The following is a 144,122-nucleotide window of genomic DNA, read 5'->3' as shown; positions in this document are numbered from 1 at the left end:
GTGTATGCTTGTCTGTAGAATTGGGGGAGAACTCTCACTCCAAATTTCCATTGAGAAGGTCTTGGGTTAAAGGTGTCTCGAGATTTGTAGGCAACGTATTGTATGGCTCTTATAAACTGCCCTGCTATGTTGACGTCATACAATGCTTGATCTAGCCCCATTTCGGTGTACTTCTCAACGAGGGTCAGCGTCCCCCTCCTCCTCCTCAACCGCCTCTATTTCCTCTTCTGGTTCTGATACTAATTCTTCAGTTGAGGTAGATAGTTTCAAATCCGCTTCTATGGTGTCTGTCGCTGTTATTGTTGTTGTGGTTGTTCTTTCAGCTGGGATTGCCTGTAGTATCGGAGTGAGAGAAGAACGTAATGCCTCCGATAATTGAGTTTGAGTTTGCCATACCGTTTGCCTAACATAGTTGGCCCTTTGTTCTGCCACCACTCTTTCCGGGGTGGGTTGTTTGTTAGGTATAGTCGACTGTTGACTAGATGTTATTTGTGGTTTCTAGGTAGGTGGAGTGCTAACTGGCTGGGTCTGCATTTCTTGCTCCCGCTGCTGTTGCATATATTTCTTCCCTCCACACCGAGTTCTGGGCCTAATTCTTTTAATTTCGTTGTACATGTAACATGATTTCTTTAGCTTGGTTAGAAAGTGTGACTCTAAGCCCTTCGTTTCCGTCGCTTATAAAAGTTTTTAAAATAGTGATGGTCAGTAAAAAGTGGGTGAGTGTTTCTTTTAGGTCTGTGCGTTTTTTTGTGGTGATAATATGGATAATGTAAGTTCGGGTGCGTGATTAAACCAGTGATACATGCTCCATTGGAGCGAAAATCACTTTAATTCAAGTAAACAAGCAAGCAACTTCGGTTACCGTCTCTAGCACTCTTGATGACACCAACTGTCTGGGTTATTTTCTTTCTTGCAAGCCCCTATGTTCCACTTCTGTTTGTGATAATAACTTGTGATACTTCACATTTTCTAAAGTGGAAATCTTTACAAGCCGTACAAAACACAAAACTTATATGACTTTGGCTTTTGACACTTGCACAGACTCTTCACTTTATAAGTGTCACGAGAAAATTGTATATCCAATTTTTACCCTTTTCCAAAACACGCACACACTTGCAGCTTGACCAGAAATATGTACATCTTGTTTTGTGGATAAGTCACAGACAAGTCCAAGCATATATAGGTGATTATGAACGTTAGGAATATCCCCTCAATTTTTCAGAAATATCAAAGCTTTTATGCGCATTTTCCCTTTTACACTCTATATTAGTGCTTAGATTTGTTCCAAAAAGGAAAAAAGAAACCAAACAATTTAAAACAAAAAAAATTAATTTTGATTTCAGATTTCTCTCTGTTTATAATTTTTTCAAGTTGGTGGTGCATGACAGATTACATTCGCCTACCTTTCCAAAGCGAGAGACATTTCTTCACATGTCATTGCCTTTGTTAAATTCGGTTTCATTGGTTAGTTATCGTTAATCTTTAATTTTTTGATGCATTTCTTTTCGATAGAAGATTTAAGGCTTTCTGGTGTTGTAACGGTATTTATGTTGTTTAGTCTGTTGATGAAATTATCTATAGCAAAGTGCTTAAGATTTTTCAGTTGTTTTTTATATTTCAAGCCCTACAAAAGGAGACCAAGTTTGTCTTGAAAGAGGATTGAAACTCTAAATTACACGGGCGTGAAGGAAAACATCGTTGTGTTCATTCTAATCATGCTTGCCGTATCTCTTTGTGTTTTAGAGGTCATATTTCTTCCTAAGTAAATACACGCATCAATAGACAGACAGATTGGGTCATCATCCTTGAGGTTCACTGTACTTTCGGTTCTTTACTTCATACAAACCCCAAATTTATTAGTTTGAAGAAAAAAAAAAAGATAACATGCCCCTCAATACTGTAACACGTCTGTTCTGACTCTACCGATGTGAGTGTGAGTGTTTATCTTAAAATGTTTAAGTAAGATATAAAAAAATGGTCAGCTTGAAAACGCGAACCAATACTGTGACGCTCAGTATTTTGATGTGGTAAGAAGAAATGGTACAATACACAAAGAGGGCTTGTAAGTTCACATTCCAGTCTGTCTGCACTGTAATGGTAACAACGCAAGAGCGTAGGGATTATTATGCCACACAGTCCTAGAACAAAACAATGCATCACCCGTTGTAAGCCATTTCATTGGCTATACTTATTTTCTTACCGCGTTCACTTCGAATTGACTTGAGTAGCTATTCACACAGTGACGAGAATGGCCATGCTTTACTGGGTCTATCCTATAGGTGATTTATATAAAATAATATTTAAAAAAATTAAACTAATGCACGAACAATGGTACCATGGGCGATCCCATGGAAATTGTGTCCGTCTTCTTGAAAAATACATCAACATTTAATTTAACCGTGCAGATCGCTAGAACAAACCTCTAATAATACACATTTTGAAAAGTGTTGTGTGACACGTATCGCCATTGTCGCTTGGTGTCTGCTTTCTTCTTCGAAAAGAGATCGTTTCGTCTTGACTATAAAAAATTTAATTTGACTAAGTTTTACGCACTACTTGAACTCATACATTTCACGTTGTAGGTGTAAGCCGTCGTTCTCAGTTTTCTGGAAGTTCGTTTTTGCGTTTCTCAGATGTGATACTATTTTTTATAGACCGAACGAAATTTCTTTTGGCGTGAATCAGGACTCGTGGTTTTGTGGCATAATTGGAGAGCATTGATTAAAGCTCAGTTATGTCGTCTTCGAAATCGCTGACACGGATTTGAGCTAACACTTCAGGTCTTGTGTGAGGCGACGCGGCACGTCATTGCCTTTTACTTTCTCAATGAAATCGTTTCATCTTATTGCAAAATTACATTTGACTAGGTTTCATACGCAGCAGGTCCCTGTATATATGGAGAGTGTCTTAGCGTCAGAGTATTCATTCCACTCTCAAACGATCAAGAAGATGGAAGAGTCAGCACAGATCGACCTGCTGGTCAAATATATGCTAAAAGCCATACGAAAGCATAATTCACAGGCGAAAGTGGCAACAAAACTTACTCTTTTGGTCGTTGATTTGATGAAAGTCATACGAAAGTGTGTAAGTGCTGATGAAGTTTGCTATATCTGCAAAGGTAAATGGGTATTTGTCTCCAGAATACCTGATTCGTCTAAGAAAGAGAGACAAAAGTCAAGATACCTAATATCGTTGTCAGGAGAAAGGACACTGGGATTCAGAGTGCCCTAAGAGAAAAGAGAAGAAACAAGACGAAAAAGAGAAGAGGGATTCAGAAGAAGAAGAAATTGAAGATGAGGAAGAACTTGAAGACATGGAAATGGAAAAATTGACAATGTGAGCCGATGCGTTGGCCCTGATGTGAAACTTCATACTACCTTCTAAAAGAGAATAGACCAGAAAGAAAACGTAAGTGTCTCTTGGTCTTAACATTGTATAATAAGGATGGCGTGTTTTGTTTTTACTCACACTTATGAAATTGTGCTCTTTCACCTCTCTCTATCCCTCTGGATCATGTTTTAGTTAGAATTGAAATGGAAGGATGGTTTCCTTCACGCACGCTCTTTAGGCATGCAAGTCGGTAAACAATAGTCAGTCTATTCATCCATCATTTTGTGTCTTGATGTTTCCTAAATCAGACACTGATGCCGTAAAATAACGGGTTAAATGGGTTTTGTAGTGTTGGGGTGGGGGTGGGGTGTAGGTGTTTGGCAGAGTTGGTCATTGCAGGTGAGGGCTTAGGTGCTTTCAAAAAACGTTTTCTTCTTCACTCTGTGTTGATGGAATATAATGGGTTATTTTCTTCACTCTCTGTTGATAGTATATATAAAGGGTTATTTCTTCACTCCGTGTGGATAGTGTATAATGGTTTTCTTCTTCCCTCTGTGTGGTTAGTATATTATGGCTTTTTCCTCTTCCCTCTTCGAGGATAGTGTATATTGGGTTATTTATTTCTTCTTCCCTCTGCGTGGATTGTAGATATGGGGTTTATTTTTTTACATCTCACCTCCGTGTGGATAGTAGGTATGGGATTTGTATTCTTCCTCTTCCATGTGTAGATAGTATATTTGGGGTTTGTATTATCTCCCTTCTGTGTTGATAGTATATTTGGGGTTTATTTTTTCCTCTTCCCTGTGTGTGTGTGTGTGTGTGTGTTCGCGTACGTTGTGTAGATCGTATATTTGGTTGTTTTTTTCTTCTTCCTCCCGAGTGTGGATAGTATATTTGGGGTTTGTATGATTTAACCACGTCGTGTGTATAGTATATTTGGGGTTTGTATGCGTTAGCGACGTTGCGTGGATAGTATATTTGGGGTTTTTATGCGTTAGCGACATTGTGTGGATAGTATATTTGGGGTTTGTACGCGTTCGCGTACGTTTGTATGGATAGTATATTTTGGAGTTTGTATGCGTTTGCGTACGTTTGTATGGATAGTATATTTGGGGTTTGTATGCGTTCGCCTACGTTTGTATATTTTGGGGTTTGTATGCGTTTGCGTACGTTTGTATGGATATTATATTTGGGGTTGGTATGCGTTCGCCTACGTTTGTATGGATAGTATATTTGGGGTTTGTATGCGTTCGCGTCCGTTTGTGTGGATAGTATATTTGGGGTTTGTATGCGTTCGCGTACGTTTGTATGGATAGTATATTTTGGGGTTTGTATGCGTTTGCGTCCGTTTGTGTCGATAATATATTTGGGGTTTGTATGCGTTCGCGTACGTTTGTGTGGATAGTTTATTTGGGGTTTGTATTATCTCACTTCTGTGTTGATAGTATATTTGGGGTTTGTTTTTTCCTCTTCCCTCTGTGTATGTGTGTGTGTGTGCGTATGTCTGCGCGCGTACGTTGTGTGTGTGTGTGTGTGTATTGGTCTCTGTTTGTCCCTATAAAACTCACTTTATCCCTATCAGATACACTCTACCTACCTACCTGCAGTAGCGTGTATTCAGGTCAGCCACTTGCAACACTGTTGACATTTATCCCCTAGTGTTCAGTACAGTGACGTCACTAACGCTGGAAATTTGGAGACTATAAATATGGACTTGGGGATTTCCACAGGTTGTAGCTATACATATTTACTAGAGTTCATAAACAGGAACATCACTCAGGCTGAGGCTATAAAAAGATAGTGGGGGTTTTCCAAAGGAATAACCCACAAGTTGTAGTATAAATAGATAGTGGGATTTCATAGGAATTTTAGCTGATTATAGCTATAAATAGATATATGGGTGTTTATCCACGATCGTCACACAAGTTGATATTGTAAGTAGTTACTAATTTTATCCATTTTAGTCTAAACCAATGTAACTTAATTTTCGGGGATATGTTTATTTTCCTTTAAATTCTGGGACAATTTCGTCATTTTAGCGTTACTTTTAGTCAGATCCATTTTGTCGTTGAGTATTTCCTTGATTATAGCCATTTATAGCATCATTACAATTATGCAAATTTTTGAACACCCCAGCAAGATTTCAGGTCTTGGTAATGCTTTATATATAAATCTCACGCTTGTACTAGTGTATGTATGTCTCTGTCTCTGTTGTGTTTGACCCTCTACCATCATTGTCCCTAGACAGTCCCACCATGTTCAATTCCCCTTGACGCTATACAGACCCACCATGTTCAATTTCCATATGTTAAATTCCCCTTGACGCTAGACAGTCCCACGATTTATTCCCATGTTAAATTCCCCTTGTCCCTAGACAGACCCAAACTCTATTCCCCATGTTCAATTCCCCTTGTCCCTAGACAGACCCAAACTCTATTCCCCATGTTCAATTCACCTTGTCCCTAAACAGTCCCACGAACTATTCCCTAATGTTAATTCCCCTTGTCCCTATACAGTCCCAGGGGTTTTCTCCATGTTAAATTTACATAGTCCCTATATCGTCCCAGGGGTGTCTGTAATGCTAATTCCCATTGTCCCTGAATCGTCCCACTTTTCTCCCATGTTAAATTTCCCTTGTCCCTAGACTGACTCAAAATAGATTCCCATGTTAATTCCCCTTGTCCCTAGAGTGTCCCAGCAATTTCTCCCATGTTAAATTTCCATTGTCCCCAGAGTGTCCCAAGGTGTTTTTTAATGGTAAGTCCCATTGTCCCTAGGGTGTGGTTGGAACTAACGTGTTACCCTTAACGCACAGATATGACCTTGACGTGAGGATACTATCCAAAAATTGAATCGTAAATCGTCAGACAGCAGAGGCGCTTACTTAGTGACATTGGTGCAGAGTGTCATTTGCCTGACAAACATTGACAGAGAAGATACAAGTCATCGAACTTATTATCTGCATTAATGACCTCATCGTTTGTCCTAGCCTGTGTTACGGTTCTTTCAATTTTCTTAATATCTTAGATTGACGGCCTTGGTGTTATCTGTCATGGAGGACAAGGTGACCATATCAATATATTTTATCTCATACTGGCTAAATAGCTTCGTCATAAACCCAGCTGCATTCTAACTATGACTCTTTCTTGGGAGTATATTTTTACCCAGTTATTTTGTCTGACTTTAACAATAGTTTTATTTCCTTTGTTACATATGATAGGGGATCACGTCGTAGTGTGGTTACGATATCGTAGCTAAATCATAAAATTTCTCACCATCACCCTGCTCTTAAACACCTCGCACACAGAACATTTACTAATAATGTTTGAAAATTAGTGTACAGCATAGTGACATATTAAGCAAACACTCAGTACTTCGTTTATTTAGGTTTCGGGTTACCATATTTGAACTTTTCATAAAAAGGACATGTGCGAACTAGGTGGTTGCGTAAGGCGCCAAATTTGAAGAAAAACTATGGGATGGAGTGGCACCGATTGCATGATTCACCTAGGGCGCCAGTTGCTTGCAACTAACGCATTGTATTTGTTATTTCTGCTATCTTGAATTTCTCCACTGGTATCGGCCATCCAACGGTGCGTGCCTAGCCTCGTCTGTGGAGCCAAACGTCATTAATTGTGATGCTTTTCAAAACCGATCACTTCTGTTTAGGCATTATGGGATTGCGAACTACTTGCAAGATTTATTTACTTCCAAAATTTAAGAACCAGCCAACAAAGCTACGTACCTCCGAAAATGAAGATCTGACAAAGGAAGTACTGCAATAAGCATGAGTAATATTATGCTTTGTAAACGTACATATTTACTAATTTCTTATACGAAAACTTGTGCTTACTTTAAATTACAATTAAGACTTACATTTAACTTAAGACTTAAATTACAAATATTAGACTGACCTTAGAAAATCATGAAGAAAAAACAAAATAATGGAACCACTTGTTTGAAACCAACTTCTTCCCCACATACAGACATGACCTTCGAGTTGGTCGGCGTATGTATAAGATCCAAAACTGCATAGTAAATCGACGTATCTGTTGATCACAATTACATGTCCAATGTACTCAGTGCAAACACGGTTTTACACATGTTTCTCGGGTAAATATTTTTTAATTATCCTAATTTAAGGGACCCCGGGTGGCCGAGTGGTCTAAAGCTCTGGCCAATACAGGTTACTGCCATCTCACCTCTTTCTGCGTGGTTCTCGGGACTCGGCCAATGTGGTTATATGAGACTACTTGCCAGTAGCCTATCTTGGCTCGGTGGTTCTTATCGGGGCTTTCCTGGGTTCCTCCTCCACCAGTTATACTGGACGCCATGTATAGCCTATCATGTGCTGCAAAATGGCGTTAAACAAACAGCAACATCAACAAGACCATCTAACGAGCATGATGACTGTACATAAGACTGATGTCTTCTTCTGAAAAAGAGGCATGCATGCAGGAGAATCGCGTCCGAAAGGGCTTGGATTCGAATCCTTCTGTCATATAAACTTGGATCATTTACAGTCATTGGACAAGGCACATTAGTTCTCTTCCCTTTGCACTCAATCAATAACCCACGTAGGTTACTCTACCGTGAAACAAAATTTATCACGCCACCTCCACTAGAGGTGATTTAAAGATAAAATAAACGAAGCTTTGAAAATGAACTAAACGTATTAAAACGTACAAAGGAAAATCAAACTCCCATGAAGGTAACGTGTTAAAGTTTCATTGTCGTCATGCACAGACAATGCTTCTTATTGCATTTTAATGCTATGATCTCGTCACATATGATTTGGTTGGTTGGTTGGTTGGTTGGTATGAGTTTGACGCCATTTTTCAGCACACAATACTCTATACATGGCGGTCGGTAAATTTGGTGGAAGAAGAACCCGGGAAGAATCACTGACCAACGGAAAGCTACTGGCAAGCTTTCGGACATAACCACGCTGGCAGCAGCAGAGGGGGCGAACAGACCGACTTTGGAAGCGTCCAAAAACCGAAATAAGCCTTCCTAAAAAAAGGATTAATAACCTTAAAAATCAAAATAACTAACTACAGAGGCTCTCTCAAAGAGTCCCTAGAGTCCCTAGGTTAGTTGATGTTATTTCTCCAACTAAAAACTTGTTAATGGCGAGTATATTACAAAAAATGAACCAACTTTGAGGTCATGCCCCCTCTGCTGCTATAATTAAATCATCATCATATTAATAAATGCCACCGGCTAGTGAATCTCACACTGCTAGATTAGCTCGAGAAAGACTAGAAGCAATAAAGAAATTTATTCCTGTTCGTGATTCTGTTAGACAAAAATTGCAAGAACTTCAAGAACACCAAGTTGAATTTGCAGAAGGCATATAACGGTTATTTAAACCAATCGTCGAACCAACCAAGAAAATTATTACAGCAACGGAGGCAGTTCAAAAAACTCTTGAGACATTACCCGCTGATATTGCTGTCCGTTTTCCACCACCCCAGCAACCTCCGCAGCCACAACTGCCAAAAGTTAGAGTCGATATCATGGATAAATTCACGCCCGAAGGTATTTCCGCTATCAAAGACACAGACCAATTACTTAACATTGCCGCGTTTGGATATCATGAAAGAGATAAATATGTAAAACCCGAATATGTTAAAACGATGAAACCTGCCGATTGGATTAGGAATATGTATCGCATCGCTACTGATACTCCGCAAATCAGATCCGAGCAAAATATTAGTGATTTTAACCTCTTTAATAATGCAGTATACGAGCACATTGAACAAGTAAAGCAAGAAAGAATACTAAGAGAGGAAGAAATAAAAGAACAACTTGAAAATCAAAAGCAGAAAGAATATTAAAAGAGAAAGGAATAAAGCAGCAACGTAAAGAAAAAGCAGGAAAACAACAACTTGAAAAATCAAAAGCAGAAAGAATATTAAAAGAAAAAGGAATAAAGCAGCAACATAAAGAAAAAGCAAGAAAACAACAATTTTCCTCACCGCAGCGAAGAATGATGTCGGAAGCTGAAAAGTCTGAAGAGCTACTTAAAAAATCAGAAGAAGAATTAAAATTATCTAAGAAAAAAGCAGAAACAACAAGTAAGGAAAAAGGAGGAACTGGAAGTGGTTTTCCTTTGGTTACTCAAGCAAGTGGTCTTATTACTTGTCCTAACAATGTTCTTTCTGACATAGAACGACTAGAAATACTAATTGGAGGAAAACGAGCTGGAAACAATTCTTCAGAAATTGTTAATGAAATATCTGATATTTGTCGAAGATTATTTCAAGGCGGTATTATGGATCCCAGCATTTATCGTTCCCTTATTGATGAAATTGCTGATGATTATCACAGCGACTAAACAATTAATTAATCAGTATATAAAAATGATTATACACACAGCTCAACGTGGACCGATCATGGTCAGGGTAGTAAACTCACGACTGCCAAATTACAAAGCAATTTACGGAGATGGACTTAGTGATGTTGTTCAGGGTCTATTTAGAAGGATGGCTCCAAAAGCAATAACGATTGCAAAACAATTAGGGATGAAGGCTATTGAGGCTGTTCGTGATAAAATTCCTGGCGCTATTGGTAATCTTGCCAGTAAAGCGTTCTCGACAGTCAAGGACAGACTAGCTCGATTAGTACGAAGAAAACATCAGCAACCAATGAAACTGGCCAGCACTGAAGTTATGCCAGCAAATGTCAGTAAAATAATAAATCAGGCTGCAAATCAAAAACTAGCAGAATTATCTGAAGAAGCAGAAAGAAATATAACAGCAAATTTAATAGCAGGAAGCGGTCTTCGTCGACGATGATAAGTTAGATCACCATTTGGAAAAATGGTAATTATAATAAAATGTTTAAACGTGTATCCGACCCAGCATTTGACATGGATGCACCTATCCTCAAAGATGAATCGGTACGTGATTATCAATTTTATTCCTATGACGCAAGACAACCAAATCAGCGGGGGAGAATCGAATTACAGGTTCAGGATACAAGTAAATATTTTTTACCCGCTGAGGCGTTTATTGAAGTAGACGGTAGACTTGTAACGAATGTTGTAGCTAATACGCCATATGGTGCCAATTTGCGTGTTGGTTTTGTCAACAACGGGATTATGGTACTGTTTGATAGCGCCACATACATGATTGATGGAAAAAAATATTGAATCAATTCAGAAGGATGTCGATGTTGCTACAGCAATAATTGGTCTAGCGAGATATTCTGATGATTACACAAGATCAGCTGGTCCATCAATGATGATTGCTAAGGATATTACGAACCTCGCCGATCATATTCAATAAATTAAAGTATAGACACCACGAGGTACTGCAGCTGATCCACAACCAGCTGATTTTGAACATGAAGATAGACCAGCAGGTACTTTTGATATTATAGGAAGTATTAATGCGAATTACAACTTAGGATTTGCAATACGCCGAGCAGCGTTGTCAGGAAATGATAGAAATTTTTCATGTGCAATTCCACTGTCTCACTTCTTTGGATTTTGCAGAAATGTTAGAAAGGTCATCTTTGGAGCTAAACACACAGTTGTGCTCGTAAGAAAAAGTGATGATAATGATGCAATCTGGCGAGGTGCTGGTGTTGCTGATGGTAAAGTAAATATAACGAAACTTTCATTGTGGATGCCACTAATGATTCCATCTATTGCTGAAGAACAAAAATTACTCTCTTTTACGGATCATGGTTAACAGTAACCACAGATGCTGCTCAAAATAATGTTAATGGTTTGTTTACATGGAACATAGCATCACAGCAAGGTGTTTCTGCGCCACGACATATTTTTATTGCGCTGCAAAATAATGATCGGACGAATAATCAAGAACGTTCACATATGATATTTGACAAACTTGAAGTTGATGAAGTTTCCTTGCGGATAAATGGACATCAAGAACCAGCTGAAGATATATTGTTAAATTTAGGTCAAAATCACGTAGCTCGTGCATATCATCGTTTGATGTCATTCATGGGACGTGATCAAAACGTGGATACTGGGCTGCAAATATCACAGTTAGATTTTATAAATCTGTATCCGATTTATTATTTTTCGTTGGAACATCTTGATTTATCTAGACAATCTGTCGTTGATATTCACTTTCGAGCTCGTGTTACTGACCTGCCAGGTGGTGCCACCTGCAGAGCAATCGCGGTTATACTCAGTGATAAAGCGATGTTACTTGAAGGTGGTAGTGGTCGAATGAGGGTTATTAATGCACCAGTTGAAAATCTTTAATCATTATTTGGACCGTGGCAAGTATTTATCATAAAATGCCATATCATCACGTTAGTGTCAGTCTGACTCCTGGCCAGATTAAAAACCTTCAATCAAATTCAGCAAAAAACTGCGGAATGAAAATATCACTAAAGCGAGACCAGATCACGGGTGGTCAAAATAATTTATCATTATCAGAACGTCAACTTAAACATTTCAGCGGCGCAAAACAATCAAAAACAGGCGTCAAACTTAATCTCTCTGCGGGTGCGATTAAGGACTTAGTTAAAACCGGTGGTATTTTTCCACTTCTCGAGGCTATTCCAGCGTTAATAGCTGCTGCTGCTCCAGCAGCAAAAACAGCCGCGTTAGGTGCTGTTGGAACCGCTGCTGGAATGGCTCTAAAGAAAGCAACAGGAACTGTATATAAAAAGGGACGCGGCCTAAGATTACCGGGATCTCGTTGGGGAAGAGGTCTGAGGCTTCCAGGATCACTTCGTTAGATGCTTCAGCGTCAAATTTTGATTTACTTGATGCTGCTAAGCGATTAAAAATAAAAAACTTCAGAGGTGTTTTTATGCGAGATCAATTACCGAAACAACCGAACAAACTAGAAACAGGTATTATTAATCTTGACTCGAATTCAGGACCTGGTACTCATTGGGTATCATACGCGGTTGATCCACGTGGAATCGTTTATTTTGATTCATACGGGTTAGCCCCACCACGTGAGTTTATCAAGTATGTTGCACCGCTTCACGCGCAAGTTTGGTATTCAACGCTACCCACACAAACAATGACAGATCCGCCAATATGCGGCTGTGAAGTAATTAATGTACTTAACGCTATATCAAAATCATCCAAACTGCCACATAAAGTCGTGCATGATTATACAAGCAGCCAATTCGTTTTAAACAGATCTTAGATCTTATATAATGGTTGATATTTACAGAAGAAGATCTTCTTCCGGCGTTAAAAAAAAGTCCGATGACACTGATCTGTCGAAGTACGCGACTAAAGATGAACAAGCTGATATTATGAATCTTGCTGGAATTGACCCAGATGAGGTTGTTATTTTTCAGGATCGATATGGTAAACTAAAAACGAGCAATATCAAATGGAATGATATAATTCGACGAGTACTCGGTGCGGTCTCGGATAATATCCCTGTGTTTACTGACAGCGGTAGAATCAGGGATTCAAGTGTATCGTTTACAACCATCAGAGATAAAATTAAAGCAAGTGTTGCTAATCGTGTGAAAAACACCGGCGCCACAATGACAGGTGACCTCAACATGTACGGAAATAAGATAGTAGTTTTGAGAGATCCAACATCCGACGAAGACGCAGCAACAAAAAATACGTTGACGTTAACTACAACACCGTAGATGGTAAATTATCCACGTTCCGGGCCGAGTATGACGTTCACGTAGGCGCTTTTGGAACATTTCGAAGAAATTTTCAAAAAACCGATGAAACCATAGATAAATTCTTCGGCACTCCGCACGCCGTTGACATAAAACTTTCTGATATCAAAACTAACCTAGACACAACTAAAAAAAACACTCGAAGATGTCGTAGCGAGGATTCCTGAGATCGTTAATAAAACCAGTTTGATTAAAGTTCCTGGCGGGGTTACTCCCGGGCATTTTACCAACATCGAATACACAGTATCATCTGGATTCGCAACATGGTCTCAGCAAAATAAAACTATCAAACATACTGCAACAGTCACTGGCGTGTACAGGCTGTCTGTGTTTAGTGCTGCAAAATTTGAAATATTTACAACGTATCCATGGCGTCATTCAACTGATAAGTTTTCCAGGGTTGTATCTGTTATATTAAATAGCGGAAACAAAGAAATATTTATTCTGGAAGCAGCTGATAAGAAATTACCTGCAACATCTTTCTGGTGGTGTTTGGAATTTGTAGCTGAAACACCTCAGTTGGTTACTGCATAAAATATAATGAGTACATCAATCGACGTTCAAAAATCAAGGGCGTGAATGGCAGGCAGCGTTGAAAGATCGAGTCGAACGATATACAGTAAAAGTAAAGAAATATCGACGACTAGTTATCGTCGACGTGCCGTTTATTCAGTATCCGCTGTTGTTGCTGGAACCGGTGTGATATTATCAACAATGACAATGAAGACACCAGTAGCTGTAACTATTTGTATTTCAGCTGCAACAACGATTGCAGGTGTGCTCAATACCATTGCAAAAAAAAAAAAATATGTACTTGCACGAATGAAAATTATCCGATTACATAATAAAATTACACATAGCAACTGTCGCATATTCGAAGTTATCTTCGTTGTATCAGCGAGTCTCAGTGATGGAATTATATCTGATTTTGAGTTTTCGGAGATGATTAAAATATACAACTGCGCTGGTTATTAAAGGTACGAGTATTAATAATGACGGTATTACTCCAGGAGATCGTGACAAACACAACCCCGCACAAGACCACGATGATCTCGGTGAGCTCGATTAATCCTGAATTTAACATTAATTTTCCAACTGCAATTCGGGCAAATGAAATTGCACTAGCGCAATTACGAGTATACCATAGTTGGCCAAATATCAGATCGAGATCATTTAATGGTACACCAGCAAACAATTCGCTTGTATTTGCTAATAAAAACAAACCCGATGGAACACCTGACTGGGTTGTTGTTGGAATACCAACTGGTAGTTATGAGATCGAACAAATCAATGATGAATTTGCACGTAGAATAAAATCAATAACAGGAAAAGAATAAAAAATATCAATTAATGTTCATGAGCCGACGCTATCTTCTGCAATCGAAATAAACTCGCCTGATTACGTCGTTAATATTTATCAGTCCACGATAAGATCCGTACTAGGATGGCCTGAAATAGCACCACCAATGCCTGCACAGATACCAGAACCAATTCGGGCTGATTTTACATCGACGAAAAGTTTTCATCATAATATTAAAATGAATTATACGAGTTTTTGGTGGAACATAGAAAAACGGGTATGGGATAAACGGGATCAATTTCGTGTCGAGCGAACTGGTGAATATTAGTAGCGTTTACACAACGCTGATAACGGTAATAACCTGTGTAATTCATTTTACGATATAAATATCAATAATGTCATTAATATCATAAATTTAGACCATAAAGAACAAGTAAATAATTTACGTGTTCTTTTTTTATGAATATTTGTCTGATTTGACATCTACGTGAAGAAATTATTAAACGAATAAAAATTTTAAATCATATAGCTGATACCATTGAATATTTTCATAATAGAATCATAAACTTGGTTTTTTAATCATCAGGCGATTACAGAAGGTTTTTCGCAACCAAATACAAAATACCCGAAGCTGACATTGCAACGTTTAAGTTCCCTGATTATAATCCAGATAAATTAAGAAAATCTGTCAATGATGTCATTGATGAATATTTTCCTAAAATACTCGATGCGTGGAGAAAAATAGCTCCACCCGAGCCTATCCTCAGATATAATAATGATCCACACGGCAGCGGCAGACATGTATCTCCGGGAATCGTTAATATAACATCGACAATCGTGGTTAATCTTGTTTGTGACGTAATCGATGGCAGTTATCAAATAGATCTTGGAAAACCAAATCAGGCTCAACAAGGATATATCCTATACACGTTCACACCACAAGTTCCCCCTGGGGATTTGATCGTGCAAGTACCAACCAATCCTGTTTATCTGCTGTGTCATAATACTATGTTAACACGAATAAATTTTAAGCTCACAGACCACATAGGACGATTAATTGACCGGCGTGGGGAGGAATTTATTGTCAATCTACATGTAAAGTCTTAGAGACTTTTATCGTAGATCTTCGTCTTAAATACTTTTATCGTAATGATTTTTGATCATAGATCTTTGATCAAAAATATTTTATTTTATTTTGTCAGAAATATTTTTATTTGATCAGAAATATTCCAACATTTTTAGTCAATTTGTTATTTTTTTCAGCTATTTTAGTCGATTTGTCAAATTACATTTTTTCGTCAGGTCAAACCTCAAGCGGTTCTCTAACTGATTTATCGATAAATCGTTAAAAATCCTCATTTTATTCGAAAATTACCAGAAAAAATAAAAAAAGTTGCATGAAAAATCTCATTTTTTGAGCTAATTTTACTGATTTTTAACGATTTATCGATAAATCAATTAGAGAACCGCTTGAGGTTTGTCCCGAATGATATTGGAAAATTCATCAATTTTCCTTGACAAATCGAATAAAATAGCTAAAAAAATAACACATTTGACGAAAAATGTTGGAATATTTCAGAATAAATAAAATATTTCAGAATAAATATATAATATCTCAGAATAAATATATAATATTTCAGGATAAATATATAGTATTTCAGAATAAATAAAATATTAGACGTGCTCGGTCGTTTCACCAACGAAGTTACTTTGGATCGTTTCACGATCTAACATAATTTTTGTTGATTGTCTTATACGAGTGCTAATCGTTTTCTTTGCATCGTATTCGTTGGATAACTCTAATCTAATTTTTTCTACTGCGGCAGAGAGAGGAACGAATTCCTTCACTTGATCATCTTCTACAGTAGCTAGTGAATCCGTTTTATGAACTTGTTTTCAGATGATAGTGTGTGTATTCCTTGGTTTTTACGTTTTTGCAAAATTTCAAAATCAGAAATTATTTTTTCAGGATTTAGTTCATCAGATATATTAATTCCATTTTTTTCCAATATTTTAATAGCAATAATTACATCATTAATATTTTCGTAGTTCATTATTATACGGTATATATATATATATATATATATATATATATATTATATATATATATATATATATATATATATATATATATAATAAAAAAATATCCCCTATGAACCCCTAATCGAGTGTTCTAGCGAGTTCAGGAAGGGGCACAGCACAACATATTTACAAGGACAGTACAACCCAGAACTCGTAGCTTGCCACCGCATTCTACCAAGTTCAACGGGAACACGAAACACTACCCCCTATGAGAGCCCCAACCCGTCAAACAACGATCTAGAGGCCCAATAGGGTGCGTTTGGTGAAGACAGCACAAACATATACAATGACATGAAATATATACAATGACATGAAATATATACAATGAATGAATGAATGACATGAACCTCTATTCGAGTGTTTTAGCAAGCTCAGTAAGTATACAATGAATGAATGACATGAAATATATACAATGAATGAATGAAATGAACCTCTGTTCGAGTGTTGTTGCAAGTTCAGTAAGTATACAATGAATGAATGACGATATTAATTAAGGACGGCACAAACATATACAATGAATCAATGAAATAAAATATATACAATGAATGAAATCTTAATTAAGGAGGCACAAACATATATGGAGTATTTTCTACGCTCAACAGAACAGCCCTCCCCCAATAATCAGCCCGTGGATGATACAAAACATGTATCAACCACCAGTGACGTGTGGTTGGAGGGGTTCTGTTGAGCGGAGGGGGGCTGGCGGTGCCCCAATTAATTATAAAAATCGCTAATATGCGTAAACCACGGACAGTTGTCAGCCATGGGATTCGATCCTGGGGCCTCGTGCATCATGGCCTGATACGTTATCAACTGAGCTATCAAATCATCTAACAATATATGTTTCAGAAGTTATTATATAGCTACAGATCGGTTTCTGAATAGACTGTAAATATTTCTGCATTAAAACAGCGGTATCTGAATAGATTGTAAATATTTCTGCATTCAAACAGCGGTTTCTGAATAGATAGTAAATATTTCTGTATTAAAATAGCGGTTTCTGAATATGTAAATGAGAGCAGCGTGTTCTACCTTGATTTCTCGTAACAGATTCTCAATATCTTGCACTAACAGCGTTTTGCCTCGATTTCTCAAAACAGATCTAAAAATAATTAGCTATATTGAAATACGTTTATTTTTATATATTGTAAGTTAGAAACCATAAATATCTTTCTTTGGTATAATTATTGATATTAATTACAACGTAGATGATTAATTAACTAATTACGACCATAAAAATCGGAAATCTACGAAGAAAGCTATATTACAGAATTATCTCCCTTTCGCATAATCGAAAAATAAGTAGTATACAATTGTACAATACTGGGTCCCCCCAAAAAATAAAAGGTTAATATATACAATTTAAGGCAATGATGATAGTTTATCTCATTAACAACATTGGAAGGTGATATTCTGTTTATATTTCCTGGAAAGGGTGGATTTATATATATTTTCCGCGACAAATTGTACTGAAGGCGGATTAATATCAAATTATTTCGCAGCTGCGTTCATTGATTGAAACAGAATTTCTTCGCCAGTTTCTATGTCTGTGGATTTCACCGCCCTCCTTACAATTGTTTTACATCTCCCAGTATTACCACGTGCAGAATTCTCGCTCTGTGTAACAGCTCGAAGATTGGATAATTTATTCTCAATTTTCACCCCGTTGCTATGATCGATTACAAGATCGTCTTTGATCAACCCCTTGTGACACTCGTATGTGAAACGATGACAGAGATAAAGTTTCTTCCCAACAGTAAACAATAGATAACCATGATTATTAATATAACCAACTGGTACTTTCTTCTGACAATTTCTGATCATACCATCAATATTTGATTCGTAGTTTGTTATTATAGGATGTGGAATAAATTTATTTTGCTCCATTATATAATAATATTATTCGTTTAAATCATAATTTGTCTGAAACTTAGTTACATAATCCTCCACGGATTTTATAGCGTTGTTATTGACTCTGTCAGGGTCGTTATTTTTTTTGGTCATAATATCTTTTAAGCTCTCTGTATCGTTTATCACCACAACACGCACACAACTGTGTTTTGTTCCTCGTATTCCAGCACCACATCGCAGACATGGTATTGGTCCTAAGCTTCCACAGTGAATGTTTTGCATGTGTTGTCCGCAGAATTCCTTTTAACAGGATTTATTACAACGAGTCAATGAACCCACCATGAGCCATTTGCATTGAGACATTGTACACATATTTCAATTTAAAAATTTGTTTGAAATATAATATGAACGAATTCGATAGATTATCCCGAATAAAGCCCCTGAGCGGAGATAAATTTAATCTCGACAGAATATCTCCTAACCTACCGATGCAAGATCTGGTTGATCCGAAAAACAAAAGTTTGATTAATAAAATTCACGACGCCAAGAAAGAATTTCGCCCAGATGGTGCATCTCATGTCTGGTCAACGTTCAAGATTATAGGCAACAAAGATATCATCGACGCTATGATGAACGACAAACTAGCAGCAATTAACATTAACTATCTTGATAATCGCAAATATCTTTTCAGAATAAAATTTGTCGTGTTGACAGAAACAGATGATTAGATTATCCGTGACAAATATGATCCTGTCCACGGTAATAAAAAAACTGTCTTACTAAGTAGAGATTCCAAACCAGGTCTATTGACAGGTATTGACAAACCGTATTATGAATGAGCATATCTGTGACAGCGGTTATTTATGGAATCTATGTGATAAATGAAAAACCTAGCGTTGATAAACTAGCGCCGATGAAATTTTCAAAAATAAACTGTGTAGCTGAACGAGTAACAGAACATTTTACCGTTTCGACTCATGGAAACGGTCTAACGGATAAAAGACGTAAAATAATAAATACGTGGGGAGAAATGGTTAAAGATACCTGGGCGTCTATCAAAGATGTCGCTGAGTTAGGGAAAAGATTAAAATTTCCAATAACCGTAGCGACGATAACAGGAGAGATTTTGTATGAATCAAAATGTAGATCAAAAGGAGCTTCGATTGATCCTAACGCATACGCGTGGACTAACGCAGTAACAATATTTCCACGAGATCGAACTGTTAAATGTTATCCCATAAATAATTCTGATGGAGATATGTTTGATTTTATTAACGAAAAAAGTAAAAACGATCCTGTGTCAATATGGTTATTTCAGAGTTCTAAGGACGAATCAGATATGGAAAAAAAAAAAAATTTGATCAGTTTGTGAGACCAAATGGCGTTATTTATCGAACAGATCTTCACGAGAAAATGAAAAATTTTGCACTGCAATATACTGATGATACTGACGAACTACTGAGCAAGTGTTTTACTGTTCCGTCAGTTGCGGCTGATTTTGCTAGAAAGAAAAATTCGTGGAAGCCAAATCGGTCTGATTTTCTCAATGACATAATACTGAGTTGTGTCGAATATGGACACGGCGGACTATGGAATACTAAATACGATCATAAAGATGTTATTTCAGTTGATATGGTCGCGTGTTATCCCGGAAGTTTTCTTGGATACGGAGATTGTTCTGTATACTTTAAAAGATTCGGTCATCCGACGCACGAAATGACGCGAGTATCGATAAATGGACAATTACCGGATTTTGACCTGACTGGATTCGCTCGTATCGAGTCATTCGAAATGTCTAAAGGACTTCATCTAATTTGTTATGTTAGTTTGGAAAACATTTTTCAGAAAAAATGTGGACACCAATAGTACTATTACGGTATATGCTCGATTGTGCGATGTTAACACGGTTGATTGTAAGTGAAGCAATTATATCATACCGGAAACAAACCTAAGTTTGGTTACCACAACAAAAGAAATATTATGATGATGAAAATCCCGATATTACCGATTACGGGAATAAAATTACAAAAGATCTTGGTAGAAAAATAATCGGCAAGTTTACCCAAGGAGGAGCACATGATCACAGACGACATTGTACAAGATTGATTAGGGATGATGCTGAGTTAGATTTTATAATCGCTGAAACTACGAACAGAAATACGTTTATAAATCGAGAAATAGCTTTCTTGTGAAATGGAAATAAACTAGGTACAATTGTGAGCTACATGGACGGTGAGTCACCTCAGTATACTCATTTAAGATCATCGATGCTCGCGTACGTTTCAGTAAATCTATTATCGATGATAAATAAGGTTTCTACACTCGCTGTCAGAGTTGCTACTGATTCGTTTTATATAAGTAAAAAATATTCAATACTGTTAGAAAAATTAAGCATAGGCACTTGTGCATCGTGGGGTTCGTGGAGAATAACAAAGGAATATTTACTCGATTATTCCGAATCCGCTGAGTTGCGGTTAAAGATATTTACCTGAAAAAATCAGGCAGAAATAATCAGATATCTTCTGCACCATCGGTATACGATCCAATAACAAGAAATAAAACAGTTTATCTAAACGGACCTGGCAGTTCTGGTAAAACCACTCGAGCTATGGAACTATTTCAGAATTCAGATATGATTGTGCTAACACCTACACACAGATTCGCGCGAGAAATGAAACAACGAGGAGCACAATCATATACTTATCACAGCTTTTTCCGATGGAAGGGTGATACATGGACATCTTTAAGGATGGGAGAAAAATATATTCCAAGGATCATAATATGGGATGAAATATGCACTGTACCGCTTGAAACACTAAAAACATTTCTAGATTGGTTGTTAACAAGAAATACTGCTGTGATAATGTGCGGCGATCACGGTCAACCACCACCCGTAGCTGGACCATCTCCACATGATTGGGTGAAAAATTTCGTTGACCACTTCGAAGAAGTGGCTGATGATCATAGACACTTGATGCAGAATTAAAGGAATTTAAAAAATTAATCAGACTACAACCGAATAAAATTCAGTGTGAAGTAATGCGCGAGATAATTTCAGAAACACCCATGAAAGACTTTCTGCAAACGTGGAGACCAAACGATTTGATAGTTGCAAGTAGAAAGATAGTTCGTGATACACTTCAACGGGAGTTGTTTCAGTCACAACGAGAAAAGTTTCCAACGTTGCCAGTTCCGTTATGTTATCGACCAGCAGATGCTTTACGGCAAAATATTGACGTTGATATACCAGGACAGACCGAGTCAAGGAAACAGAATCTTGTGTTGAATGATACTGTTGCAGTTGATGTTGATGTTGTTGAAGATGCTCTACGTGGTGATAAATCCCCGTGGACGCTTGGATACGCGATGACGATTCATTCATCTCAGGGATTAACTATTACTGATACAGTTGTTTGGATCGTTGATGATCGTATCGAATGGTCGAACTTAGTTTATCTTGCAGTGTCTCGAGTTAGAAAAATATCTCAATTGAGACGAATCGTCATGGACTCGTCAGTGATCAACGATGATATTGACGAATGTCAAAATGAGATAATAAGAAAAAAATTATCTGGTTATAAACAAGGTGACAAAAAAAAACCAAACGCGATTTTGAACTTGATGCTGATTTTATTAATGCGCTGAAACAACAACAGAATAATCATTGTGCAAGTTGTAATTGTATAATGTTATGGCGGTATCTGAAAAATGATCCAAGACAATTTACCGTAGATAGAAAAAATAACAATCTTGGTCATACACGAGAAAATATCATGTTGACCTGTCTTGAATGTAACCGACGTAGAGGTGCTAGTTAAGTGATTTGGGTGGTAATTGTGTGTCATCGGGAATTATCTGTAATTGCTCACGTACAAATCCACGCAGAGGAGCAGTAGAATCCAGTCTGTAGATTGTGGGTCTACCTGAGGATCTTGCCACGGTGGATATCTTGTGCGTTGTAATACTCCAAATAGGATCAGTCGCTCTTTTTTTACCACCTTCAAGTTCACCGGGCTCATATAAATATCTTACAGTGATATTACCTAATAATGGTTGCGCTGAAAAATCACGTCGTTGTATTGGTATATGCGCTTTTGTAATTGCATGAATAGGTTTCATGTTGGTTGTTCGAGTAATCTCATTATTTAATGCAGTTATCACATTTGGTAATCTTGCCACCCATTCACGAGATCTTTTATCTTGAATAAATTCCTTCGCGTATTGATATCCAAATAACCGCTCAGCAAGTGTTCGATTAAATCGTTCAACTGATCACGATGAATTGCAGTATGTCCTCGTCGTATTTTGACATTATATTGCTTCATTAACGATGATACTAGACCAAGAAATTCCTTGCCAGGATCAACCTGTAGCAGCTGTGGCCATCGCAGACCACCTCTTTGATAAATTCTTTTAAAAGCATCGGCTACCTCAGATGCTGTTTTCGCTGATAGCGGTTCTGCATCTTTATATCTACTTGCAACATCAACAAATGTTAGCGCGTATTTGTACGTTTTTCTACGTACATTATCATGTGGTAAAAACAGAATATCAGCTTGATGAACTTCATTAGGAACACTGACACTGAAAGGTGCAAATCGAATTTGCTTAGGTGGCGGTAGATAAATTTGTCATATTGCCTGTTTGGATAACCACGCTTTAGCAGTAGAATGTTTAACCGCTGCTACATCAGCAAGTTTACTAATCGCTGCTTTACCTTTCCAGTATCCAATTGGGGAATAATAAATCGATTCCATTTTATATATTACCAGCCCCTAGTGCTAATTTACCTTTCATCGCGGATCTTACTAACCAATTAGCTAATTTTTCTTTGATATTTTTATTTTTTATAGAATCTAGCGCATGAATTAATTTCACATCTGCAATATGCCTATGTTGTAGGTCATTGCTTTTATACGCACCATCATGAGCATGGCATGCTTTATCAATAGCGTTTATTGGTTCCTCGCCTGGTTTTGGTTGATCCTGATTATCAAGCCTGATATCGAGTCGAGTACCAGGACCGCAATAATTATATCCTGGTAGATGTTTTTCTCCTGGGTATTTAGCCCACGGAGTTCCCAGTAATTTTGTTAATTTTGCTGCAATATCACCTCCTCGTTGCTTTTTTTTAACGCTGACTTTGTCCCTGAATTATCACCGGGAATAAATTTAAATTTCTTTGTACCGCACCGCGTACACTTACCCGTAACCGCTGATCTGTTATTTTTTGTGGTAATAGTTGTTAGTGTATCCGTCGGGGTACGCATCCTGCACTTCACACAGTATAAATCCATGGATATTTTATACAGCATGGATATAATTGATTTTTCAGCGACAAGAAAACGAGAACCTGTCAAGCACCACCCTGCATTACCAAATTCTATCAAAATGATAATAATAGGACCATCTGGAAGTGGAAAGACACAGTTGTTACTCAATCTTATAATGAGATGGTTAAAGTGGGATAAATTGTATTTGGTAGCCCCGTCAGTTGATGATCAACGATGTTATGATGTGCTCAAGGATTTTAATGAAAACGCGCGAATAGATAAAGATAACGATGTTATCGAGTTTATATCCGATATTGATGAAGCACCATCAGTTGATTCCATAGACGGATTTATTAATAATTTAGTTGTATACGATGATGTGATGCTGGACAAGCAATCAAATCCAGCTAGGATTTTTTCCCGTGGTAGACATAAAAACACCGATGTCATTTATGTTACTCAACGATGAACACAATTACCAAAAGTGATCAGAAACAACTGTAATAATTTAGTTGTGTTTAATGGAGTTGATACACACACGTTGCGAAATATTCATCAAACTTGGTGCAGCGGTGACATGGATATAATTAAATTTAAAAATTTCTTTTCACGAGCGCAAGCTACTCCGCATGGATTTATAACAATAAATTTGCACGATCCTAGAACAAGATATCGTATTGGACTCGATAAAATATTTGGATAAATTAATAGCAGCAGAGGGGGGGCATGACCTCAAGTTGGTTCATTTTTTTTTATATACTTGCCATCAACAAGTTTTTAGTTGGAGAAATAACATTAACTAACCTAGGGACTCAAGGGTCTCTTTGAGAGAGCCTCTGTAGTTAGTTATTTTGATTTTTAATGTTATTAATCTTTTTTTTTTAGGAAGGCTTATTTCGGTTTTTGGACTTTTCCAAAGTCGGTCTGTTCGCCCCCCCCCCCCCTGCTCTGGCCGAGCCTGAGACTCGAACCAACACGGACAAAGTTGATACGTCAGTGATCTATAAAAGTGAGCAATTTAGACCACTCCGCCACCCGGGACCCTAGAGTCACATTTGGACTGGATAAATTCGATTCGAGATAATTTTCCTTGCGTCCTAGTAAACAAACTGGTAATTTTCGAGTTTTGATTCGTTTGATCACGCATTTTTTTCTTAATTTCTTTATAAATGTTTTTTTTAAAAAAACTTTTTTGTCCATTTGAATAAATAAAGTCGCAAATTTAACTGACAAAACTATCTTGTTGGAATGTCCGTGTAAAGTTCATATACATTTTTTATTCGTTCGCCTGATCGTAAATATGGGATATGTATGAATGCCGGTGATGTTATATAAGTGTATGATATAATGATATACTTCGTGTCACTGTAGAAAGTTTTCTGCTTAACATAGATACACAATGAATCACGATCAGTCACGACTGGTTTCATTCTATCACGAAATTTGTTTTGGTTGAAAACTTCGTACATTAGCTAATAAAAAACACACTTCAATGACTTAACACCGCCATAAACTGGATTTGATCAATTATATCTTCTCGTTTTCTAAATTGACTACGCCCTTGTCAGTACGTGCACCCCTTGCACCTTACATGTGTCTGACGATAGGAAAAGTAATTCATCTGAATATTTTTCATTGTTATTATTTTCATCAAATGTTCCGTTTCCTTACCAGACACAATGCTATTAATTATTTTTAAAAAGTCATTCTCGAATCATTTTGTTGCGTTTGATCTCAAATTTATAATTTGTTTTGTGCAGGAGTTAGTTCAGATTGTTGTTTAAACTAGAAACCTCTGTGTATCTTGCTCTATTGTTAACCGTACTATATGTGTAGCTGTCATATTCAGTAGGGAATTGCAAACTTGTTTTTGTTTCCATTGTACATAGCGAGTGTTGAACATTTTTGTACCCTTGTGATGGAGTCGCCAAGCTCACTTCTACTGTGAATGAAGTAGAATAGTCATGTGGCATTTAAAAAGGAATCTATTCTATTCATGTATATTTTTCATAATTTGTGTATTTAGTTTATTTTATACATTTTTGGATCATTAGCTCATGTAGCGTTTACAACGATCTCTGGCACCTAGGTTAGTAATGAACGACTCCAACCACAACCTTCAGTACTTAGTTTCGCTGAGTTCTGAAGCTAGGATGTCGCGATATATTTTTTTATCTAAGCATCTTTAGCATGTATATATCATAAATTACATCACCGTATCTATGTGGCATCATGCTAATTCCACCTCGTATTCCACTCTTAAACAACATGAAAATAATAGTCTGTTCAAAGTTCATGTTCTAGGCCTACCATTTCTAGCAGTGAGCAATGTGCTAATCCGCGGATACAATAGGAGTGTCCACAATGCGCTAATCATTGGGGACTATAGTACTATACACCATCCGCTAATACGCGGGGAGGGGATCGTAGGAGTGTGCACCTTGCGCTAATCAGGTCGGATTTTAGTAGTATACACCATGTGCTAATCTGGAAGGACTCTGTAAGGGTGCATCGTCCGTTAATCCGAGACGATCATGGTTGTTTGCACAACGCGCTCATAGGTTGGGGTGGACTATTGAAGTGTGCATCATGCGTTCATCGGGGATCACTATTGGAGTATGAACTTGACTAGTGTGCAATGTGCATTAATCCGCGATGACCACTGGAGAGTTCATCATGCTCTAATCAGAGCTATTATAGAACTGTGTACCGTGTGGTAATCCAGAGGGTCTTTAGGAGTGTCACCTTGGGCTAATCATGGTGGACTATAGTAATGTTCACATGTGATCATGAAGGGAAACTAAGGGTAGTGTAATCGAGGTAAATTATAGTAGTACGGACCATTCGGTAATCAGGGAGAACTATAGTAGCGCGCACCATGCGCTAATCCGGGTGGACTAATGGAGTGGTGAACCATGAACTAATCCGAGAGGACTTTAGGGTGTGCACTGTGTATTAATCTGGTGGAAAACTAGTAGTGTGCACTATGCACTAATCCACGGGACTTGGAATGTGCACCATGCGCTGATCAGGAGGACATCTGAAGTGTGCAGAATGTGCTAATATAAGAGGGGGAATAGAGAAGTGTCACTACGCAATAATCGTTGGAGACTATAGGAGTGTTCATTATGTGCTAAAATGGTCGCACTATCGGGGTATGCACCATATGCTGATGAGATGAAAATATGGTAGTGTACATCATGTGCTAATCTGGGAGTACTATAATATAGCTGTGTGATTCGTGCACTAATTAGGAGGAATTATAGCAGTGTGCACCATGTGCTATTTCATGGCAACTGTGTTAGACTAATCTGGGGTGACATTTGGAGAGTGCATTGCGCGTAAATTCAGGTGCCCCGCTAAATTGATCCAAATCGGGCTCTGCACTTGCTAAGGCCGTTACTGTTTCTACTATGCCGTAAAAGCTCATGTTCGGACATTATACGTAATTGTTTTACCTGATGACCATAAATTGATATTGACATTATATTGAACCAAGGACTTAAATTGCAACAGGTGTGAATATTGATAGTACAATATTACTTCTTCGAGGGTATTGCAGATACCACATTTAGTTCCGTGTGTCATTGGAGTAGATTGTTTGAGCAATGATGGAATTCTGACAAGCAGTTCAGTCGTTTTCAAAAGGGCATAGGAAATATAAAGTGAAATATGTTCAAACATAGACGAAGGCTTTTTACTGGTAGTAAGCTTTATTTTAACAGCAACGTTTCGACCCCTACAACTTAAATTCTTTGATTCTGATGTTTTGGCAACAAAACCATTTTTTTCTGAATGATATGATGCTGACATTCTGCGTTAATGATTTTTAAGAGAAAAAAAAAGAAAAGAATCATCTTAGATTTTTTTTTTTTATTTTATTATAAATTTTGATGTATGTTTGTAAGACAATTTACTTTTACCAGTGTAGAGCAAAGAAAGAAACAGATATAGACAGCATATTGAAAATATTTTCCAATTTTGCAGACCAAAGTGCTTTTTAGTTCGAAACAAAGATATAATTGAACTTTATTTTTTGTGAAGACCTCTTTTGATGGTGAATATGTTGATTTGTCCCTTAGTTTCAATCTTACATCAGCCAAACATAGTAGACAATTTCATCTCTTTGTCCTGCTTGTTCATGCAGTTCAAGAACTCGCTGCTGATACTACCCGCCTAAAGCGATGACATTTGACAACATTTTCTTTCATTCATATGTACGCGTGATACAGTTTGCCCATATGAGAAAGACGTGTGGGATAGGCCTAACAACTGTTAATAACGTTATGATGTATATGACGCCATGAACGTCTGATGTGTGTCATGCATTTTTGCTATTGATAAGACATACTTGTCTGCACTGTAAGCATTACTTTTTCCTTTCATACTCTTTCTAATGACGTAATTATTACTGGAATCATGTCAGTAACGACGATACGCCATCATTTTTCATTTTCTTTCGGACACTAAATTTTAGCGAGCGACGGGATAAGAAAACAATCATATGCTTTGTTATGGGATTTGGAAATTCCGCCATAGAGATCAGAATCTCTGATCATAAATTCCGCCATAGAAATCAGAATCTGTGATCAGAAAATTGAAATAGCTTCCTTCTTGCTCACATATTCTAGCTTTCAGGTGTGATTTCACTAACCAGCACCGGCACATATGATTACTTCTATAACATCCGTATAGTTGAAGTCTAGCTATAACGTTGATTTTTTTTCGTATATGAGAGAGTGAGAGAGAGAGAGATTAGTAGCCAAGCATCCCAACCTTTTCCCATCGTTTCCAGTTTTACAGAAATTGTGGAGAGTCTAGCAAAAGGCAGACGAGACAGTCCTGGAAAATAAAACGTAGCAAAAATTTAGGCAACTATATATATATATATATATATATATATATATATATATATATATATATATATATATATATATATATACTTGGGTCATTTATAACTTCTTTTGGATCTTTTCTATTCATGATAGTTGGGCAAAAGGATCATAAGTAATATATTCATTACTACTACTTCCTGCTGAGACCCTTTGATCCCAAGGTCAACCTTGTTTTGTGTTGTAACAAAAGTCAATAAAGAGTTTAATTTTTACACTGAAAGTTCATACCTTACATTTTTTGTTGCTGCGCTGTTTCAAGATTTGATTTTTCTATACCTTCTACAAACTCCTTATGAGACAAAGCAAGAAGAGGCCTCCTTTTAGAGTCTTACAGACATCGACGTTTTGTTGATTAACCGTTTCCAGGAAAGTGCGATTGCCGCCTTAGGAATAGTAGGAGTTTGTTTTCATCTGCGTTCTATGCGTGCAACAGAGTAACTTCTGTTTCTTGATCGAAACGTGTTGTGACATGGGAAATGTATTTTGAGACCTAATTAATTATTTCACAATGTCTACCAGCCTTACTTAACTTTTCATCCGGTGATGCCTGGTATGACTGATTGCACACTGTTAAATCATACCGATGAGCGTGTGGAAGCATAGACTGACGAGGTTCCTGATCTGTGACATTGGCATAGACTGACGAGGTCTCTGAACTGTGACATTGGCATAGACTGACGAGGTCTCTGAACTGTGACATTGGCATAGACTGACGAGGTCTCTGAACTGTGACATTGGCATAGACTGACGAAGTTCCTGATCTGTGACATTGGCATAGACTGACGAAGTTCCTGATCTGTGACATTGACATAGACTGACGAAGTTCCTGATCTGTGACATTGGCATAGACTGACCAAGTCCCGGAACTGTGACACTGGCATAGACTGACCAGGTCCCTGATCTGTGACATTGGCATAGACTGACGAAGTCTCTGAACTGTGACACTGGCATAGACTAACGAGGTCTCTGAACTGTGACATCGGCATAGACTGACGAAGTTCCTGATCTGTGACATTTGGATGGCTACCAGCTTTTTGTCTGACATAAGTGATGCGCAGTGTTACATTTCACAGATGAGCTAGTGGAAGCATGGACTGGAGATCGATTATGATTCTCTCATTCATTAACATATCGACTGCTATAAGCATAAAGCAGCTTCTAGTTGAAATAACTTTGCATACTTCAGCAGCGTCGGTGTGCATGTTATACTTTATGCCAAATTAGAAGAAAAAATGTCTGAAATAAATATTACATTACATAATCAAGCAATGTCAGGGTATTCTCGAAAACGAATTACTCAATGGTTCACACTCTGTTTTTGTTTTTGGCTAAACACCATTTCTCAGCACAAGATAGGCTATACGTGGCGGCCAGTATAACTGGTGGAGGAAGAACCCGGGAAAATCCCGGCAAGCTTACACACATATTCGCATTGTCTGAGCCCAAGATTCGAACCCACGCAGACAGAGGTAATATGGCAGTGATAGATAAAAGCGAGCGCCTTAGACCTCTCGGTCTCACTCCACATCCGGTCCACACTCTAAGGACAAAGCAAAGCAAAGTTAATTTATTTACAGTTCAATCAATCGAAACAAAACAAAGCAAAGGTAATTATTCAACGATTCAGACTCAAGGCAATTCGATTTGTGAGCATTTCACTAGAATCGCCAATTAGGAATAATTACTAATAAGCATTAGATAGTGCGGTAATAAATTGGACGCACTATGACATGTTTTACAAACGTATACGGTTCCGCATATCCTATTTCAAAATGGACTCACCATGACCTGTATTAGAAATTATACGGTTCCGCATATCATATTTCGAAATGGACGCCCCATGACATGAATTACAAAGTAAACGGTTACCATTTGAAAACTTAAGCAAAGATTAAGAGAGATATTATTGTGACAAATATGTTTTATTCATTTATAAACTCAGTAACAACGATGTAGTGAAAAGTGGATAGTAAAAAAGGAAATAAAAATTATAATTTAACATGTATACCAATTCAATATTTATTTAAGTAAAGTCATGCAAAACTTAAAAAATAAACAAATAAAATAATGAATAGTATTGAATTTAGAAACTCACATTTTAACAAAGTTTGTGATAAAATATATATCAGGAAATGTTAAATAATTGTTACGCATACGCTGTTTGGTTTTAAAAGTGATTTTATATCGTGTAAAAAATGACGCGAGTTTTCTACCTCAGAATTCTGTTTCGTCATTTCCCCCTGGAATATCCTATACTTAACGGAAAAGATGTAAATAAAGGTCTCTGAAAGATGTCAACGGAATCAAGATCACATTTTTTTTCGTTAGGTGCTTTTTAAACATGATAACACGTGAATTGTGACAGTTTGTTTACAGAGAAGACATTTGTCTTTTGCAAGATTATACGTACTATATTAAGAACATCAAGTTATGGTACATCTTTCCCGCCATAATTTGCAAGTAGCGGCAGGGCTGGATTATCCATAGGGCAAAGTGGACAACGTGCCCAGGACCCCGAGGCTCAAAAGGCCCCATATATTACAGTCTGATTTCACAGACAGGGCCCCAGAGGCTCAAGGGGCCCCGTATATTATCGTTTGATTTCACAGGCAGTGTTGTAAATAGTACTGTAACCATATATATGGACAAGGCAGAATAGCAATGGGCCTCTATGTTGGCTGTGCCCAGGCCCCCCCCCCCCCAGGCCTTAATCGGGCCTTGAGGAGCGGTACCCTCTTATTAGTGCACTGTATTGTTGGCATGGTTGAACGTAAAATTTTCAAGACCTGTGCCATCAGGAACTAGAGTCAGTGAGTGTATTTTTGAAAATCACATGACTATTTCACATTCATTTCCCGCTTACGGTCTTTAAAAAATTAATGGAACGTCAATCAAGTTGGAAAGCAACATCAACACATACGTATCATAATCAGGAAGTCATTTTTGTGACGTGTGTATCTCCTTAAAAATGTTCAGCTAATTTGTGTTAGATATGATTGATATCTGACTTCTTTGTAATCTGTGACCCTTTAATATATTCTGGTATATGTAACAAATATTCTTGATGAAATGATAGCGCGTGTAATATTTCTATTTAAAGCATTTTTGTTTCGTATTTGGACATACCATTTGATTGTCTTCAAACATGCTACCGGAGTGCTCATTTGTTATTACCCAATTTTGCACGAAACGTTTGATAATTTTTACCTTTTCTAACACCTCTCCAATAGGACGAGAAGTTTACGGTTCTCAAGGACGTTCTTTCTCTTTGTAAAAAGATAATAATTAACTTTCGATTTTCATTGCATGAGCACGTATCAGCCATATTGTGTAGTTATAAACTATCTTCCACCTCTACAACAGTTTCTTCGTATTCTTCTTGTACTGACGTCGAATCTATTTTGTTGTTTATGTCACCACTTCGATATGATGTTCTGGTATCCACTCTGACGTCTGCCTGACATTCAATCTCCTCGTCGACCATCGCTGAAAATGTAAAAGGTTAGAAACGTTTATTTGTCATACAAATTATATGTATGTGATACAGAAGTATGTATTGTTGAACGCACCCCGAACTCTTTCGCATATCGTAAGACTCGACCAATCACGGCATTAGTTCCCAGTGACTTAGTAGTTAGCGTGCCATACTAGCTGCAGAATCAGTGCGGATTCGAATCCTACAATCGAATTAGACCATGTCGATTACTTTGGTGTGTTTTTGAGCAAAACACTTTGCCCAGTTGTCTCGGAACTAAATAACCTATCTGTGTTTGGCTATGCCGTAAAACACCAAAGCAAAGAAGAAAAATGTGGTACGTAAGGACTGTTTAGTTATTCCTTATTTATCATTATATATATATATATATATATATATATATATATATATATATATATATATATATATATATATATATATATATATATATATATATATATATAAAATAGGGATTCGAAATATGTTAATTTGCTTTCACCTTTTCTTAACCAAAGTGGACTCCCAAAAACCATATCTTAAAATACAGTTTTAAGATCTCTGTTTTGGTATCATTATTTTTTCCTTGATACAAATCAACAGAGACACACATTTTATTATATTTTCCTTGATAAAAAATCAATAGAAATACACATTTTTCTGCACAATCATCGATACAGTTTTGATTGCAATAGTTTCTTTGTGGATTGTGTTTTTTCTTCTTGTAAGTTATAAAAGAGTGTTATAATATTTTCATTTTGGCAAGCTATCCTTTGGGTCATTAGTAAGCTATGAGTTTATTTTTATGTCGATACATTGATGTAAGAACCAAGATAAATTTCGCGATAAATTACGTCTCTTCCGTTCTAGATAAATATCATATATGCGTTTTTTTATACTTCCAGGCAATCAGCATATACTGCAACAAACGACAACAACAAAAAAAAATTCTTAGACCTAGAAAGTACCAGCCATCTAACGTTCAACATGCATCCGATTTCAGGTCTTAAAAAGAAGTCGACATCTGAATTTATTTGTGAACCCCCTTTAATGTGCGGACGTATATCATTTAATTTGCCTGTGTAGGGTGGGGGCATCTTTTTGGACAGCCTCAGTTAAAGTTTCTTCCAGAACAAGTATCTCAGTAACATGTTATCTATTCACTCTATAACTGGATTATAATATCATCGCACACTCCCCTGCAGTGCAGATATATATATATATATATATATATATATATATATATATATATATATATATATATATATATATATATATATAACCTTGCAATCGATTCACTTTTCAATGAGAATACAATTTGATTCTGAGGGACCATAATTATTATTATTATTATTATTATTATTATTATTATTATTATTATTTTAAGGAGTACAGTATGTATATGCAATATGGCATCAAGTTATCATGCATCATCTCGTTGGAGCCGGTAAGTCAACTTTTATCACCCTAGTTGCCTATTTGGAATCTAGACCATCATAAACTTACCGAAACTCCTGCTGCATTGCTCCCCTTGGACCATGGACTTCCTCTGGGACATGTGATGTGTTTCTTAAATCACAGTTCTTGTTTGCAAATTGTTTTATGAGATTTCGTAAATAAATTTAAAGCACTGTGAACTGTGTATTAACCTCGTATAAATGTGAACGTCAGCTACGACGATGCAGTGGACGAGTATGATCTTTTTTCATAATGTGGACAGTTCCATTTATAATAAGACTCAAATGTCTTTCAAACTTTATTTTATGTCCGTACAAGTGTTACACGCCGTTGCATGTAACTGTTCTTTCGAGTCACAGTCAGTAACATTTCATGTCATTTAAACGGATATCATTGTCATCCGCCGTATTATTAGGAACTACATTTCAGTCACTTTTCATTTATTCATTATGTATTTGGAAAGAGTTGTGCAACTAGAAATGAACCACTTTTATTTTGCTTTTACATCCCATTGGGGAACAAGAAGAATAAAATTGAAAACTTAAAGAATTCGAAGACCAGAAAGACTGTGCGTGTTGAAAGTTACTGAAAAATAAGTGGACCAGTGTGAGGTTTTAAAAGGATCGTAATATTTAAATAATGAAAGCAGTGAGAAAATTGGATAAATTATAATTTTAGCTAATCCATTGTGTATACTACTCTATCTAGTACAGTTCTTTGAAATCTTGCAAATATATGCCGGTGAACCTGCTTAAAGCTAATCTTTTGTACAAACATGGTGATCGGGTGTTCCCTCTTTTGTAATGTACTAGTTCTTGCAGCAACTTGTTATAACTGACCTTGAAAATGTGTCTAATGATGAAGTATTAGTGGAATTCGATATATTTGTTTTTAATTTTTTCATTTTTTAATGTTTTTGTTTTATATTATTTTTGGGGGTATGTGTTTTTGAGGATAAGATGCACAAAATTCTACATCATTTACTGGAATGTGATTGTAGATGTTTGACTGTACAACTGGTTTGATTAGCACAGGGTCTGTCGTAATATTTTTATGTTGTACAGTTACTTTGCACAGTTTCTGCTGATTTGTTTTCATGTAATACAGTTGGTTTTTGCAATGACTAATTTGCAAATGGCACAGCCGATACCGAGCAACATAAAGATGGATGTAGTCTGTGTCAGGTAAAGGTAGATATAGACTGTGTCTCAAATAATAATAATAATAATGAGGACTTTGTACAGCGCCTAATCTTAAGAAGCTCTAAGCGCTTTACAACATTAGACAACACCTATAAGATAAAAAACATATATAATGATATGATTACAAACACAAACACCATGAAATTAGAAAACATTAAAAAAACATGCTGAGAATATTTAAGGTAGGAAACATTATTAAGTCTTAAAGTTTGTTCTTGCAGTCAAAATAAGTGAGTTTTGAGAGCCCTCTTGAATGTGATCACTGTGTCTTTGTGTCTAAGTTCAGTGGGCAATTCATTCCACGTTGCTGGGCCCTGGTATGCAAAAGAACGCTGTCCATATGACTTTGTTTTCATAGTGGGAATAATGAGTATACGATTGTCGAAGAGGAGCGTAAGTATCCTGCTGGTGTGTACACATGGGTGAGATCGGATAGGTATGTTGGACTAGAGTCCGACAGTGAAACGTAGCACAGAGAACAAATTTTGTGTTTGATTCTGGATCGAATGGATAGCCAGTGTAGGGTACAGATCAGCGGGGAGGTGTGCTCTGATCGTGGTACTCTAAGTATGATCCGAGCAGCTGTGTTTGGAACTTTTTGAAGCTTCTGGAGTAGATATTGAGATGAACCAGACAGAATTGAGTTACAATAGTCCAGTCTTGAAAGTACTAATGAACACACAAGTGTTTTAGTGGCATCAACTGAAAGATATTTGCGAATTGAGCTGATGCGTCTCAGCTCAAGATATGCAGCCTTGCATATGTTCATGACATGTTGGTGCAATGTGAGAGTACTGTCCAGAGTAACACCTAGGTTTCGTACTGATTGTGTGAATTTAATGTTGGCGTTGCTGATATTTATTGTTTGAGGTAAAGAATGTGAATGAGAAAGTCTTTGTGTTGTGATCAGAATGGCCTCAGTTTTATCATCATTCATCTGCAGCTTGTTACATGTCATCCATGATTTCACATCAGAAATGCACCTCTCTACACCTTGGATGGTAGCATCAACTTCAGTTGGGTGGCTAGATTTGTATATTTGGGTGTCATCAGCGTACAATTGGTGAGACACTGGATGATGATCTATGACACTTGAGAGCGACTGAGTGTACAGAATGAAGAGAACAGGTCCAAGAACAGACCCCTGTGGAACACCACAACATAGATCAACTGGGCTGGAGTGTATTCCATTTGTAGATACAATTTGTGTCCTGTTGACCAAGTAGGACTTGAACCACAGTAAGGCTGTATCATGAATGCCAAATACATGCTGGAGACGGTGAAGTAATATTTCATGGTATATTGTGTCAAATGCTGCAGGCAAATCAAGGAGGGTGAGGACAGTAATCTTTCCGCTATCCAACGCAGAGAAAATGTCATTAACTACTTTTAGAAGAGTAGTTTCAGTACTGTGGCAAGGGCGATATGCAGATTTTACATTGCTAAAAAGACTGTTTGAATTTAGATGAGATACAAGCTGGGATAGAACAACCTTTTCTAAGATTTTTTATATGAATGGGAGATTAGAAACTGGGCGGTAGTTCTTTAAATCGTTATGGTCTAGTGTTGGTTTCTTCAGCAGAGGCTTTAAAAGTTTTTGAAAAATGATGGGAATTCCCCGGATGAGAGAGAGGTATTAATGACATCAGTTAGTGAAGGCAATACTGGATCTAAGCACTCAAGCAGCAGTGATGTTGGAAATGGATCAAGTTCACATGACTTTCGTGCACTCTTCATCAGGATTGTACGTACGAAATCCATAGAGACAGGTTCAAATGCTGCTAATGGTTGCCGCTCAAATTCTGTATCCCATCTGTATGGTGACGACGAGTCAACTGAAATTGTGGTGTCTAGCTTATCTCTAATGGTTTGTACTTTGTCACGGAAGAAATTTGCAAACATGTCCGGAAGGTCGACTGGAGAGAAGGTAGATGGAAGTGGTGTAGATTTGTTCCTTGACATTACCTTGTTAGTAATCTCGAAGAGCTCTTTGCAACTGGAACTTTCCATGATCTTAGTAGTGTAGTGGGCTGATTTCGCTGCATGGACTATATTTGTGACATTCTTCTTAGCGGCTTCATAGATTTGCTTATGAATAGTGAGTCTGGTGGAAAGCCAAAGCCTTTCAGTTTTACGGCGGTCTCTTTTAGCAGTGCGAAGCTGGTCCCTAACACTGCTATACCATGGAGAACACTTTTGAATTGATACTCTGCACTTGGTAGCAGGGGCATGTTTGTCGAGCAATAAACGCAGACAGTTATCGAGTTGTTCTGCTGTAGGAGGTAAGCAAGTTGTTAGGTTTGCTTAGATGTCATGCATTAGTTTGGTTCTATTTATCATGCAGAGGTTTCTCTTAGTAGCAGATAAAGGTGGAGGGTTAGGGACTGATACGTCAAGATGGCATATAATGCAGAGGTGATCTGATGCAAGTTCATGGGTTACCAGGGAGGACCGTTGAATGTTATCAGGTCTATGAAGAATCCAGTCTAAAATGTGTCAATGTTTATGAGTGGGTTGGTTAATTGACTGTTTGAGGTTGAAAACATTAATGGAATCTAGGAGTTTTGATTGTGTTTGGGTTTCCGGGACAGTCCATGTGAAAGTTGAAATCTCCAAGAATAATCAGGTTGCCACCTATCGAATTTCCATACTCCAGGAGATTCGGAAACTGCTCCAAAAAGAGAGATTCAGTCAGCTTGTTTTTTTTCTACTAGGAGGAGGGCGGTATAGGCAGAAAAATGGACTGACCTTTGCTGCAGTGTGAGTGTGGTTTGGACTAGTTCAAACGATGTGTGGTCGAAATTGAATGTTGTGGTGTGGTTAAGACGTTTGATCATGGAGTTCTTTGTGATGACAGCAATTCCACCTCCGCGAGAGTTACGGGGGAACGACTTGATGGAGTAACCAGTGGGTGTTAGATCCGTACGCTTGGGCTCATTGCCTGATGTTTTTAGCCATGTTTCTGCCAGGAAAAAAGACGTCAATATTCTGGTCGTTGATAAAATTAACTATTTCTGTGCGCTTTTCCGGTGGTCCTACTGAATGGGCATTGAATAATGCAATACGCTGAGGTATCTCTTGGATAGTTGACACGAAGTTGACGAATTAATAGGGATTTGAATTAGGTTATCTAAATTAACGGTCGAATTTTTCAATTGTCGAGCCGGAAAGGGCATAAGGGAGATAACTGGAATTCTTCTTCCTGTTCTACGCCGGCCACCTTTGAAACAATGTTTCTTTTTTCGCTTCTGTTTACATTTAGGTAATGATGAATGTAGTCCCAGTTCATTTAGTCTAGAGCACAATGTAGTGTGGAGAGCCAAGGAGTGGTCATTTAAAGCAATTAATGAGGGTCCATCATAACATAAACGGGTTGACTGGCGAGTATCACGTGATGGCAGTTTGTTCAAATGGAAGTTGTAGCAGTGGAGCAAGACAGCTGAGAAAAAGTCTAATTGTTCTCGTTTCCAAAATAAGGAGATGAAGAAACACATACGAACTGAACAGCCAATACATAATGAACACAATAACGAAGACGAAGACAGACAACAAGTACAAATATCAGGAAAACGGCACAAAAAACGGAACAGCTGCATCAAGCCGGTTAAGCGATAGCGGCCATCTTGAAAACCAAGATAAAGATAGATATAGACTGTGTCTCAGATAAAGGTAGATATGGACTGTGTCTCAGATAATACATTTTCTTCTTTTGTCTCTTCTGCTTGCTCTACTTTTAGTTTGCCACCATTTTGTTCGATATCCTCATTTGCTCGGTTCTTTTTATAACTATTGTCAAAATGAAATTTATGTTAAAACTTTATTATCAAAACAACCTAATAATTCTATTTGCATGTTTAATTCATTTGCCAATTCTTTTATCCATTTGCCAGTAGCATGCAGGCTTCCTCTTCTGTTATTCATTTGTCGGATTCAGCATAGCTTTCTTCCACTATGGTCTCTCATTCTCGTTGGTGTGTATATTTCTTTTGCACTTCCTGTATTTGCCGATTAGTGAGTCTGTTTTTCTTCTTTGAGTTACATGCATTCCACTGCCTCATTAGGGCGTATGCTTCTTGAATGCTGTGTTAAAATCCATGTCTCTTGTTGAGCCAAGGATACTGTACAGGCATAATAACTGATTATTTAGGTAGTATAAAACTGCATGGTCTCTGATAACTACAAAAACACTAAATGACTGCTAAACGTTTTCTAAGAACGAATCAGTTTTTGGAAAAGGTAAAACAGACAACCATATATATATATATATATATATATATATATATATATATATATATATATATATATATATATATATATATATATATATATATATATATATATATCCTTAAAGCATAAAAGTAACATAGTAAATGTCATTTGCCACGCATCATTAGTCACAGATTTTAGAGTTTGTTCTAGCGTGCTGCTGCAAAAATGAATCAATTGCAAAATATTCCTACCGTCTTAACTCTATCTCACCCGAATAGTTGCCTGAACTGTTACAGCCTTTACTTGAATTAGGATTTACCAAGGACCGTTTTCTTCCACACATTTTGTTGTTTGATAAAAGTGTACCTTGGGTAAATTAAGTCTAGAAGGCGCTTTCTCCATGCCTTTATCATTCATGTAACCGTTTCCGAATTTTTTCCAGTCCCGAATGCTTTGGAAAATGTTCGTAGTGGATTGGAATTAATGTTGCATTCTACCGGTGCAATAATTTGTATCGTTCACGACTATAATTGTAAAGCTTATTCCTATGACCACAAATTATACAATTATTTTATTTTTCAAATTTGAAAAGGCGATGTAAAGTGTTCTTTTCAACCAAGATAGTAAAATTGTCTACGGCAGACATATGAACATTCTATCTCAATGCAACCAAACTGTCGAATACCAAAACTGCTCAAGTAATTTTCATACAAACGCTTATGTCACTGCTATTTTAAATCTAAAACAGTTGAAAATGTGTATACAACTATATCTTATACTCACACTCTTAGTCGTCTGCCATTTATCACAATTTTCATTCATAGTCTTGCCCCCATGTACTTAGATGCATGGGGACAGTCATCTCTAGAGTTTTGGGTCCCATGTAATTAGATGCATGGGGACAGCCATCTCTAGAGGCATGGGGACAGCCATCTCTAGAGTTTTGGGTCCCATGTAATTAGATGCATGGGAACAGCCATCTCTAGAGTTTTGGGTCCCATGTAATTATATGCATGGGGACAGCCATCTCTAGAGTTTTGGGTCCCATGTAATTAGATGCATGGGGACAGGCATCTCTAGAGTTTTGGGTCCCATGTAATTAGATGCATGGGGACAGTCATCTCTAGCGTTTTGGGTCCCATGTAATTAGATGCATGGGGACAGACATCTATAGAGTTTAGGGTCCCATGTAATTAGATGAATGGGGACAGACATCTATAGAGTTTTTGGTCCCATGTAATTAGATGCATAAGGACAGCCATCTCTAGAGATTTGGGTCCCATACAATTAGATGCATGGGGTCCGCCATCTCTAGAGTTTTGGGTCCCATGTAATTAGATGCATGGGGACAGCCATCTCTAGAGTTTTGGGTACCATGTAATTATAATGCATGCGGACAGCCATCTCTCTAGTTTTGGGTCCCATGTAACTAGATCATGGGGACAGCCATCTCTAGAGTTTAGGGTCCCATGCAATTAGATGCATGGGGACAGATATCTCTAGAGTTTTGGGTACCATGTAATTAGATGCATGGGGACAGTCGTCTCTAGAGTTTTGGGTCCCATGTAATTAGATGCATGGGGCCAGTCATCTCTAGAGTTTAGGGTCCCATGTAATTAGATGCATGGGGACAGACATCTCTAGAGTTTAGGGTCCCATGTAATTAGATGCATGGGGACAGCCATCTCCAGAGTTTTGGGTACCATGTAATTAGATGCATGGGGACAGTCGTCTCTAGAGTTTTGGGTCCCATGTAATTAGATGCATGGGGACAGCCATCTCTTGAGTTTTGGGTCTCATGTAATTATATGCATGGGGACAGCCATCTCTAGAGTTTAGGGTCCCATGTAATTAGATGCATGGGGACAGCCATCTCTAGAGTTTTGGGTCCCATGTAATTATATGCATGGGGACAGCCATCTCTAGAGGCATGGGGACAGCCATCTCTAGAGTTTTGGGTCCCATGTAATTAGATGCATGGGAACAGCCATCTCTAGAGTTTTGGGTCCCATGTAATTATATGCATGGGGACAGCCATCTCTAGAGTTTTGGGTCCCATGTAATTAGATGCATGGGGCCAGTCATCTCTAGAGTTTAGGGTCCCATGTAATTAGATGCATGGGGACAGACATCTCTAGAGTTTAGGGTCCCATGTAATTAGATGCATGGGGACAGCCATCTCCAGAGTTTTGGGTACCATGTAATTAGATGCATGGGGACAGTCGTCTCTAGAGTTTTGGGTCCCATGTAATTAGATGCATGGGGACAGCCATCTCTTGAGTTTTGGGTCTCATGTAATTATATGCATGGGGACAGCCATCTCTAGAGTTTAGGGTCCCATGTAATTAGATGCATGGGGACAGATATCTCTAGAGTTTTGGGTCCCATGTAATTAGATTCATGGGGACAGCCATCTCTAGAGTTTAGGGTCCCATGTAATTAGATGCATGGGGACAGCCATCTCTAGAGTTTTGAGTACCATGTAATTATATCCATGTGGACAGTCGTCTCTAGAGTTTTGGGTCCCATGTAATTAGATGCATGGGAACAGTCGTCTCTAGAGTTTTGGGTCCCATGTAATTAGATGCATGGGGACAGCCATCTCTAGAGTTTTGGGTCCCATGCAATGAGATGCATGGGGACAGCCATCTCTAGAGTTTTGGGTCCCATGTAATTAGATGCACGGGGACAGCCATCTCTAGAGTTTAGTGTCCCATATAATTAGATGCATGGGGACAGCCATCTCGAGTTTAGTGGCCCATGTAATTAGATGCATGGGGACAGCCATCTCTAGAGTTTAGGGTCCCATGTAATAAGATGCATGGGGACAGATATCTCTAGAGTTTTGGGTCCCATGTAATTAGATGCATGGGGGACAGCCATCTCTAGAGTTTTGGGTCCCATGTAATTAGATGCATGGGGCACAGCCATCTATAGAGTTTTGGGTCCCATGTAATTAGATGCATGGGGACAGCCATCTCTAGAGTTTTGGGTCCCATGTAATTAGATGCACGGGGACAGCCATCTCTAGAGTTTAGGGTCCCATGTAATCAGATGCATGGGGACAACCATCTCTAGAGTTTTGGGTCCCATGTAATTAGATGCATGGGGACAGATATCTCTAGAGTTTTGGGTCCCATGTAATTAGATGCATGGGGGACAGCCATCTCTAGAGTTTTGGGTCCCATGTAATTATATGCATGGGGACAGCCATCTCTAGAGTTTTAGGTCCCATGTAATTAGATGCATGGGAACAGCCATCTGTAGAGTTTTGGGTCCCATGTAATTAGATGCATGGGGACAGCCATCTCTAGAGTTTAGGGTCCCATGTAATTAGATGCATGGGGACAGATATCTCTAGAGTTTTGGGTCCCATGTAATTAGATGCATGGGGGACAGCCATCTCTAGAGTTTTCGGTCCCATGTAATTATATGCATGGGGACAGCCATCTCTAGAGTTTTGGGTCCCATGGAATTAGATGAATGGGGACAGCCATCTATAGAGTTTTGGGTCCCATGGAATTAGATTCATGGGGACAGCCATCTCTAGAGTTTTGGGTCCCATATAATTAGATGCATGGGGACAGCTATCTCGAGTTTAGGGTCCCATGTAATTAGATGCATGGGGACAACCATCTCTAGAGTTTAGGGTCCCATGTAATTAGATGCATGGGGACAGCCATCTCTAGAATTTTGGGTCAATCTGGAGGCCCAAGATTCATTAATGCTCTCCCTCTCTTACAGTGAGTATATATGATGGGTCAGATTTTGCTTTGGTTTCTTATGTCGCAGTATTATCCCACCACATAATCTGCAGTACTATTAAGTAATGTCAACTTATTTCAATCTCTCTGATTTTATGCTGTACTCCGTTGATTCAAACCAATATACTAAATGTTACGACCATAGTCGAGCAATTAACTGACAGTAAGAAACGGGTACACTCAATTTATATAGAACAAAATGCTCACCTCTGGCAAGAACCGTACCGAGCTCAGGTGCTAACACTCCCACCAAATGCTCACAGACTACCATATGACGAGGCTAATCTCAGACAGATAACCATTTTAAAATTGGATATCATTAAAATCTTGTACACATTCTCTTAAATTGATCATGCTTTATTATTTTTCAGAACCACAATTGTACCATCTACTCTGGAAGATTTATAAACAGTACTTGACCAGTTTCCGCGTTATCATTTACTTACTCTTAACGAAGTGCGGTATATTCGGAACTTGTATAAAGAAACGATAATAAGTAATAAAAATATATATTGCATCTATAAATACTAAAAAATACTAAATTAGAGAATGTCACAGTAGCTCTGACTGGTGCATATTGAGTTTTGTGAAATAATACCTTGCCTCAGCTCGAATCAATTAATCTTTCACTTGTAAGTGGAATGAGTAAAGTATCATGGCGTCTCATAAGCTGATAGCCTGGTGGTAAATTTGGTCTAATTACTCTCAGAGGCAGTGAATATTTATTTAAGTAAAATGATACCATTTAGTGTTGCGGTACCTGCTGTTATGCTTGTGCTAGCATGTTTGTGTGCTGTGTTCGTAATTGACGTACCTTCATCCCGAAAAGTGATCGACAAATTTGTATAGGCAATTCGCTTTAATCAAGTTGGTCCACTTATTTTAGTGAGATTTAAATTTACTGTACTAGATTGATGCACATTAATGTTTTACTTTACTTCTGAATTTGCCAAGGTTACGATTTATTAAAAACTGTAACTGTTATCATGTAATGTTTCATTTTTATTATTAATGGTAATACTCGAAATTATGAGTGACCTATTAACTTTTAATTCTTCAAGAACAAACTCCTATTAATGTTAATAACTATAATTTTTGTTTACTGTTTTCGTTTCCAGTTTAGAGACTTTGAAAACATAAGAAATGCGAGTGGTCCATTACTCTAGATACTTTTCAATGGCTACACTAAGCTATGAGTGCACCATATTCCTTGTCTTTCGTGCTTCCTGGCATTCGTAAGTAAAATATTCATTAAAATTATATTTTCCTATTTCTGTTTATGCAAAGTATCTGTTTAAAATCTCTTTTTCGTTTTCAATTACAATTCGAGGACACGTTTACTCACACAGTATCCGGACAAGTTTAAACCGATTTCCCTTTGAGCGTCTCATAGATAGAGCAGAGTCAGATCGCACCAGTTTATTTTCTGAGAACATGTCTTCCATCTCCGTTGCCATGGGGGCGAGAGCCACAATCGGTGCCGCCCTCACTGACATGATGGCGCTGAGAGCTGTCGGCTGACGCATTATTGGTACTGGCATGGGCTCCATGTAGAGGTTCGTGAGGTCTCGTCTTGTGTTCTCCTTAGATGCAACAGATTTAAGCGGGATGTTGCCAATCAGTATGACCAAGGGGATCCGAAGTTCAACATCCGCTTCCGGTGCAGAAGTCTTTAACTAAAATATAAACAGACCCAAAAGTTTTAAAGAATGTAACTGTCACAAATATGTTGTCTGCTTCAATCTTTGCTGTAAAAACTTCCCACACTACGGCATTATTCATTTAAATTAAAACTCTTTATCACTGGTACTGTGATTTGATCATATTTTTAAGTAAGACTTTTCTGCACCCGTTTAAACTTAGCTTCCGAAATAGCAGTAATAGTTTAAAAATAACCTTAATTCGGTTAATTCGGCCTGTTTTTTCTCTGACAAACGAACTTTACGACACTTACACTGGTATGGAGATTTAAGTACAGTAACTTGCCTTCTGTATTCGAAAGTTGAAGAACTTATGACAGGCTAAACCTATTGAATTCAATAAAATGAGTTGGAGATGGGGATGGAGTTGTGAAGTAAGGTGTGGTACCCATGAGTTTCTTGGACCGATAAGGCGAGTGAGTAATATGATAATGGGGCTTTGAGTCCAACTGTCAAGTATTCGATTCTGGGGGGTCCAAAAACCCCTTCGGAATTACCCATAACTTTTTACTGAGGAATTTTTTGCATACATGTGCATCTGTGAATGTAGCTGACGCGACTCCACGTGGAAGCTTTTCTTGTCACGGGTTGAGAGCTACAGTGCTGAGAGATCGCAGACAGATAGATATACGCTCACAACGCGTACGTAATTCACTTGTAGAGAGATGCAGTGTGATATTGTACAATACCATTAGAAACCACACAGTTTGATACATATAGCATTATGAAAGAAATCGCATATATTCCTAATGCGGGAATTAAATTACAAGACCGCCGATAGTGCGTTTGTGCGGTCACAGGATGATCAGCTTGCTATTTGGCCTGAATGCTTCATATGGATAAATCCTTGATCAATTGAGCAGATAAGGGATTGCGTTTGAACGAGTACGACGAAAACTCGATGAAAAAGAAAACCAAAAAGCGAGACAAGTCATTGTATGATATTGTGCTTGAAAACTTTAAATCGCCAACAATTAAAGAGCCACCCTGCAAAAACATTACAACGACTAGTGAAGACATCGACGACATGGAAATAACTAGTGAAGACAGCGAAGGCATTAGAACTACTAGCGAAGACAGTGATCACTACAATCAGAGAAATGCTTTCGGTATTAATATACAGAGCTGCCCGCTTGCTATATTGTTGTTATGATCCCTGAACGCACGTTAACAACAGCTTTACCTGGCTCGTATTCGATTGGGATAATTGCCCAATAATCTTGAAAATCACGAGAGGTGGACATTGTTTTCGCTGTGGACTTGATTATACCGCTTAACGCGCAAAATGATTCGATTCACCATACATTTAAGTGTTAAAAATGGCAAGACCGTGGTTAGATAACGATGCGCATACACACTTGAACCGTGAACCGCAAAGACAATGATGCCATCAATGACGAAATCAACAAGACTTTACCGAAGATTCTCGAGACGTTGGAAAAATAAACTAATTCAGGTTCAGGATGGACTTTTGCCAAATGTGTGAAAGCTGAACGTCATATTTGCCCATAAAACCTTTCCACGGGTCAAGTAATATCCAAAACCAGTGTGCATTTCTACCACGGACAGTGATAAACGTGGATTACGACAACAATCCGTGCTTTGAATAAACTTTCTCAACCGTGATATTTTGAAATTCACCGCAGAGCTATGGAAGATGAATGTCCCGTATATCATCTACGCGGACTTGGAATGCCTTAGCGTTCCCGTGGTTGCTTCGCTTCCAGATGCCGCCAACTTCCCCGTTCAGTCAAATACAAGGCAAACTGCTGAACATGTTCCAAGCGGATATTGTTACAATGTAGTCGCTTTGATGGAACAACTGAACCGCTAATGTTATACCGTTGCAAGAACTAAGTTGAGGTATTATCAAATCGCTGTAAATTACAGTGAAATGAATCCGGCAAAACCTGACCTCGCTCGCGCACATGATCAGCGGCAACGTATTGTTGAATCTAAGATGGATCCTTCAGCTCCAGTGATGCAACCTGAAGCTCCAAAGTTTGAGATCACTTACACATCACTGGAGCGTACAGAGGATTCGCAAACGGCACACACGGCGCATGCAACCTACAGATGGAAATAACTCGGGCAAAACAAAAACCAAGACATTTGATGTAACTCAGTTACCACCGAATGACGCATTCCATTCGACGTTGTCTCACGAAAGTATTTAAGCCAACGACTAGACGCACGAGAAAAAAGTTTGGTCCACGTTTGCTAGACAAAAACGACTATCATGATTTGTACCTGCGCACGGCTGTATTACTTTTTGGCCGATGTCTTCATGCCTTTGGTGATATAGCCATGCGCGTACACAAGCTTGATTCCGCGCATTACTTCTCATCGCCAAGGATGGTCCGGAGGATTGCGTTGCTATCGAAAAGCAAGACTGATTTGGAACTGTTCACTGATATTAATCAACAGTTGTTTATCTGACGTTGTATCAACGACTGGATTTCCGTTATCTTCACCGTTATGCTCGCGTGAACAAGCCAGCCTATCTTGGATTGATACGACCCTGTCCTCTAACATATTTGTAATTTGTATATTGACACCAGAAGCTAGACCGGTTGGGTGATGCTACAGCCTAATTCCGCTGATATAAACATTTGCAAATATATACACGAGTTCGAGAGCATCACTGATATTAAGGATTACATATTGTTTGGGTTATCCCTGATTGCTTCACCCGGGTTATAAAAGCGAATCCGTGTTGGCATTGTGCGCGACCGCAAGCAAGACAAATTGTACAGGCTGATTACAGACTCGTTCTTTGAGGCGTGCAATATCTTTGACTCATTATTGTCCTCGGTAAAAACAAAAAATAGAAACTAAAGCTGACAAAGCCCATCTATGTTGGCACGTCGTTGTTGGACTCATCCAAATGATTAACATATAAATTCTACTGATGTAACCGATAAGGACGTGCCAACCACTCCCGAGTTCGCTAGCTATTCATCGACAATTCAGGCACGTAATGGTTTCCGAATAATCATTCCACACGAGCACAGTTGAATCGTTTCACTATGTATGCCGCCATGTCCACGATGAACCAGCGCATGATGTTACGTCACCGATGCTGAACAGCTCCAAAAATATATATTTGCCTTGATCCACCTGCAGAACCCGCGAACATACGTAGCACTTGTTGAATCTTTGGACGTTAGCGGCTTCTTGACATCTGCTGACAGCAACTAAATGATCGTGAAGATCCCTGGAACCATTTTGGACTTTCCACTGGCGAGCATGAAATTGAATGAGTCAATGATAAGGTCCGAATCTATAATTTATATACGCGAACACGAGCCCACACTCACTTCTGCCATTTCGATCGAATCTATCCAGCATGAGGTTGACGTTACATAGCCGGCTCTGACAATAGCTTTCGACTGGTCCGAAGATATTAATGAGATTCCTGCAGTGCCCGATTATACATTAAGCACACTAAGCACGTGCTTAGGGCACCAGCCTAACAGGGGCATCAGAAACAAAATTCTAATTAATTTATGATGATAAAATTGAATTATACATGACCATTTAGATCTGAATGTACGAGTATTTTGACTTCAGAATAATGGCATCACTGGTATTTTCTCAATTATTTAGCTATTAATACTGTTGTGTTTTTGGCGTTTCACATTTTGTACGGGTGGTAGTGGCACCATAATATATTTTCAGTGCTTAGGGCACTGGAAGGCCTTCATCCGGCACTGGATTTCTGCAGAAAAACAAATCTTATGCACTGGATAAAATATCGCTCCAAATATTGTCAGGATCACCACAACAATAATCTAACATGTGACGCCATATGTGGTAGTTACCAAGCGAACTTTCAGGTTCATTAAGTTTCGTGTCGCAGGATTAAATATTGTTTTGGTTCTTCTCGAGTGCTTCACCCGGATTATCTCCTGTCCATTACTACTATAGCGCCCATGTATCTTCCATTCCACAAACTCTTTCGCACTTTCATTTCACCATTGTCGACCAAGACGGGACGCGTTGGATCTCCACGGGAAGATCTTAACAATAAGAATGTACATTAGAAATCTACTTGATATTTAATGCAAGAACAGTCATACTTGCACGTGTGATACCAGAGCATTTTGTGAAGGAGATAAAACCCGTTTACGCGACGTATTACGGAAATGACCTCTTTGATATTCTTCTGGGATTTTTACAGGACACCAAAGGTTCTCGCAACGACTCGTGCACCATCAAAGGCAGGTATGCTTCCATTAATGGAAATAATGCCAGCCCTGGTCCGTAAAACATCAATGAAGCTGCTCAACAACGCCTTTCCAATTTGCATAGGTCAGCACGGATTAGATGATTGCAAATGCGGCAATTGACAGGTCACAATAGGTACTTCACGAAATCAATAAAATCTAAGTGATTGAAAACTTCAAGGACGTACCCGATAACGCGTTTGATATGGACGTTCCCGTGATGATAGACAGAAACAATAGACATATTCAGTATTATTCGTACCCTGCTAAGGACCCTAATCAAAAGGGACAAATAGAATTACAAATGCATAACTCGTCTCAGTACTGTAACAAGCCAAAGGGGTTCCTTGACAGAACGATGCTAAAACCTGGCGCGAATCCCGCTAGAAATCATATGTTTTCCCTGATTCCAAAGACACCCATGCCACTACTTTTATAAACTGGAAATACCAACGCGTCCAAACTATAACTAATTTTACTCCAATTAATACATGACCACAGATCTCACAACTTCCCAATTATCTGTCAACCACACAACTGCATGGTTTCTCCTCATTAACTTTCCGTAACGTACCGCCAGTATTTCACGCCGTGCAACAATACAACTCAACCACCTAATACAAGGAACTATTTTTACTACGCCACCTTAGACCAGTCAAATCATGATTTTAAGCCACAGTCCACATGTAACTCTGTACCATATTTACCACCATAGAAACAATAAACGGCACCTGCCGACGACGTAACAGTCCCTTCTCGTTTATTCCATTGTATAAATTACCAGTTTCCGATAATAAATGCTGCACCTGGAGTCACACAACCAATTTACACAATTAGAGTTTACTAGGGACTACTGCGTGACATGAACACTCATGCGGTTCTGATCTGAATTCACCAGAAGCAAACCATGACATCATGAAGTCTCACAAACACTTCACTCCGTGACGTTTGCTCCTAGTAATTAGTTAATTTTTCGGTCTGAGTAATATTTCCCCAAATCCGACATCCCATAATTTAACAAGTAATCACAACAATTTAAGAAATCCTTAAGATGGAGTACTATAAACAAATGCACATACTCAAAATTTATTACAGGATATTCTTCCGTTTGAGGTCTTCTTGGAAATTGCAGGGTAACTCATACAAACCGACGACTGTACCATGGTTGGATTTGTCAATAACGGTATCATTGCCTTATTCAGCAGGTATGCTATCCCATCGATGGAAAGGAAATTGAAGCATATTTAAGTAACGTTGACATTGCCACCGCGACTAATGAACTCGCCAGAGATGATTATGTCAAACCTGCTGGCCCTTCTATTACGTTTTACAAGAATAGACATTTGTGACATTTGTATTTACGATTGACCAAGCCATACACGTGATGGATTCGTTCACGACGACGATGCTACGGAATTTGCCGACCAGCTGACAAGGTATACGAGCTTTGATTGAGATATTGTTTCACTTTTCCATAAATATGGGGCCATCTACAGATATTATGAACTTCTGAGAGAATGGTGTGTGCAAGCTGAAGTTGTTTACATTTTCAGCATGCACATTGGAGAGTATGTTGGTATACCTCTATGTTACGTTCATGTATTGTGCCTGAAATTTCTTTGGATACTGTACTTGTGGAAATTTTACACAACCTTAGGACATAGCGAACCAAAATGACTGCTCCCTTGTGACAAGAAATCAGCCCAAATTAGACTAAAATGCACTGTCTTTAGCACTAATTAAAATAGAGAAAACAAATTTTTGTCAGGCTAGACAATACCAGCTTCTGAAAGTGCAATAAGTGAATTGCCAAATATATAAAATGTAAAAAAGGTTGTCGCCTCTCTTTTTTTACCATTTATCTCTGAAGTTCAGAAAGCGAAAATGACCTTGCGGAGCTAAGTAGTTTGTTTTAAATGTGCACATCTGCAGGGAAGACCAAACTGTATACTCTATAACCCATATATCACACCATCAATCATACACCAAAAGTAAAGGGAATTAAAAATTAATTTAACAATGCCTAAATAGCCAGTGTAACCAGTGAGGGAATCCTGATAAATTCTTTTTCTTTAAAATATATAAAGCTATGCAAAATACGAAACTGTAGAGCGCCACCATTATGCATCAGAGGGGCGTTAACCTTGCCTCTTATGCACTGGAATATAATCGATAACCATGCCTCGTACACACTGGAATATAATATATAACCATACCTCATATACACTGGAATATAATCTATAACCATGCACCGTATCCACTGGAATATAATCTATAACCATGCCTCATATACACTGGAATATAATTTATAAAGATGCACCGTATACACTGGAATATAATCTATAACCATGCCTCATATACACTGGAATATAATCTATAACCATTTCTCTTATACACTGGAATATGATCTATAACCACGCACCGTATACACTGGAATATAATATATAACCATGCCTCATATACACTGGAATATAATATATAACCATGCCTCTTATACACTGAAATATGATCTATGAGAAGTTGAGATAGAAATCGACCATTAGAACCACCCTGGTGTACCAGTACCCAGTCGAGGCAAGCTTGGAATCATTCAATAGCATGTGAAAACAACCGGTCGCCGACTATTTCGTCAGGCATGGAAATATCAAGGGATTGTTTCTACGACGAAATATTGGAATTCCCCGTCAATCATATCAAACCACCAATATTGACTTTGAAAGGAAAACAAAGACTTTGACTAATATTGCCCAAAAGACGCATCTGCTCCCGTAACAGTTCTTGGGCACAACGAAAACCATTGAATGAACAAAGAAGGACTTTCGAACGTGGTGGCAAACGCACAGACCGAAAATTCACTATATATATATATATATATATATATATATATATATATATATATATATATATATATATATATATACCCATAAACCTCTTTCGATATTTAGATGTTCTAATCATAAACATTTTTATATAGATTGGTAGACATGATGGTGTGCACTACTTCATATCATTTGTATAACTTTTTATCACAATAATTTAGCGTTCGTAGAAGATGAATATCAAGCATTTTACGTCTGCAAACTTTATCAAGATCTAAGAGAAAAGCACTGAGACAAATCTTGGTATAATCATCTATCTCCAGAAAATTGTAATGCTTTATGTCAACACAAAATCCTTTTGTTATTCGCGGAGATGGATTATTGATTTATATATCATTGTTGCGTCCACAAGCAAACGCATACAATAATTTAATATAAACACAATATGTTAGTGCGCTTCAGGTGATATATTTTATTTTTGCATATATTACTGTATTAAAGGCCGGTGACCTACACTAATCTTGACTCTTGAAATATAAATCCCGCTGTTATGTATTTATCATTTTTTTAATAACAAAATTATCCTTGAATGTACAGATGCTAGTGAGCAGACAGATTTAGAACACCGAGGACACTTTGTCACCTAGTAGGTCTAGATTTTAATACAATTTATGTCTATCTGAAGACAATTATACTAAAAGCAATTTATGTCCCTTTTGCAAGAAAAAAATATATACTTACTTCTAAGATATAGTCTATATCTATAAATGGACATCCCGGTAAAGAGGAAACCGGAAGTGGGTTAGGCAACGGAAGTTTGCTGTTCCTCCATTCGTCTTCCTCTCCGGCCTCTAGCCGACCCCGGGACAACTCGGCTATCTTTCTTTTCTCGCTCGTATTTGAATCGAGTGGACTATATCCATATGTTGTTAACTAAATGAAGTACAATATAGAGATGCCTTAAACATTAGGCTAGCGATATCAACGTATTTTACAAAGCATAACCAGCTAACGTGTTGCATGTTTATATACAGGTGCCGCATTTGATTCTTCGCTTAAAATGGTGCAGCAGAACTGCAGGCATTATTTGTTTGAAGAAGACATTGGGTGTTTTTTAATCATGGTGCAAATAACTCAAGGTATGTCTACAGTTCCATTTTTTCCCCCAATGACTTGCAGTGTATTCTCGAAAAGTTTGAATACCCACTAGAGCTGAAATTTCAAACTTTCCTAATAGAGGGCACATAGATCACATTTAACTGAATTCAGTACGCTAGTAGAGGAATGAAAGTAACAGAGGAGAATGTGGCAGTGTAATGAGTCTATCCTTATTCCATATACAATTACTTAACGTCACACTTTTCAAAGCTTGAACTTTAGCAACTTATACTCGTGCATAGTAAATAGGTGCCTCTGTTATATATATATATATATATATATATATATATATATATATATATATATATATATATATTTACTACACAAGTGTGAGTCTTATCCCTATGCAGACCGGCTTATCCCTATGCAGGCCGGCTTATCCAATGTATAGTCTAACATAATAGTTCAAAACACTTTACCTATGTCTTGTTCTGGTGACTTGCTTAAGTGAATCTGACATGTATCTTGACTGCAAGTGAACTAAGCAAACGTCATCGTAACAACATGTTAACGTGTATTTTTCTCTAACGTAATGTTGTCTATGCTCATTGGTGCACTTCCGTTCTTAAACTCTTCAGTTTCGGACAGTAGTTCATACATGTTGGTCGCAATCCCAAAATGCCTATTTGGAAGTGATCATTTGGAGTTCCACATTCAAAATATTTTGCCTTAAGGTAGTTGACTATATCAGCTTCAGTTTTAACTATCTATGTGATTTTGTCTCTTTGTAGCCTCGATATCTGAGTGGTTAGCGTGCCAGAAGAGTCTGTCTTAGAATACTGCCATTAAACGAGCAAGGACACGACGCATCACTCCAATTGCCTCAACATTATATAGTATTTCGTGTGTTGCTTTTTCGGAAACACCCAAACCAAACCAAACAATAAATGTTCTTTTAATTTTCTTCTTTTATTTCTTCCTTTAAATTTACATTGCTAGTAACCCCATGCCATCTGGTGTACGTGCCAAGTTTATTGTGCTTATTTCAGAAGACGTCACAATTTGAATGCGCTAAGAGGTCTCATAACGAGTCAAACTTTAGGCCTAATAACGAGCCAAACTTTAGACCAGCAATTGTAGATGTCAAACATTAGGCAAGAAAGTAGGAACTGTGAAAACTAAAGAAATGCGATTACTCGAAGACTTGATTAATATCTATAAAATTCCTTTCATTAAATGAGAGAAAAAAATTAATCTTCTGGTAATGGTGAATGAAGTATGCAGGTATGTCTTAAAACGTTCTGATACAGATTACAGTCTATGTTGCTGGGTGTGTATCTGCATTCATGTTCGCACGCAGGTATATTTATGGATTGTTTGTTTGGCTGTTTGTTTTTCATAGTGCTGGAGGTGGGGGGCATGATGGACCTTAATCTCAATAAGAAATAATCAGGAATCATACAGAATTCAAAATCGCACAATTACTCGTAAATACTTGGTTTGCATAACGGTCTATTTTCACCAAGTGTTATAAATATGACCCATTGCCAGTTGCCTAAAGTGTGTACCTATTATATGTATGTATGTATGTATGTATGTATGTATGTATGTATGTATGTATGTATGCATGTGTCATACATTGCTTTCAGATGTATAGTTTTATTACCTGATAAAATGTAATTTTTGTTGACTCGATAGTTGAGTCTGAACCATTCGAGATGTCAGCATTAAACACAATTGTATCCCCAGGAATGTATCCCCTGCGGTCGGCTCTGAATGTGGCATAGACGGAGCCTCCTCCTCCAAAACAGCTTTTACACATAATGCAGGCGTCTTCATCCTCAACCGGTTCCTGAAAGAATAGATGGAGTAGCACATTTACACTGCATATAAATATTATAACAATCTTCCGGTAGGACTGGATCCATTGGCATCATTACATTTTAAGACTTTTAATTATTTTTATATCAGAGAACGGATTTCGTTTGCACATATCATTGGTAGGGTCATCGAATAGAGAGTTTAATATAAATGGTATAAAAGATATAATGTTTTATCATCCCATTCATCAGAGACCGTGATTCACACCCACCTGTAGAAAATGATCGCATCAACGTTTATCCGTACTGGTCCATTGACTTACATAATAGAATGTCATTGTTATGGTTGGATATAAACGCTTTCGTTTTCTTCTGCAAATAAATGTTTTTTATTTTATTCTCAAGATTGTGCAGATTTATTTCCAGAAATCCTGTCCAGGCATTTTGGTGAGCAGAAAGAAAGATGGTAAGCAAGGGAACATAGGTTTCTGTTATTGGAAACTGCACAGAAGAGCTTATGTAAAACGCATGTGTATAATGCATGCATAATAAACAGAAATGAGAAAAGATAATGAAAAATGTGTGTATGATTTGGATTTTTAACGTAGCTTTAACAATGTTTTAGTCATATCGCTACGATGTCTTCATTAGTGATGTCTAGCACTGGGGCATCATGCCGCAGACATGTAGCACCATGTCTACCCAGTCACTTCATCCCGACAGCAGGACGAACAGTCCTGACACTAACTAACCTCTTAATGCTGAGCGCCAAGCCAGTCAGCTGTTAGTACCATTTTTATAAGTCTTTGGTATGACTCGGCCGGAGATAGAATCCGCGACCTCTCGCATCCCAGGCGGACGCTCTCACCACTAGGCTACCGGAGCCATCAAAATGATGAAAATAATAATAATTTACTTACGTCAGCACCAGGAACTGCGTTGAGGTCATAAGGCCTTTCTATTCCAAACTCAACCTTTCCTGTTTGATCCAGCAGACCCCAGGGCCCGTGAATCTTGGCCTTGACCCAGTATCTTACGAATCCGTGTGAACCTGCAAAGTATAACAGCAGCTATAAGTTTCCTTTGCCTTGGGATGTACATGATTGGAGTACTTGTGGCAGAAATATGTTGCATGAATATCGGAAGTTTAGAGCTCGTTTTGAACCAGAAGCTTTGTTTGACATAGAGACGTATCATGGAGCACATTTGCAATGATTGTTTTGATCTTGATGGAAAAGCGTGCTAATTGTGCTTAAAGTGTGCAAATTATAGGAATATCTGCATCAAAACAGACAGGGCAGGATAGGATTAAACATCAAACACTAGATCATCCATGTGATAAATAATGGATATGTAATAAAATAGCACTCCACTAATTTTAATTTTATTAATGGAAAAGTCAGATGTCTGAAAAGAAAAGGAATGGATTTCAATTTACGCCCATAATTACAAATGTATAAATATCTCCTGTAATATCGACAATTTTGCATTGTTCACTTGGTCTCAGATTTAGAAGGTATACTAGTTTATAATAATAATAATAATAATAATAATGATAATAAACAGCCAGTAGTGCAAGTTGATTTAAACTCTTACCGGTACGGTACCGACCCTGATCCCGTTTTTTGGGTACGCCGTACCGGCAATAAATGTCTTAACGGTGCTGAATATCAGGCCGTACCGGCTTACTTGTACCACAGATAACAGCACAACAAAAACAAAAACAAACAAACAAAAAAATTACAAAAAGTAAACTCGTTAACCCGCTTATATTGAAATGCATTCGTGATTTATTAAATTGATTTTCGTTCGTTTGCTTGCGTATTAATTAGCACAGCCGATTCATGGATTCCCCGATACACCAGGTGAAAAGCTGATGATTTTACCTTCGAACGATGGGGGTATATTGGTAGGCAACTGGTATTTGAACTCAAATACATGCTGGCCGGTTCCTAGGTACTCGCATTCTTGGGTAATTGTCTCGTCGCTAGGTCCTGCAACAATGTTTTGAGTGAAAGCATCCACATTCAATTTTACTGTTTGAATCTATTTTACATCTTCATGTAACTTAAAAAGCAGCATTTTATTTAATTTAGTCTCTAAATAAAAGAGTTTATTTTAATTTAGTAATCAAACAAAAGATTTCTAACTTTTTGATATCACTCGTTATACATTACATAAACTTCCGTGTTTAATATTTCCTAAATCTTTCACATGATTGTATGATAAACACTAAATCTCTCAGGATTAAAAATCATGACAGCGTTACAAAAAGGACAGAAGAGAGCAACATTATAGACTGTTATGTTATTGGCATCTTATAATCAGGGCCGGCGCTACCATATAGGCAAACTAGGCAGCCGCCTAGGGCGCTGATTTCAGGGGGCGCATTTTTTTTAAAAAAACTATATAGTTTATAAATTTTGAAATTGATATTTTCGGGGGGGGGGGCGCCAGAATCTAACCTTGCCTAGGGCGCCAGATAGTCTGGCCGGGTCTGGCGCCGGCCCTGCTTATAATGGAGAAACAATAAAATTACTTATAAAATCACTTATAATTCCAAATAGTGTATGTTTTAGTTACTTAGTCTGATCTAGTATCATAAACAGTATTATCAGCAACACAACAGTCACTCTGTTTACCACACACACACACACACACACACACACACATATATATATATATATATATATATATATATATATATATATATATATATATATATATATATATATATATATACACACACACACACATCATTTGCCGTTTGGAAGACCACTATTTGACAAACACTCCATGGCACTATTTGTATTCTGAAAGTATATTTGAATTATCAATATATGTCCTCAAAATCCCCAGTGCATATACACCCTATTCCTAAAACTTGCTGCCTATATTACATTGGTAAAAGGTTTGCATGTTTTCTCCTCACCTTTTCCAAATAATACCATGCTGTCGTTGAAATAGTCCTCGGTCTCGTACATACACCTTTGATCACTCCCCTCTCCTTCTTTCCATTCTGCCTGACCCCTTCCACGAAATTTTACTTCAATTCCTGAAGTAAATTATTTTGGCATTAAAAGGTCTGAATATTGCGGAGAAATATTTTGCGTGGTATGACAAAACTGTCTGACGAACTTCGTGTGCGTCAAAACTGTCTAAAGAACATCGGGTGTCAAAACTGTCTGACAAACGTCGTGTGTGTTAAAACTGTCTGAAGACCTTCCTGTGTGTCAAAACTGTCTAATGAGCATCGTGTGTGTCAAAACTTTTTGACGAACGTTTTGTTTGTCAAAACTGTCTGAAGAACTTCGCGTGTGTCAAAACTGTCTCAAGAGCATAGTGTGTTTCAAAAATGTTTGACGAACGTAGTGTGTTTGTCAAAACTGTCTGACGTACTTTGTGTGTGTCAAAACTGTCTGACAGACTTCGTGTGTGCCAAAACTGTCTGAATAACTTCGTGTATGTCAAAACCGTCTGACAAACTTCGTGTGTGTCAAAACCGTCTGACAAACTTCGTGTGTGTCAAAACCGTCTGACGAACTTTGTGTGCATCAAAACTGTCTGAATAACCTCGTGTGTGTCAAAATTGTCTAAGGAACGTCGTGTGTCAAAACTGTCTGAAAAACTTCGTTTGACTCAAAACTCTCTGACAAAGTTCGTGTGTGTCAAAACTGTCTGAATATCTTCGTGTATATCAAAACCGTCTGACAAACTTCGTGTGTGTCAAAACCGTCTGACGAACTTTGTGTGTGTCAAAACTGTCTGAATAACTTCGTATGTGTCAAAACTGTCTGAATAACTTCGTGTGTGTCAAAACTGCCTGACGAAATTCGTGTGTGACAAAACTGTCTGAAGAACTTCGCGTGTGTCAAAACTGTCTAAGGAACGTCGTGTGTCACAACTGTCTGAATAACTTTGTTTGTCTCAAAACTGTCTGACAAACTTCGTGTGTATCAAAACCGTCTGACAAACTTCGTGTGTATCAAAACCGTCTCAGGAACTTTGTGTGTGTCAAAACTGTCTAAGGAACATCGTGTGTCAAAACTGTCTGAATAACTTCGTTTGGCTCAAAACTGTCTGACAAAGTTCGTGTGTGTCAAAACTGTCCGAATAACTTCGTGTATGTCAAAACCGTCTGACAAACTTCGTGTGTGTCAAAACCGTCTAACGAACTGTCCGTGTGTCAAAACTGTCTGACGAACTTCTTGTGTGACAAAACTGTCTAAAGAACTTCGCTTGCGTAAGAACTGTCTAAAGAACGTCGTGTGTCAAAACTGTCTGAATAACTTCGTGTGTGTCAAAACTGTATGAATAATTTCGTGTCTCAAAAGTGTCTGACGAACTTAGTTTGTGTCAACACGGTCTGAAGAACGTCGCGTGTGACAAACTGTCTTAAGAATTTCGAGTGTGTCAAAACTGTCTGAAGAACTTCGTGTGTGTCAAAACTGTCTAAAGAACGTCGTGTGTCTCAAAACTGTCGGAATAACTTCGTTTGAGTCAAAACTGTCTGAATAACTTCATGTCTCAAAAGTGTCTGACGAACTTCGTTTGTGTCAAAACGCATTGTAGCATTCTTATAATATTAATATACAAGAGTACTTCATTTAATCGTTGTAAAATGACAGATTGCTATTTGTTTATGCGCTAAGTTAGATTATGAACGCAATCAGATCTATTTGTCTTGGTGCCATATTTGGTTCACGGATAAAATAATTCACCCAAACTCAAATTAATCTCCCAAACTGGAAATATTCCCAAACCACTAAATATTTGGGCGATTATATTATAATAATACTGTTTATTATTAACACAATGCAATTATCAACTCACCGAGCAATTTGAGTCCCCTTTTCAAAGATACCATCAGTTTTCCTCGCATCAAGTCTCCGGTTGTGAAAACTCCATCTTTCCTGTATTGTAGAAATATTTCTAGCCGATCGAATGAACTCATAATTCAAGTATATTGCAAAATAATGTGTAAACCCCTCAGCAATATGCAGCCATCAGAGTCCAAGCACGGTACCATATTTGTCATTGGAAGCTGCAAAAATACAATAGAATAACGATTACAACATAGAAAATATATCAAATAGAATATGGATCAACTGGGAATATATATGGTCATACAAATACTTAGCATATCATTTAAAATTATTGTATACTTTGATACATACTTGATACAAAGAGACACGTAGAACAAACTCTGAGATAAAATGTACTGAACAATGCTCTATTGCATTTTACATCGATATTCCATAAACATTTCTCACTAATCATCGTTGTTCTATGGTATTTTTCTTCTTTTTACTCTCTGCAGCACTCCACATAAGTCATATCTTCATATCGAATCGACAAACGTCATTTGAATAGAATGATAATATTGGGGTCACTTAATTAAGTATCAAGTTGAATTGTTCAACATGGGCTCTTTTGAGGCTATGCCCAGATTGTTCTGGCTCGATCGAAACATCATACCAGTGTGGATATATAGGCACACTATTAGAAGTGTCAGATGAACCATGACGCACGGTTTGGCTTCTATTCAAGGCAGAATTTTTTAACACAGGATTATTGCTTCATATCAAAATATCATATTTTTATTGGACTTAAAACTCATGGGCACAGAATGTAAGTTATACTGTCATGAACAAACGTAAATACTGTTTCAATTGTTAGAACTGAGGTTATCAATGGTAAATATTCTTATGTCGCAATACTCCAACAAATCTGTCTCATATATATATATATATATATATATATACATACATACAATTTCAGATCGGGCCCTCCTGTATTCTGAGTGAGGTGCCGGTCTGGCTAGTCGAAATAAATTTAATTTACATGAGCAAATTTTGTTCCCGCTGATGAAATGCGGACTTTTTAAAATTTATTTTCAAGATGTTGATCTGCCATAACACGGCCTGTCGTGCTAAAAACACGATTTTCAATCCCAAAACCATTGAAACGGTCGTGTTTTAAAATTTACAAGTGTCAGTAATCTTCGAAAAACGAACAACAACAACAACAGTAAACAAAACAAATCCCCCTTCCAAAAATAAGGCCCCACTTTAGTATAAGCCCGTTACAGGTAGCATGTATTAAAAGTAACCAGTCATGATTGGAGCTAATGTAAAACTATACTCTGGTAAGTTTAAACAGAGACAATTAAAAGTCAAAGAAGTCAGTTATAAACCACCATTTCATGTGATTACCAAATTGCTCTCACAATAGCTTATGTGATTATTTGAGGACTGCAGCGAGTCCATTGTCCTAATTTGCATAGGTAATAAAGATATCAATGTGGAACAACCCAATATAAGTAAGCAATCTGTATTAAAGATTATTAACGAGTTTGTGAACAAAGGCAATGTTTCTTTGAAGTCAGATTTTACCAAATATATAAAACGGAAAGCGTGTCTATACAAATTTTCAGTGCCGGAATAGTGTTCAAGTGTGAATCATTTTAAAAGGCGATTTAGGATCAAAGCATGCAAAAAATGAGTTTCAGAACTCTTGGCTGACGGACTTTTACTCCCTAAAGCACGCCAGGAAAGAAAAGGGAGGGAGGTGCATATAATTATTTGTACATACGGCAAACAACTTGCATTATCCCTGTGTGTATGGAGAGATATTACCGCCATAAATTTACGCGTGTGTTTTATAATCTTCCTTGATGCGTTATTGTAAATAGCTGCTTGCAAGTGTTACTTTCATAATTCTGTCCATGTATATTGTAATCTTCATTGGTGCAAAGTGTACGTGTCAGTTTGTAAGTGCTACTTTACATCTACATTATTGTCAATGGCTGCTTGCAAGTTCTACATCATTCATAATTCTAGTCACAAATATTTTACTCTTCATTGGTGCAAGCTGTAAATAGCAGCTTGCAAATGCTTAGATCTACTTTCCTTCTGCCTCATTGTATCCTGCAGTTTGCCAGTTACTGAACTGATTCTGTAGTTTGTCGTATTTTCACACAGATGCGGCCTTGCAACCATGTAAATACTAAGTTTATCAGTATCGTCTTTGTTGTCTAACTCGTGTCACCATATGTTGTGATAATGACAAACTAGAGATTAGCATGACGTTATGACAACAGACGGCGCTCTAAATGTCTATAAAAAAATCTTAACCAAAAATACTTAATGCCCCCTACGGAGATTTACGGCATTCATTTTGTGTCGATAAACATTGTAACTCTTTCAGTCCCTTTTGTTAAGGTGTAAGTTAGCAATGAAGTTTTAATCGTTCTCTAAAACCATGTGCTTTCTCGAAGATCTAAGTGATTTATAGCACCTTACAAAAACAAAAACGCATTCACTACAGCAGGGTGGTCCATCAACCCCAGTTTTGACGCACTTAATTACTTTCTTTCACCGTTAAGAAATATACTTCTTAGTGATATCCCTCATTACTCTGGAAACATTAGTTGTTTTAGCAAAGTAAGGTTCAGAAATGACAATGATATATTAGTAGTGAAGTGGGGCACTATAGGGTCTATGGGAATTAGCATTAAAAACACCCCTGGGTCGATATAGGGTCTATGTAAATTTAATATGGAGAAAAATCGTGGGTCGATATAGGGTCTATGGGAATTAGCATTACAGACTTAACCTGGGTCTGTATAGGGTCTATGTAAATTTAACATTAATCACCCTGGGTCTGTATAGGGTCTATGTAAATTTAACATGGACAAAAAAAACCCTGGGTCTGTATTGGGTCTATGTAAAATTGAAACAGGGAGGGTCTCTATTTTTTTAAAAAAAAACTAAATAAAAAAAGGGGTAGGCAATGGTAAGGCTATCTCTTTTCGAGATATATGGCTGGCCCTGAAAAGGGCCTTTGGTTTATGTTAATATGCCCTTAACATAAAGGGCATTTGCGACATCTTCTTGTCCTCAAACTTCGTCTTACAGCAGGGCCATACATCAGAGTTCTCTTGAGGCAACCTTGTCTCTCTATATAGACTCTTCTTATCCACAGGCTGCTGCTGGTCCTGTGGACAACGGTCCACTTGGATCGGACATACATGAGCATGTCCGTCCTGAACATCATTGTTGACACAAGGGTTGAAGATTCAACGTCTGTCCACATGTTGAGGCTCCGACAATAGGTGAATCAATGCAGTGAACTGCGCTTATTTATAGGGACAGAAAGGATTGAAACGGATTGAGTTCATTCACCAATCCGAACACGCGTTACAGAATTCAGTCAGCCCGCATCCAATCTGAAGAGAGCAGTCTGTGACGTCACGTAGTCTATATAGATTCGCTAGCGCTTGTGTGCAGTCAATCTATGCGACAGTGATTCAACATGACGGAAACTCAGAAAACGATCCAATGGGGTGCACCAACAGGGGAGACCGCCCAAGGGAACCCGGACTTACTTTCAGAAGAGGTGAATTGGGATTTTGTGGATTTTCTCTCATCGCAAGAATTTGTTCCGGAACCTTCGTTACCTTCTTCATTACCGCAAGTGGAAAATTTTAGACAGAGACAGAAAGAAGAATTGGAGAAATTTATACAACGACAAAAGGAAGCGGAACAGGCTTTTCTCCTACAGCAACAGCAACAAGAAGAAGAGGTAAGAAAAAAACAACAGCAGCAACAGCAAGAAGAAGTAGCAGCAAAGAAACAAGAGGGTGAAAATCAAACGGTCACGGTACTGTTGGACATTTTAGCGGAGTTAAGAAGTCTGAAACAAATGTATCAGACTTTTTTATCACGACCGAAGAGAATACGACCTTCCCGAGCTAAACACGTCAACCCTGTGACTAAGCCTACCGTACCACCCTTAGTGATTTCAACTCAATCATTATCATCATCATCAACATTACGCAGTCCAGAAGTAGGCCTTGGCCGTGGCAAAGGCATAAGGCAGTTAAAGTTGATTGCTTAAACTTACCCTTTCACCATGAAGAAAAAAGGCCCTTTTCAGGGCCACCCACATTTCTCGAAAAGAAATACAATTTCAATTTGCCAATAACTCAAAAAAAAATAAACCCCACCCATTTTACCCTTATAGTACGTGTCTGTGTATGAGTGCGTGAGTGTAGCTTCTTATTTTAAAATCAAAACTCAAAGACTCTTACCTTATATCATTCATTTATTCTTTTCTCCATTTTTTACAATCCAATTCACAACACAACACTTTAATTTAAAGTTCATTTACTTCTTCTTTCTCCTTTTTTAGTCTCTCTGTTTTTTGAATTTCTTCACTGTCACACTCTTTTCCTCTTCTTCCTCCTCACTTTCTTCCCTTCTTCTTTTCTTCTCCTGTTTCTTTTTCTTCACCTGTCTGCTTTCTTCCTCTGAAGAATCCCTCTCTTCTTCTGAAGAATCCTTCTTTTCTTCTGACTCCTCTTGTTTCTTTTTTGGGCAATCTGGAGACCAATGTCCTTTTTCTTTACAATAATAACAGGTATCTTGACTTTTGTCTTTTTTAGCCCCTGTTTTTGTTCTTTTTTGACGGTCTGGACACTCTGAAGACCAATGCCCTTTCTTCTGGCAGATATAGCAAGTATCTTGACTTTTATCTCTAAAGGAAGGAGAGTAGTCCGTAGGCTGGTCTGAAGAGAATTTTCTAATGACCCCTCGCAAAGCTCTGACGAAACGTTCCATCTGGTTAGTCTCTTCCATCGTTGTGCTCGGCTTGAGAGTGAAATGAATAGTGAAAGGACAAGACACACCCTTTTATATACGCTGGTCTGCTATGACTATAAAGTAGCTCATGGTGTTTGAACTTGAGTCATTTGACTTTTTGCTTTCAAGATGAAACGATCTAATTCATTCGAGAAGAAAGAAGAAGAAAAAGAAAGTAAGAGGCAGAAACGTGATCTATCGCCTCGTACCATGGCTGAAATCTTGGCACAAATTCATGCCAGTGATTTTGAAGAGGACATGAGTGAACCAGAATTTGAAACCTCTAAACCAAGTTCACCACCCTTAGTCAACCCTGAAAAATACTATTCCATTCGAGAGACGGAAAAGCGCTCCTCTAGAAAATTTAGAACCACGGCTTACAAATACACGGTGAAGTTTAAAGATTTCAAGTCCGAAGTACCGTTAGAGAAAGCAGAAGGGTTCATCACCGGAGTGTGGGATTCTCTGCTCACTGCACTCAAGCGACAATGTCAACCCAAAGAAGACGATCGCTTGAGACTTTCCATACAACACGACGGTTTGAAATCCCCTGTTTGGATCGAGTTTAGCACCCCTGCAGAATTGACCGCTTCCAAAGTCATGGACAAGATTCAACACGTGCAACAATCTAATGACCAGTTTGACATCACCGATGGAAAAGCCACATTGGACATGACCCACGTCTCTCCTCCTCAAGGGACCGGACGCAAAAAGATGTTATTGGTGAACGACCTTCGCAGCATTAAGCGTAACCTTGTCCAAATTCACAATCCTCATGACCAGATGTGTTTAGCCCGTGCCATCGTGGTGGGACGAACCTATGTCAACAAGAACGACACGGCAGAATGGAAAAGAGACTGGGAGAACATTCGACAATCGGACCGAGCCAAACAACGAAGTGAAGCAGAACTCCTGTTACGACAAGCTGGCATGTCCAAAGACACACCCTGTGGCATTCCTGAGATGCAAAAATTGCAAGATGCCCTAGCTCAACGATACACTTTGAAAGTGCACCCTCAAGAAGTGCGTGGGTCTCTGTTGTTTCGGGGGCAAGATTTTAAGGACGGAAAATATATTCACGTTTATCATCACGATGACCATTTCGATACCATTACCAGTATCACTGGATTCCTGGGATATGTTTATTATTGTGAGAAATGTGACTATGGTTATAATAATCGAGAGCAGCACAAACATTGTGGATGGAAATGCTCAGGATGTTTGGCCTCTCCACCCTGTCTGAGCGAAGAACCAGTGCCTTGTTCAACTTGTCTGCGCACGTTTGTCAGCCCTACCTGTTACCAACAACATTTGAAGACGCAAGGTTCACAGAAGAAATGTGCTTGTCAACTCCTGAGATTGTGCTCTACGTGTGGACAAGGCATACTTACCAACAATGCCAAGGCACACGTATGTCGAGGAAAGAAAAAATGTCACATTTGTCACCACATTGTGGTTGGTATTTTTGCACGTAACATTGGTGTTCCAAACACCAATGTTACGTGCAAAAATACCAACCCCCACCAGAGAAAGAGGACGGTCACAAGAAGAAAGGCAATTTCATCTTTTTCGATTTCGAATGCATGCAAGAGACTGGCATTCACATCCCTAATTTCTGCGTGGCTCATCGAGCGTGCGAGAAGTGCATTCAAGAACCTATCTTCAGTCATTGCCCTCACTGCAGCAAGATTCCCGGAGGACGTGAAAAAATCTTTCGGGGACCGAACACGTTAGCCGATTTTGCCCAATGGGTCTTAGACCCCATCGACAAGACGTGGAGCCAAGAGGACATCGAACGTTACCGAGATTGTCATCGTCATGCCACAGTGATGGCTCACAATTTTTTCGGATACGATGGACAGTTTCTTCTCAGATACTATACGGAACAAGGCACCGAGCGTCCTAAAGTGACTTTGAACGGAGCCAAAATCATTTTCATGCAAGTGGGACAAGTACACTTTAAAGATTCGATGAGCTATTTGGCCATGCCTTTGAGTCGAATGCCTAAAACGTTTGGAATGACAGACATGGCTAAAGGGTACTTTCCACACTTTTTCAATACGGAAGCCAATCAACACGCCGTTCTACCCCATTTGCCTGAGGCTCACTATTACGACCCCGACAACATGCGTACCGAACAACGAGAAGCTTTCTACGCTTGGTACCAGGCTCACGCCTCGGACCCTTTCGACTTTCAGGAAGAAATGCTAAAGTATTGTCGTTCCGACGTGGACATTTTACGGCGTTGCTGTGGAAAATTTCGAGAACTGTTCATGGAACACGGAGGGGTCGATCCTTTGAAAGAAGCTTGCACCATTGCCAAAGCGTGTTCCTTAGTGTACCGCCAACGATTCATGCCTGAAAACACCGTGGCTGTCATCAGTCCTCAAACGACCCACTTTGTCAAACGTCAATACTCGGTCAAAGCCCTACGTTGGTTACATTACTTGTGCGACAAGGAAGACAAGTGGATTCAACATGCCCGCAACGGAGGGGGCGAAAAGACCATCGGAACGCATTCGGTCGATGGCTGGGACTTAGAAAACCCCAAGATCGTGTACGAGTTTAACGGTTGCTTATTTCACGGATGTCCCGTCTGTTACCCTGACCGTGGCACCAAGAATCAGTTTTTACAACGAACCATGGAAGACTTGTACCAGGACACTTGTCAGCGACGCCTAAAGTTAGAACAGCAAGGATACCAAGTGGTGGAAATGTGGGAACACGAGTACGATCACCGTATGAAAACCGATCCCGAGTTTAAACGCCTCGTGGAAAGTTACCAATTCATGGACCCGTTGAACCCGAGGGATAGTTTGTACGGAGGAAGGACCAATGCCACCTGTTTGCTGTACCAAGCCGACGAAGAGAAAGGAGAAGAAATCAAATACTTGGACGTGTGTTCGCTGTATCCCTACGTGTGCAAATATTGTCGCTTTCCTGTAGGGCACCCGCAATTGTTAACGGAACACATCGACCTGAAAAACATTCGACAATACGAAGGCTTGATCAAGTGTAAAGTTTTGCCTCCCACGAACCTATACCATCCCGTCTTACCTCACCATTGTCAAGGCAAACTGATGTTTCCATTGTGCCGTACTTGTGCCGAAACGTGCAACCAAGACCAACCTTGTCAGCACACCCAGGAAGAACGTGCCTTGACGGGAACCTGGGTCAGCGTAGAATTGTTCAAAGCTCTGGACATGGGATACCAACTGTTAGAAGTGTACGAAATTTGCCACTTTCCCAAGACACAACAATACCACAAGGGTGACCCTACTCAGAAAGGCATTTTCGCATACTACGTGGATGCCTTTTTGAAACTGAAGCAAGAAGCCAGCGGCTATCCTTCCTGGTGTCACACTCCCGAAGACCAAATAAAATTCAAAGAGAAATACTACGAACAAGAAGGCATCCGTTTAGACCACATCGAGAAAAACGAAGGCAGGCGATCGTTTGCCAAAGTGATGTTAAATTGCTTGTGGGGTAAAATGGCACAACGACCGTGTTTACCCAAGACGGAATATTTGACAGAACCTTCCCGCTACTTCCAGATGATTCACGACAAAACCAAATACATGAAACACGTGGACGTCGTTCGAGAGAATTTGATCTTGGTCAATTACGAAGAAGATCTGGACTTTGTGCAAGACGACCCTTTTGGAAACGTCATCATTGCGGCTTACGTGACAGCCCATGCTCGCTTAAAATTGTACGAAGCTTTAGAACTGTTAGGGGAACGCGTCCTGTACTTTGACACGGACAGTTGCATTTACATCCATCACCCGATTCAACATCACCCTAACATCGAAGGAGACCGTTTAGGAGCCTGGACAGACGAACAACCTGACGACAAGATTCTAAGTTTCGTCAGTGGCGGTCCCAAAAATTACGGCTACGAATACCGGGACAAACAAGGAGAAGTGCACACGACATGCAAAGTGAAAGGACTGACTCTGAATTATCGTACCAGTCGAGTGGTCAACTTTGGGGTATTGAAAGAAGCCTTGCAATCGGGAGAGGATGGAAACTTTAAAGTGGCCACTCACCAACCTAACAAGATTGTACGTTTACCCACTCACCACATCGTCAGTCGACCCTTGGAAAAAGTCTATCAAATTGTATACCAGAAGCGAGTTCGACTTCCCAATCACTTCACCTTACCGTACGGTCACGTCGGTATTGGTCTGTATATAAAAAGGAACCCTAGGCAAGATCGATAGTTCATTGTGACTACCAAGACCGAGCGAACAAGATGAATACTTTCAGAGAAACACAGAACAAGTTGTTTAGAAGGGCACAATTCAAGTGTGAGGCTTCGGAAGTGGAATGCGATTGTGAGCCTTGCGATGGGTACGATGCTGTACCTTGTGACCTGAGCGATGCCGTAAAGCATCATGGGAACTTTAGTGTCCCTACCCCTATCATGGAAAGCGATGCTGTGCGTGTCAAACCTGAGGGATGCGAAAGCGATGCCGCTCGTCCTCTTAGACATTTTACCGGGTTTAAAGAGGAATGTTCACCTTCACGTCTACCCCCCTACGGATGTCATCCAGCCCTGAGCAAACTACTGTTCCTGTCACCCAACCCTCATCGAAACGAACCTGTGAGAAACGAATATTCGTTTCCTGTGCGTTTGTCGGAATACTGCGACTTTGAAAATCGTCTTCAATCGTTCAAAGGAAAATGGCCTAAGTATCTGGGAGGACCGACCCCCGAAGAATTAGCCAGAGCCGGATTTTTCTACTTGGGCGAAGGAGATAAAGTCAAGTGCTTCAGTTGCGGTGTGTCACTTCACCACTGGGAACCGCAAGATTTGGCCTACGTTGAACATGCTCGATGGTCACCGAATTGTCATTACTTACCCTTAGTGGGACCGAGACATTGAAGTAACTTCTTACCATAATAATCTGTTCATGGATACTTTACAAGAGAACATTCGTGCTTTGCCTGTGGAGTTGAGAGAACGCATTTACCGAGAGCTGGTCAAAATACAAGTGAAACGTAAAGAACAATTGCATCCGTTACGTCACCGGTGTTTGAACCACTGGTACCTGAAGGCTATACAAGGATTGATTCAATTGAAAGTGTTCCATCGGACAGACATTGATCAACGATCCTCTAGTTTTAAAAAGGATTGCTTTGGTATGGACGATTGTAGTTACATCATTGTAAACGTACTGCATCGAATTCCAGAGGAAGAGTTAACGAATTACCAACATCTTGAACACAATGTCAACTTAGTGAAAGAGGAAACTTCTGAACGAATTGTAATGTGTAGATTAGTGACTCAACGATTTAAATTCGACACTGAAGTGAAACCATGTTTGTGCAAAGAGTACATTTCTTGTGTCAGACCAAAGAGGATTTAGTATGACCTATTCATGGATACTTTACAAGAGAACATTCGTGCTTTGCCTGTGGAGTTGAGAGAACGCATTTACCGAGAGCTGGTCAAAATACAAGTGAAACGTAAAGAACAATTGCATCCGTTACGTCACCAGATCTTTAACCACTGGTACCTGAAGGGTATAAGAGAACTGATTCGTCAGAAATTGTTTCAGTGGTCAGACCTTGTTCAATACTTCCAGGCCCCCGATGATTCACGTGTTGATCATTTTGGTTACTTCGAGATTCACCTAGAGCAACCCATTGAGGAAGACGAGGTAAAGGATTACCAACATATTTTACGTGGAATCTACTTAGCGGAAGAGGAAACTTCTAATCTAACTCTGACGTTTCGGTTACAGTATGCAAGATTTACATTCCCCACTGGAAAACGAACATCACTGGCTAGAAAGTACGTGTATTCTTTTCGAAACAAAGAGACTATAAAAACAGGCAGCTATGCCACGACTTATGTCGTATGTAATCCAACAGATTCCGTGGAAGGAACTCAATGACCATATTCAAACCGTGGATCATTACCATCGATTATTACAAGAACTTTATCCATTCAATTTGGGACGACAAGTGGTGTGTGTCTTAGTGACTTGTTTTCTGGGATTTCGTTTACCAGCCGATTCTTTGTGGACTCTTTACGATCAGTACTTACCACCTCCATGGCCTTAAATGGTCACGAAAAACTCCTTTTGCTCAAAGCCTTGCGGTTTCATCTGGATACTTCTCGACCTCAACAGGAATAAAAGATTCGTCAACTTTTAGCTACCCAAGACGTGTATGACGATGTGTGTGTAGCTTGTGACTTACACCCTCATTGGACAGATGTTCGTGACTGGAAAAATGGGGGTTTTGAGGCTTGGACCCAAGAAGTGGCCCAGTATGCACAAGAGTTGTTCAAGGAAAAAAGTTACTTTTCAACCTGTGTTAGTGACGGTGCCAGAAGAACCCGTCACCGAGAACAACCACTCGCTTCAGGACAGGACTGTCATGGACATTCCTGAAAGGTCATTCCGGGAGGACACTTGTGTGACAATACCTCATGTAGAGACTGTAAGAACATTACACACTGTCCCTAGGACATCTTGGTTACCCAAAACATGTTGTACAGACACTTGTTTATATTCCACTTTGATCGCTGTGCTGTGTTTTATATTCCTGTACATCACTATTTGGGTTGTATGTATTTTTGTCTTTCGTGTTCATATTTGAAACATTCAATAAACGTGTTCTGAAAAAAGTATATAAACTCTTGTCTTGTTTGTTTTTCGTGTCACAAGTGACATTTCTCATACCATGGCTGCCTCTGCTGTCTCTGCTCCCTCTTCCTCTACTGTCAAAGTCATCGACGAACATTTAGATCGTGCCAGTTGGGAGGCTTTGTATCTTTGCCATCCCTTTAACATGCTCATTGCTGGACCTAGCGGTTCAGGCAAAACCGAATTCGTCAAACGTTTGATTGAACATAAACATCATTTGATCGATCGGCCACCTCAACGGATCGTGTGGTGTTACAAAGAGTGGCAATCGGCGTACAGCCTTTTGCGAGAAAGTCAAGGCGATTCCATCGTGTTTGTGGAAGGCATTCCTAAAGAAGACGACGGCATCGTCTCTGACTCCCGTCAAACCCATTTGGTCATTTTCGACGACATGTTAGGAGAAGACGAAGAAGAAATTAAATTGTGGTTCACGCGCAAAGGGCATCACCGTAATGCCAGTGTCGTTTACATCACCCAAAATTTGTTTCAACAAAGTAAAGCCCATCGCACCATCAGTCTCAATGCACATTACGTGGTCTTGTTTAAAAGCCCTCGAGATAAATCGCAAGTGCAAGTCTTAGCCAAACAGTTAGGAACGCCTTGGCTGACTCAGGCGTACGACGATGCCACTCAAACGCCACACGCCTATTTACTCGTCGATTTGAAACCTACCACTCCCGAGGATTTGCGATTTCGTACCCACTTGTTTCACCACTGGTGCCAAGACGGAGGGCCTGTCCTGTACACGTCTCCGTCCTCGACTTCATTTCACTCCCCATCAAAAAATCTATAAAAACCTCAGACCCTTTTTCGTCTGTCTCACACTCAGTGCGAACATGACGTCCCTTCAGTCGCATCTTCCCGTCAAATTGATTCGTGCCTTGTATGGCATCAGTCGAGAAAAAGATCCACAAACACGAGCTCGTGTCTTAGAAGCTAGTCTCAAAGAAGTCTTACGATGGTTTACGGTGACGGCACGTCAATTACTCCAAGGAATCATTCAGATTCCTCATCAAACCCAACGCTTTTTCGATCGAAACAAAGTCGCTTTGGTCCAACTGGCCGATCCCCGCATCGACACTCAAACCAAAAAAAATCATTTTGAAACCTGGAGGGAGCGGTACTCTAGGAGGTGTCATCATTCGCTCACTCTTAAGATGGGATCCTAATGCCCCCAAAGTTATCCCTAAGACAAAAGTCCAACGAAGCCCCAAGAAGAAAAAGAAAAAGACCAGGTCCCCAAAGAGAATAACTTCTCCAGTGGCAGGACCCTCCTCTTACCAGACACCACCCCGGAAAAAGAAAAGAAGCCCCCAAAAAAAGAAACAGAGAAAAAGTCCCCAGAAAAAGAAAAGTCCACAGAAGAAGAAAACTAGTCGCAAGAGAGGCACTTCGGCCAGGACGCAACCTTACACTCGCAAACCACGACCTGCCACAGCGGTGACTGTGTCTCCGACAGCCTCACGTTTATCCACTTCTCCGTTGATGTCACCAGGAACTGAAGAGTACTTGGAGACGTTAATCACACCAAGAACTTCTCCGTTGATGACCCCCAAAAGAACTTCCCCAGTGGCAGGACCCTCCAATTTAGTGGCAGTGGCTGCTGCTCAAAAAGTACCTTCTCCCAAAATCAAAGTCCATGAAAGATCGGGCATGTTACAAAGTTTACTGGATTTGTCCAAGCAAGAACTGACTCGATTTGGTCCGTTACGTACCCCTGCACGACGTGTCATGCCTGTCATGAAGTTGATACGCCGTAAAGACAATCAGTGGCGACGCGTTCCAGTATAAAAAAGGCCTGTGACCAAGTAGGGTATCAGTGTTCTTTTGGTGCTCCTAAAGACTCAAAGATGTCACCCTCCAGAAAACCCCAAGGAAAGAAAAGGAAAGGACTGCCACCACGTTTAGCCAAACATGGGGACCTGTTATCTGTCCTGTCCAAAGCTTCTCCACCCCTACGAAAAAAACTCATTCAAACGGCCTCCAAAGAGGTCATCGATACCGTGTGCGAATGTTGTTTGAACGTTTTGAAAGGCACGATCCCTTTGTCCAAACACCAGAAACAATGCTTAGGCAAACATCGTAACGTTCTTCGCCAAATGGTTCGAAAGAAAATTCCCATTCGTCAAAAAAAGAAGATGTTGGTTCAACGTGGAGGCATTTTGCCTCTCTTGTTAGGCCCCATACTGAAAGGAGTCTTGGGAACCATGTTGGGAGGACTGGTGGGAGCAAGATAAAAAGGCCTTCGAAAGTCCCAAGATCTCAGAATTGACCCCTGACAACCCCATGGAAGGACGAAAACTAGCTTTAGTGCCTTACAAACGATGGATGGAATACCATCGGTGGCAAGAACAACGCACCCCGCATTTACCTCCCAATCCCCATTTGAGCGAGATGTCCCAGTTACAACACGAATTGCAGTCCTTGATGGATCGCCAAGATTTGTCCGAAACAGAAAAATCGCAAAAGTACGGTCAACTCTTGCAACGACTGCAACTCTTTCACCAGAAAGCTTTAGACGAAACAGCTTTACCCACTCTAAAAGATTTTAAGACCTTGATGAAAAGTCCAGCACCGTCACCAGTACCAGTACCAGTACCGGTACCAGTGGTCAAGAAAGAAAAAGGAAAAGAAGAAGAAGAAGAAGGGTTTCAAACTCCACCAGAAAAAGTACGCAAGTTAACAACACCACCTACCTCCAGAATTGGATGGATTAAAAAGATGATGGCCACCCCTTCTTCCTCACAAGAGAAAAAGAAAGTGAAGACAGAAGTGAAACAAGAACCGATATCCCCTACTCAGACATCCTCCTCTTCGACACCTATTGCCGGTCGCACACGCAAAGCCTTGCAATCCAAGAAAATACCCCAAGAGAAAAAGAGTAGCCTCTTCCAAGAGTGGGTGCCTTATTAACACACCAACCAACACAAAAAAAATGGAAAAAGTCTTAGCCAGCATTTACTACGATCCCTCGCATCCTGCAGGTTACACAGGAGTTCAAAAATTGTATCGTGCTGCCAAAACTCGACTGAAAAGTCTCCGTTTACCTCAAGTGCAACGATGGTTACAAGAACAAGCTACCTACACTTTACACAAACCCATTCGACGCAAGTTTGCCAGAAGTCGCACCCGAGTGGAAGGCATCGATCATCAATGGCAAGCCGATTTAGCCGATGTCTCTCATTTGGCCAGCTACAATCGTGGCTACAAATATTTGTTTTGTGTCATCGACGTCTTTTCCAAATTTGCCTGGGTCGTGCCCTTGACTTCCAAATCGAGCAGCGAGTTAGTGCGAGCCCTGCAACGGGTGTTGAAACAAAGCGGTCGTCACCCTCTTCGATGGCAAACGGACAAAGGCACCGAATTTCTGAACCAAGCTTTCCAAAAAGAATTAAAGAAACGTGACATTCATTTTTTTACCACCGAGAATCCCGAAACCAAAGCCAGCATCTTGGAACGTTTTCAACGCACTTTGAAAGAACGCATGTGGAAATATTTTACGCATCACCACACTCTGAAGTACATCGACATCTTACCGCACCTGGTGCAAGCGTACAACCAATCTTACCATCGAAGCATCGGACGTGCCCCGCAAGACGTGACTCCCGACAACGAAGTGCTGGTGTTTGAGCGCCTGTTTGGTACGTCCCCGACGAGGGCTGTCCCCGAGAAAAGTGGAGAGTTGACCGTAGGAGACTGGGTGCGCATTGGCAAAACCAAACGCACTTTCGACAAAGGTTACTTACCTAACTGGACGACCGAATTGTTTCGCGTCACTGGACGAGTGCATGGCCGTCATCCTGCCGTCTATAAATTGGAAGACATGAACGGAGAAGTGCTCAAAGGAACGTTTTATTTGCCCGAGTTACAACGTGTCACCAAAAAAGAAGACGACGTGTACGACATCGAAAGCATTCTCGAACGCAGAACCCGTAAAGTGGGCAAACGACGTGTCAAAGAAGTCAAAGTACGTTGGAAAGGATATCCGCCCAGTTTTGATTCTTGGATCGACGCTTCGCAAGTCATCGACTATAAAAAGAAGTGACCATCATGCCTTTTCACACAGACGCAGCTACGTCGACCACTCCTCCTTCACCCAGTTCTTCTGTGCAAGATTTACAAAAACAACCCTTGTGGGTGTGGTGTGGAGAACGTGTGCCTAAAACGCAAATCGTCTTTTTCTGCCAAATCTTCGTGGTGTATTGTGTCATCGGGGCAGCCATCGCCAATTTGAGTTTGCAACAAGGAGACAAACAATTGTGGACCATTTTATTGAGCAGTTGCATCGGTTACCTGCTTCCTAATCCCTCCCTGAAATTCACCTCGAACGGGAACCCCGGGAACCTTGTGTCCAGTACCAGTGCCAGTCACCACTTCAACCACAACCAGAACCCCATTGTAGACGGAGACACGCCTCTGACGTCCAGTAACCCCTCGGACAGCCACAGAACTCTGGAATTATGAGTCACCAAAACCAATTTTACTTAACTTTACCCAGTGACAGTTCCATGGAGGTGTTTCCCAAGAACACGTTGTGATGTTACACGGCCAAATTACCTCAGGCCATCCAGTTAGATCACGAAGCCCATTGGGAAGTGGCTTTAGTAGAAATGATTCACCCGACCCAAGTCCTCAATGTCCTTCCCAATCAAAATTTTTTTGATGTGGAAGTTCATGACGAGCAAATGCAACAGTGGATGGATAGCAATGTCAAATATGACAAGAAAACCCGTACACAAAATCAAAAGTACACCACCTATCACTTGTTCATTCCCCCAGGCTATTATTTTAGTGGTCAACATTTGGTCAGCACCATAGCCTCCAGGTTTAATGTCGTGTTTCTGAAAACTTTGGAGCATGTCAACAAAAGTGTCACCATGGAGTACCACAAAGCAGCTCGTCGCTTCTTGATGAAATTTGAACGAAGTAAAATCGTGTCCATTTTATTTTGTCCTGAATTGTTTGACATGTTGGGCGGAGACATGGACATGAGAAAGGCCATGCTCAAGAAAAACGAATTACCCATCGTTTACGACAACGAGTCTTTTAGCAAGTTATTTCGTGCCCCGGTAGAACTGAACCAAGGACTGAATTTGATGTTCGTGTATTCCGATGTGGTGGAGTACAACGTGGTGGGACACACCTCCGTACCGTTACTGCGTGTCATTCCTTTCAAAGTAGATTCTGCCACGGGCGCTGACGAGGAAGGTGGAAACACTTACCACGTCCACCGCGAATTTGTCCATCCTCACTATTTGCCTGTCAGCAAGTCGTATTTGGACACGGTCAACATTGCTATAAAAGGAGATCTGGGACAAAATATTCCATTCACCAAAGGAAAAGTCACGGTGAAACTCCATTTTCGAAAACGGTTCTCTCACGACTCTTAAGTTATGTATCCAGTGTACCGAGGGGTTGCTCGACAGCGAGGACACGGCTTAGGAGATATGTTAAAATCGGCCTTTCGTTCGGTGGCCCCGGTGTTGAAACCGATGGTGACACGCGGATTGCACGCCTTGAAAGATGCGGCACTGACTCAAGGCAAAGAATTTCTCCAAAATGTCATCATCGACAAACAAAACCCTAAAGAAGCCTTCATGAGGGCAGGCAAAAATGTCTTGCTGCAAACGGGCAAAGACATTTTAGGCCAACGAGAAACACCTATAAATGCCCTGCACGCTACCGAGTCAGGCATTCAGCAAGGACAAGGCAGAAAGAGACGACGAAGAAAACACCCTTTCACCAGACTTCAAGCGAGAAAGGCCAAGAAAAGAAGAACCGTTCGAGACTTAGACGTTTTCGATTATTGAGAAAAGAGACAAAAAAATGATGCACCGAGAATCTTGCGCTTGTTCCAAGACGGAACTGGATCTGTTTGCCATGCCCCCCACGATGATGACGATGCAAGAATCCCAGTGGGTGGAATTTCACCCCGTCTCCTCACTGACCGATTCCGCTCCCATCGAGTTTGAAATCAAAGGACAGCCCGAAGATTACATCGATCTGAATAGCAGTTACTTGTACCTGAAAGTCAAAATTCTAGATAAGACTGGAGGTGCTATAGACGATGAAGCAGTAGCTCCCGTCAACAATTTCATGCATTCCTTGTTCAGTGGAGTGGACTTGTACTTGAATAACAAACTGGTCAGTAGCAGCATGGATACTTACCCTTATCGTGCCTACCTGGAAAATATCTTGACGTACGGAATAGATGCCAAGAACACTCATCTCAATTCCTGTGTGGTATGGGAAGCTGACGAACCTACCAAGTTTGAAATATTGGAAACTGATGAAAAGAAAGACAACAATGATGGATTTGTAGAACGAAGAAAGAGAATCACGGGAGCCGACACAAGTTTAGAACTGATGGATCGTTTGCATTTGGACATGTGGTTGCAAGAAAAGTATTTGCTGAACGGGGTGGATGTCCGCCTGAGACTGAATCGTAGCAGTGCCGCTTTCCATTTGATGGCTGATAGTGACGGTTACAAAACCAAAATCCTAGAAGCCAGACTCTACGTACGCCGTGTGGAAGTGTTACCTAAAGTGGGAAACGACATCAGTCAGACGTTGAGCAGAACGACTGCCAAGTATCCCATACGACGCGTGGAAGTGAAAACCTTCACTATTCCCAAGGGACAGCGATCCATGATCGAAGATCATCTGTTCCAAGGACAGTTACCCAAACGTTTGATCGTTGGTATCGTCGAGAATACAGCCTTCAACGGAGCTGCCGAAAAAAATCCTTTCTACTTCCAACACTTTGGCGTGTCCAAAATCGAAGTCAGTCGCGATGGCAAGACCTTGTGTACCCGACCTTTTGAACCTGACTTTGCCAAGAAGAATTACTTGAGATCGTACTTGTCCCTGTACGAAGCCACCGGACAGTTAGGAACCAATACCAGTCACGGTATTACGTACGAGGATTATGCAGGAGGCTACGCTTTGTGGGCTTTCGATTTCACTCCAGACCAAGGCAGCGACGAGGGACATTTCCACCCTACAAAATCCGGCCAGATTCGTGTGGAAATTCAGTTTAAAGACCGAGACCCTGATGAAACGGTGAACGTCATCCTGTATGCAGAATTCGATAATACCATAGAAATCAACAGTTTGAGAGAAGTCATCCTAGATTACTAGAAACCATGGAAGACTGTTATCCCTCTTTACCTAGTGGAGAAACTTTTAGTGTTGGATTATTGTTAAAAATGTTAGAGTTGTTGTTGTTTAGTGTTAAGTGATTTTTGAATAAAAAATGTGTTTTGAAAAAAATTGTTTGATGTTATATTGTTGGATTATTGTTAAAAATGTTAGAGTTGTTGTTTAGTGTTAAGTGATTTTTGAATAAAAAATGTTGTGTTTTGAAAAAAATGCCTTTGTCTTTTGTTTAGCTATAAGAATGTTGGATTGATGCTCTTTCATTTCTTACTATCCCTCTCATGACACTCACTAAACGTTGCGACTCAAAAACCGTGTGGGGGATGTTTTCCTTCACGTCCGCGCTTTGACTTTAAGAACCGGGTTGTTTCCAGTCTAACCATCCATTGTCGACTCATCCTCCTAAGAAGATGTGCTCCAAACTAGCTAAACTCAACGAAGCCTACGTGAATTTGCATAGGGTCAGACACAGTCTGATACCGAAGCCAGAAGAAATAGAGAATGTGAGAATGTTAAAAATCACTGAAGACCTGATAGAAGAGCTCTTCAGAGAAGAAATGAACAGGGAAAAAGAAGAATGGACAGAGAAGTACAGACTTCAGAGACAGCAGCAACAACAACAACAAGAGCAGCAGCAGCAACCTGAAGCTGACAGAGGCTTTGTCGATTGTCGTATCGACACCAAAGAGTTCTTCTTCTCTTTCCGAAGAAGCAGACCTATCGCCAGAAAGTCTATCCTCAGAGGACATCGCATTCTTAGAAACTAAAAAGAATGCCATAGCAAACAAAAAAAAAACAGCCCTTTTCAGGACTACCCAATACTCTAGAAAAGAAATAACAATCGATTTGCCAATGTGTGTAGGTAGAGTAGTGTGAAAATAAACACTAACTCTTTATTGATAGTGAGAGTGTATGTGTTTGTGTGTTTGTGTTTGTAAGTGGTTAAGTAAGTTGGTATGGATAGTAGATTAAAATGATGTCTTTTTTTTTGGTGTTTGAGGTGTAAATTTGGGGTTAGATTGGATTGCTTTGCGTATGTGGATAGTCTATTGAAGTGATTTATAAAAAATTTTAAAATAGTGATGGGTAGCATAAAAAGTGAGTGAGTGTTTCTTTTAGGTCCGCGCGTTGTTGTTTTTTGGTCGTGATGTAGGTAAGATCAATTTTATGTTTTTAGGGGATGTTTTCCTTCACGTCCGCGCTTTCAGTATAAATTGAAACCCGTTCGGCAGTCCAGCTACCCTTGTTGATTGATCAACACCAAAAAATGAACACGAGACTTGAGAAACTGTTGGAGCTTCATGTGCATCTGGAATATGCCAGGCGCATATTAAATGAACTGGCCGCGGAAGCCATTGTCGAGGAGGGAAGGATAAGAGAGGAGGAAAGAAGAAACAAAGAAGAGGAGGAGAGAAGATATAAAGAAGAAGAAGAAAGAAGATATAAAGAGGAAAGAAGAAACAAAGAAGAGGAGGAGGAAAAGGAGAGAAGAAATTTCAAAATCCCAGAGAGCGAAAATTGGGATTCTGAAGCGACATATCCTGCCTCTGCTCTCTCCCCCCAAAAGGTAAAAAGTAACTGGGGGATAAGATGTGTATGTGGCGCCAGGCCTGGAAGGTGCCACCATTAACCAGGTGTCCATGAAGTTCCAAACAAAACAGCCCTTTTCAGGGCTACCCAATACTCTAGAAAAGAAATAACGATCGATTTGCCAATGTGTGTAGGTAGAGTAGTGTGAATATAAACACTAACTCTTTATTAATAGTGGAAGTGTATGTGATTATGTGTTTGTGTTTGTAAATGTTGAAGTAAGTTTGTGTGTTTGTGTTTGTAAATGTTGAAGTAAGTTTGTGTGAATAGTAGATTATGGGTTTATTTATTGATTCTTAGCGTATGTAGAGAGTATAGTTGAGGTTTATGTTATATGAAATGAGAAAGTAAGGGGATGTTTTCCTTCACGTACGCGCGATGTTAGTCATGATCTAGGTAAGATCCAATTTATGTTATTAGGGGGATGTTTTCCTTCACGTCCGCGCTTTCACTATAAGAACCCACAGTGTTCGTGGTTCAAACCATTCTGCAAAGAATAAAAAGAAGATGGCGTCAAACCAAATGGACAAAATACAAACCTTGCAAGACGTTTTAGACAACTTAGGAATAATGGAACAGATGCTAATAAGACTGGTTGAAGACCATTATTCCTATAGTCCCCATCGTGTGAAGATGGAAATTAATAACGTAAGAAAAGCAAAGGACAAGATTAGTGGTGTCATGAAAGAGATCAAGGAGGAGAAGGAGGATGAAGAGGAAAGAATAAGAATACGCAAATGGAACGAAAAAATTGAAAAAGAATGAAAATGAAAAGAGGAAGAAAGAAGAGGAGGAAGAGAAGAAGAAAGAAGAGGAGGAGAAGAAAAAAAAGAAAGAGAAGAAGAGTGTAGGAGATAAAATAAGAACTTGGTGGAGGAAAAGAAGAAATTAGAAGAAGAAGAAGAAGAAAACCCAAAGGCCCTTTTCAGGGCCAGCCATATATCTCGAAAAGAGATAGCCTTACCATTGCCTACCCCTTTTTTTATTTAGTTTTTTTTAAAAAAAAATAGAGACCCTCCCTGTTTCAATTTTACATAGACCCAGTACAGACCCCGGGTTTTTTTTTGTCCATGTTAAATTTACATAGACCCTATACAGACCCAGGGTGATTAATGTTAAATTTACATAGACCCTATACAGACCCAGGTTAAGTCTGTAATGCTAATTCCCATAGACCCTATATCGACCCACGATTTTTCTCCATGTTAAATTTACATAGACCCTATATCGACCCAGGGGTGTTTTTAATGCTAATTCCCATAGACCCTATAGTGCCCCACTTCACTACTTATATTCCCTCGTACTCTTCTTAACGAGCTTTCATCGGACGACCCTGGCTGTAAGGATCGTATTGTACGTCACCCATTTTGACGCACCTCACAGACGTCTGTCTTTTCCTGTGATACTAATGAACTAAAGCTCCCGGCAAAAATAATATATTTCAGAACAACATCAATAGCACATTAAAAAAAAATTAAAGGCAAAACGACATTAAAAAATAAAGCATTCCGAAAGGTTTTCTTATTCTTATCACAGTCTTCATTTTGGAACATATTTTGTTGCAAAAGCCGAAACAACCAAATTTGGGAAAATCATGTTCATATCACATGATAATAATGTTTACTGGCTATTAGAAGTATTAGATTTAGTGTTCGAGAGTTTACCAATACTTAATTTGAATTGTTACTGTACAGAATCTCAACCTTTGAATGCATTTAAGCAAAAAAAAAAAAAAAAAAGGTACAAAAAAAATAAATAAATAAAACAATACATATTTAAATCTGGTTTGCATCCATTAAAACGTTTGTCTCTAAAAGTGGAAATAATCAGAAACAAAAGACATAATCTTACAAGAGATTTAACTTTTTTATTGTAATTCTTACCATTATCAAGCCAATTCAAAATAATAATTTGGTACAAGAATTTTAAAAAATAAAAATATAGCACCCTTAAGCTCTAATTATTCAGCTGCTCTTTCTTACATTAAAGATTTATAAAAAAATAAAAAAAACTTTTAAAGAATGTTTGTAATATGAATGTAGTGACGCATGATTCCGACTGATTAAGTGTTCTGCTCTTTGCAATATAAAAGTAGTTTAGCCAATTATCTATGATCACAGAGAGAGAGAGAGAGAGAGAGAGAATGCACCAAAACTGCATATTTCAGTAAGTTATTGTAATTGTATACATGTATCCTGGGTCGATGAGCGTGTTTGTGGGCAGTCTCAGAGTATTTACTTCAGCAAATATCAACAAGAGAAAAAACTCTACTGATCTTACTCGATAATTATACAGAGTAGAATTTTACTGATCACCGTCTTTTTATTTGGTTTGATTTTATTTAATTGCCTACATGTATCCTAGGGAGTTGAGGGTGTTTTGGGACAGTCTTTTGCTGTGTTAGGGTAGTCATAGGGTATTTCGTTTCGTGATAATTACCTGCATGGGTTAAAACCTCTCCTGATCTTACTCGATAATTATACAACGCATGATTTTACTGATCACTGTCTTTTTTTTAAGGTTTGATTCAATATAAGTGTATACATGTATCCTGGGTAGGTGAGAGTGTTTTCGGACAGTCTTGTGCTGAACCCATGACTTTCAGGGTAATAGGCAGAAAAATTAAACTGATGGATGTCTAATTCATGCATACGTTGTTGGAAATAATCAAACATAAAATTGCTAGACAGATTTGGGGTGGTGAACAAGTGTTAAACAACATTGCCTAAACTTTTAGAACAGTTTTTGCTTTAATATTCTTCAAAGGAATAGCCTATTGAAATCGTGACGACACACACGTTATGGTCAACAAATATTGGTTGCTTGACTTGGTATTAGATAAAGAACCGACACTACCATTTTTCGGCTAAATGGCTTTTGAAATGGTCAAATGCAGGAATAGGTTGCAGATGTGCCTTAGCCTCGTTTCCTTTTAATGAAAAATGTATACATCTCGTGGTATATCATTGATACAGGGTACACACACACACACACACACACACACACACACACACAAACTGCCACTGTAAACTGCAGATAAACAGTGAGTGAACATTAATTTCATTGGGATGAGAGAATATACAGAATCCTCATCTCTCTCTCTCTCTCTCTCTCTCGTGAATAAACAAGACAAAGAAAGTATGGCCTTGAGGTGCAATTATCTGCAATTTGCTCAAACCTTATGAGGTCTTTACTGATAGAAAAAGCAGAATTTACATTGCACTCTAAAATAATAAACGTGCTCTAAATTGATAACATTCTGAATGATAATATATAAACAAATTTGTCCTTAAACTTTACTTGTAGGCTGCTACCCTATTCTGCCACCGTGCGGCAGTGGTATATTACACCCACAAAATGTCCAAATAAAACTGGGGTTGGAAGGGTCAGCGGAAATATAACATTGTGTAAATGCATCTAATTGTATACAGTTTGATACATTTAATTTGTTTTGTGCTTCTTGCAGGCCACCTCTCTTCCGAATGTTAATATTATGAGAAATCAGCTTACTATTATGCGGTAATATAATTCGAATTATATTTTAAATAAGACGCCCCAAACATGCCGTAACGTGGTATAACCTCTTGTTGCTAGGGTGAGGGGAGTAGTCGTATTGTAAGAAATTGACGTATCACAGCGCCATCTGTTGTTCTAATGAGGCATTACGCTCGCTTCCGTGATGCTAACTTGCAACGTGCTTGACTGTGCAGTAAAGATGCAATCTGTGTGACTTGTGATATAGCAAGTTTATAAATAGAATATTTAAACTTGTAATAACTGACATATCGTTTACCATACGACAAACTACAGAATTAGTTCAATAATTGGCCAATTGCAAGATACAGTGAGGCAGAAGGAAAGTATATCTAAGCACTTGCAAGCAGCCATTTACAGCTAGCATCAATGAAGAATAGAAAATTCATGACTAGAATTATGAATGTAGCACTTGCAAGCAGCCATTGACAATAATGCGAAAGGAAAGTAGCACTAGCAAACTGCCACGTACAATCTGCAGCAATGAAGAATACAATATACATTGACAGAATTATGAAAGTAGCACTTGCAAGCGGCAACTTACAATAACGCATCAAGGAAGATTAGAAAATACATGCATATAATTATGGCGGTAAACCCTTTCCATTTGTGTGTACCATGTCTGTCGAAATATGAACACAATCTTTATGACACGGTGAATTGAACATTCAGATTAGTTCTCTTTGTTATCATTCGTTATCTTAATATTGTTAAAATACTAACTATTAATTGACCTATGCTTTTCAGGACAATTTAGCCATAAAATAGATCGATTGAAAGACAATTATGAGCACTCAAGTGATTGCACAGTTGGTTTGTGTTGATAAAGGCGTTTAATTGTAGTCCGGGTTTGTTGAATTTGAGCCCTGAGCATGTGGCTAAAAATAATTTTAACATTGTTGTTGTGATCTATCTAGCTATCTATCTATCGTTAATAAATATAAAACATATAAAAAGCAACTCGCCTATCCATGCATATTGAGCCTCTAATTATGTAAGTGTATAGTTTTCCCTTGATAATACATACATACATATATATATATATATATATATATATATATATATATATATATATATATATATATATATATATATATCCGTAAGTATGTCAGTTCTTCCACATATCCATTTGTGTATCAGTCAATCCATCCACCTATCCGTTTGTTTATCATTCAAATCCATCCACTGATCGCTCTTATGGCCTAGTGTTTAGAGCGTCCGCCTCAGGTGCGGTAGGTCGCGGTATCGAACCCCGGCAGAGTCATACCAAAGACTTATACAATAGTACTAACAGCTACCTCGCTTGGCGCTCAGCATTAAGAGGTTAGTGTTAGGACTGGTGGGTCTGGTGTCATGATAATGTGACTGGGTCGGACATCATGCTACATGTCTGCGGCATGATGCCCTAGTACTAGACATCACTGTAAATTGCCCCACTGCAGACATCGTAGCGATATGACTGAAAAATTGTTAAAGCTACGTTAAAAATCCAAACACACGCACACACTCAATCCATCCACGTACCGGTATCCATTTGCTTATCGGTCAACCAATTCACCTATCCATTTGTTTATCAGTCAATCCATTCACCTATCCATTTGTTTATCAGTCAACCCATCCACCTATCCATTTGTTTATCAGTCAATCGATCCACATATACATTTATTTATCAGTCAATTCGTCCATCTATCCATTTGTTTAACAGTGAATCCACCCATCAATCAATTTGTTTATGAGCCAATCCATCCATCAATCCGTTTGTTTATCAGTCAGTCCATCCACCTACCGGTATCCGTGTGTTTATCGGTCAATCCATTCATCAATCTATTTGGTCATCAGTCAATCCATCCACCTAGCCATTTGTTTATCAGTCAATTCATCCGCCCATTCTACCTCTCTTTGTATATCAGTCTTACTTTGTCTAATCTAAGAAAAAAAATATGTCAAATAAACGTTTATAATTACTTCATTGAAATTTGTATTTGTTACTCAATTTGTTTTTTGGGGTGGGGTGGGGTGGGGTAATTTCATTGGCATATAATGTTCATAGCATTTGTATAAAATGCCATTACATGTTACAGACTGGTATTATATGCGTTGTGGTATAGTACATTTCTCTGCCCCAGTGACAATGGAGTTGAAATTGAAAGCATTAAATGTAATCATACTAGTCTACTTTATTGCCATGTAATTGTATTCAATAAGGCATCTGATATACGTGACTTACATTGGATCATGTTTTAACAGATTTTGATAAATGGAAGGAATGCTGCTACAGAAAATACAATACAACTCGATACTAAAGTTTAGAATCTCCATAGTGTTTGAAAGAGTTTACACTACGTCATATATCATATTACATAAATTTAAAGCATTTACATGTATGTTAAATTCGTTTTAACATACATGTAAATGCTAATTATTTTCAATTACTGAATTAAAGATATTCTACTTACAACAAATATCCGCCAGAAAACATAGGAATGGCAAACACGTTTACTGTAAATGTAAGACTCTACGCAAATTACATTGCCAAGGGTCCAACTACTCTATGTCTCATATTTTTTTACCTTTTAAAAAAAAAGCTATTTCAATAGGGATACGATTCATGGGTGGCGTCATTCTACGTGTTGGTATTTATTCATGCACAATAAAATTCCAGCCCATTGTCTATCATGGTATATTGTACGAATAATATTGAAAGTCACGTGGTCTCACCTACATCGTGTTTGTATCAACCTACTAGAGTTTAGATCATTATCTTTTCTAATAAGACTACTTTATACACGTGAATGTATCACGCGTAGTTCTTTAAGAGGTAAACGTCGGAGATAAGACGACATACAAAGATACATGCATACCTACCTACCTACCTACTTGCATGCATGCATGCATGCATGAATACATGAATACATACATACATACATACTGACTGATGGACAAACAGATAGGTCAAAAGATACGAAGACAGATTTTATAATAGAAAGTGATATTCAGAAAAACGATTGAAAGATTAATATATAAAAAGACTGGTATGTTAGAGTAGGGTGGTGGTGGTGGTGGTAATAATATACACATTTCTTCGTGCATTTTATATTATTTACAAGCTAATATTTTAAATATATACAAACCCTTGTCGCATTTATAAAATGGACAAGAAGAAAATAAAAGAGCTATCTTTTTTCCTTTCTTACCACGTGTTTTATTTTATCAACATTTACCAAAACCTCTTTTACCCTTCATATTTGTAATATTATGTTGCATGTCTACTGTCTTATTTACGATTATATACCCTTGTCCTAATTTTTATATATTTAAGAAGGGTAACAACATCTAATGACGTCATAAAAGACGTCATAACCTCATGCAAATGAAAGGCGCTATCACTGAGGCGTCCGGATGTATTGCATGACGTTATAACATCATGCAAAGACGTTATCAATGAGGTATCAGAGCGTATTTCAAGTCATTTCACTACACTGTTGTTTCCTTTGGTCAACTAAAACACGTGGCTTTCGTCATGCGATAAATACAGGTTGACATCTGCGCTCATTTCAAACGAAATTTATGATACTAATTAATTCAATAATTTTGCTAACCAGAATCCATTTTCAAAATGAATCATTTTTTTTTCCATTGAATTATTGGCACATATTAGTTGGACCTGCTTTGTTATGAGTTTAAGTTTGTTCTCATTTCTATTTTTCTTATATTAGGTCCCTTGTTGTTGTTTATTTCTATTTGTGAGTACGTTTTCTTTCTCTTATTCTTTCAACTTTTTTTATATTTTTCTTTCTTTTATTTTCCTCATGAATGCAAAAAATTCTGCTACCCTCCTTAAGAAAACAAAACAATGAAACAAATCAATTTTAAAAATTTCTAAATTTTCCGGTTCCAAATCAGCTCATGCACTTGAATTTTGTAACTATCGCGAGAGTGGCCTCCCTTATCATTTTTTCTGTTCGTCGCACGTGTGCTTGCCGGACGGATATCATGGCAACAGAAGAAGAACAAATAGATGTTGACGATGAAAGTAACGAACCAAAAGGAAAGAAAGCAGCAAAACATGATTCTGGAGCAGCAGATCTTGAGAAAGTCACAGATTACCATGAAGAAGCTGAAATATCTGCACCTCAAATCGGGGAGGTATGCAGTTCCACCCACCCCAAATAGCAAAATAGAACGATTTTTTTCTTAATAATTTTAGAATAAATAAAAAGTGACTGTTTTCTGCATGATTAGAATATGCAGAATTCAGAAATGAACTCATATTCTTTATATCTTTTAAAATAAATTACCTGTTAGTATTCAAACACATGCACACCACCATTTCAAGCTGGTTGCATATGTTTTGCATATTGTTAAATAAAAATGTTTTGTGAACATTCAGCTTCAGGAAGAATAAATTCACTTGTTCTTTGTTTCATGTACTTCTAAAACATTTTTGTGACTTTTTTCTAAGCCCTCACCCCCAGAAAACATTTTTGCATGAAATACCATAATGATGAGTTACACACTGTTGAATTTGTATATTCATTAGTGTTCTTTTACACACACACACATACACATATATATATATATATATATATATATATATATATATATATATATATATATATATATATATATATCTTGCTAGGAGTAAAAATAGGAGTCCCACCAGCAAAAGTTGCAGTCCCCTCCAGGGTCAAGCTGGACTTGAATTTTAGGGAGAAGTGACTTCTCCTTTTGGACAGAACAGGTAGAAGTGGATGCAAAGCAAGAAATGCAATATATATATACATATATAGACACACTTATATGTTCTCTTATTTGAATTAAGCCCTCTATTTCCCAGTATTCATATTTGCATTTAACTTTGGAATTAAGCAATACTTTATTTTCAAGTAGACACTTTTCTGAGTTATTTTGGCCATATGACTCTAAAAGAGATTAATAGAAACTCATTGTAACAAATTTTAACTGAATATCCAGATTATATTACTGTAATTTCAAGTTAGTAAAAATGCGTAATCAACTACCCTAATCAATTTTTGTAAAATTCTTTTATTTATTTATAGTTTCTTAAAGTTCGCTATAATGGCACTTTCAAAGATTTCGAAACGTGTTTGAAACAACCCCTGTACCTTGTACATGAGGGCAAATGTACACGTATTTGAAACAACCCCTGTACCTTGTACATGAGGGCAAATGTACACGTGTTTGAAACAACCCCTGTACCGTGTACATGAGGGCAAATGTATACGTGTCTTCAGATCATACTTTTTGTCCTCATTTCTTCGTTGTAGATAAAATATTACCGCAACTATTCATACATAGCACACTAAAATGCAAAAAGTTACAGACATGTCTCCTTTATAGTCAGTGTATGAATTAAACCCATCTTTCCTATAGAATCAACACAGTTGTGAGTGCATCTATTTTTAGAAGGAGAAGTTTTCGTAATGTCATCACTCACTTTCATATAGCTTCATTACAACAGTCCATTGTCAGATTGCAAATTTTTGGTTTATTTATTGGTCTACGTACTTGTAGTAATGTTAGGCAATGGTTAAATAGTATCTTCTTTGCTGCTTTTGTCCTTATTTCCACAAATACATGTCCAAGTCAGAAAACAACTTAGACCTTACAATGCATCTTGCGAATTCTACAACATAGCATTTTCCCATACATTTCTGACCTACATAATTTGCATTTTAAAATTAAATCTTTAATAAAATAATAACTAAACTTTGCTTTCAATGAATTGTATATTTTTCTGAATATATTTGCCCGATAATTTACGAAAACAGACAATTTAATAAACTCCCAGACTTAGCGATGTCAACCATTAAATCATTATTTCTTGTTAGGCCTACTGGTTCACTTATAGTTTCAAATGAATTTTATGACGAAATAGTGTACAAGAGGCAGTTAATATATACCCAGATCACCATTTCTGATCAGTTTAGAAACACAAGTTTGTATGTTTTATCATCAAAGGATAGCATGTGGAAATTGGGCAGTGATAGTTGCTACCTTACTCGGGAAAGAGGGTTAATGGTCAGTCAGCTATCAAAACACATGCTTGTGAATGGGCAAGAGTTTGTTTGTCAATGTAATTGATATGAAAACTAGGCCTAGCTACTGATGTCTTGATGAATACATTTTGCTACAACACTAGAACTAACTGGGCTGAGGTGAGGGGGCATCTCAAAAAGTATGGTCAGTCAATATACCTCTTAAAAAAACACCTGGCAAAGTCATTTCCACTTTCCTAATAGAAGAAGGCTAAGTTTACATTTTTTAGGCGACTTAGTCGCCCACTTTGCCTGGTAGGGTGACCCCTGGCCCTCCCCAAGAACTGCGAAAATTAGAAGAACTATTGGTTGCCAAAGCCTTTGAACTTGCTGCCCAGCTATTGCATCCTGTTTTTTTGATGTATTCTTATAATGGCAACATGTACATCAAGGGGTCTATCAGCCATTGAATTACCACTCCAGTGGCCTAGTGGTTAGAACATCCGCCTCGGATGCGGGAGGTCGTGGGTTCGACCCCCGGCCAAGTCATACCAAAGACTTATAAAAATGGTACTAACAGCTGCCTCGCTTGGTGCTCAGCATTAAGAGGTTAGTGTTAGGACTGGTCGGCCTGGTGTCAGGATAATGTGACTGGGTGGGACATCATGCTACATATCTGCGGCATGATTCCCCAGTGCTAGACATCACTATAAACTGTCACACTGCAGACATCGTAGCGACATGACTGAAAAATTGTTAAATCTGCGTTAAAGTTCCAAATCACACACACACCGCCACTGAATTCTGTCATTGTAAATATCAGCACAGCTAATTCATCAACACATTTTTCCACAAAGCAGGTGGGTGAAGCAGGACTGGCAAATCTTTGAATCTTGTCGCACACCGATTACATGTGTATGGAGAACTCCTGCCTCAGTGATTTTCTGCATCCCAGATAAAATATTTGCATCTGATTAAGCGTTTCCGAGATTTTTTAGATAGTGAAATGCTACATATCAATTTTCTTTATAATGACAATGTTTGTTTAGATTGATATTCACAAGGAATGACACAATATTTTTTTTTTCTACAAAATTATTCAAATTAATTTTAATTTTGCCTCTTTTTCACCTATGCAAAACAAATTTTTTAATTTAAATACCAGTGTCTCTGGGGCCCCGAGTGGTCTAAAGCATTCTCCGTTATGGATCACTGCCATCTCACCTCTGTCTGCGTGGGTTCAAGTCTCAGATTCAGCCAATGTGGGTATGTGAGAAAGCTTGCGAGTAGCTTCTTGTGTGTCGGTGGTTCTTTTGGGGTTTTTCCTGGTTCTTCCTCCACCAATAATACTGGCCACCATGTATAGCCTATCGTGTGCTGAAAAATGGCGTTAAACCCTAAAACAACAACAACAACATCACAATCACAAACATATATTAATCACAAATATCGGGTCCATCAGGTCCAAAACTAACCTTGAAAATAGATTACCAAAACTTTGTAATTTATTTAGTTTAATGACTGACAGGACATTTGTATAATCTGACTCCTTATGCTATAAATGTCAGCTTTTTCATGAAATGAAGTTTTTGTGAGTATGAATTAGGTATTGTGAGTACAAATTAACTGTCACAGGTATGAATTGAGTGTCATGAGTATGAATTAAGTGTCATGGGTATGAATTAATTTTCATGAGTATGAATTAAGTGTCACTGGTATGAATTAAGTGCCATGAGGATGAATTAACTGTCATGGATATGAATCAGGTGTCATGAGTGTCAGTTAAGTGTCATTATGAATTGTTATGATATGAATTACATGTCATGTAAATTAATTAAGTGTCTTGAGTAAGATTATAAGGGGTTTCAGTAATGGCGGCCATAGGTGGAAGCTAGTAAAGTGGGCTCTGTAGATTTTGGCAGTTATAAGTGGTTTTTTTTACAGTGAAATGGTTCATACTTGTTGGGATTATGTGTGAATATTCAAGGAATGCAGGACATACAACATTATTGGTAGATCTTAATCAATTTTGAAAAAAAATGTGTTTTTCCACTCAAAATTCAAATATGATGGAATAGAGATGGAAGTTTAGTGGTGCAGTTTTGAGACATTCCCTACCTGATCTGTTTGACTCATTTACTTACTTCAGTGTAGTTTGCCTTCAACTGTAAGAGTTGTTTGGCACATGGTGAGTAATAAATGTCAGTGTCACAACTGAGTAGTGAGAAAAAATTAGTCCAAACAAGATTATCTACAAGTATGAGTGGAAAGAAAGATCAAGGCAAGCAACAAATAAAAACCAGATTACAGAGTGGCACCCTAATGGAGACATCTGACACAAGTATGAGTGAATCAACCTTGAGTACAATTCAGCTGGACTTGGACGAAATAAAGCAAAGTCTCAGAGGGAGCATTTCAAAAGCAGATTTTACATCTGCTATTGCTGACTTGGTGAAAAAAGATGACCTAACAGAAATTGTTACAACTATTGTGAGGAAATTGTTAGAGAATGTGAAGGAAGATCTGAGAAAGGAGATAGTAGCAGAAAGTGAAAGGGTAGTAAAGGAGAGGACAGGAGAGTTGATGGATAGGGTGGATTCACTGGAATTTGAAAACCACCAGTTGCTAGAAAAATTACAGGAAGCAAAGAAGGAAAATGATAAAATGAGGATTGATATGAAAGATTACGAGAGGAGATCACAGCAAGCAAGTGTAGCTTCAAACCAATCCGAACAATATTCAAGGAAGCTGAACATAAAAGTTTTAGGGCTGGAGGAGGAGGAAAATGAAAATCTGAGAGAGAGAATTCCGAAATTGGTGAAGGAAGTTACAAAAATTAATTTAGATAACAGGGACATAGTGGCTGTGCATAGGATTCCAGGTCGACAGGGACAACCAAGGCCAGTGATTGTCAAATTTTGGAGTCTGGATTGTAAACTTCCAATTATCAAGAAGAGGAAGGATTTTCTGCAGTACAAAGGAATTAGACTGGTAGAGGATGTAACCAGGCTGAATACTGAACTTATCAATAAATTATCTAGGCATCACGAAATTGACAGTGCATGGTATTTTAATGGATCTGTGTATGGTAAAACCAAATCAGGAAAAAGGATAAAATTTGACATCTATGATGAAATTGATGAGAAAATTAGATTATAAGTGTAATATGCAATTCTATGAACTTATGAAATTGGCCGAATAGGTATGTGAACTTTCGTTTTTATACTCCTTTTTCTACTCTAATTTGTTTTAATATTTTGTTTATAAGACATTTCTTTCCCTCACCAATTTTATCCTTAATTAATAGGTTTGTTTATTCGCTGGTCCACTGTTATATCTCTCCCTAATAAATTCCTCTCACTAGTTTATAAATCATCTTTCACTCTTATACTCTCATATACACATTTACTCAGTTGTTTACTCACTTTTCTCAACATTACTCCTCCACGATAAATCTCTCAGTCTCACTTTTTTTGCTAATACATTCAATCACCCAACTCTCCCATGTATGCGCTCTTTCACCCTTTCTTTTTCTTCCCTTTTACCCCTTTTTTCATTCATTAAGTTGTAATTTATATTCTTTTTAATCTGTGCTGTTTGGTTTACAAAACTGTCTTAGCTCCGGAAAGGTCTGTCAGAGGTGCATAAGAGTTATCGCAAATGGAGTTGTTTCACTTGTTGTCCATAGTATACTGTATCAATGTTAAACGCAGCCAAAGCTACAGCATTTACTGTAACACCATGGATGATTTTATTATGGATGTTTGTATTCTGTGTGAGTGTGAAAGCCATGCATATGATAAACTCAAGGTGATAATTACTTCATACATTCCTGTACAAGAATATGTATGTGTAAAATTTCTGCTGTTTTCATGGATAATAACATAAAAATTATATCTATTAATGTTAGAGGCCTGCAAGGTTCAGTCTTAAAACGAAGGGATATTTTCCACTGGGTAAAACAAAAGAATGTATCTATAATATGCTTGCAAGAAACTCATAGTACAAAGAACGATGAAATATATTGGGCAGCTGAATGGGGATACAAATGTATATTTAGCCACTGCTCTAGTAAGAGTGCTGGGGTTGCAATATTTTTTAGAAATACTTTTGAATTTATAATCCATAGAGAAAGATGTGACAGTCAAGGGAGATTTATTATTTTAGATATTACAATTAATGGCAACAGAATAACCCTCGTGAATTTGTATGGTTATAATGAGGATAATCCTAGCTTTTTTAGAAAGTTAAAGGAGGAGACTTTATTTTTTGAGAACTCATCAATTATAATGTGCGGAGACTGGAATACTGTTCAAGACTTAGATTTGGATACTTATAATATTTTACATGACAAACACCAACAGTCTAGGGCAGCGATTCAAGACCTGAAAAACGAATTGGAATTAATTGATCCCTGGCGAAATTCCAACCAAGACTTAAAGATGTATACCTGGAGGCAAAAATCTCCCTTGAAACAAAGTAGACTAGATTACTTTCTTGTATCGGATGACATTCATATGAATACAGCTGATGCATGTATCTTACCAGGGTACAAGACTGATCATTCAGCTATTGTTTTGAGTGTGGCGTTTTCAACGTTTCCAAGGGGAAAAGGATATTGGAAATTTAATAACCAACTGTTGAGGAACACTGAGTATACTGATTTGGTCAAAAAGTGTATAACTGACACTGTAAATGAATATTATGTAGGGGGAAATAAAGATGACTCTCTCCATGTTTCTCTTTCCTGTAACGACCAAATGTTCTTTGAAATTTTGAAAATGAAAATAAGATCTGAAACTATATGTTATTCTATTAGGAAATCAAAAGAGAAACGGGAAAAATTAAAGAAAATTGAGCAGGAAATAGTAGAAATTCAGGGGGGACTGTCGAATAACATAAATGAGGAAATTCTGGAAAATTTAGAGAGAAAAAAAGCAGAATTAGAGGAATCTAGGAAAAAATACATAGAAGGTGTTATATTAAGATCTAAAGCAAGATGGTATGAATTTGGGGAAAAAAGCACAAAGTACTTTTTAAATCTTGAAAAAAGAAACTATGTTAATAAGACAATAAAGGAAATTATTTTAGATGATGGGACAAATATATCTGACCAAATAGATATTTTAGAAGCACAAAAACAGTTTTATATGGAATTGTTCAAAAGTAGAATAGCTCAGCTTGATGACGAGGCTACTCAAGAAACTCGAAATAGATTTTTTGATCACAATATTAAACTTAGTCGAGAGGAAAGAGAATCATGTGAGGGTCTGCTTACAATCAATGAATTCGGTATGTCTCTAAAACGGATGGAAAATGGAAAAAGTCCTGGCTCGGATGGATTCACTGTAGAGTTCTATAAATTCTTTTGGAAGTCTCTGGGAGGATTTATATGTAGATCAATAAATTACGGATATACTGTAGGAAAACTTTCAGATTTTCAGACTCAAGGAGTCATCACATGTCTACCAAAGGAGGATAAAGACAGAAGATATTTCAAAAACTGGAGACCTATATCACTTTTAAATACTGATTATAAGATTGCTTCGGGAGCAATTGCAGCTAGGAATAAAAAGGTTCTTCCATCAATAATCAGCGATACTCAGAAAGGATATATGAAGGGTAGATTCATTGGAGAAAACACCAGACTATTATATGATATCATGGACCAACTTGAGAATGAAAACAGATATGGTTTATTATTGTTAATGGATTTCGAAAAAGCCTTTGACTCAATTAACTGGATCTTTGTGGAAGAAGCTCTACAATCTTTTAATTTTGGTGATTCCGTTTGTAAGTGGTTTAAACTGTTTTGTAATGACTCTAATAGTTGTGTTATAAATAATGGACATATGTCATCTTTTTTTAGACTTGAAAGAGGATGTCGTCAAGGAGATCCCCTTGCACCTTATTTGTTTATCATTGGGGTTGAGATTTTAGCTATAACTTTAAAGCAAAACGTGGATGTACGGGGAGTAATCTTTGACGCCAGTGAATATAAATTGGGTCAGTATGCCGATGACGCTTTTATTCTTCTTGATGGATCTAGTTTTTCTCTTGAAGCAACTATGAATATCTTGCAAGGTTTCTCTCTATTATCGGGACTTAAATGTAACATAACAAAAACAAAAGCTATTTGGATTGGAAACAGGAAATTTTCTAATGAAAGAATATGTCCCGAAATGGGCCTAATTTGGTCCTCTTCGAACTTTACACTCCTTGGCATAGAATTTTCTCCAGATTTACAACAGATGGTGGAAATTAATTATATGAAGAAATTAACAAAGGCAAAACGAATACTGGCAAGCTGGAGTCAAAGACATCTGTCAATAGTTGGTAAAGTAATTGTCGTAAAGACTCTTGTTCTGCCCATATTCATACATCTTTTTTCAGCACTTCCTAACCCATCAGCAAAAGTTGAAGCAGAACTAAATCGCATGTTATTTAAATTTGTATGGGGTGGAAAAGTAGAGAGAATAAAACGTGATATACTAGTTTCCCCAGAAAACGAGGGAGGACTAAATATGATACACATATTTTCATTCATTAGGTATATTAAGATAAGATGGGTTAAAAGATTGCTGGAAAAGGAAGATGGAACATGGCAGAACTTAGTCAATACAACTATACTCAGAAATAAAAAGGATATTTGGAATTTAGGGAGAAGGAAATTAGAAGAATTTAGTAAGTTCATTAAAAACAGTTTTTGGAGAGATGTAATTTTGGCAGTATCTAAATGGAAAGAAGAACCGCAAAGTCCTAACGAGTATCTATCCATGAGTATTTTAAATTTTGTCCCCCCTAAAATGATTTATCAATACAAATCCTGGACAGAAGCTGGTTTTGAAATTCTGAACGATCTAGTAGATGACCAGGGTAATTTAATACCTTTTGAGATAATAAAACAAAATACTGGAAGCGATGATTTCTTGAAATACTTCTCCTTAATATCCAGAATTCCTAAAGCATGGAAAGATGCCATAAAAAACCATCTAGTACATAATAATTTTGATAAGCAGGAGGATAAAATAACGAACTTGCGAAAACAAGATTCACTCAAGTATGTTTACAAAGATCTTTTACAGGAAACTAAAAGGCAACACACTGCGAAGCAAGAAGCTTGGATGCAAGTATTTAATAAAAATATAAGTAGTGAGGAGTGGTCTGATATATACAGCCGGGCAAAACGCTGTACCAAGGATACCAAGTTGATCTCTTTTAACTTTAAATTAATCCATAGAATAATCGCTACTAATGATTTTCTTAAAAGAATTAACATATTTGATGACAACAAATGTACTTTCTGTAAGAGTGAAACTGAAAGTATTGAGCATCTCTTTTATGACTGCAGTATTACTTCACAGTTTTGGTACCGTTTTATTGAAGATTTTGCACCTTTTTGCCCAAATATTGTACATCTGTCCAAAAAAGAAACATTTTTAGGAAGTGAACAACTGGACAGTTTGGGTAATTTTCTGCTTATTTTGGCAAAATATTATATTTATACTTGCAGATTCAATATGAAAAATCCTTCTATTTTTGCCTTCAAGCAAATAGTTGCAATGCATAAGAACATTGAAAAATACAATGCTAAGGTAAATAAAAAAGAGGACCAATTTCTTCAAAAATGGACCTCAACAATGAACATTTAACTTGTCTCTGTCTTGATGGTAAACAGGAACAAAATATTGTAATATCACAAAGGCCATGTCACCTAGATTGTGTGCCATATGCATGTGTATATGCGTGTGTGTGTTTTCTTTTTTACTTTCTCTGTAGATTATATTTATTATCCCTAGATTATCTGATAACCAGAAATGTTTGATTGTAAGGTGACCCTGGGATGGTTACCCGACCCATTGGTCAACCTATTACGGGGTTAATAAAAAAAATAAAAAAAAAAAAAAATAAAATAAAAAAGAGTAAGATTTGTCATGGCATGAATTGAGAGTCATGAGTATGAAGTATGTCATGAGGATGAGTTAAGTGTCATGAATATGAATTAAGTGTCATGAGTGAATTAAGTGTCATGACTGAATTAAGTGTCACGAGTGAATTAAGTGTCATGAGTGTGAATTAAGTGTCATGATTGTGAACGGCATTGGTATTGATTGGTTTTGGTTCAAAATGTTGTTTCATTACCCTTAATTTGTCACATCAGTTGCAATTAGGTCATACAGATCACTTTCCTCTTTGTGATATTTAACTTGTTTGACTAGTTGCAACTCTCTCATATATTTGGACACAGAAGTATGAATTATAGAGCAGACAAGGGATAATATAAGATGACAGCAGATGACAAAAATAAACCTGGCAGTGACCCTTTACCATGATACTGCTTTATGGTAGTCACCAGTTGGAGTAGTGTCCCTTTCCTTTGCAACTAATTGCATCTGGAAATGGATAACATATTTGGTACCAAATGTGACTTGACTAGGAATGAACAATGTGTTCAATTAAAAATGGGAGAATGGCCCACTTTCTGTAAGAGAAAATACTCTTTAAAAGCTTCTGGAAGTCCTTAAAATTCAGGTTTGCTTTTTGTTGGTTTAACACAGCTTTGCAGCACACAAAAATATTTAATGTAAGGTCCATGAAAAAAGCTCTCCAGTTCTGTATCAACCATTTACAATTCGTTCATATCTTGTCTGGTTACAAGTGTGCTTTTATGAAATATGCATACATTTGATCAAGACAACATTGAATTTAAGATAAATGCAGACATATCTGCAAGTGCACTAAATTTTAAAATATAGTTGTGATAGTAGGATTTTATCTAGATTGTTTTGTCTGAACAGCTGTCATTCTTCAAATATTTTCACTTATCATTGTAACTGGCTGTCGCAAAGCTGCTGAAAAAAGTCAGAATTATTCAACACAATTTCGAAATGGGCTAGTGAGACTAAAGATAGTTTAATCAATGACAGGCTTATTGCATATTGCAGGGTATGACCCCTGGGTTTCTGTTAGTCTGTTAACATGTCTCAAATGAGACAAAAATGCTAAATTGGGCATTCAGGTGTCTTCAAGGAGAATTTGTCAAATTGAGTGACAGGTAATCAATAAAACAATGGGAAATTTTTGATGGCATGCCACCAAAGTTGCTTAATGTGGAATTGGATTATATGGAGATAGCTTTAGATTATACAGACAAAAAATATCAGTTTTATAATTTTGTTCTTGCAGGCGCTTAATGTAGTAAGCACAAGGAAGAAAGAAGAATCTACAGCAATGCAAGAAAAGGAGAAAGAATTATCAAAAGTTAAAATCAATAAGGAGGATGTAGATCTAATAGTAAGTGTTTCTTAAGAAACCTGTTTAAAAGGGACAGTTCAGGAACTGGACACATTTTCCTTAGTATACAAGCACTCCTTAAATGGAGTATTCTCTTTGAAACCATATAAATATTGTTTTATCTTTAAAGTAACTAGTGCAGAATCCTCTTAGCTTTTCAGTTCTGAAAATCCCATCAAGATGTCCAGTGTTATCTTAAAAGCCATCTTCAGTAATTGGTGTCACACAAGCAGACTCTGTTACAACTCTAGGTCTAAATTTATGTGACGGAAAGAAAGTGAAACCAAGAATTTTAAGTAAAATCATGAAACAATTTCTCCACATTACAAAATGAAAATTCAAAAGACACTAACAGTATTTTGAAAATATCCCAAATGATCCTATATGGCCTATTGTAAGTCGAACAGTAATGAATGTTCCAAATTATAGAATATTCTGAATGAATTCCAGGGAGTCTTTAATATCCTGATGTGACACAATTATGCAGTCCAGAATGTCGAGGAATGAGTTCACAATAATACTAAAGTAGTGTATAAAAAATCCAAGAAGTCAGTGAGCACTTTCTTCAGTATTCCAATAATTATTTTAAATAAATCTGCTTGAATTATATCTGACAGACTGATCTAAAACAGGAATGAGTTATTTGTTTATCAGATCCCTATTTATATACATTTTCACTGACCTACATTGTAATGTTTGTGAAGATTTCAAATGGAAAACTGTAAACAAGACTGGTCTTGAACTCTTGCTGTTTAAACACTTTTTTTTTTTACAACTTACACTCATGGACAAAAGTTAGTTTTGTAAATATTCTGTTTACAATTTACAGTCATTGACAGATGTTAAGCACACAGTATAAGTTAGATATACATAAATCTCACACATTTTTGTGATTGAGGATCTCTCCCTAAGGGGTCATGGGGAGACCCTGCACATGACCATTGTTAACAAGAATCTGTGCTTTCATGACCTCCAGTTTATAGTTCTAGACTCAGTTCTTAGCTCCCATAGCCTACCGCTCCGGTGGCCTAGTGGTTAGAGTGTCCGCCTCGGATGCGGGAGGTCATGGGTTCGATCCCCGGCCGAGTCATACCAAAGACTTACAAAAATGGTACTAACAGCTGCCTTGCTTGGCACTCAGCATTAATAGGTTAGTGTTAGGACTGGTCGGCCTGGTGTCAGGACAATGTGACTGGGTGGGACATCATGCTACATGTCTGCGGCATGATGCCCCAGTGCTAGACATCACTATAAACTGCCACATTGCAGACATCATAGCGATATGACTGAAAAATTGTTAAAGCTATGTTAAAAATCCAAAATCTCATCACATCACAGCTCACATAGCCAAATACCAGGTGAACCTTTTGGTATGGCTCTATATATGTCTATTGTTCGTCGTCCATCTGTCAGCAGTTGTAGAGGTTTCATTTCTAATAAGATTTTAATCAGACTTTGCAAGTTCATATGTAATCAACATTTCAGATGAGTTCAGTTATATGTGACATGCATGAGGTTGTTGTTGTTGTTGTTGTAGGGTTTAATGCCATTTTTCAGCACACGTTAGGCTATACATGGCAGCCAGTATTAATGGTGGAGGAAGAACCCAGGAAATCCCTGGAAAGAACCACCGACCCTCGAGAAGCTACTGGCAAGCTTTCTCGCATACCTACATTGGCCGAATCCGAGACTCCAGCCCACGCGACATGCATGAGGTGATCTGGCACCTAATTGGTTGAGCTTACGAACACTCCATAGAACAAATAGCTTAATATATTTTGATCAAACTTGATGTGTAAGTTTGTATTATCATGACCTTCGATGACTTTGATTATGAGAAACATTCAGGCAAGTTAATGAGGTGATCTTGCATCTAATTAACTCAGCTTATAAACACTCCAGGAACCAAATAACTGAATAGATTTGATCAAACTTGCTGTGTAAATTTGTATTATGAAGACCTCAGATGAGTTGATTATAAGCAACATTCAGGCAAGTTAATGAGGTCTAACTGACTGAGATGTGAACACTCTAGATGTGACTGAGATGTGAACACTCTAGATGTGACTGAGATGTGAACACTCTAGATGTGACTGAGATGTGAACAGTTTAGATGTGACTGAGATGTGAACACTCTAGACGTGACTGAGATGTGAACAATCTAGATGTGACTGAGATGTGAACACTCTAGATGTGAATACTCTAGATGTGACTGAGATGTGAACAGTTTAGACGTGAACACTCTAGATGTGACTGAGATGTGAACACTAGATGTGACTGAGATGTGAACACTAGATGTGACTGAGATGTGATCACTCTAGATGTGACTGAGATGTGAACACTTTAGATGCAATAATTCGGATCTGACTGATATATGGCACGGTTTACACAAGTCTTAAAATAAACCTGGAATTTGATGTCGGGTCATGAAATTTAGAAAAATGGAAAATCCATCAAAAAGTTCTTCAGTTTACTTTGACAACCCTTTAAAAATAACTGAATTCTGCTATGTGCTTATTACTGTTGTTTTATTTTGACCTATTTAATTATAGTTAGGAAAATTGAGTGTTAGCAATAGTTCTTATCTTGATCACCCATTATGTTTAACTCAGATACCTTCAGTATTATTTCATGTCTTATTGCCAGACTGTGATAATGCTTTTACTTGAACTTGCCAATGCATAGTTCAGGTGACTTTTTTGGTAAACCAGTCAGTACATATGGTAGAAGAAGCATGGTGAATGTCTACTTCATCACATGATTGGGCAGTGGGGCAACTGGTGTTCAATTGCAAATGGATCACATATCCGAAATACTCCTGCATTAGAGTGTTGAAAGAGGACAAGTCCTAGGCTTTGTTTAATAAATTAATACATATTAGGAAAAGTGGGTGAGAACACTATTTCCTCGCGAGTGAGAAGTGCAGTCATAAGTTTATAATCATCTGAACAGTCACTTAGGATTTCATTTTTGTGGAAAGTTAATGGGAAAAATGATATGTCCGCAAGTAACATAGCTGCTACCCAGGTGAGTGATATAATGCCCACTTGGTCTTCTTTTCTATATGCAAGACCTCAGGGTTTGATGACATTCAGCCCAGGTCTGGCTGAAATAGACATTTTAATTAAAAATTTACTTCATTACTTAGAAATATTTCATAACAATGCTTAATAAATGAAATGTACATACATACCTTGAGCAAACAAATGAAGAAAAAAAAGAAAGTCCCTAGTTATCTCACTGTTTGCAGTGTTACAATATTTGATGTTAACAAGGTAAAAGGGGCTTTGTATTTAGTAATGAACTCAGTTGAGACCAAATTAGATATCATTGAAGGTCAAAACAAAAAAGATGTGATGCCTAATGGACTTATTTTAAGATTAGGTTTGGCAGGTCAGTTTTATTTATATTTTTGTATATTTGTTACTATGGGAAGAAAAGTAATAGGGTCAGCAATGAGAAACGAGGACGGTTGGCCAACCAGAAACACATATTTTTTATTTGGCCTAGCAAGGTAAAAGGGTCTTTGTTTATAGCAATAAACTCAGTTGAGACCAAAGTAGATATCCTTTAACAGGGTAAAAGGGTCTTGTAATTAGTAATAAACTCCATTGATGGTATGAAGTTATTACAGTGGAAGCATACTCCATCAGTTGTCTCAGTGCATTTCACTCCATCTGCATTTTAGATGCATATTTTTCATTTAAACTGAATGTTTTGTCACATGATTAGTACTTAATTTCCAGCTTAGATCTCTATTCTGGGGCCGTCTTGATTAGCAGTTAATTTCCAGCTTGAATCTCTATTCTGGGCCATCATGATTAGCAGGTAATTTCCAGCTTAAATCTCTATTCTGGGGCTGTCATGATTAGGCGTCAATTTCCAGCTTGAATCTCTAGTCTGGGGCCGTCATTATTAGCAGTTAATTCCCAGCTTAAATCTCTATTCCGGGGCCTTCATGTGATTAGCAGTTAATTTACAGCTTAAATCTGTATTCTGGGGCTGTCATGGTAAGCAGTTAATTTCCAGCTTAAATCTATTCTGGGGCCATCATGTGATTATCAGTTAATTGCCAGCTTAAATCTCTCTTCTGGGGCCATCATGTGATTAGCAATTAATTTCCAGCTTAAATCTCTATTCTGGGACCGTTGTGTGATTAGCAGTTAATTTACAGCTTAAATCTGTATTCTGGGGCTGTCATGGTAAGCAGTTAATTCCCAGCTTAAATCTATTCTGGGGCCATCATGTGATTATCAGTTAATTGCCAGCTTAAATCTCTCTTCTGGGGCCGTCATGTAATTAGCAATTAATTTCCAGCTTAAATCTCTATTGTGGGACCGTTGTGTGATTAGCAGTTAATTTACAGCTTGAATCTGTATTCTGGGGCTGTCATGGTAAGCAGTTAATTTCCAGCTTAAATCTATTCTGGGGCTATCATGTGATTATCAGTTAATTTCCAGCTTAAATCTCTAATCTGGGGCCATCATGATTAGCAGTTAATTTCCAGCTTAAATTTCTTTTCTGGGCCATCATGATTAGCAGTTAATTTCCAGCTTAAATTTCTATTCTGGGCCTTCATGATTAGCAGGTAATTTACAGCTTAAATTTTTATTCTGGGCCATCATGATTAGCAGTTAATTGCCAGCTTAAATTTCTATTCTGGGCCATCATGATTAGCAGTTAATTGCCAGCTTAAATCTCTATTCTGGGCCATCATGATTAGCAGGTAATTTACAGCTTACATCTCTATTCTGGGGCCATCATGTGATTATCAGTTAATTGCCAGCTTAAATTTCTATTCTGGGGCATCATGATTAGGCAAGGAAGGCTAAGCTTTGTTTATTGCCAGGGATAAAGGTACAGTCACTTTCTTCAGCCACATTAGCAAATGTTTTATGTACACCCTGTGTGGTAATGCATGTCCAATTTCATTAAATGATTCAGAGACCTGTACTGTTGACACAGATAATGTGCTGCTTTATTTTTATAGCAATAACTGCTTTACAATAGGACTGCTTGGCTAATCAATTATTAATGATTCACTAATTAATAAATCCACTTTGATTGGCAGGATCAGATTGCCAATGTGTTTCTTTTCATTATCTACTCAGCTATCTCTAATTGTAATCTTTACAGGTTCAAGAGATGGAAATTCCTAGGACACAAGCAGAAAGGAAGTTAAGGGAACATAAAGGAAATGTAGTTGAGGCATTAATTGCATTAACAAATTGACTGACTGAAATATGTTGAAATATAACTATATTTACCATCAAGATGATTCAGCACCCTTGAAATTATGGCATCTTTCATTTTGTATCCTCATTAAACTTTTATGAAGAATATATATCGACATGTACCTGTTAAAACGGTGTTTTTAAATTATCTTGCATTATTTTATCCCATTTTCCATCTTTTATCAGGTACTGATTGACATGAAATTTGTTTATCATACATTATGTTTTTTGCACATTGTAATCAGCTATTGGAACCATTGTTTTTATTGTCATCTCTGCAAAGATAAGAAGGTTTCATGTATATAATTTAGAGAGTTGGATATGGTAAATGTGACAACATCCATTTAATAGTGTGACAGAATGTAATCATCCCTTTATGAAGAGTTTCTTTTATCAAATGTCTTTAGCTTTTACACATAAAGATTTTAATTTTTGAGAAAACTAAGGCAAATTTTTGAGAAAACGGTAAAAAAAAATGAAAAAATAAGTAAACTGGAGACTTCTCAAGGCTAAAACAAAAGCATTCAGGCAAATTGAAATTTCTTGTCAGTGTCCCATGGGCAATCGAATAACTACCTAATAGCAGCAGTTGATGACTAGACTGGCCTAAGGACATATGGCATAGAATTCCTGACCTTGCATGTAACTTTGACCTTTCTGTGAGCAAGTTTCTTTGCCTTGGGCAAATTAGCTTAGAAAAGGTTTTGTCCAGTAGCCAATAAACAGTTGAATTGGATTGCAACTCTCTCTCTCTCCAAGGAAAACCTTTGTACTGTGGCCATTCAGCCATTTAGGGACTACTCAAAATCAGTCTTTATAACCAGGTGGTCTTTATATATTAAGTGGATATGAAAATTTTTTATGAAGTATTAATAAATATATAGATACATGATACATATGTGAATTGTTTTATACATGATGCATATATGGATGGTTTGATACATTACACTTGTGGATAGTTGATACATAATCTATACATATTTGGATTGATACATGACATATTGATATAGACAGATGCTACATACATATAAGCATAGCTGCCAAGTGTCCCGTTTTTTCCGTATTTGTCCCATATTTTGGACCTGAATAATGTTGTACATTTTTTGGCAACAAATATGTTTGTTTATTTTAAAAAAATATAAAAAAAATTCATTGCAATTTTCAGTTTAGAACAGGCACTTGGTTCCATTCTGATAGAAATGTATCACATGTATATAGGAATACAGTTCTACAATATGATTGGTTCATTCGAAATCAAGGCTACAATGCCTGTCTTTATCCGCCATATTGGATTTCGCAAGCAGTTACCGCTGTCACTGTATCTCATCATGTTGAATAAGAAAGCAGAGTATTGAGAATTTTCTCCAGGAAAGACGAGAAAACAGAACTAGAAGGACAATTGTGCCGTCTTGTTTAGATTTGTGAAACCATCTAGTAAAGGAGAAAACTCTACGTTTTGCAAATTGTGTAATGTGATTTCACTATTGGGCATGGAGGCGCCCATGAAATAAAGAGCACAAAAAAGCTAAGAAACATCAGCTTGCTGGTTCATCAGCCTGAACTTACAACGTATATAAATACCAGAGGGAACCTTGATGTAATTCGATCAAAATTTGGTTTATTAAATTTCTTTTGGAAATTAACCTTCCTCTTTCAGTTACTAGTGTTGTTGGCAATTTATTTCGCACACATTTGCCAGACAGTAAAATCGCAAATGATTACTCGTATGCTAGAACGAAAACAGGTCAATAAGAAAATCACACAGAATTGAGATCATCAATGAAAGTTGATACATTCAGATCGATAATGATTGGGAAAAAAATAAGGCGTGGAAAAGGCTACTATAAACAGCCTGTGTCTGAGTGTGTTGCACTCTTGCACCTTCTGAATGGGCGTCCGAATGGAACATGGTACAACACATGCATCTTTGACATCAAATAATTCTGTAAAACACTGTCCTACTTTACTGATGGTTGTATATGTTGTAAATAGTTACATATGCATTAAAATTTTAAAAATCAGTAATTGTTCCTGAAAATCAGTATTTTTGTCACAAGAAGTCAGTATTTTTGTATTCAGGGGTTGGCAGCTGTGTATAAGTATAGTTAGATACATGACACGTGGATAGTTGATATATAATCTGTACATGTTTGGATCGATACATGACACATTGATATATCGATAGATAGATGATACATTTAAGTATAGATTGATACATGACATATATGAATAAATAGATGCATAATACATATATGGATAGATTCATGATACATATGCAATAGGTACATGATACACAGAATAGGGTAAGATAGATGATACATATAATGATAAATAGATACATAATACATCTGTATATACTGTCACATTTTGAGTGGACTGGGAGAGGTGGTCTCTACGGCAGATATATTTACTCAGTGATGCAATGATTTTATTGTAGTTTCTGTGGAATATTTCACAGAACTACAGACTACTGCTGAAAGTATCAATTTCGCATGCAGTCATTTTCAACAGAAATGTTGTATGGTAGAGTTGTTTATGAACAGAAATACTGCATAGTAGTTTTGTTTACTAACATAAATGCTGTATGGTAGAGTTCTGTTTACCAACATAAATACTGTATGGTAGAGTTCTGTTTACCAGCATAAATGCTGTAGGGTAGAGCTCTGTTTACCTATTAGGCTTATTAGCTCTATCACTGAAGCACTTGAGGATGCTATACTGCACTCAGTTCAAGCATCTGTATGATTTTACCTGAGTGAGGCTATTACATGTTGAATTTGAAGCTTAAAGGAATTGTTGACAAATAAAACAATGCAGCATAATCACTTAGAAGCAAAGACAAAATAGCATTGATAGAAATGAAGGTTCATAGTTACTACACTTGATATAAATGGAGATTAGTGGTATGTGGGGGAAGAAATGATGGCACCAGACTATGTAGACACCATCACATCAGAGAAGTGATTCTCCTGTAAAGGAAAATAAGAATGCTGCTGGAATATATTTTGAAAAAATCTTGCCAGTGATCTATGAGATTTATTACTCTTTCTTTTTCATTTAATTGACAATACACTTGCTTGTACTAATTAATTATTATTGTAACATATGCCTTCAGTACCATATTTGTGTTAAAAACTTGCTGTTTTATTATAATCTGAAGAGAATAATTATTGAGGAAAAAAAATGAACTTGTTAACAATCCACTTAAAATGCATAACATTTTTGTCTATAAAAATCCCACTGATTAGAAGCAATCTACTAATCACAGCTTTACTTGGGTCAAATAGGGTGAATTTTTAATGTTACAGTTTTATTGGATAAATAGGGTGAAGTTTTAGTTTTAAACACATCTTTCTTGACCAACTGGGTGAAATTTTCAATGTTACACAGTAAGTGTTGTGCAAGTTTTTGGTTCTTTTACCGGGAACTTAAAGCCTCAGTTTTAGTCTTGCTGGATTTTAGCAAAGTTTAATACATTGATGTGCAATAGTTTTTTTTTCAGCAACCCTTTTTATAATACTTCCCCTCAAAGATCTATAATACATTCGATATACAAATACAAATACAAATTTGGACTGGAAAAAATGGAACTAGATGATTACAGTTACTAAAGGTTACAGAAGAAAAAGCACATTTTTTTAAGACATGAGGTGGGGTATATATATCAAAATATAGCTTTTTCCCGAATGTTGTCAAACCATCCAAATTTAACTGGACTGCTATTAGAAGTTTCATGATCTCTATCAGTTAAATTTGGTGTGTTGATTGACAAGTAATATATGATTTTTTTGTTTGTCCCAAACTTTCATAAATTTTATCTGATGTTGATTTTCATTGAGTCCAAGTGTTTGTGACCAAGGAACTAAACAGTGCAATATTTCATTTTCTGGTGAGACATAGCACACCTTCCTCTACAGATCACCCACACTTCTCATATCTGTCCATGTAAATTCATATCTCGGGGTTATGTGTTAAAACTTGTCTGTAGCATCCCATTGGTTGATGTTCTCTGAGCAGGGGGTGTGATGAAAAATGGTATTAAACATCAGAAGAACAAACCAAAGTGTGCATCATAATTTATTTGGTGTAGGAATTACACTACATATCCATGTAGGAATTACACTACACATCCACATTGAAACCCCAAATTGCTTCTTTTTGCATATGATTTTTGGGGGAGAGACAGTGTATTAGTCTATGTCCTTGTGTTTTAATGACATGGAGGTTGGAAATGCAGTGTGGTGAATGATGGTGGTTATTTTTTTAGTGGCAGAGTTTTTTTGTATTGTTACAGAAGATTCAGAAGGAAATAACTCATTTCCTGTCATTGTCTGTTTTATTCATGTTTCAAGAGTGAAAGTCAACAATACTGGTACTATATTGAGAAAAGATGACAGAAGACAATTTGATTTGTTTAAGGATATTTAAGCAATATATTAAAACTTTCTGACAGTATACAGCTCCACTGATACATATTGGAAAGTTTCAGTAGCGATGCAGTAGGGGTATCAATATTTGTACTAGCATCCTGCCCTGATATCTTATTCTCATCAGATTCCTCAGATTGTCGGAATTCACTATATTTCCAAATTAATTTTTCAGTCCAAGAATAACTTTGTAATTTCAGTGAATAAGAATATGAATAAATAAATCCACCCAAACGAAAAAATAAAAATAGTAAGACTGATTCTGCTTGAAGGTGTTTAGGCAAGAATGAGGAATTTGTCAAGTAAACAACATTATATAACAGGCTAAGACACTATAATAGAACCAGAATGTAGATCAGACTTTATTAAACATTTTAAGTTGTCAACAAGTTTTTGAGTTTCTTAGAGGAAATCTGATGTTCTAGACTCAGACCCAAATGAACATGTTTACCTCCATTGATAATCTAAATATTTATAATCCAGTGTTACAGTTGCTGAAGATCTCTGTAAGCATGGCAGTGAACTTCATTCTGAAGAGACTTGAGGTTAGGACGCAACCTTGCTTGACTCCATTGGTGATTGGAAATGGATCAGATGACTTGCCAATCTCCAATACATGAACAAGCGTGCCATCATGGAATTGTTAAACCATTAAAATAAATTTTTCTGGCCATCCAAAGTTTGCTATGATTTTCAAAGGGCCCCAGTGACCAACTATGTCAGAAACTTTTGTCATGTAGACGAATGTCATGTACAGGTTGGAGTTCTGTTCCTGGCAATTATTTTGGAGTTGACATGTTGCAAACACGGTGTCTGTGGTTCCTCATAATTTCTCCACTTGGGACAATCAATCAATTGTTTCCTCGATCGTTTTAGCGTTTTGCATGCAGTCGAGTACATGGAGTTTCAAAAGGGTACCCATTTTTCCACAACGTTCTCAAAGTATATATCAGTTGCTTGTAGTTGGCTACACAGTTCTTAAGCAAACGACTGTTTCACCTTTTGAAATCTGGAGCTGTTGAGCTTTTTATGTACCTTTTCTCACTTTGGTAGAATGCTCGGCTAAATCCGGATATTGAGCTTGGAGACAAGAGACCCCAGATCTTCATAAAATTGGTGCTTGATCTTACTAGGGTTGGTCATTTTGGGTGAAAAGGTGCTGATGATAGTTGCATGTCTTTTTTGTAGACACTGGTTGTCTTGTTTACATTTTACTGTAATTCATGCAGTTTTGGAGGTCTGTGAGCCTGCTGACTAACTAAAATTTAATGGCAAACCCATCACGACTTACACGCCACTCTAGAAGAGCTAGCTCCTGCATCGGTGAGTTGTCTTTCCTCAGTTGGGTGTTTCACTCTGGGCTGATATCTGGATGTTGAATCTAGCTAGGTCTCTCTGATAGATTTGTTTCTGTACTGTCCATTTGTGTGTGCTTATTCCAGACTAGTGGATAGCATCACCTTTGTCCCTTTGGTAGGTTTTTGAATGCTAAGGTGTGATCTCTGTCATCCTGGATATACTGACCAGCCTTAAGGTGACGAAAACAATGTTTAGGGCACCTATTCTAGCTCCTTCTTAATGCTACAGAGGTGAGCAGTGTGATTCTAAATTTGGTTTCTCAGTTGTCCAGTTGGTCGCCAAGTTTCTTTTCTACATCGGTTCACTGAAAAACGACCCATTGCCCTGAGCTGCACATGTGCTGGTATGCTTCTACAGCATCCCATTGTATCCACACCTGTTGTTTTGCTGCTCGACCATCGCCATAGGTCTTGAAGGTATCGGGCCGGGAAGGGTGAATAATGTTATGACTCGGGCGTGGGTTGTCTTTAAGTGAGGGAACGTTGAACTTACCGTCACTCTCTCGATCAGGCCTGTCTGTATCCAGTGGCTCGACAATGTCAGGTCGTCTGGAGATGAGTCTTGATCCTACTGCACCTGAGCTGAGGTCATGCACCATCCACACAGATCCTGTTATCTGCCTCCACACCACATTAGGTGAGCGTATTCCTCATGACCCACCAGAGAGGACTTTACAGAGGGAACAAGATTTAGCTGTCCACTCTGGGTGAACAGTCACAGGTAGTACCGTCTGCGTTACTTAAGGAAACAGGCGTAGTTTGACCTGACCTGTGGTGACAGGTATTTAAAGTATCCAGATGTTTTCTTCCTTGGCCTTTGCATTGTTTGCATCTTTCAGAGGTCACTATCTCTTATTTGCATTGGTGAAGCACATGTTTGCCAACAACGACATTGGAGGGAAAGGGGCATCCCTACAAACTGTAGACAGCAAGGGTGAAGATCAAGGTTACTGGAAGCTTTAGGTGATTGGTTAATAGTTCTCATTTTTGAACTTAGCAGTAGCAACAGTCGCAGTGTGTGAACACTGATAGTAGATGTTGCAAATTAGTTGCCATGGAATATAGAATATCTTTTGAGATTTGGAGATCAAGATTTCAAAGACCAAGGTCGCAATGGTCAGTTGTTTTAGATCTTTATCAGGAGTGCAAAGCAATCTCAGCTTATGGATTGATAATATCCACCTGTCGTCCGTCTGGAATCAACACTTAAGACTTTTTATTGCATCATTTTACTCGCAGTCATATAAGTTGGTGTTATATGTGTCCCATGGAGTACTTCACCTTGCCATTAAAATTAGGTCACAGTGCCCCGTGTTTCATTGTCAGGTGATCTTTTTTAACGTTAGCTTACTTTCTCAGACAATATTGTCCATGGAATTTTATAACTTTGTATGCAATTTTGGTCATGAGGAGTTTTACAGCTGTCATTGTAACCAATTTTGACAAACCAGTATCTTCGTTTAAACCTTTGCATTTAGCTCTGTTCCGCTAGGTTAGAGTTTGTGTTTAGGCCGTTTCCCAGCATGCATAGCAGAGCGATTTCTTTTACCTTTATGTTTAGCTCATTTTCTTAGGAATCCATTAATTTGGTATGTGATTGCTTAGTAAGGAGTACTTCATTCATCAGCAAAATTTTGTTGATGTGACCTATATTTTTAGCTTCAAAGATTTTTGTTTGCTTTTATATTGCATACAGTTTCTATAGATTAGAGTTTGCGTTTAGCTTAGTTTACCAGACATGTTTGCTTTCAGAATCCTGCAACCTGGACTAAAGATGCACCATGAATATAAAAAACTACACCTTTCATTAAAATCTAGGTCACTATGCTTTATTTGTTTACCGTATGTGACATTCATTAATCTTTGCATATAGTTTAATTTTGCAGAATATTGTCAGCGGTCTTCTAACATGAAATGTAGATGTGCTATGAAGAGTACTATCAAGTCAAAATTGGGTTACCTTGGCCTAATCTTGAAACTGCAATGACCTTCATTATCCTTTGTGTTTAGCTCAGTTTCTTATACGCTGTTGCCCGTATAGTCGTACAGCTTGGTATGTAGATGCTTAATGTCAAGTAATGCACTGTCCAATCAAATTTTTGTAACGGTGACTTGTGTCACGTTCCATTCATCTCTGCTGATCTTTGCGTTTAAATCAGTTTATTGGACACTTACTAACAGGACTATGTAACTTGATACTGCCACTGACGGTTTTAATGCTTTCTTGTTTCATATATATATACTTATTATATTGTGTAACGTGACTGTGAATGAAAAAAGAATCTGATTTTGAACCAGATTCACTGTGTGCATGAATATTTGAGGATGACGGTTAAAAGGGTCCATTGAACTGTTTTTAGCTATGGTGTAAATTGGCGAATATTGTTTTGCTATAGGTGTGGCTTTTTTCCCCTAAAGAGACTGTTGTTATACAACTTTAACAGAGGGGATGAAGACCATGGTAATGAATGCCCAAAAGATACATTTTAAGGTCGCATGGATAATCTGATAGTCTTACTAGTGCCATAACAGGCAAGACAAAATTTGTATTTTTAAATTGTATATCTATATAGGTATATATTCTGATATTTCTGTCTGTATATCTTTTTATATCTATAAATAGAGGAGCATCTGAACAAAAATCGGCATGGGGAATTGGGTGGGGCTAGGAAACTTTGAAATGGAGTTGGGAGTTGGAACCCGGTTCTGCTTCTCATGACTCGGTCCTTCTGGTCTTTTACCTGTCTATCTACCTTTGAACACCTCTTGACCGAATGGTCTGCATTCACTCGTGAAGCCACAAATACTGAAAGTAAACGGACTTTGATGCAATTCCAGACAACGTGTGGATTGTTTATGATCATTCGAAGCTAAACCGTCTTTAGCAAATGGCAATATTTGCTTTGTCTAAGTTTCAAGGTCATGATTAGATTTGTAACGGAATCTCGGGATGGTTATGTGTCCCAAATAAAGTAATGGGAGTATATTACGGACATCGTTATCGTAAATGGTTCAACTTTCTTCAGATTAAGAGATGACGGGGAATAAAGTGAATGTCTCTCGTTAACTATATGCTCATTAGAGTACAATTTACATGAAATGACTTTTCTGTTTAAAAAAAGTCTTCACTTGTTCCCAGAATCAACGGACAACGGGGGACATTCACTCTGTAATTAAAAAAAAATCGGTTGCAAATATTCTTTTATTTTATTTTCACAGTTGTTCAGTTTCTTTGAAAATAGATCTTGCATTCTTTACCTTTTTGCGGTCAATGACTAACACCTTATACCATATTCTTGTAATACCCTGTACGTGACTGCTTATACTGGTATATTTATATCATGAGGTAACTGTACGAGACTGACCATTTAATTCTGTGGGTGGTGGGGCTAATGTGATTTTATTGTCAATCTATATGTGATCTTTCCCAAGATATTTTTTATTGACTATTCTGATAGTCTAGATATAATTAGTTCTTTCTTCTAACTGGAGAAATAGTTACCTTTGGAAAACTATTTGGGGGCAGAATATTGTCAAATCTCTATCTCACCCTCTTTACGAATATTAAACTATTGGTATCCAAGGACATGTAAAGTTTTGGTACACCATTGATCATTCAAAACTATTATTTATGGCGCCTATACCGTCTGCATTATTTTTTATGTGCTCATTGACCTCATTGTTTACAGGTCAATGGCAATGCACTTTTATCAGCAATGGCCACAATAATCAGTGCTCCTTGTTCACCCGTGTCTTCCAGAAATAAGATTTTTACGTTTTGCAATAAATGTCCATAAACTTGCTTTGCGAATGACTGCGAACACGATTGAAATTTGCTCGCAAAGTTGACCGAGCATGACCTTTCATGCTGTTTGAATAAGCCAATGAAAGTTTCTCTTCCAAACACTTTCACCTATTGATTTATAAAACGGGTACTTTTTATTGGTGTGAGGGAGACTGCTATATTGTGTTGTTGATAACATACTTATGTTTAGGCATCTTCGCGAAAAACAGGGAAATCTTTTCACAAGCATGCACGGGTGACATATAGAGAATATTTGCGTTTTTAAATAAATATACAGAAATATTTCACGAGTGGAGTGGAAACATTGTAAAGTTCCTAAAGTTTACAATAATTGTGTGACCTTGACTTTTTGCAAATTCATCTTGTTGATATCGTATTTCAGGTTGTGTATTTTGTCAAAATAATGACTATTCATACGAAAATGAAGACATTTTTATTTTTATTAATACAGATTTATACTGTTTGGGTGAGGTATCAATAGACATAACAAAAATGATGGAGAGAGAGAGAGAGAAATATGGAACGGCGGGTCTTAATGATACACATTATGGCAGCTATACTTCCTAAGTGGAAAAAGGAAGCAGTTACAAAAGAGGTATCTCCACTGTGGCGATCATAGTTGTAACGCTGCCTGAGATTGTTTTTCTTTCCAGAACTTTATTTTTTAAAAAAATCTTTTTATTATCTCGTACTTGTATTAGACTTATATGGATACAATTAGCTCTATTTTGAGGAAATCATAGCACGAGTATTTTCTTGGACTATCTAGCCAGAGAATATATTTTTCTTCCAAAAATTCCAAGCGTCTGTCCCAGTACCCCAACGAAAGACGCATATTAATTAGGTGGAACCTAATACAGGCAGCAAACTGGAATCAGTGGCTATTATTATTGTACAGCTAGCGTCAATTCCTGTCATTCTGTATGCATGTGGCAGTCGTGATTGAAAAGAACTGGTACATCAGATTTTTACTGTTGTTAAAAAAAATGCCCCATTGATGGTGTAAACGACAAATTGACCGTGAATAATAATAATAATAATGATTGTAATTATTATTATTATTATTATTATTATTATTATTATTATTTGTATTTGTAGTTTGTAATACAGGCTACTGGCCCATGATACATATCCATACATCATGAGGTACAAAAAAATTGTTATAGTGCGTAACAATAGAACATCGTTTGTATCAGAAGTAATATACATTATAGTAATCAATATTGCATATTTCAGATTGAGTGAGATACAAGTATATGCTACACAGTAATCAAACAAACAAATTTAAGGGTAACCCTAAAACTTGTATGGAACAAGATTTGTGATATTGATCTAAATTCCTATGTAGCAGGAGTGGTTCATAAAATAATAATAATAATAATAATAGTAATAATAATTTCTTACAAGAAATATTTCGACCGTTTATTCTATATAAAACAGAATTAAGACATTTTTTCACAATTCCTATCAAAGTAAATACAAGAAATGCTAATCTGCCGTCAAATGAAGTCGTTGAAAATAGAACGATTGGAAAATAGCATAATACATAAAGCTTCTTTCCTAACTGCTTTGCTTACGTACAGTTTAACAGATCATATCATTGTAACATCAAACACATTTACAAATATGGCATTAAAGCCGCCTTCAAGGAATTGGTCTCAGTAACAAAAAATTTACATTAAACTTTTCGGCAACTTTATCGCATTAACTGCTGGACCATGTTGAGTAAGTTTTACTGAAAGCATTTTCTTGAAAGTTCTTACATGTTTATTCAAACAGTAATGCGACCAAGGTCACGCGCAAAATGCGAAAACAACAATGCGCATATGTGTCTGGTCTGTCGAAGGCTTGTTCAAATATAAATCTCGATCTAATTTAAAGTCGCTATCGCAAGATTTGACATCTGCGCTTTTTTGTAAAATTTGGGACAGGTCAGAAAGTCGATTTGACGGTTTTGCTGAAGAATACTTGACATTTAATAAAATTAAGGAGGAGATATAGACATTCGGCAGATTCTGGGGGAAGTGTGACTATTTTTTAAGTCAGAATTAGTAGAAGAAAATATTGTGGATAGAATTTACTTAGAACTAGAGGACTATGTGTGTCTCCATTTTAAAGGAGACCACGATATTTAGATAAAGATTTGATACTTTGTTTCTCATCCCCAAAAGCGTCTCTTATATACGATTCAATTGCCGAGACGAATTGCTTGAAGAAAAAATTCGGTCAAAATAGTAACGTCCTATCCTGATGCTTTTATCTTTTTGGTTTTGGACCTCAACAGTAGAGCAGGTAAATTTTACGATTTAAAAATAAATAAATGATAATGCTGATTTTTTTGTTAGGAGAAAATGCTTCTATGAACCTGATGAGTTTGATATGGCAAGAAAATCGAATGATTATGTTTGTAATGGATTCAGTAGCTCACTGATTGATATACATATGATATACATATATTAAACATGGTCTATACATATTCTAAATTGCAGAATGCAACAAGATCAAGCGGGAAATTTTACATGTATCGCAAATGAAGGGGCTAGCGTAGTTGACTATGTGATTGCTTCAACCGGCCTCTCTAAAGAAGCACTATTGCATAATATAAAAAAGTATATCATTCTAGGAAACTCAAAAGGAGAGTTGTCCTTGTAAAACAACTTTTTGTGTCCCACAAAGTACATGTCAAAAATTTGGACTTGCATAGATAATCTAAGATTTAAAAAAAACGGCTGCATCGGTTTTGAGATCTGTAAATAGCGCACAGGAATAATGTTTACATATTCGAACAACTGTTGCTGTTACCATAGAAGCTCGTTATTCCATGTAAACATAAAGATTATTGAAGACGCAAATCCCCTAAAAAAAATTTGTGATTCGTGGAAAATCTGCCTTAACGTACTGCAATATTTAGGTCAAAAAGACGGAGAAAGAAGAAATAGAAGACTTACAAAAATACGAAATAGCTAGACGCTTCCAACCGATATGAAAAATGACTTAAATTGATACGAGAGAACGATGGGCGTCTCAAAAACCATTATATAAAAGCTTGATTATTGTTACTATAGAATATAGATGGTACCATAATTTTCAAAAAGATACTTGTAGCAAATTTAAATCACAATGATATTTTACATTATTGACGAAGGAAAGGATATGCATTAAATATAATGAATAAAGTTATCGTTACTGAAAATTAACATGGAGAGTGAAGATATCAATATATACTTCCATCCTTTTGATCTTTGACGTTTTTTTTGTTGTTGTTGTTTTAGGGTTTAACGCCATTTTTCAGCACACGATAGGCTATACATGGCGGCCAGTATTAATGGTGGAAGAAGAACCAGGGAAAACCCCGCAAAGAACCACCGACCCACGAGAAGCTGCTGGCAAGCTTTCTCACATACCCACATTAGCCGAATCCGAGACTCGAACCCACGCAGACAGAGGTGAGATTGCAGTGATCCGTAACGGAGAGCGCTTTAGACCACTCGGCCCCCTGATCTTTAACGGAATGCACGTCTGCAGTGCATGCTATCTACACAACCAAAGACTGTTTCTTATATCATTAATATTGCTTAATTCAAAGGATTATTGCTGTTAAACAAAATTCATTTGTGGTACTAAACCTTTATTAACTGTTCATTGTATGTAACTTGGTCTCTATGACAGCCTGGTTAGAAACAATGTTCACATCTTCAAATCCGGTTCATTTAATATTGTCAAACTGTTATGAAATGTTCAAATGTGACACGTTTTTCTTAACGTTATTTCGTATTCTCCATAGCAACGAATGTTCTTGGACATCGGCTAGGTAAAACTATGTTAGATATTTTTAAAATCTATAATGGCAATAAAACTCAAACTTTAGAAATAAATGAAATATCTTTTACATTTTTTTTAATATACGTTGTATGCCTGGTGAACACAATACTGTCTGCTAAGGGTCAAGCCAATTAGTTTGGCCGAGAAGATTGGGACCTTGGATTTATTTTCAAACCAGAACTATTGTTTTCTCTCGTACCCCAACATAGTTAATTCTTTTCAACTAATATAACTGATTATAATTTATTGCCACAAATCAATGTTTAGTTTTGGTGTTAAAATATTTCTCACCCACCTCTGAAAACTATATTGGCTGTCCTGGAGTTTAATGCAAAAAATGAGAAAATTCTCTAAACCAACTTGACCCTGCAGATTACTTTTTTAATACTGTTATTTCAATTAGAGCCTGCTGATCTATACTTGGTTCTTATAAAGTATATTTTTACCAATGATTTTCTTTATATTTTGGAAATGAGTAAAAGGTTTCGACCTGTTCAAAATATTTCGGTTTATAATGCCCTGCCATTATTTAATCGGTCGTACTGTAGACGGTCTGTGTTTAGTGCATTTCTGTCCAGCTGATTTTATTTTGTTTAATCTTCGTCTGTGAAGGCTGTTTAATGGTCATATCAGTCTTGTAGTTAACATTCCAGCCCAGGTGATCTATATTTTGGTGTTCTACAAGACTCTGTTCTTGGCCCAATTCTCTTCATTATATACACTCAACCGCTCTCAAGTGTCATAGATCATGACCCAGTGTCTCGCCGATTGTGCGCTAATGACACTAGAATACTGTATACAAATCTAGCTGCCCAACTGAAGCTGAGGCTACCAACAAAGGCATGAAAAGTGCATTTCCATCTGAAGTCATGAATAACATGTAACAAACTGAAGATGAATGATGATAAAACTGAAGCCATCCTGATCACCACATAAAGACCTTCTTATTCATACCATTTGCTTCAAACAATAAGTGTCAGCAATAACAACAATAAATCCCCCAGTCAGTTTGAATCCTAGGCATCTCTCTCGATAGCTATTTCTCATGACTCGAACGTGTAATGAACATATGCAAAACTGCATATCTAGAGCTGAGATGCACCAGCTCCATTCGTAATCTTCTTTCGCTTGATGCCACTAAAACATTTTGTGTGTTCCTTAGTAATTTCAAGACTGGATTATTGTAATTCACCCTTATCTGGTTCGTCTCAGTATCTACTACAGAAACCACAAAACGTTCAAAACACGGCTGCTCAGATCATCTTTAGAGTACAAAGAACTTAATACACTTACTCCCTGCTATGTAATTCACTGGCTACTCGTTCGATCCAGAATCAAGCACAAAATATGTTGACTATGTTAAATGTCGTTGACGGGCTCCAATTCGATACCCACCTATAAACTGGTGCTTTTCTTCCTACGCGAGCATTATCATTGTTCCCACTGTTAAAACGAAGTCATACGGACAACGTTCATTTGCGCACCACGGTCCATCTACCAGGAACAAATTGCTCATATATCTTAGATACAAGGACTGTGATCTCTTTCAATAGTGCCCTTAAAATTGACCTGCAAGAACAGACTTAACAGATTAATAATGTTTACTGACTTTATTGTCAGAATCGTATTGTTCTGTAATCTTGTCGGTGTATGTGTTTTTATGTGTTACCTAATATTGTAAAGCGCTTGGAGTTTCTGACGTTTAGGCACTGTACTAAGTCCACATTATTATTATTATTATTATTATCATTCCATCTGTCTTATATATTCAAGATCAAACTCCTCTAAAGCTTCACTTATTAATATTATACAGGCACAAATGGGCGCCCGCACATAGGTGACCCCCCCCCCCCCCGATTTCACCTCAAGACATGTTTTGGTCTATATCCGTAAAACTTAAGAGATCACCACTTCATGTCTGCCCACCACCACCACAACAAATTCTTGGGGTCGTCCTGCTTGCACTGTATGTGAATTTGGAATGAGTATGCTGGTGTACCATATGCAGAGAGAGAGAGATCCCTTCACAATAGAAGAAACTGCATTTGTTTGTGTTTCCTTAGACGTTTAGTCTAGAAAGTCCAGTGGGTGTTTGACATTATAGACGTCTATTATGGACAGTCTAGTTGGTTTGACAATATAGTCGGTAGGTCTGAACAGTCCGGTGGGTTTGACAGTATAGTCGGCTAATCTGGACATTTCATGGGTGTGACAGTACAGTCGTTTAGTCTGGACAGTCCAGTGGGTTAGATATTATACATATGAACGCCTTGAATATAGAAGTGCTATGATTTGGTCAGTTTTTCTAAGTCTACGGAACTCAGTGATCAAATCTGGACACATTCCTGATCAATTTGAAAATATCTTATTACATTTGTAACGGTGAAAATATAAATTAGAAGGACCAAACATATCTGCCATTTATTTTGTAAGTTTTTGTTTTATTAAATAGATACACCTTGATCTAAAATCTTCTAAATTTGCAATCAATTCTTTCCAAGAGTTCTTTCAGAACGAACTAGTCTGTAAAATTACCTCTGTTGTGATCCACTAATTAGCTGGTTATGGAAAAGGAAAATCAGAGCAAATCGTATGCAACTTTTCTTGATACTGAGAAAGCTTTTGACACAGCCTGGCATGACGGCTTATCTTTTAAAGTAAACTGTTTCACATCGGTATCAGTCTCAGAGTATGGAAAGTGATTCTCAATTCATATACAAACAGGTACAGGGGAGTTATCGTTTTCAATATAGTTATAACTACCATAATTATAAAATGTCTGCACTAACTTGTGTAATGGCCGGCCTTAAGGAAAGTTTGATCATACATTGGAGAGGAAAAACAAGAAATGCACGATTATCTCTCTCGAAAATGTTTTTCGTGTCAATTTAGGAACGTTACACACAAAATGAAGCTTGTCATATGTTTATAAACTTTTGGATTGATATGAACTCTTGAAAGAACGAAGAAATTGTATATGATCTCTCTAGGAAGTACATTATTGTTTCACAATTTTTTGGGAACAAAACCGATACCAAAACTGACAATATTTGTTTTTGACAGACACCTTTGAATCTCTAACTATAAAAACTTATAACCATTTAAATGGAAATAAAACTATATTAATTTTAATAGCGAAGCGATACACGATTCCATATTCCTTGAAGCAGCCGCATGTGCAAGAGTCAGCTGAAATGCTTTAAGAATTTGACAAAAAGACAAATACATTCCTGAATGCACTTACTAGAATCTGTGATAATAGAAACGGACGGTTGCAAGAATAGACTACAGACGGAACTTTGGGAACTTTTCCAGCACGTTGGAGCAGAGAAAGAAAGAATCATTTTATAACATGTACATTATATGACTTCCGACAATTTCTACAAGCTGAATATATTCTCTTGACTAATGGATAGTTATAAATAAGGTTAGGCAGTTTTATGTGAATCAATCAAATTTACGAAATGATCGAATGTATTCTACTTACAAAGAGATAACATGGCACAGCAGAATTTGCCTGTGCTGGTACGAGTACGTCAATAAATAACGTAATAACGTTACATTTTGGCCTGAAATGACATCGTTTTCTATTTCGTCTCTTGTTGTTGTCTTTTGCACTGAGCTTTATAAAACTTGCACAACAATTTTAGAATTTTAGTCCGCTGGTTATGTGTAAAAACAGTCTGATCTTCTGTAATCCCGAACAGCAGTCCCGTGTTAAAATGATACAGTTTATATTCCCATGTTCGTATGGTACAGTTCATATTCCCATGATCAAAAGGTACAGTTTATATTACCATGTTCAAAAGGTAAAGTTTATATTCCTATGTTCAAAAGGTATAGTTCATATTCCCATATTTAAAAGTACAGTTTTTATTCCATTGTTCGTAAGTTGTCGCAAGTTTGGGAATTGCAATTAATTTCATCTTTTTCGCATTCAAATGGTTAATTGTTATTGTCACACACATTTTCCGTTTTACGTACGAAGCTAAAATTGTTCTACTTTGCTTTGATTTTTCTACAATCATTTAGAGAAAGTATGATCTTAAATCGTCTATTAGATGATTATATCCGCCGTGAACGCTACACATAATTTTCGGCAAATTAGAAATTTTCGTGCCTTTTGAATACTTAAAAAAATATTAATCACAGAGAGGTGGTTTCTGGAGAATATTCTGGAAGAATGTAGAGAACAATATAGAGAACAATGTAGAGAACAATGAAGAGAACGATGTAGAGAACAAGTTAGATACTAGTCTTCAATAGGAAGGCCACAGTGTTTACAGCAGTGGACAAGTCTTCCGTGTATCAACTCCTGACGTTTTTCGGAGCCATCGGGATCGTGGATAGTTATTACAAGTTGCTCTGCAGCTTCATTTTCTGCCTCGTCGTTCTCGTGTAACGCATCTAGGTCTGTGGAAGTTATTTTAGAAGTTGTTCCATTGCAGTAAGTCTCGAGGATTTCCTCAACCTTTGAGTCAAGAGAACTTTGTTTGAAGCTCGGCTGATTTGGTTTAGTAGAATACAGCGTTACATCCAAACTTTGCTGCTTGGTTTGATCTTTCAGGTGTACACGTCGTCTAGGGGACAGTCGAAACAGGCTTTGATTGAAATCTGAATTGATGATCTGTTTCGCAAATTCCACGATGATGTCATTGCTATCGAATATGGCTGCGAAGCTTCCATTTACAACCTTTGGGGACATAGGCACATTGCTCAAGAGAAGAGACATGCCGTACTCCCTTCTCTTTGGTACTATCGGCCGTTCCTCCTTTTCCTTTTCTTCGTTTACAGGGACCTCTTCAAACACCTCATCTTCTTCAAAGGACTCATCTCTCATGAGTCTAGATGCCATTTCTTGTATAATCTTCCAATCTCTATCAATGTCATTCTCAGTTGTATATTGAGACGTCACTGTGTACCGGATGATGTATTTACCTTTGATAGATGCTGGTACCATGTGAATCTTGCCGGATTTATTCAGCCGTTTAAGCAGAGCTTCCGTTGTCTCGTTATCCCCCTGCAAAAGTGTTAGTCCAAAAAATTGCTATGCAGATGGCTATGTATAACATGTTGTACAAAATAATAATTAAATCAGATCTCCACTGTCCTACGTAACGATGAGACAGCGTCTGCTTTAGGGGTGATGTTCTGGTGGCCTTTGACTTCACCAATGAAAATACAGCTTTCAGAAATATGAAAGTGAATTAAGTCGTTCGGCACACATTAATGCACTTCATCTATACTGCTCAGTCTCCCAAACGCGACGATATAAGACTTTATCTGACTGGCTGATAAAATTAGCGATTATGATAATAACATCGATCAGCAGAACATGACCCCTAACCGGTCGCTATCAGATCTTCACGTAGGGCAGTGGAGACCTGATTTTAATCTGATTGTATTTCACATCTACAGGTTTTTGTTTGCTTCTCCACCCTAAATATTTCGATAACTTACTTTTCTTTTTTACCCTACATTCTGATTCAAGTTGTTGTGTGAGATTCATGTACTTATCTGCCTATCACTTTAAAAAAAAAAGAACTTTAAACGTTGAAATTGCATCATAACTGTCGATGTTTACCGATAGTTTCAATAACAGGAATAACGTTGTTGCTTGACGAATGAACGCATGATAGCTATGAAAATTTTGCTTGACGAATGAACGCATGATTGCCATGAAAATGTCGCTTACTCATAAAAATATTGGCATGGCATTCGGCTGACTAACATTGCAGCTGAAACAGTCTGAGTTCAGCTTATTACTATTTGCAGTACATCTTACAACGCAAAAGCTAGAATAGCAAGCTGTTTGATTGCGTTAGAAATTTCATAAATCGAAATATGAACAAAATATTGTCAGGACTTTGAACAATCTCTATAGTCATTTTAAAATAACAAAGGTGCAGTTGATCCAGCAGTTTGTTGTATTTTTGCGAAAGTAACTGGTCTGCAATGCATTCAGTGGCGTTCAAATGATTCTTTTATCATCATAGTTGTAAAACGTCAACAAAATTGAACAATTACCTATAGTCCATGGTATATTACGCTGCACATATTTTAGGGAAAACACATTATTTAATAATCGACTATACCATTCCATTGTTCTATTATATGCATGCCATATTCCAAGACTGAGATCGTTAGTTCAGGAGATGACAAGATCTAGCATTTATTGTTAAGTCAATGTCGTTTATTCAAAAGCAATTTAAGAAAAAGACTGGGAATGTGATGAACCTCGGTAACAGTAGAGGCACTAAACGCTGTTGTTTGTGGTGTCAATAATGTATGTATGAACACAGAAATACTAAATACATTACAATTTTGTTGTTGTTTTGCCATTAACTATGAATTATTAAAATCTATCATTATCACTTGATATTTAAATTTCTCGTCAGTAGTTTGTAGGAACAAAACAAAGAAATAAAAAAAAGATCGCACTAATCACAAACGGAAACTTCTCGGGAAGTTCTAAAATACAAATCATTTCGTCTTAGAACTAAGCGCCCACTGTTTAGAAATAAACTAACCTGGTTTGTCACAATTTACAACAATCTGAGCAAATATATTGTATTCAATAAAACCTATACATGCTTTTCCAATATTTTAATGTTCTTTGTAGAAAATTTGCATTATGGAATATGCCAAGACAATCGTCATCTTCCCTTTTTAAAAGTATTTACAGCTCTAATGAGATATTAGATAAGTTATAAATGGGATGTTTTGTAAGGAACAGAAACTTTTACCTTTACGCGGAACACAACCATCCCGAGAATCCTCTCAGCTGGAATTTCAAATCGACTATCCTTCCTAATTTTCTCCTCGAAATACTTAGCCAATCGCACACTCTGCAAATGAACATTAGAAAAATCATTTGGAGACATTTAGGAGTAGAGAGAAATTTCACCTTTCTTTTTGTAGTCGTTTCTGAACTGACTGTTGTATATGTTCTTGAGAATATATCGTCAATTAAAAACGATTTTAATACCCAGAAAATGCATATGCAGTAACAGGGAATATGCCTATTGACGGGAATTTTTTTGTTTTAAATTTAATAAAATTCTATGCAAATAAATCCGTATTCATATACCCTAGTGATTCACAAAACTATAAAATACAAAATTACCAGTTCACACTTTTTTTAATTCACAAAACAGTTTTCTTAAATTCTAGCTGGCTACAAATCTACGAATGTTTCTCTCTTTACCCGAGTGATCAGATATATAAAAAAAATGCCACGCTAAAATGCTTCAGTGTTTCATTAGATGATTCGTTTAATTATAGCAACATGACGTAGACTCTTGATCTAAACTTACACTGTAAACTGAAATTTAACTGGAAGGAAATGACGTGTGATCGCGCGTGCCATGTAACTTATATAAAGGTACTTGGCTACATCAATTCTCTCTACATGTTAATAAACTATTGTATAATATCCACGTATTAAAAACTTCAAACTTGACATTTAATTTCTCTTGAGTTCGTAATATTACGAGGACATACAACTTTTACTTTCTCCACGCTTTACCCAATTGCTTAGTGTCATTCCCACATTAAAATAAATGTAAAAATGATCAACTATTGCAGACTCTGCTGGTCAGAAACGATAATATATGCTTCGAACTAAAAGCAAGCGAGTATATACTATTTACGACAAATGATATGGGATTTTTAAATAGAAGTATCACAAAATTGTCATATACATTTGCGTATTCTCTGATGTCTTTATAAGATAACTTCTCGTAATGATCAGTAATATCTATCCATAGGCATTTATAAAGAGTATTGTGACAGAAAGAAAACGCAGAAGAAAAATAGGAAGAATTTTACTCGCCTCTCGCACGTGCTTCTGCAATCCTTCGATGCCGAAAGAGCGTATCACAAACCAAAGCTTCAGAGCTCGAAACCTTCTACTCAGAGGGACTTGCCAGTGCTGTGAGAAAATATGTATAGGCTAGTACTGTGAGAAAATATGTATAGGCTAGTGCTGTGAGAAAATATGTATAGGCTAGTGCTGTGAGAAAATATGTATAGGCTAGTGCTATGAGAAAATATATATAGGCTAGTGCTGTGAGAAAATATGTATAGGCTAGTGCTGTGAGAAAATATATATAGGCTAGTGCTGTGAGAAAATATGTGTAGGCTAGTACTGTGAGAAAATATGTATAGGCTAGTGCTGTGAGAAAATATGTGTAGGCTAGTGCTGTGAGAAAATATGTATAGGCTAGTGCTGTGAGAAAATATATATAAGCTAGTGCTGTGAGAAAATATATATTGGCAAGTACTGTGAGAAAATATATATAGGCTAGTGCTGTGAGAAAATATGTGTAGGCTAGTGCTGTGAGAAAATATGTATAGGCTAGTGCTGTGAGAAAATATATATTGGCAAGTACTGTGAGAAAATATGTATTGATTTCAAACTGCAATATAACTAGTCTTTTTTGTGTAAACATGGAATTTTAAAATGAAACTTTCAAAACAAAATTAATGAAAAAACCTACGAGTCCGAATTTCTTGCAAACCTTACACCAAGAGTCTGACTTTCTTCCAAACAAATGTAATTTATATTTGTGCAATTAAAAATATACTTTAGCTCTTCTCTTTAGGTTTGATTTCATTTATATTTCTTCTTTGTCAAAGTCACTGAACGAAAAAGAGATTATCTACACAGCGATAATCTGATTCAACAGTCTCAAATCTCTACTGGTCATTATATCAGGGATACCAACACAAGACTATGTACAGCATACATGCATCAGTCAAGGCTGGAACAAGGTTCTAATTTGTGAAATAGAAATTGTTAAGTTAATTGCTAGCTTAAAGAAGCTGCAGTTCTAGGGTTTAATGTCATGTTAAAACAAAGCTAGCTACAAGGTGTCCATTCAAAATTAATTTATATAACGTCCATATAAAGAATTGCAACCTAAAAAAAATAGAAGAAAAGGCAACAACACTCAATACTAAAAAGTTGAATGGCAAATAGTTATGATGTCAAAATTCTGTAAAAGGTATAGAGGTCCAAATATCTATGTAAAACAGGTAAAGGCCAACAAAATTGTTATACAAACCGCATTCCTGCTAATTTAAAGTATGCTTAAGGTGTAAAAAAATATCTACAAAAAATGTTTCAATAAACTTACCATATAATCTATTGCCGCTCCTTAATCCACATGCAAATAGAAAACAAGTTTGAATAAAGGACATATCAAAACAGCTAAATATTGATCAGTAAATCATTCTCAACAGAATAAATGATTTTGATATAAAAAAAATTAGAAAGCAAACATTTTAATGCTTCATTAATGTCGTATGACCGTCCTGACGATGCAAAATGTGTATACTTTAGGTACTATAGCTAACTAAGTGTGACTAAAGTTTATTCAGTGCGTGTTGGGACTAATATACTTCATGTATTTTAGCTAAGTAATTGTGACTAAAGTTTATTCAGGTTTTGGTTGGTAGGTTTAACTGATGGAACGAACAACTCCATACTATGATTTTATCATAAACGTGGAATAATCATCAAAAAAAGACATTTACCAAACAAAAAGAGGTATGTGCAGTCATGTTCAATTGATGCAAATATAGCATTAATTGAACCTTCAAAAATCGATGAAAACTTTAAAGCGATTATTTCTTTTCCTACACAAGCAAATGTGAATAAACAAAGGAATTTGATAAAGTTTAGAGCTTTTCATTAATGTCTTGCAAAATGCTAACTTGAGATAAAACAAGGAGAAAAAGACAGAAGTTTGGATAAACTTGAATCTCCAACCCTCTGAGTAATATTCAGGTATTAGATGACGATCAAGTTATCGCAACCATTGTTTCTATGACATATAGAATGAGAAAGGCTGCAAATAAAGCTTCGAGGATTAAAGGAGACAATACGGCACGTCACTTTATATCAGCACCAGATTCAAACTGCCTAAACAAATTAGAGTATCGATTATTTGGCTGCAATCTAATTACGTATGTCATATTGTCTCAGTAGAGTGGGTGAAATCCTTCTAAGCTGGCAAAATATGGTGATTTAATTGTTGGCAAGTGGAATACGATGACAAAATAAACAGGAAGAACTGACTGAGAAAGACATGATAACGAACGGCTAATAGACTAATACTTAGCACCTAAATGCTGGCATTCAATCAGATTACAAAAATTGGAACTCAAGCATGCACGCTCTTATTTTCAGTACTTATTTAGAACCAAGGTCTCTAAAATATCAGATTTAGTAAAATAATAACCGTGCTATTGTTCCCTCGGTTAAATGTGTATTAGAGATATTCAATAATTTTACTGATGATTGACTAGTGCGTTTTGACCTTTTTTTTTACACATTTGATATTTCATTAGCATCTAAGCAAGATAAATATTGGAGAAGATGATCATGCTAAAATTCATGTTTATAATACACACTGCTAGACTTGTATGGGGAAATAGTCATACAATATGTGCCACCGTTAATTCAACTTTTAAAAAAAAATATCATGCCAACAGATACTACTAGTAAGATGTCTGAAATATTTTATCATTGTTTCCATAGGGTTTCTTTACCTAACAAAGCTAAACGTATTAAGCATTTTCTTATCTCTCTCTCTCTCTCTCTCTCTCTCTCTCTCTCTCTCTCTCTCTCTCTCTCTATATATATATATATATATATATATATATATATATATATATATATATATATATATATATGTGTGTGTGTGTGTGTGTGTGTGTGTGTGTGTGTGTGTGTGTGTGTGTGTGTTCACGTGCATACATAGGACATTGTCAGAAGGCTACCTACCTGAATTTTCATGTTTCAGATACAATGGATCGACATTAAATGTTCTGTGAAGCGCTCCGCTGTTTTTCACCCTTTAAAATGAAGAAAGCCAGTTTAAAATATCTCATTATCAAACGGATTAATCTTGTTATCAAATGGATTAATAGTGTTATCAAACGGATTAATAGTGTTATCAAACGGATTAATAGTGTCATCAAACGGATTAATATTGTTGTTATCTAATAGATTAATAGTATGCCATTATCCAGAAGACTATTATAAAGACACATGGTAGGGGCTGTGAATTCAGAATATTTTCACACAGAGATTTAGAACTGAGTCGAAAATTTAGGACTCATTATCGCCAAATATATTGGTTAAAACTGGAATGAAATTGTATCACCAAATCTATGGGTAAAACTGAAACAAAACATTCTTTCAATAGCTATTTGTTATGCCTCGATGAAATCATATCTCATAATCTGTTTGCAATAAATTTATTGGTGATAACGAAATGAACTTTTCAGCAGTGGATAATTTCATAAAATTAACGTTTCATTCTAAGTATGAAATATTTCCATGATTTATATCAACTGAGTTTTGAATAAAAGACAGAGTTATTAGTTTTCAAATTTCATTAATTCTAGAGAAATATCCGAACTTACGGATGCTCTGCCGAAAATTGTTCTTCTTTATGTTGGTGTATATTTATCAACAAAGAATAAAAAATCAAATGAAAACTGTTCCAGATACAACAGTCTTTCATAATCATCAGTTTTCTGTTGAGGTTGGAACCAGCATTTGAGTAACAGCTTTGTTTCTTTCTCGATATGTCTTTCTCATTCATGAAATATTTTCTCTTTATTTTCGCCTTTTCATGCTGAAATTGTGTGTGAGGGTTTATCTACATTTCAATCAAGAGCCATAACTCTATTTTATTAGCTGGAAAGACACGTATTCGTGCATGTACAGAACAAACCTACGATACACATTTTGTGGGTACACATTTTACAACTTCATTTGATACGTTATGCGCGCGACATACTCATAAAATGTTCAATATTGACAACAATCAGTTGTCACTTGGGAGGATGCAAAACATCACCTTGTAAAGTCACAATAACAACAACTGTTTCACGATATATACCACATGGCACTGCAGTCAAAATGGACCATCATCCATTTGGAAGGATTGAATGCGAAGGATTGCGCATACTCCACTCCAGTCATGTATTTCCGGAATTCGGAACAAATGAAAGCAGTTCCTGCGTAAGCAGCATCGATGTGCATCCATAAGCCCTCTTTGTCACCTGTTGAAAAAAATCGGATTCCTTCTCATTTGACACCATTATTTGTGAAAGGTCAGAATAATTTCCGAATATATTTTTAAAGCATCCAATTGATATTTCGGAGTAATTTCATTTCAGACAAAATATTTTACTTCTGGTACAATTCATTTTTGAACTATATTGTTTTGCAAGTCTGAATCAACATTAAATAATGACAATATTTGTAATTTGGTAGCATATTACTTAAACATAAATTATATGTTAATATTATACAAGACGACGGAATAGGTTCTATATTTTTGTAAATTCACAATTTACAAGCTGAATAATGGTTTTGCATCGTTACTTGTTGCAGTCGATATGTCTATTATAAATATCTAATTTATTAGGCGGAGTTGATACCGTAAGTGTAATACAGTATTGAAATAAAATATTGTTGTCTTCATTATAAATCCAATATGGAAGATTCTGTTTAAAATTAATTTTGATTCTTTAAAACACTAAAACTCCACATATTTTGTGAATTACTGCAGCTGAAAATGATTTAATAATTTACCTTTACTAAGGTAAGGGCATGAACTACCCACCCGACCCCCACCCCCATAGTGTGCGGAAATGACGCTGAGGAAGGAAGACGACCTCTCGAACGTAGGTATCATAGTGTAAGGCATTTACCAAAAATAAATATATAAATATCCAATGCTCTTGAGAAAATTTACGTAAGTGACAAGGTTGGTTTATGCATATGGCCCATGCACAGATTATATATATATTGACACACCTGGCCCATGCACAGATTATAGATATATTGACGCACCTGGCCCATGCACAGATTATTGATATATTGACACACCTGGCCCATGCACAGATTATAGATATATTGACACACCTGAACAACTTTACCAGGACAAACTTGATTATGTTTTCTAAACTTCCAAGCTCTTTTACCGTATCTACCCATATATTTCAACGAACCCCTGCTTATGTTATTGCATTAACCAATATATATTAAAGCACCATAGTTTATATTAATGCATCTACCCAGTTCTTTTTACAACGGACCACTGCTTATGTTTTTGAATCTACCCATATATTTTAAAGGACCACTGCTTTTAATAATCTACCCATATATTTCAACTGAACACTGCTTATGTTTTTGTATCTAGCCGTATATTTTAAAGGACCACTGCTTATAATAATCTACCCATGTATTTCAAAGGACCATTGATTATATGAATGTATCTATCCATATATTTCAAAGGAGCACGCCTTAAATTAATGTCCATCTATATATTTCAAAGGACCAGTCCTTACATTAGTGTACCTACCCATATATTTCAACGGACCACTGCTTCTCTTTTATTTTTTTTACATGTTCGTTTCTCTATCCCGATACTATCTCAAAATAGGTTGACACATTATCGGGTGTCATGTTCATTTTTGGCCTGAATTCATGTATTATATCCATATTTAAAATTCATATGATTTTAGAACTATTTGATCGCTTGTAAAATGCTTGGAGAAAGTTCAAGAATGTAACGTTTTTGGCAGCGCTCGCTGACACTTTCAGGTTTTGGAATTGAACTACCTTTTCTTTGCCTTCTTCGTTAAGGAATTAAACAGAAAAACCCTTATTAAATATATTTTATCGCAAATTTCAACTACATGCGGCACACAAAGTCCATTAGTCTTTTAAATTACTCTTTGTTATACAGTAATTAACCATATCCTTGAACTGTATTGGTGTCACACATAACAGATCGTAATCAAGGGAGGTAAAGTAGAAGTAATTTTGAAGATATCGCTCCGTATTAGGAATTCGGTGAGAGTAAACTATACAGGAAATATGGATGTACCTTACCCACATTGATTCACAAAATGCATGAACAATGCATGAACAATTTAATTTCATATTTTACCATTAATTACATGTCTACTGTAAATATACACCTGTAAGACTGTGCCGAATCTCTGTTTAAATATATGTTTATTTTTTTTTGATGAGAACATATTTGGAAATTATCAATAATTAAAGTTTATTAGCATCGATGTTTAATAAATTACTTTCAATCACAGAAGTTACTTTAAAATATTATGTTAAAATATGTAACTTCAACAGAGAATGGGTAAGAAACTTTTCCAGAACATGGCACAAATATTTAACAGACTATGTTCTTTATATTGATTTCATGATTTCCGTTTCAGTAAGACTGAAATCATAGTAACTTACATATAGGTCCAAGCTCTTTTAGGTTATCGAAAGCACATGCGCCCGTGGTGCCAAGCGTAGCGCAAAGCTGAAAATATAACATATATATATATATATATATATATATATATATATATATATATATATATATATATCGATATAGATTTTCGTTAAGAAATTGAAAAACTGAAAGAATTTAGTTCAATTTTAAACCTAATGTAATAGTGGCAGTTTTGCTCAAATTTTTTGTTTTAAATTGCCATTTTACGAGTGATTATTCGAGTAGTTATCAAAATAATTGAATCGTGAACTAAAGATAAAGAACGTTTAATTTAAAAAGATAAATCAAGTGATTTGAATATAAATACCATAACATGGCCAAATTAAAACGGAAACAATCTCGAAATCTGTGACATACAAATATTAGCCATCGATATATTTTATTGCATTAATACCAAATACGATTTTGTTTTGCTTCTGCGCATTATAACAATCACTAAAATATGTATACATAGCAAGAGTGAGTGTTATTTTGATAGTCTGACTGTGTGAATATCAACGATTTCGGTATTCAAATTGATGCTTATATTTAATTAGCATGGGATAAGTCCGCTTGAAGGGTTATGTCTGACTTCCTTTTGGGGTAAGTCCACTTGAAGGCTTATGTCTGACTCGTTTTGGGATAAGTCCACTTGAAGGGTTTGTCTGAATCCTTTTGGGGTAACATATCAAAACATAGGTCAAAACGTACGCGAGTCGAAACGTACCTTAGTATTAAGTATGCGAATCGAAACGTACCGGCATCAAAATGTAATCAAGTCAAAACATGCACCAGTCAAAATATAATCATCGAAATAAAAGCATATATCCATCATGAGTAATAAAACAAAGGTGTTTCAAGACTGCCTGAATACTGTTTAATGTTTTGTTGTAGATTATTTGTAAAATTCTGTCGTTCATGTAACTTTTACTGGTTACAGACTCATTTAATTCATAAAGCAATCTTAATCACACGATAAACAAGAAACTCCAAGTTTATTTGGCTTTCATAAGTATGGCCTATATACTTGTTTCCAGTTTAATCGTAAGCAAGAATGTAATTCCATTAAGAGCAATCGGTGCTTTTTGAAGAATTTGAAAGAGTTTGTTTTAGCAACAATTCTCAAGGTTGGGGCTTTCTGTACACTATAGCAAATGCGTTCTACCAAGATAAACAATAAAGACGAAGTGTCAGTAGCGGAGTATGGCCATGACATTCGGAAAGGCTATTGTCACAACAATGTACCAAAGTGATTTCAACAAAAGTATGTATTGAATTATTAAATGTCATATATGTCATATCTTGCAAGAAATGTGTAAATATGATAATGATATCGTTATGTTTATCGCCACAACCGCGATATCACCATTCTGGGCTGCCTTCGTTTTGCAGAGGCGGCGTTAGGAGTACGCGGGGCCTAGGGCCGACCATGACCGTGCGGGGCCAGAGTATCGGTATCTCGATTGGTATGCTACTGCAAACACTGATTATGACTAGACTAAATCAACTTTCGCGATTTGCGTGCATTACGTGCGTCCTGTATCAGCGTTTCCAATTTACCGGAGAATATAGCTTGACAAACTCATAAGGACGAACTTCGGCCTGAAACGCGCGGCCCCCTCAAGAGCGGGGACTGGGCAGTCGCCCCACTTGCCACCCCCAAACGCCGGTCCAGTAAATATGCCATCATCTAGGTTATTCTGACATTTATTTTCGTATTAGGCCTATTATAATTTTTTGTCTTCTATTCCTTGTCTATCCCTTGCATATACTTGCAGGCGATGGATGTAATCAATGAAAAGGGTCGTAAGAATGCTAACGGGGCATACCCAAACAACAAAACCAAAATAAAGTGACAATCAAAGTTTCTTACCGGGAAAAAAATGCAAGACCACCAACACACACAATTCGTGTCTTGATGCAGACACAAACAAAAAATGTCATCTCAAATTCTTGCAAGTGAACTCGCAACCATAAAATATGTTGCTTAATGACATTATGCTCTGAAGCCTGTACTAGCGTTCTGTCATGTTCCTCCAGTGTACCGACAATGTGTACTTTATCAATCTGATCAAGAAATGCGCTAACGAAAATTAAAATCTCTTTATTGCCGCATAAAAGCATTAATTAATTTGACAAGTACACAATTTGAAGGGTTGTGTGTACATTCTAAATTTGTAAAAAGTAGCTCTCCTAAAAATTACTGTAAAATTTGGCAACATTTTTTCATCGATGTAGTAATGCAAAAAGAAAGAACAAACGAATCCTTGCAGTGGAAACATTCTGTATTAACATTCGTGACGAAAACTCGTTCTTTCGCCATTCGTGACAATAAAAATTTCCGCTTCACTGACGGACTATTTCGCTATATCTGCTAAACAACGTAGATATCCAGTATCACTTGTATGATGAATATTGTATCTTTAACATTTGTACAGTATTTTAATTATTTACAGGAGGGAAAAACTACAACATATTTTGCCTGGTAAAGACCAGATTAAATTTTAGATATTTGTTTATCACCTTGTGATCTTGTTGTTAGGTCGAGGCTTGATTAATGTTGTGAGAATGGCTAGGTATCGATCCAATTTGAATAACCAAGATCAGTCAATCGTACTTTGGTTCTTTATCCAAATCTTAATATTTATTATTTTCCTATTAAACACACTGCAAAGCAAATAAGCGAAAATATGAAAGTTACAATGGGTATATTTATAATAATGCTATTGAACTATTTGATTTTGGAGTAGGTGTTTGCCTTGATTACGATTTTATCTGAGTGCGCTTTTGTCTAGTTTCATTTTGACTTGTTTATTTTTGGCTTGGGTGCGTTTGGATTAGAATACACTTTGTTTCGAATTCCTTTTAGGCAGCGTTTGTTAAAAATAATAATATTGACAAAAGTTCATCCCAATTTTCAATCGCAAAAATAAATGCTGACTATCGTTGCTTAGATGCTTCGTACGCTGAAATTTAGTTGGCACATGCAAATGCAAAGATAAATATTCAGCTTAATAATATCATTCAACAAACAAACCTTGATGACTTCCTATTGCGCATATTAAAAGGATATTAAGCTTCCGTCAGTAATTCTTGTCAGGAATGTCAATCATGCTGTCGTTTACTCTCAAATTATGTCTATACAATAACTCCTCTGTTATTATACCTTTCGCAATTGAAAATTGCACCCAACAGCATCCATGTATATTGGACTCGTATTAAATTGCTACCATGCCACATTAATTACAAACATGACCAAATGTATGTAAAGGAGATGAACTCGAAAAACGCAAATGCAGATATGAATATGTCGTCCTTCACATAGAAGATATGATACAATGGCTGTGGAACCTTCAAGATGATGCAAAATCACTCTTCCACGACTAGAGCAAATTTTACTAAGGAAAAAGCGAGTCTTAAAAGAAATGAAGAATTAAAAACTATAAAATCTCTATTGCAAATCATAATTACGTAGAATGGAACGAGTCCATTCATTCTGTCTTCCTCTATAGCTGTCTGAAGAGCTTCGCCGCGAAGGCTGAGGTTTTCGTCAGATGGTAAGTAGCGCATCTTGACCAGACCAATCAATCCAGCCTTCTCTACTGATGAATGGGCCTGTCAAATAAAGAGGGGAAATAAGTTTCGTTAATGCTTTTCTAATTCATTTAGTACTCCCAGTATTTCCAAACTTGAGGGCACAAAACCATTGCTGAGGTGTTTTAAAATAGATTATTTTGTTTTTATCTGTTTATGGGGATAAACGATTATACGTGAATAGTTTATTAAAGTAAACGTTCAAAACGTATTTATTCGAAAAGAAAGGAAAGAAAGAAACAAACATTGTTATATAAATGTGACAATTGTAGCTGATGGATTTCTAAAAATATCGGAAAAAATGAGAAAAAGAATGTGTGAAGAAGTTAATACACCCCCCACCCCACCCACACAAGATATTGCACCCCCACCCCCCAATAAGGATACCCATAACGATAGTTTCAACAGCACGTTAATAGGATGGTATGAATCATATTGATCTATTTTTCAACTGGCATGATTCAAAGTGATTTTTTTTAAAACCAGCTACAATACCAAACCGACAATCGTTTGAAACATTCATTTACTCATCGGTTTCAATGCGCAGAACAAAAATTTCGTTTAACAGATTCGACAAATGGAACAAAACAGTTCACGTGAAATATTCCTTTTGTGAATTTAAATTAAATAACAAAATAGGAACAAAAATATTCAGCATAATCTGCAACCATAACTTTAAAAAAACAAAAATACTAGACTGGATGACAGGAGATCAGACACGTTCCACTCACATTATGGTACGATGTTATGGTACGATTCTCACTGCCATACCTGATCAGAACAATACGCAACCAGTCTTGCATTTATTTCGGAATCGTCGAGACCCTTCTCAATTGCTTTGCATCGTCTAATTGCGTCGGTTCTTGCCGCTAGAAGACTCGTGAAGGTACATTCACTGGCCGTTGTCTGATACGAGAAATCATTTTGAAAGTAAATTATTTGTATATAAAAATAAAAAACGATTTCAATAAATGATACGCTTTCCTTTTTCAAAGAAAGATCAGGAAACCATCTTATGGTGAACAGTGAGTATACGTTTACTTAAAGAAGTAAAATGCATACCCATAACATCCATGTACTAACATCATCCTATATAGCTGGTAACATCAGATGTTGGTCTGGAATTAATCCAGTAAAAGAATGCAGTTGATATACTACTAGATGCTTGACACAGATTCCGAATACTTTTAAGGATGATATCTTTTGAAATATTAGAGTATTCTTGGTTTTTTTCGTTTGGATCTATAGCATGATATCTATATAGAGCTGAGGGTTCCAAACATACAAGTCTCCAAAACATGTTTAGAGTGGCCTAAATTGTCTTGTAATTTTCTTAGTCGAATATCAATACCCAATTAAGGCACATTACATATTAACGTATGTGAAAAAGTACCTGTCGCGACGCACCCATAAAATAATGACTGAACGAGTACTGAAATATTCATCAAATTTGTACGTGCAGCTTTTAGAAAATGGTTGGCTCTAAGAGGAAAATATATCCTAGCTAGTGTACGAACGCAGTAGAAATGATAGAAACCATAAAATCGGAATTGAGATATGTGATACTTATGTTGCACGGAAGAAGCTGAATGAAGACTGAATTATATAAAAGATTAATGATTGCTGAAATAGATGAATAGGATTATCATTAATTGGATTATTGCTGACCGGCCTTTAAAGCTACAAGGTTATCATTAATTGGATTATGGCTGATGGGCCTTTATAGCTAAAAGATTATAATTAATTGGATTATTGCTGACCGGCCTTTAAAGCTACAAGATTATCATTAATTGGATTATGGCTGACGGGCCTTTAAAAGTTCAAGACCTGGTCTGTTTACAAGCTATCGACAATGCTTTTGTTCTTATTTACACAAAACATGGCGTTTTCTCATCATCACAATAAAATTATTACGTCATCTTATCTCCTCAGCCAACGAAATCACTCATATCATGGTAAAGCGTCTTTTAGGCGTTATCGTCAAAATCAGAATTTTACCAAACATACGTTTGGCGGAGATCTCTATGATCCATGCGGAAAGTCTGATTGAACGAGACTAAAAAGAAACTTGGCCGATTAAAGGCAAATTTAAAACTGCTAGTTATTTTCCCAAGTCGGCTGGTCGTCTGCACGACCTGCACGTGTGAATGCTAACCGTGCCATAGAACGTTTTGTTTTTCCTATTATTTCAACCAATTCCAAGTATTTCAATCAAATCTTCAATATGAATTTAATGAAAATATACCAAAATCATTTTATGTAAATTCAGCACAGTTTCTATGAACAAAATTTATATGAGTTAGTACATGTGACAGAAAAAAACCCAAATCAAAATGTAAAACTACATATTATAAATTAGATTAAATTTGCGATTCAATTTAATTAATCTAATAAAATCACACCCTAAAAAGATCAGATCAGAAAGGAACAGGAAAATATACAACTTTGCTATCTAGTCAGAGGTGAATAATACCATGTTTTATAAGAAAAGTGCTCAGGTCTTGTTTCGTTTATGCTTCCACGGAGTTATTGTGTGAGAAAATTTTGAAAGTAGGTCAGATTAAACATACTGGAGTGAAATTTAGTATACATACATACATACATACATACATACATACATACATACATACATACATACATACATGCATACAGACATACATACACACACAGACAGACATACAGAGAGACAGACAAACAAACAACAAGCAAACAAACAAACATACGTACATACATACATACATACATACATACATACATAGCAGCAAATAAATAGTATAATACGACACAAATGTTTCCTGTATTAACCTGGATGACACCTCCTCCCATAGTTTTCTTGTTACTGTGAAGAAATGCCGATGGGAGTCCGATCATCTTGCCCAGCCAATCCATAACAATGGTTTCCAGTTCTGTGCACGCGGGGCTGGAGGCCTTTAGTAAAGACATAATACAGGTATCTCAAAGAGCATCCAAGTGAATTCAAAATTGAAATTTGCTTCCTCACAAACAGGTCATATTCTGAAATGTAGCGATGTCACTATAATGTATTCAAAATAACTGCCCAATAGTTCTTTTATCTAGTTTATGTAGATACAGGTTATTTTTAAAGATTAGGTAGATTTAGATTATGTTCATAGATAATGTTTATATACAATACGGGGTAAGACTGTATTCAATAACTTGACTTTTTAGTTGTTTGTTAATTTGTCTCTTTTCTGTTTACAGCGTCGTGTGTTTCGCACGCTAGTCTCATTTGAGCACAGAAAGTATTTTAAAGAGGCTATGCATTATGCAATCACCCATTTATTTTAGTTCCTTTTTCAGACATCCGTAATTAAATAACACAATTTATCTAACTTGTCCTCACAATTACGAATTTATAATTGGGATGTAGATCATATGCGTGCATTCTAACTATTACTCTGTCTACTCAGCTGCCTTGCAATTGTTAACCTTATGAACGTCATGCTCGTGCAATATCAGGTCACGTGCTCAAACTAACTGAAGTGATTGTTCTTAATATTTTCACCTATTAGCAGGCATATCAATTAACAAAAAATAATATTCGTGTATCTGAAAGATTATTTTTTCAGAGGTGGAACAAGTTATGGGATATAAGAAGAAACAGTTTTGTTAGATTCAAGATTGTTTTTAAGTTGAACTTTTAAGCATTGCCGTCATTCGATTGCAGCAATAATGTTCTCATAGGCTGACGCATATCTCCTATGATGTTACAGTCGATGATTACACGCAATAATGTTCTCATAGATTGACGCATATCTCCAATGAGACTACAGTCGATGATTGCAGGCAATAATGTTCTCATAGATTGATGCATATCTCCAATGAGACTACAGTCGATGATTGCAGGCAATAATGTTCTCATAGGTTCATGTATATCTCAAATGAGGCCACAGTCGATGATTGCAAGCAATAATGTTCTCATTGGTTGACTCATATCTTCAGTGAGACTACAGTCGATGATTGCAAGCAATAATGTTCTCATAGGTTGACGCATATCTCCAGTGAGACTACAGTAGATGATTGCAGGCAATAATGTTCTCATAGGTTGATGTATATCTCAAATGAGGCTACAGTCGATGATTGTAAGCAATAATGTTCTCATTGGTTGACGCATATCTCCAATGAGGCTACAGTCTATTACGGCAACGCATAAACTACTCCACCACCTTAATGCCTTAAATGTGTACACGTTATATGCAGCATAATGCAAGCTACTGTGAAAAAGAACCGATTTTTTAATAAGATATCTATAAAAATCGTAGAATTTCTTGAACACTTTTAAATCTCTTTTATTGTAAATTGATCGATTCAGTAGCTACTTAGTATTTTTTTAAAACGTAAACCCAAGTCGACAAATATAAATAACATTAATGTAATCTCCGAAATACCTGTCTTTCCTAACGCCTTACTAAGGAAGAGTCTTGTAATTAAACCTTTGTCGATAAGCTGTAGTAAATAACTCATCGGTGACAAATTAATTACATGAGCTCATTCATTCTTGTTTGACCATTCTTTATTTGGAGTAATTCAATCAGATGATAGAAGGATAAAGTTGCTTTATGGGATCATTAAAGCGCTTTGAACTATTACATGTAGACATGCGATTCCGCGGCGTGATTTTATTCAGCTGTATCCGTTGTTTTCTTATAAAGACAGGTCAAAGGGGTTTAATATAAACTGTAAATATGACAAAAAGATTAGAAATATTACACTTTCAGTTTTTAAAAATTGGTCTTCTTTTTTATGGTAACTATATTCAAAATGTTTGTAGTGTTTGTGGCAGTGGGGTCCTTATCTGGTTAATAACCTTGTCTCAAACAAGAACAGTAAAACATCAATTTTACAGTTTTAACAATAATATAGTAATGTCACTAATGCAGCAAGGTTATGACAGGTGTTTTGTCCGAAGCGATTGGAAGCTGGCGTTTGTATTCATTCATGATGACACTAAAAACTAGCTATGCACGCCTATAAATAAATGACTGGTTTTTTTTTCAAAATGTATTCCTTTATTAATTTTATTATCGAAAAAAGAAATCGAAGAATCCATGCAATAGAAAATGTGACATGGTAATTACACTGAATTTATTCAAACCTTAGTTATTTTGACCATTTTAATTTTAATATTTTTGTAACCAATGTTTGAAGGTAGTTATTACCCTAACTTAATCAGTAATATTTTACCTGTACAATTAGTTGATAACCGTTTTAAATAATATGGAATGCAAAGAAGTATATGACATTTCTCATATATTTTAACCAAACAATGGCATCAAACCTTTGTAAGATTAGACTTTTTCTCTTTATTTTTCCGGATTTTTGTCATATGTTTTCAGATTTATTTCAAGCATTCCTAATGCAAACATTGTCAAAATAGACAGGATGCTATTTGTAATTATTCACGGAATGTGACCAATTATCGTGAATTGAAATGAACGAATAATGAACTTTGTATTCAATTTACATAGGGAGACTGATTTGTTTCCGTTTCGAGTCCAAAGTTTGGGTCCCATGTGTACAACGTCACCTAATAAAGCACGAGTCGTGATGAATAGCTATCAATGTAAAATCTCAATTGACATTATCATTAAGTTGAGCGACCTCTATGCCACTCTCAATGGACACCTGTAAAACTGGACAATCCCGTCTCTTGTGCGGTCTTACGGCTAATTGTGAGATATTGAAGGATGATTGAGTTTTCTATCCACATATTCAAGACGGTCGACTCAATTATATTCTGGACCAATCGATAAGCGTATATTTGAGATGCTTATGGAAACCTGCCACATCACTGTAGTATCTAGTTCCCTACTGGTGCAGCAATACATTTTTGTTGGTATTCTAAAGGTTTTCTTTTTTTTTTTTTTTTTTTTTTTAACAGGGGACCCAAATATAACGAGTTTTCCTTGTTTCCCTTTATTCTTGGTGTCGTAATAACCTTAATATGTGCTGTTTAAAGTTCGGATTGGTGCAAAGACTTTGTTCCCAATAGAAGCCACTGTTCACTTTAAGTGCATTGATTCATTTAAGAATTCTCTTCCAAAGGTGCTGGTGGTGGGTCTTTATTGGCAACTCAGTTTAATTAGATGCGTGTAATATTGTTTTAATCATCACTGATAAAACGTCATATGTTAGACATAATCAGACGTGTTTCGTTCGCTTTATCAGATAAAATCAGAATTGAAGCAGGTATTTGTCTTTACTTAGCTTCGGTAATTATGTTTTAAATAGGGACACAATATGATAGTCAACTAGGGTTTTTCATGATCAGAAAATCTGTCAAGATATCAGTAAGTACATGAACATTTCATGCCGACATATGAAATGAAAGTAGCTAGCTAGTATGTTTTTCAATCAATGACCTGTTGTACAAGAAGAAATAGCACAAATATCTCCCCCCCCCCTCTCTACCCACTTACCCACGTGAATCCAAGACACCCAATTCCATCAGCCAACATGTCCCCGAGAAGGGAGGGAAAAGAGTTCAGAGCAGGGAAGTAAGCGTGCATATAGGGACTCTGCCAGTGTGTTACCTGAAAAATTGTTACCAATATGGAGGTACTTTAAAAACTACCGTCGGTTTCAAGAAGAACGAAAACAAAGATACCTTTAACAATTTAACAGAAAAACATATGTGTAATTTATCGAATGATAATACTGTTAGAACTGGTCTCATAGATACAGTGTGTCTGTGTGTTTGTTTGTATGATTTTTAACGTAGCTTTAAACAAATTTCAATCATATCGCTACGATGTCTGCAGTGTAGTAGTTTATAGTGATGTCTACACTAGGGCATCATGCCGCAGACATGTAACATGATGTCCCGCCCAGTCATATTATCCTGATACCAGGCCGACCAGTCCTAACACTAAACTCTTAATGCTGAGCGCCTAGCCAGGCAGCTGTAGGTGCCATTTTTATAAGTCTTTGGTATGAATCGGCCGGGGATCGAACCCGTGACATCCTGCATCCGAGATGAACGTTCGAACCACTTAGGCCACCCGGAACGGTCTCATAGATAAAATAATTCAAACATAATCAAGAAAATTAGAACTATTGATCTTTAATTCCAGTTCCATTGTTGCAAAGAGAAAGGTAGAATAATAATAAAGTGATACGAATCTAACTTGACATTAACACGCTCAAATCAAATTATCTTTAATGTTACAGAACTGGTTTTGTGGCTATTTGATCACTTTGAATGAAGACAATGGTTTTAATTCTGCTTCATAAATTTGAAAATAATAATATTACAGATAACAACTTATCTTTGAATATATTTCATAAACGAGTGAAAGTATAATAAGAGACTTTCCCTACCCTTGCAGAATTAATTAACGTTTTGTAACTAAACATTTTCGCTACCTCTTGGCTTAATTTACAGAGATCGCAGAAAGAGAAAACTTTATTTATATAAATATAAATTTCTGGACACATGCTCAGAAATTACAGAGTTGGGTCATACCATTTTGGGTATTCAATTTTAGACATTAGGAATCAGTAGCATGGGGATTTATTATTAAAATTGGGCATACGCCCATGATTCATCAAACGTCGTGCTTGTAAAATATAAATATAAATAAAATAGAGAAAAGTTGGCACCTAGTATGTATGGAGCATAAGTAAGTACCCTTGGTGCAAAAAATATTCAGTCTTACTGCAATACCTACCACAAGTATTTGTCTCCTACAACGCAACCAAATTTAAATATATGGGCTTTTTCACACTGAAATAAAACGAAAACGTTTTAAGCAAAACGAAAGCAAGAAGGTTTAGAATAGACATACACCAGGCATGATGACTCGCTCTATGTCCGCAAATATTGTATCCCAATCCTCGCCTTTCTGAGGTGCAGAGTCTGGCACGAGATTTCGCATATACCCTGGCGAAACATCCGGTAACACTCGCCTTGATCGTATGTGCTTCAGATAGTTAGCGATATAATCTACCATCTCTTTTCCTATAAATAAATTATTAAGACCCATTAGTGTGATTTTTGTCACATAGTATCAAATAAAGACAGAAAAGTAGCAATTGGATAGAAGGAGTAAACCATTACTTTCTAATCCAATGCTAGTATTTACGTTTCTATTCAAATAGACTTCGGTTGTTCTTTTATTACAGAAAACTAGGTCAACAATGCAGAGGAAACGCATGCTCAACGTGCAGCTCGTTATCAATGTGGTGTTGAATTGAAATAGCTGTCTTGGTAACATATTTGCCTGCCTTCATTGATTCACTGTTTGGATCAAATCATGTTGACAAATCCAAATGCTTTGCCCATACGAGTCATATACGATACAAAACCATTTTTCATTCGGTAAATTTAAATCAGAAATGAAACATATGAGACAAAGGAAAATAACACACTTAAAGTTCTGAATGTTTTTAAAATTGGCGTGAAAGCCTGCCTGTATCTGGGTAATACACACACACACACACACACACACACACACATATATCATGGAAGGTATCATATTAGTAGTACCTTCATTGTGTAAATTAATTAATTCTAGCGGGAGACAAAACGTGTTTTCCAACATCTGTAGCCTCTTCCCCACTTTATTATACGATTTTCCAATACCCCAGACTTTATATAATCCCAAATATTATATGTGTGTCTTTATTGGCGCTATAACTAATGCGTCATTATCGGTACTATAACGGATGCCTCTTTATTGGGGCTATAACTAATGCGTCATTATCGGTACTATAACGGATACCTTTTTATTGGTACTATAACTGTTTTTATTGCCATGGACAGCGCCAAAGCGACTGATTTATTGAAATTACAGGGATATTTATTATTCCCTGAGAGAACCGATTATATTCCATTCTTGCTAAGAGGAGCTGAATTTGAGAATCACCTAAATGCGGCCATTTCTCTTGGAGTCATTTTCAAAGAAACTAATCCACTGGGCTTGAAGTAGATGTTTTTTAAGTTGACAGACTCTGGCGAAAGGTGACAGAATGTACCATAACGCTCAAGGGAAATAAAACATATGCCAAATCACAATTGTATCTTTATATATGGTGCGTTGCTTCGTAGGCAGCAATGTAGTTATATAAACCATTCCTTTGCTTTTTTGGTTGATAACTGACGGAAATATTCATGAACGCGACATAATACTACTTTGCATTATTAGGATGAAGCTGCGTTTTGAATTGTATTTTAGCGAATAAACTGAAATTAATTTCGTAAATGAAATGTTTATTTATAATGTAATTGAACTATGAAAAAGTCTGAGACCATATTCGAGTGTATCAAGTTTAAGAGAATGATGCACACCGAGTTAAGCAACTGATGTAAGGAAATGACATCATTCTTAACTGGAACCAATCACAAAATGTGACTTAAATGAGACATCGAACAGCGTATGGAACTTATAAACAAATATGATTGTTATATGGATCTATCACCATGGATGATCAATGTTTAGAATTTAAACACAAAAATAAGCAATGTCTCATGTATCACCAAGTGTATCAAAGTTTAGGATTTACATAGCTATGAACAAGGTATG

The 144,122-nt window shown here is 37.2% G+C and overlaps 3 protein-coding genes across 3 annotated transcripts; 1 reads left to right on the top strand and 2 right to left on the bottom strand.

Moving 5' to 3' along the window:
• Window positions 1–30,291: 30,291 nt before the first annotated feature.
• LOC149792987 (arrestin domain-containing protein 3-like) lies at window positions 30,292–85,300 on the bottom strand. The gene is made up of 9 exons (XM_089966267.1): window positions 85,192–85,300; window positions 58,984–59,194; window positions 57,083–57,205; window positions 56,037–56,144; window positions 55,071–55,201; window positions 53,997–54,182; window positions 51,974–52,165; window positions 43,830–44,160; window positions 30,292–31,865 (listed from the first exon to the last, which is right to left on the bottom strand). Exons 2-9 carry the CDS (start codon window positions 59,102–59,104, stop codon window positions 31,714–31,716), a joined length of 1,344 nt encoding a protein of 447 aa, XP_089822393.1. The 5' UTR covers window positions 59,105–59,194; window positions 85,192–85,300; the 3' UTR covers window positions 30,292–31,713.
• A 1,364-nt stretch (window positions 85,301–86,664) lies between these two features.
• On the top strand, window positions 86,665–105,283 carry LOC149792986 (huntingtin-interacting protein K-like). Its single transcript, XM_089966853.1, has 3 exons — window positions 86,665–86,881; window positions 97,921–98,028; window positions 103,165–105,283. Exons 1-3 carry the CDS (start codon window positions 86,729–86,731, stop codon window positions 103,258–103,260), a joined length of 357 nt encoding a protein of 118 aa, XP_089822979.1. The 5' UTR covers window positions 86,665–86,728; the 3' UTR covers window positions 103,261–105,283.
• Window positions 105,284–119,267: 13,984 nt separating this feature from the next.
• Window positions 119,268–142,583, bottom strand: LOC149792985 (aromatic-L-amino-acid decarboxylase-like). The gene is made up of 12 exons (XM_089968932.1): window positions 142,386–142,583; window positions 141,018–141,131; window positions 137,383–137,505; window positions 135,349–135,483; window positions 134,455–134,598; window positions 130,965–131,031; window positions 128,593–128,755; window positions 127,467–127,537; window positions 125,815–125,834; window positions 124,509–124,607; window positions 123,421–123,522; window positions 119,268–121,694 (listed from the first exon to the last, which is right to left on the bottom strand). The coding sequence occupies exons 1-12, from the start codon at window positions 142,581–142,583 to the stop codon at window positions 120,927–120,929; spliced, it is 2,004 nt and encodes a 667-aa protein (XP_089825058.1). The 3' UTR covers window positions 119,268–120,926.
• Between the last annotated feature and the right edge of the window lie 1,539 nt (window positions 142,584–144,122).

This window comes from Sinohyriopsis cumingii, chromosome 8 (genome assembly GCF_028554795.1).
Source record: "Sinohyriopsis cumingii isolate HCF-2022 chromosome 8, ASM2855479v2, whole genome shotgun sequence".
In the NCBI taxonomy this organism is placed as follows: domain Eukaryota; kingdom Metazoa; phylum Mollusca; class Bivalvia; order Unionida; family Unionidae; genus Sinohyriopsis; species Sinohyriopsis cumingii.
The sequence above is the reverse complement of the archived record's forward strand: the minus strand, read 5'-3'. Positions and strand labels throughout refer to the sequence as shown.

Coding starts and splice junctions, on each gene's coding strand:
- LOC149792987 (XM_089966267.1), bottom strand. CDS start 59,104: ATGAGTTCATTCGATCGGCTAGAAATATTTCTACAATACAGGAAAGAT. Junction 56,145..57,082: donor CATGGTATTATTTGGAAAAG/GTGAGGAGAAAA, acceptor ACATTGTTGCAG/GACCTAGCGACGAGACAATT. Junction 31,866..43,829: donor TAAACTTGTCCGGATACTGT/GTGAGTAAACGT, acceptor TTACATTTTCAG/CGATGGTCGACGAGGAGATT.
- LOC149792986 (XM_089966853.1), top strand. CDS start 86,729: ATGGCAACAGAAGAAGAACAAATAGATGTTGACGATGAAAGTAACGAA. Junction 86,882..97,920: donor CTGCACCTCAAATCGGGGAG/GTATGCAGTTCC, acceptor TTGTTCTTGCAG/GCGCTTAATGTAGTAAGCAC. Junction 98,029..103,164: donor AGGAGGATGTAGATCTAATA/GTAAGTGTTTCT, acceptor TAATCTTTACAG/GTTCAAGAGATGGAAATTCC.
- LOC149792985 (XM_089968932.1), bottom strand. CDS start 142,583: ATGGGTCTTAATAATTTATTTATAGGAAAAGAGATGGTAGATTATATC. Junction 128,756..130,964: donor AAAAGAGCTTGGACCTATAT/GTAAGTTACTAT, acceptor TTTTTTCAACAG/GTGACAAAGAGGGCTTATGG. Junction 125,835..127,466: donor TCTGAAACATGAAAATTCAG/GTAGGTAGCCTT, acceptor ATGTGGATTAAG/GAGCGGCAATAGATTATATG.